Source organism: Artibeus jamaicensis, unplaced genomic scaffold (assembly GCF_021234435.1).
Source record: "Artibeus jamaicensis isolate MK-2021 breed Jamaican fruit bat unplaced genomic scaffold, CSHL_Jam_final contig_519, whole genome shotgun sequence".
Taxonomy (NCBI): domain Eukaryota; kingdom Metazoa; phylum Chordata; class Mammalia; order Chiroptera; family Phyllostomidae; genus Artibeus; species Artibeus jamaicensis.
The window spans coordinates 59,272,465-59,412,000 of NW_026521871.1; the positions used below are offsets into that span (position 1 = coordinate 59,272,465).

Sequence of the window (139,536 nt, forward strand, 5' to 3'; positions counted from 1 at the left end):
CCTGCAGCAGGAATCCTCGCTCACGGCGCTCGCTGAGCCCACGCAGAGCAGATGGTCAGAAGTCTGTTTGGACAGTGACTGTCCATTGTTTCTACAGGATGGCCGAACAGTTTCAGTACCACAGCCGTGCGCTCCAAGTCTCCACACTGAGGAACAGGAAGGAGGAGGGAAAGGAGGGCAGGCAGGCGAAGCAGGCCGGCGAGGCGGGCACACGGCAGGCCCCCGTCCCTCGAGAGCCAACCCCAGGAGTGCTCACACACGCAGACGTTGGCAAGCATCCCCATGCAGAGAGACGGCGATTGAGCAAGGGTCTGCGTGTCCAAACGGCTCAGCGTCTTGCCCACCCGAGGAGTTGCCCCGACGCTTCTCAGCACTGGTTCTTCTGCCTCCCGCCCCCACACTCCCGCCCTCCCATCAGGAATCTCTGCTCCTGAGGACCTCCCAGGTCAAGGCGTCTCTGCTTGGCTGGAGATTTGCAGGCCGTGGGCACCTGGAGGCCTCTGCTCGTCACTGGAATGTCGTGGGGTTGTGCTGGGAAGCCCCCCCCGCATGACACCCGTGCTGGGATTGGAACTCTCCTCCTTGTCATTCCACAGGTGAGCTGCCCAATAGTGGAGCCAGTGCATACAGGTGCTCATTTCAATTTAAACCAATTAAAATTAAACGCAATTGAAAATTCAGTCTGATTAGCCAGGTCACAAGTGCCCCTGCCCCCGTGCTCATGCCCCCCCCCCATGGCTCGTGGGAAGACCTCTGCTGGTCCAATTTCAAGGAAGCACGGTGCCCAGAGAGGCGTGTGGGTGAGGGAACAGCAGACAGAGCTCAGGAGCAGGTTCACCCCAATACACTTGACTGAGCTTTGAGGAAGAAGCCCAGGTTATTCGAGGAGGAAGGGCAGCCTTTCCGTCCAACAGGGCCTAATACCTGGACATCCCCCTGCAAAGGCAAAAACGAATCTAGATGCAGATTTCATGCCTTTCACAAAAATTAACTCAAAATGGGTCATAGACTCAGATGTAAACATAAAACTGCGAAACATCTAGATAAAAATATTGGGGGGAATCCAGTGACCTTTGGGTTCGATAATGAGATTTTGGATGCAACACCGAAAGCATGACCCATGAGAGCGGAACTGAAGTTGGATTTTATAAAAATTAAAAACATGTTCTTGGAGAGACGCTAGTACGGGTTTCAAACGACAGGCCAGAGACTCGGAGAAGATATCTGATGAAGAGCCCGTATCCAAGATGTACAAAGAACTCTTGAAACTCCACATAAGGAACCAAACAAACCCATAAAAAAGATCAAAAGACCCAAGCAGACGGCTTCCTAAAGAACATCACGTGGCAAATAAGGTCGATATGACTATTGAGCAAATGAGAAGATGCTCAGCATGATTTTTTTTTAAAAACATGGATTTTAGAGAGAGAGGGGAAGGGAAAGAGAGAGAGAAGCAGGGGCCTCGAACCCGCAACCTTGGCGTATGGGGACAGCGCTCCAACCACCGGAACCACCCGGCCAGGGCCTCCCAACATCCTCGTTTTCCTTCGGGATTTGCCAATCACAATGATGAGCTCTCACCGACTGGAATAGCTGGGATTTTCTAAATTGCAGCGACAGGTGCTGACAGGAGCTCTCTTGCCGTTGGAAATGGAAAAAGGTGTGGCAGCTTCGGGAGACAGACCGCAACGTCTGGGAAAGCTGGACAGGGTCTCACCCTGCGGTTGGGCAGCTCTGCTCCCAGAAATGCACCCACCTGGTGGGGAAGCACGCCGTTGGCACAAGGCGGTGGGGGCGTCCACGGCAGCTGTGCTCCGCCCCCCAAACCTGAGAGCAGCCCAGGTGTCCCGGAGGCAAGGCTGGTGCCCACCACATCCCTGAGGACAGAGTCCCAGTCAGTGAGGAGAGCAGATGCGATTTTGAAGCACAAAAACGAAGACTGTTCACGGGACGCTGCTCCGTGACGGCAGCCCATGTGCAATGGCCACACGGTGTGAGGCCAGTGACCTGAGGGTCTGGTCAAGGACAATGGAAGGGGCAGGAAGAGGCCTGAGGTGGTCCGGGGGCTACTGGGAGGCACAGGGGTGAAAGGGTTTATGGGCTGTTCTGTGGGATTCTGTAAGTGCAGAAGCTGGACTCCACATTTGTCAGAATCCGCTGGGTTTATAGCCCAAAGTAATCCACGATGTCTGCAAATTTAACAGAGAAAGCTGTGTAGGGGCGGGGACCCCAGGACGGGGCGCTCAGGGTGGCAGGACCCGTGACCACACTCCAAACGCAGGAGAGACCTCACTGGGGGTGGGGCGGGGCCGGGGAAATGTCTGACTCGGCCACTTGGGGGCGCACAGGGTTGGGGACTGGGACCCAGAAGGCATCTCCAAGGGTCCGTCTCCGGAGGCGGGTCACCAGGGCCAGTCCCACATGCGGCGCCTAGTGGACTTGAGTAACCAGGCAAACACGTGGGGCAGCGGCAGCCGGACCCCTGACCGCAGGCCTGGGAACGCACAGATGTGTGGAGGGAGGCTGGAACACGGAGACCAGACGCGTGCGCAGGCGTGTTTAGGGTGATACCGATGCAGAAAATTGCGTGTAGAAATGCTTATGGACAAGAGCACGTACAGGATCAGCAGTGGTCCCCCGTCCTGCGTCATCTGGGAAGGCAGAGGAGCGCGGGCCCTGGGCTCCCCGGGGCCCAGGCCTTGGTTTCTGTCACCACCTTCAACAAAGGGGACCAGGGCTCCTTGTGGAAATGGCCAGTTCTTGGACTGGGATGGAAGAGATACGGTCTTGGGGCACCAGGAGGTAAGGGACAAACCAGCCCACACTGGCGGACAGGTGTCCAAGGCCCAGAAGCCACACCGAGGAGCTCTCTCTGGCCAGAGCTGGGACAGCGTGAGCAAGGAGACCAAACCCACAGCATCAGGCTGTACCCACACTGTGACATGAGTGTCCACGAATCCACACTGGTGTGAGTGCCTGGTTGACCAAATCCACCAAGGGCAGTGAAGAGAGAAACCTGTGCGGACGAATTCCAAAGTCTGCGCCCAGTGTGGCTGCACCTGCTGACATCCTTCTGCAGAGGGCAGCTGGGGGGGGGCAGTCCACCCTCAGCGGTCAGCTCCGCAGCCATCTGCCTCCCTGACACTGTGCACGTCACCTCACAGCCTCCCTCCCACACCCACGACCCTGGCCTTGGGGTGAGGAAAGCAGCAGACAAATCTCTCCAGAGAGACAGTGGACAAAATACCGGGTCAGCCCTGCGCAGGACGGACAGGGGCACCAGGACAAGAAGACACACAGCCAAGAGGGGCCCCTGGAGGCGTGACGACTGAAGGGCATGTGGCAACCTGGACGGGACGCAGGGACAGCAAAAGGGCAGTAGGTTAAAAAAAAAACAACCCCAGGAACTGTTAGCGGAGCACAGACTTCACTAAGCAACACTGTGTCGATGCTGGTCGCGCACACTCCCGAGCGAGCGCTGACAGCAGAAGCCGAGCATGGGTGTGTGGGAGTCTCGGACAACCCCCACCACTTAATAGATCAAAACCTGTGCTTAAAAACAAAGTTTGTTTTTTAAAAAGTTCATTTCTTAACAACAAAAACTGAGTAGAAGGCCGCACGTGTGAGCAGCCGGGGGCGGGGGTCTCGGGGCTGCTGGGTTTTGAGACTTCTCACCAGGGGATAGACCGGCTGCAGGAGGCAGCTTCTCGGTGTCCAGACCGACCTCGTTTGTTTTCATGACCGTAGTTGACAGTCCAGCAGAGTTCCCGATACCAGGAGCCCTGTCTTGTTTCTCGGTCCCTCCTCGACGCCCAGGACAGAGCAGGCATGGCGTGGCCGGGAGGGGCAGGCACAGCGTCCGGCTTCACACCCACCTGGGGCCACGCGCTCGGGCGTGTGCAGGGCGTGTGCACGGCTGTTCTCCTCCATTTCATCTCGGGGGCTCCACGGCCTAAAGATGTGTCCCCGTCCTATCCGCATACGACCAGGCCTGACACAGGCAGCTAAGGTGACAACAGTGTGGACGGAGCCGCACTTCACGGAGTCCCCCCCGCAGCAGGGCCCTGCGCCCTGATGAAGTCCCGCGGGCCTGTGCCCGGGTCCCTCCTCTGGGGCTGCTCCACAGGAACCCATGGGACACAGCCACCTCCCCGAGGCTCTCTCGGGGCCCGGGTTCCTTTCCATGGTGTCCTCTGCCCCCTGGATGTCGGTCGGGGGAGGAAAGCGGCTCCTTGCTGACGTTCAGTCTCCGGATGCTGCAGGAGAGACATGGAGACAAAGACACCGAGTGGCCTCCACGTTCATTTTCACGGCCACGCTCTTGCTTCCTGACGCACGGCCCCGGGCCCCTGCGCAGGTTCAGCTGAGAATGAGAGCTGGGGAGGCGGAGGCTCCTGGGGACTCGGGTGACGAAGGGCAGTTCGGCCAGCGCGCGTGGGACACCGGGGACCCCCGACGGACAGATCTCTGGGCCACTTGGTTTCTGTGCCCTTTCACCTCTGAGCTCAGACCCGACTGTGGGGTGGCAGCTGGAGGGTCCGAGGAACCCAGGGGGTGTCAGACAGGGAGGGAAAGCCTTCATTCCAATTAGCTGCCTGGCTGCAGAGGAAAGTCTGTTTCCTCCCTGAGCGCAGGGCTTTTCCGTTTATTTTGTTTTGTTTTGTTTTGTTTTGTTTTGTTTTGTTTTGTTTTGTTTTGTTTCGAGGACAAGAGAGCAAAGATGAGTTCTTTTCAGTCCGGATTTAAGGCCGGTCGTCTTTGTCTGTGGTTGGACATCCCAGCAGAAATCCAGGCTCCCGGTCTGCGCTCCAAGAGCGCAGCCGCCCCGGGTGCCCGTTGGCCCTGCGCGGTGCGTGGCTTTTACGCAGCTCGTTACGCAGCTCGTGCCGTCCCTGCAGCGGAGGCGAGCCCCACGCACGTGTCCCTGAGGTGCGAGACGGGGAAGGGTTTGTGCGTCTCGCTGTCCCGAAAGCAGTTCCGGTTCACGCTGCTCCCTGACCGCCTGCGGTCGGGCCGGTCTGATCTGAGGACAAACACACCTCGGAGACCGGCTGGGGCTGTCCTGGCCCCGGGACCGCCTTCCGTGTGTCCTCTCTTGTTTCGAGGACTCTGTCCCCACCCCAATGGAGGGCAAAGTCATCTTTGAAAGGTGCAGACCCGGCAGCTTCTAGATTCTAAACTCTGCACTTTCCACCACAGACCCAGAATGGAATCCACAGCCATGAACCTGAGCAGACCCACGCGCCCTGCCTGCTTCTCTCCCCACCCCCGTCTGCCCACCCAGCACACGGCCTGGCTCTCCTCACCCCCACGGGGCCTCACTCCCTGAGCTGCCCCCCGGGCCTCTGCCCTTGCTCTGCCCTCCAGGAGATCCGTCCCACTAACTCACGGGGCGTCAGGGATGGGGTCAGAGAGGGCTCCTTCCTTGTCCACACGGTCAGGACAGCCCCCCAGAACCCATCCTGCTGGGCACAAACCCACCATGCCCACCCCCACCCAGACTGGGCCCCCCATCTCCCACGGGGCACATCCCGTGTTTGGCGCCCATTTACCTGTTCGCCCCCGTGAGAGCGGAAGCTCCGAGAGGGCCCGCTCCTGCCTCCGCCCCCCGCTCCACGCCCCCCGCGCCCGTGGTCCAGGATTCCCGCACACACAGGTGCATTAATCTCTCATTCACTGGACATCGCCCTTGACCAGCAAGACCTCGTTACTTCTCAGAGCAACACGGTCGGGAAGTTACTGGAAATCATCCCGTTTCCGTGATGAGGAGACAGACTTAATAAAAAGAAGTGGCCTGGACCTGCAGGGGTCAGAGTTGACCCCTTGTCGCCGTCCCTCCTCTGTCTGCACCGAACAGCTTCTCAGAGTTGGGGACAAAAACACAATTGCCTGTTTTTAAGCTCTTGGTCTGTTTTGTTTTTCATGAAGACCTGCCGAAAGCCGGTGAGAAATTGTGAATACTTCACGTGCTCCCTGAGTCAAGTCCCGTCTCTGACCCACGGTGCGTGGCCCCTCCGTGGGCCCTGGCAGTCCTGTCCCTGAGGTGATGCAGGGTCGCTGCCCCCGGAGTGGCCGTTCCTGGGGAGCCAAGGTGGGCGCAGGTGCGGACGGAGCCGCGGGTGGGCACACGCACAGACGCACATGCTGCCTTCTTACCTTTCTCACTGCGCCTCTGGGGCCACGTAGATGGTGCCCCTCGGAGGTGATGGCCGAAGCCCCGGTGGCTGCAGGGGCTGACAGCCCCCTCACCTGCCCCACGTGTCAAAAGCCTGGGCTGTGCCGATGGAGCTCAACCGCCGAGTGCAGGGTGTGGCGGCCGAAGTGGCAGAAGCCAAACCCTGACCCCCAGGTCAAGGTCCCCACCTGGGTCCGTCCCCAGCACAGGAACTGCACCTTCTGAACGTGGGGACACATGCGCTATTTCGACTGCATTTCGGGGTAAAGGGGAGCATCCTCCAGGGTCCCCAGCTGCTCGGCCAGGCAGCCACGCCTCGATGAGCGAGCCGACTCCGAGTCCAGTGATAGTGGTAGACCCGGGAAGAGAACGTGTTTTAGCATCTCCTTCGTTCTGAGCCGTGCTTTTCCTCTACGTTCTGTTTAAACCTGAACTAGGGGGTCAACGCCAGGGCACCTGTGTGGGCAGCAGACCCCACGCCCTCGGGCTGCCCCAGGAAGGTCTCCGTGGGACGCAGCAGCCTGGTTGCAGGGCTTTGGTCCCTTTAAACTCTCCGAAGCCTCTTTCCTTTTTTTTTTGGAAACTGAGGTTAAAACCTGCCTTGTTTGCTTCCTAATGCTGTTTTGGGTGGTGGGACTGTTAGACAGTGTGGGGCGTGTGGGGGGCGGGGAGCGGGGAGCCGGCCGGCCACCTTCAAGGACCAGGCCCCCCCACGAGAAGGAGGCAGGTCCGAGACGGCCCCTCCCCCCTCGGTGGTAACGTTTATTCGGGTCACACACAGATGCCAAGAGCTGAAGTTCTCACGCCACCTGCTGAAGAACACGTGGCAGATAAAAGTCAAACAGCATGAGCTCACTGTGCCAGTGGTCACCGTTCCGTTAATTCAGGTGAACAGCAGGAAGGTGGTGTTTGGGCAGGTAAGTCCGTATCCATGGAAACGGAGTCTAAAATTTTAACCAAGGAGACAGGCTCTTTCAATCCGATGTCCACAGTGAAATAAAGGTTGTCTCCACAATACGGTTCACGGCCTGCAGAGCCGTGGGCCAGCCCGGCAGCCACCTTCCACCTCAGCATGTGGGACCCGCCCAGCGTGGCGGCAGCGCCCGCCTGCTGACCGGCCTCCCGACCCGACCTCCTTGCTGGGAAGGGATCGCAGGCCAGGTTTGCTCTCCCTACGGAACGAGGAGCAGTGTGCTGTGCCCAGGACCGACTCCAACGCAGGCGGTGGCCGGCTGTGTGGACTTGGAAGATGACGCTGACCTACAAGTCACTCCCGGTTGCCTCGTGGAGAAGTTCCAGCCAGTGAAAGCACAGGCTGTTCCAGCCACTTCGCATTCCCGGCTCCACAAATGTGATCCACAGTAACACCATTTTCCAAATTGATCTTCATTCATTAGCGCCAAATGAGAGGCATAATTGGGCTCTGATTACCCCGGCATCTGACTAAGGCGTAGCCTAAATTTTCCATTTGGCTCCAACATCTTCTCAATAATTAAGCCACGTCTCTCCTGCTATCTAACTGACGAACCTGAAAGAGAGGAGAGTGGAAAAACCCCGCCCGCTGACCTGCCGCTTCCCGCCGGCGGCAGCTGGGTTTCCATCAGAGCCCGGTGGGGGTGGAGGGGGCAGGTCTGAGCCCGCGGCAACGCCAGGCCCGGGCAGGCGCGCGTGTGCGGCGCTGAAGGCCAGTGTGGAAGGGGACGGGCCCACCTGGGGGCGGCCGGTGCCTCGGCTCTGGTCGGCGTCGACCTGGGGGCTGCCCAGCCCCTCGAGAAACCTGAACAAAGCTGTAACAGTAATAAGTTTTCTTCACACAGCCCCGGACGGTTTTCAGAGCCCACCGAGGTTCACCATCTCACAGGACCCGGGGAGGATGCAGTTTCCAGGAGCCTAAGGCACCCGCCCCGGGGCCGCCACCGACTCGGTGGGTCCGGGCTTGTGCAGGTCGGCCCCTGGCTCAGTGGCTCGTTTTGTTCCCCTGAAAAACTGACTGTGACAAGCACCCGTGTCTGTGTCCGCAGCAGCTGGGGGGCGAAACTCTCAGGAAGCCGACGAAGCCCAAGCCCAGCAACCCGGCCCAGAGCCGCAGCCCACACAGCGGCCCAGGGGCAGGGTGCGGCCCACTGCTGGCTTCTCTCTGGCTCACACACCAAGAGTGCTTTTATGGTTTTGAAAAATAAAAAGGAATAGAATAATTAATTGCATGTGAAAATCATACAACGTTCACATTTCAGCACCCAAAATAGGGGCTGGCGGGAGGAGACCACACCCGCAGCTGAGCCCCCGCCCGGCCTCTGTGCCCCGCGGGGCCCCTCTGATGTGACCGTGCTCATCTGCCCTGCAAAGCCAGCGGCATCCGCTGTGTGGCCCTGTGCAGGAGGGGGCTGCCGAGCCCTGGGACAGACGTTAACTTACGAGATCAGGACCCCACAGCAGGACAGTGAAGGGACAGGGAACCAGTTCCCAGATACAGGAGGGGAAAGCAGGTCCCACTCTGGAGCTGGACAGACCGGGCTGGAGTCTGGTGGCCGCGGACGAACCACCACCGAAACCTGCTGGGGGCGAGCCCCCTGCTCTGGGAGTAGGTCACAGCACCAGCAACGCTGCCTTCCCTTCCGCGAGACTGTTTCAGGACTGCATTGGACATCGTACAAGACACTGGGTATTCAGTAAGTATCCAAAGGTGGAGGATGACAAAGAACTAGAAATGACAAAATGAAGTTCAAGTGCTTGGACCTGAGAACCAGGGGAACATAAAATGAGTCCAAGTTCAGGAGGGAGGAGGAAGGACAGAGAGACACGGCGTCCGGACTTCCCACCCTCACCGGCAGCCACTGCCCCAACAGGACACGACCTGGGCTCCTGGCTTCAGCTGTGTCTCGGGTCTGCGTTTGTCCCCGAGGGTGTACTCAGGACGGGAGCATGTGGACGGGACTGGGGGTGACGTGTCCTGTTAGGTGTGAAGTATCAGGGACACCGTCGAGTGGACTGGAGCAGCTGGGTGCCCCCAAGGGCAGGGGTAGGTTCGGGAGGAGATCAGGGAGGCCGAGCACGGGGCAGGGACCGGCCTGGTGTCCACCTGACGGCCATTCCCACCCCTGACCTGTCGACCTGTCGCTCACGCCCAGCAGAGTCTGTGAGGCAAAGGCTCAGCTCGCTGGCTCAGCTCGCTGGCTCGCTGACAAGTTCTGCCAAACGCCCTTTGGCCCCAACAAACTTCCATGAAAAATTCAAGTCCTTTCACAATGCCCATGTTTCCTTCGGCACCGGGACGCGACGCAGAACATGTGTGTCGCCACAAAGAAGCAGACACGGCTGCTGCATGGCATGAATTATCGATGTGTCTTGGAGCATATGTGGAATGAGACGTGGGGGAGGGGCGGAGAACGAATAAAGAGACGAATCTGAGGGAAACTCGATTTACAGGCACAATTAAATCCCTGTGAAATAATCCTGGCCAAATAACAGTAATTTAAACAGGCTGACTATAAACTAGAGGAAATTGAGTTCACCGAAGTTGTTTAGAGGCCGGGCGGCGGGCGGGGGTGATTGTGAAGCCCTGTACCTCGTGGCTCCCTCAGCCAACGACCAGCCGATCTTTAACGTGAAAATAATGTGGATGGAGCCCGGCGTGCCTTGTGGAGGGACAGAGAGGCCGCCGCCCTCGGGGTGCCCTGCAGAAGCAAGCCCGACGTAGACTCGAACACAACAAAGCGTCATTTGGCCGGCCACCCCTCTGCGGGGGCACGACGGGCACAGCCACCCTTCGCCGTCACCCTTAACAAGTCACGTCACCTGCCCTGTCTGACCGAAGCTCCAGCCTCTCATCAGGCGTAGCTCCTGGGACGGCCACCACGTGTGGTCCCTCCGGCGTCCTCTCGCCTCCCCCATTGTCTGTGGCTCCCATCCTCGAACCCAGACCTCCAGCTTGGGCCGGGGCCGGAGCTCCTCTCTAAGCAGACTTGTTGTCCACTGTTGAAAATGGGGGAGTTTTACCAAAATGGACGGACTCCCGCACGAGACAGCATCACTGACGGTGCGGATTTGGAGCCTCTCCGATGTGCTTTCACCTTTCCCCTTCTCGCCGTCCTGGGGGCCTGGGTGGCCACGCGGTGAGATGCCGCTCTGCTCTCGGCCCCTGGCCTTGGGAGGGTGGGACTGCTCCCGAGAGACCAGACGCTGGCGGGAAGGGGCTCCACCCTGTCTCCTCGTCCCCTAAGCGACTGCACTCAGGCCGTGGAGCTGTTTTAGGTCCCTGTTGGACAGCGAGACACCACCGTTTAGACACATGGAGAATGGAAGTCATGTGTCGCAGCTGCCCGGTCTCAGGGGGGTGAGCTCCCCCGAGAACCAAGAGGTGGTCTGTTTGCGGCAGCCACCACCGCTGCCCGAGACGTGCACGGAGACTGAGCGGGAACGTGTCCGTGCAGCCTGAATTTGGTGGCTAAACTCTTCCCACGCGGAACTCGGGGCAGCTGTTCCCGTCACTCGGAATGAGGACGGACGGAGCCCGATATTAAGATGTGGGTTCTGCCAAGTCCGTTACGAAATATCACCCCATAATACTAGTAATAAGTTTCCCCTCAAAAGTCAAAAAGAATACGTGAAATGAGTTACCTGAAATCCAAATTAAATATCCAACGGATGAATTTCAAATGTTTTCTGGCAGGATGTGGTCTTGTCGTTGTGGCCAGTTTTAAACATCTTGGATTCTGGCACATGCAGAAAAGAAAGGTTACTATTTTAAAAGCAGGGACACGGTTAAAGGAAGTGATCCCGGTATGAAAACTGTGCTAGAAAACCGCGGGGAAAGACAGAAATCCATAGAAAATATAAAAGATCTCTGGCCAAGCCAGAAAACTGTTGGCCATGAGACTCTTCCGACAACATCAAAGATCGGGCGATCCCATCCAAACCAGGCAGTCAGTCCTCTGGGTGTGCGTTGGCTCAAATCGCTCCCAAATTTGCTAAGAAGCACCAAATCAAATTTTTAAAATTACATTTGCGTAGATATTTGTTAACCTTCTGTGTCTGTCCAAGAAGAATTTCAGCTAGACGTGAAACACGAGTTTCTGTCACCATGCACGGTATTTTGGGTATGTGAGCTAAAAATTAAAAGTTAATGGAACTTTCAAACAACAGACACATGATTTCCTGACTGCTCTTCTATAGGAGTCGCAGTGAACTGTTTGTGCTCGGTGTTTTCCGGAAGGTTCTGTGAAACGCAGCATGGGCGCAGTTGCTGAGAATCGTCTGATAGAAGGGCAGGCGCTTGTGACCATCCCCACTCTGCGGGAGCAACTCACAAAAACGGCAGACGAGGGCGTCGGTGGCGCCGTGCACGCTGCCAGGGCGCGTGGCTGGGCCACGGAGGATTTTTACCAAGCTCGCCCATCGAGCCAAGTTTTCCTTGAAACCCAGTGAATGCCAGCCAGATACTCAACTGTCAAAACCAAAAATGGGAAGGATGACTTATATTCTTCACCGCTGTCACACTAATAGGAACAAGCTAAGTTTTAAGCCTCGAATACTTATTTGTATCAATTGAATATAATTGATGTCTGCAGGCTGCTTCATCGAACAGCAGCAGAATACACATTTCTCTCAAGTTCACATCAAACAGGTACCGAGACAGATCACATTCTGCGCCAGAAATCACACCTTCAGAAGTTTAAAAGAATACAAATCATACAGTGGCTGCTGTCAGACCACAGCTGAATTAAATGATAAATCAATAACAAAAAGATAATTGATAAATTCCAAAATATGTGAAGATTAAACAACATGATTCTAAATAACACATGGGTCAGAGAAGAACTGTCTAGGCAAATTTTAAAGCATTTTGAACTAAATGAAAGGACAGCTTATTGAAATGTGTGGAATGTAGCCAAAGCAGGGTCCAGAGGGCCATTTGTAGCATCGAATGCGTGTATTAGAACAGAAGAAAGATCCAAATTCAATAATCTAAGTTTCTACTATAGGAAACTAGAAAAAAAAGAGCAAATTGAATCCCAAGTAAGCAGAAGGAAAGAAATAATAAGAATTAGATCAGAAAGTAATCAAATGGAAAACAGAAAGTTAGTAGGGAAAATCCACAAAGCCAGAAGCTGGCCCTTTGAAAAGGTTGATGAGATCAGTGGGGCCCTTAGCGGGACCAACTAGGGGGCACAGAGAGAGGGCAGACCCTCCGCATGTCAAAAATGAGGAAGGGGCACCCCCACCTCCCCAGGGGTCTCAGAAGGGTGACAGCAGAATACTGTCAATGACTCTACACCCACAATTTGATGACCTGGATGAAATGGACCACTTCCTTGAATGACACAATCTGTCAAAATTCACACAAGAAGAAATCGATGTCATAAATAATCTTCCATCTATTAAAGAAACTGAATCGATAACTGATAACCTTCCAAATAGAAGGCACCAGGCCCAGATAGGTTTGCTCGTGAATTCTACCAAACATTTACGGAAAGATATATGCAAATGTCTTGGCAACAATGGTCTGTTCTCTGTACTAATAAGTTTGGTGTTTTCATTTGTTTTGTTTTTTAGATTCCACGTACGCATAAAGTCACATGGTATTTGTCCTCCGTTTGACTTACTGCACTTAACACCCAGAGTTCTGTCCATGCTGTAGCACATGCCAATATTTTATTTTCTGTCACTGTCGGCGTTCACATACACACCGCATCTTTACCCGTTCATGGCTTATTTGACAGTTAGGTTGTTTCCATGTCTTGGATGTTGTGAATAATGCTGAAATGAACATGGGGTGGATAACTTTTTGGAATTAGCGTTTTGGTTTTCTTTGATAAATACCCGTAAGTGGGACGGCTGGAGCATATGGTTGTTCTGTTTTTGGCGTTCTGAGGAGCTTCCTTCCACACCGGCTTCCACCGCGGCTGCACCAACTTGCGTTCTCACCAACAGTGCGTGGGCGTTGCCGTTCCTCACGTCCCCGCCGACGTTTGCTTTTGTCCTTTCACTCACGGTCATTGTGCAGGTGTCGGTGCTCTCTCACTCACTGTGGTTTTGGTTTTCTCTCTCTTAATGATCAGGGACGCTGGCCATCTTTCCAGGTGCCTGTCGGCTGTCTGTGTGTCCTTGTTGGGAAAATTCCTATTGTGTTCTTTGCACGTATCTGTCCAGTTTTTCTGACTTTATTGAAGGAACTGTCCCCTTCCCATTCTGTATCCTCCATGGTAGCGGCGTCAAAGTGGGAGGCCGTGCACACCTGGGGTGTCTGGGACAGGCCGGCGCCTCCCTCTGAGTTTTGTCATGAATCAGAAACATCCCTAAAAAGGAGCCTTTACCTTTTAAAAAGCCTGTGAAGAAGCTAAACGAGTATGAGAATTTATGTTATAATGCAAACTTCTCCTAGTACATCCCGATAATAATAATCTTATGCATTTTCTAATAGGAATCAATGTGCAGACAATATTATTAATTAGTGGTGGTAGCCCCACACAAATTGGGTATAAAAATTATAACCAAAATATTGAGGAATGTTTTGTTGACGTTAAGAAATTCCGAGTTGCTTTTTGGTGTCTCTTATCCCCTTTCGGATTTGGTGTCAATAATCCTGAACTGCCAAAGAGCAGGAAATTTGTGTGGACACTCAGAGAGCTGAATGCGTTTTTGCTTAAATTAAGACAAATCGATTCACTAAAAGAAATAAACCACTTTTGTCATCATGGTTGCACATATTAGAGGGATTATTTCTCGATATTCAATTCAGAATTAGACAACATTTAGGAATGTTTGAAACAGCGTAGGTGAGAGAATCTACTTTTTCAAATGTAAATTTTGTGACAACTAAACACAGATCAAAAGTTTCTAGGGAACATATTGAGATGGGTTTTCATGGTAAAACGCACACCAAACCGATAGTATGGAAAGGTCGATAACATCTAATTAGTACTTTTTTTTTTTTATGGAAAGGTTGATAACATCTAATTAGTACTTTTTTTTTTTTATGGAAAGGTCGATAACATCTAATTAGTACTTTTATACTGATTGTATGTTGATGTGACAATTTTATGGATCTACAGGATAAAATGTATTATGAAAACTAGTTTCACCCATTTCCTCTTACTCTTCGAATGTGCCTGCTGCAAACCTCGATCGATGGGACGTGTGGCCGTGGGCCAGTGTCGGCCTCCAGGTGCGGCCCCGCCAGGCGACCACGGGCTGCGTCCGCAGTTACTGAGAAATCAGGGAGGCACTGGCCGGTGGGTCAGGGGGTTGGAGCGCCGTCCGCACACGGAAAGGTCCTGGGTTTGATTCCTGGTCAGGGCACGTGCCTCGGCTGTGGGTTCAACCAGTCGGGGCACATTGGGGAGGCAACCGATCGATGTTCCTCTCTCTCTCTGTCTACCTTCCTCTCTCTGAACAAAGAATGGAAAAATGTTCTTGGATGAGGATTAAAAAAGGGAAGTATGACGATACTCAAAATCTAAAACATAACTTCTACGTTTGGCTCAGGAATTCCCTCGCATTTTAACGTGAACATTTGGAATATTCATTATTTGCCATCTGACCTATTATTACATCGGCATCCTGATAACGCAGAGATTCCTGCAGCTGAAACCTAAGTGAGGTTTAAGGACACTTTGAAAGTGTTCTTGTTTTTAAATCATGGCAACACAGACTCAGACTCCCCATCTCGTCACTTTCGGGGTCCTGTCCCGAGGCACCGACCACGCTCCCACCGTCCTTGGCCCTCCCGCCGACGCCTGAAGTTCTCATCTCTCCACAGAGACGCCGTGCTCATCGGACACGAACTGCCCCCCCAGGGCCCCCCCACCGCCCACTCCCTGTCTCTGTGAATCTCACTCCTCCGGGGGCTGCAGGTGAGTGGAATTGCACAGCCTTTCTCCTTCTGGGTCTGGGGAGCTTGGATCACATCTTTCGCGAGTGTGCATTGCAATGCCCACGGGAGCGCCATCCAGAAGGAAGGGCTGCCCTTGGTAAACGCGTGACCGAGGTCAGTGTCTGTGGCGCTTCTTCCTGCTACATTCAAAGGGGGGAATGTTAGCAGCGGGCAGGGAGTAGGAGGCCGATGTTAGAACAATCCACCAGGTACCTGAGGCAACCCTGCGTTACCTGGTGGGGGGACGGGACCCTGAGGTGGTGGCGCCTGGAGTTCAAGGCCCTCCTCGAGCGGACGTTGCCCTCGGTCGCACGCCTGGGGCTCCTGCAGAGAAGGGAGATGGGGAAGCTGTTTAGATTGGATCCAGGTTTCCGTGCCAGACGCGCCGGCTGGGGCCGTTCACATTTCTTCACCCTCATTTTCTTCCAAGAGGAAAGTCAGATGTTTTGAGATGTATCAACAATCAACTCTTCTGTGACCGTGTGCTTTCTTGATGCTACAATAACTGTTTACATGACCTGCTGGGTAAACAAGGCCTGTAAACACTTAACTGCAAGTCTGTGTTTAAACACGAAAGGACAATGGACCGAAGTCAGTGCCCCCCATTTAAATCCCTGTGGACAGACGCCTTGCTTTGCTTTCAGGGCCACCAGAGGGGAAGAGAAACGTTTAAGTGGGGTGCGTGGGGTCCGGGACCCGATTCCAGCGTTCGTGCAGGCTCCTCCCACTACACAGCCGGTCACAGACAAGCGGGGGACTGGGAGGTCACCTCGGCTCTGACATTCCCACCGCAGGTGGGATCAGATCCCGGCTCTGGCGCACAGACGGCCCTGCACGTCAGCGGGCCTGGGCCGTGTCCCCATGCTTCCCTCCAGCCGGCGGCCAGTCAGAGGCCCCACGACCCCTTCCTGGGTGCGACCGACTTGTCAGAACTGCTCACGGGGCTCAGGAAAACCCACTCACTCGCCGATCACAGAGGACAGTAAAGGATGAGAAACAACAACCAGATGGAGAGAAGCAGAGGGCCAGGACCTGAACTGGGGAGCTCGGAGCCCTGCACGGTGACCCAGGGAGGCAGGTGACACGGTGAAGCCGCGAGCCGTGGTCTGGGTGCACAGAGACTTCATCCTGCGCTCGCCCCTGACGGAGCTGCCACGTGGAGTCCACCGCCAGCCCCTCTCCGTTCGGAAATCCGGTGTGAGCCTGGCTTCTAGGGACAACCAGCCGCCACCCTTGGGTGGGGTCCAAAAGCCACCTCGTTAGCATAACAAGGGACACCCGGTTGCTGTCATCACTTGGCTTGGGAGCCGGCAACCAGGAAGGGCCCCTCGCAGACAGAGACCAAATATATCAGAAAACACCACTCTGAACCGTAACGTGTGTTGCTCACAAGTCACAAGTGGGGACGGGGAGAGGAGATACTATGGGAACAGTTCTGAGCCCAGTTGCGAATTAGCGCCAAGGTCCCACCGAGTTACTGACGATGAGAAGTACAATCAGGAAAGGAAGCGGCTTCTGGTCGTGACACGTGGAAGAACCAGAAGAAACCTGAGCACTTACGGCGCCACCTCACTGCTGTTTTACCGCTGGCACTGAGGCGGGGACGATGGCGTGAAAAATGCGCCCAAGGTCACGGCCGGGGTCGGAGGTCACAGCGGGGGTCAGGGGTCACAGCCGGGGTCGGAGGGCCCCCCACCCCGCCAGTTCCTCCGCTTCACCCCACATCCAGCCCACATCTGCTCATCCAAACAAACAACTTTCATTTGTTTTTCCTTCCCAAAGGCAGGAAGTATCTGCATTTCCAAGGAAAATATTTGTGTCTTTTTGAAGTGGATTCTAAGGCCTGTTGGATACACAAAGGGAAACAAACCCGAGGTGCCTCTGGGAGGCCCACGCGGTCTTCCACGTGAAAGCAGGCCGAGGGTCACTCCTGAAGGGGACCTCGTCCACGCTCCTTCCGCTCCCATCCCCGGTGTCAAACGGGGGTCCTGGCGCGACCCCAACCGACAGAGCAACCCAGAGGCCGTGAGCACGCGTGGGGCTCCCTTCTCCTCTCCCCACAGGAAGGAGAGTCGTTTCCCCGTGACCGGCCGGCCCGATGTTCTCTTCCGTGTGCCCGACCGAGCTCGAAGGCCTGTCGCCGGGCGGCCGCCTCCAAACTGCACCCTGCCTGCTGGCCCAGTGTGTGCGGGAGAAACCGGAGGAAAACGGTGCAGCTCATGGCACTTTCTCAGCGCGATCGAGTCAGCGTCGTCGGTGGAGGCAGGCTGCTCAGGGTGCAGGGACTGCGTCGCTGGGAGAACTTGCCCCGCGGCTCTGTCTGCCCAGAGCCGTGCTGACCAATTGGCCAACGTGGATTTCGGGGAGTTGCCTTGGTTAGAGTGAGGACATGGCTCACGCTGAGTTCAAAATTAATTACGGAATTTAATCACCAGTAACAGCCACGACATTCATCTTTGCCATATTTTCCAAAGGCCAAATAAAGAAACGTGGTAAACAGGGCCACAACAGAAATCTGGACACGGCCCTTGAGGCCAGTGACGCCGGGGCTCTGGAAGGGGCCCTGTGGCCCATGTGCGGGTGTTTTTTACTGCCGTCCTCTCTGACACGCTAACACTCCATTCCACCACGGCCACTCCGGATCAGGACAGTGGACAGTGGGCAGAGCCTGCAGTCAGCAGGCTTCGGGCCGCAGCGGCCAGTCAGGCTCTTGTCTGACCCCGTCCGTGGGCCGGGAACCCACTCCGAGGGGGCCGTCTGGCCTGGGGGCTTTCCCGGTCGGCGCTGCCAGCCCAGCGGCCTGCTGAGTGGACCCCTGGCTTGGCCAGAAGCTGTCCTGCTGACGAGAGTCCGTAACTTCAACTCGTGTTTTTGTTGTTGCTGAACTTCAGCCTCGATGGCTCTGCGCCAACAAGGTGTCTCAGTGCCGCCCCTTCTGGGCCTGAAGTCTCCCGCTTCCCCACCCGTCCCCGCCCGCTGCCGCCGCCTTGCTTCTGGCCCTCCTGCCCCCACTCTGCTCCCTGTCACCCAGGACCCGCACGCACTCGGCAGACGGTGGAGGGTGCTCCCTGTACCTGTGTTTGTGGCCCGCTGCCCACCGCCGTCCCTGACGCCGGCTGCCACTCCGGAGGCCACCATCCCCCCACAGCGTCCAGGGGAAGGACCACCCCCAGCACACCTGCAGCCGAGTGCGCCTCCCCCGGACGGTCCTTCAGGCTGTCCTGCGTGTGTCGCGTTGGCCTCTGTGTGGAGAGGAGGCCACACATGGGCCTTGCTGTGTGCGCACCTCCACGCTGCAACGAAGGGCGGCCGGGGCCCCGAGACAAGCACTGACTCTAACCACACGGCCATCGCAGGGTGGCCCGCTGGGCACATACCCCACAGCCCCCCCCACCGAGGGGTGGCAGGTCGCACCTGGAGCCCTCAGCCAGTCTCTGTGCCCCGTGTGTCCTCCGTCCCTCAATTCCAGCTGTGTCCACGCTCCGCCTGCTGAGTGGGGACATGGTGCTGGGGGAGCGGTACCCTGGGCTCCTGGCTGTAGACTCAGCCTCAGGGTCCCTGTGTCTCATCTCTGGGGGACTCAGGCTCCTGCCGTGGTCTGTGGATAGTAAAATGTGCAAGGGGAGCTGGCAGCCCAGGAACCGCAGGAAACGATGCTGCCGCGCCGGGCACCGGTCTCGGGAGGGGCTGTGGTGCAGAGCTCGCGGCTGCGCCAGGTCTTTGCTCTCCGCCGTTTCATTCTGTTCTAATAACTCGGTGGCCTAGGCTTAGCTCGGGTGTAAAGGTCAGCAGTCGGGGGCCTTGTCGGGCGTCTCAGCGAGGGGGACGGAGTAAGAGACGGACCCTCCGACCTGCCAGGACGCCCGTGTGTGTCCGGCAGGTGGGGTGCAAGGAGCATCACTGAAAATCTGGGACCTGTACTCCCGGAGCTTGTGGTATAAAACGTCCTCCTGCAAAGTGGTTGATGTTTTCCAGGCTCACAGCGAGCGACCCCCGAGCCAGGTGCCGCCTCACCGCCTCGGCCCAAAGGCGCAGCCCCGGGGCTCTTCGCTCACCCAGCCACGTCTGCCCCTTCAACTCACTGAAGATGACAGAAGCCGCTTCGGGCTGTAAAACCAGCGAACCTCCTGCCTGTCGTTAACCTGCTGCCCTTGAACATGAACTCTTTTATGGCTCGCACGTGATCCGACCCAGCCTGCGCTCAGCTCTCTGCTCCCGTGACTCACAGGGGAGGGCTCCCGAAAGGGAAAGGGACCAGGTGGCCAGGTGCTCTGCCTCACCTGCGGCCGCCAGCCCGGTCAGAGGGACACAGGTGCCCGGTGCAGGCCCAGCCTGCATCCCCCTCCCGACTGGCTGCCTGCTCCCTGTGGGGTGCAGTCCTGGGGCCCCTGCACCTCCCGGGCATGAGCCTTGCTGTGTGTGCACCTCCATGCCACCGGCGGCAAGACCCTTCTGTCCCTGGTCCCCCCCGACACACAGGCCGGGAGCTCGTGCTACCACTTGATTTCATACAAAACTTATCTCAGGCTCTGCGTCCGGGCAGCCACCCGAGCCATGGGGTCACCAGAGCATCTTAAAACCCTGCCCCTGATGGCAGTGGGCCGACCCTGAAACCCACAGGGGGTGTTGCCCTGTGATGGTTTCCCCGACGCCGGTGTCGTGTGGTCAGCCACGCTGCCCCCGGAACCTCCTGGAGGAGAGAAACTAGGGGCCGTGGCCCAAACCCCAGGGCGCCTCAGCTGGCCCGGGGGGGGGCAGCCTCTGGTGCCCAGGGGAGCGGCTGCCCAGAGACACTCTTGCCCTTCCAGCTCGTGTGTCCCGCAGGGTGACACGTGTCCGAGTGAGCGGGGAGCTTGTCAGGGCGGCTCCTCACTCGGCAGGGCTGGGCCCGGCCTGACTCTGCGTTTCTAACAGGCTCCCTGGTGGACGCCGAGGCCGATCCTCCTGCGGGCAGGCAGCTGGGGTGCGGGTGCGGGGCTGTTGCAGAAGGGCCCCCAAATTAAGAGGACAAAATAGAGAGGTCGAATCCCTCAAACGTAAAGATACAAGTGGACCGAGGGGGGCCAGAGACCCGAGGGGGGCTGTTTGTAGAACGGGCACGTCTGGGGTTTGGGCAGGAAGGGAGACATCCTGTCACTGTCCCCAGGCCAACAGCTGAGGGTTCTGTCCGAAGCCCACAGACCCGCCAAGCTTGGTGGGAAAGGGCGTGGAGCCGCCCAGCGTCTCCGCGTGGGTGTGGCCCTCCGGGAGCCTCCTGTGTGGTGACGAGACTTCGATTCACTGTGCTCCGTGTCCCGTCAAAATGCCACGTCAAACCCGGGTCCGCACGGCCGCCGTAAGGGGCACAGAGTGGCGCGCTAGCCACTGCCCCTGCCTGCCTGTCCCCGACGGCGTAAGCCCAGCCCACGGCGGCTGCGCCTCGGGGCCCCATCGGCTCCGTGCCCACGAGTGGGGCACCGCTTCCAGTGACTTCAGGCAGGACCCAACCTGGGCCAGCACAGCGGCTGCTCTTGGGCGCCCTGACTGTGGCATTTCTGTGCCGATTGCCTGATGTTCAAACGCGGTGGCTTAGGAATGAAAGGAGCCAAGTTAATACACAGGAGAGGTCTGTGTGCTCGGGTCCTGGAGAAGCAGCCCGGGCACATGCGGCTTGTGCGTGGGTGTAGACACACCGTCCCTGTCAGTGTGTCACCCGAGAGGCAGGCGCTGGGAGCCTCCGCCCGTGACCGACGGGAACCGGAGGTGAGCAGCACACCTGAGCCATCAGTGACCCAGGTCGCGCCGAATGAAGGCGGTCCTGACCCTTCGTCCCAAGTCTGGCCCTTCACCATGCATCCGTGTGTTGAAGCATCCGTGTTACTCCGTGTCACTATCATTCATCGAACATCCGAGTGCTGAAACATCCGTGTCACTCCATGTCACTGATTCATCGAACATCCGAGTACTGAAAAGCCTGTCATTCCGTGTCACTCTGACGTGTCCAGTTCGGCTGATTCTGTTTTTCCAAAACAGCAGTGTATCACTCACGTCAGGGGCGGCCGTTGGGGGCCCGCGGCCCAGTCCCGCACTCCTGACCACTGAGCCGAGTGCTCACGCATGGTCTGGGGCCCTTTTTGCTGCACGTTCCTGACACGACGGCATAGCCCCCGTGGCCGAAAGCGCTCGCTGTCTGGATAGTGGCACACGTTGCTCCCTGTGGTGACATTCTTTCTCACCGACAGACAGGGGCGTTGGGTGGCTCGGGTCACGTCCACTGTAAACTGACCTGTACGCAGAGTCCAGCAGGAGCGATGCCTGCCGGGGTGTGGCCGGTAGGGTAATAACAGGGGGGTGGTAATTTGTAGTTACAATGTGAACATTGCACCTCAGGTGTCTCATGCTGAGCTTGAGCATGATGTTGTGACCTTACAGAATCATAGGCTTATGACTTTGTAATAAAAGGGGCGTTATTTGTGCCAGACCCTGTGTATTTGTTCAATTCAGTACATTTTTATCACATTTCTCCTTCTCCCCAGAAAGGCCAGAAGCCCGCCTGTGGGGGTTTCTGCACGGAGAAGAGAAGCAGCGCCCCAGAGTCGAGTGTGAGGCGTGGCACCTCTCTGGACTCTGGCCAGGGTATGTTCAGTTCTTTGGCTCCGTCCCCGATCCCATTCATAAACGGGGTCCCTACCAGCCAGAAGTCAGGGCCCGTCTACATCAGACCTTTGCCGTTCTGGGGCCCCGGAGACCGGGAGGCACGCTCCGGTCCCGGCTTTATCTCCATCTGGAGGCTGGCACAACCCACAGGGAAATTACAAGTCACGCAGAGGTTCCCACCGGCTCCCGGGCCTCCGGCACTTTCATCTCGGCGCCCGCCCCGGAGGCCCTTGTCTCTGTCGGGGTGCGGTGGCTGCTGGCCAGTGCGGCAGTCGGCCGGCACCTGGACGCATTTTCCATTGGACCTGCACGGAAGAATGTTCCCGCTGTGGCGGTTTTTCCATGACAGCCTTGCCCGGCGAGAGGTGGCCCAGGGCCAGCTGCCTGAACGGAGCGTCTGCTGGCTCCTGCGCAGCCTGGACGAGGGTGGGAGAGGTCCCAGCGGCTTCTGTTTGTTACATCACAGCCCTCGTTCGGCTGGGAGGACCACACCTTCGCAGGATGGTTGTCCTTGATGTTTTATTTTCATGTTTTCATGCCGAATGGCTGCGTGCTCCGGGCACTAAAACCACGGTTTCAGGACAGGATTTCAGAGAAAGGGGAAAGTTGCATTTTCTCCCGGTTGCCTGACACCTCAAGAATGTTTTGCTGAGGCCTTCCCAGAAGAAGTGATTCTCTGCTCATAAAAAATAATAAAAGAGAAGAAACAAACCCCCGAACAATGGGCAAGTCTCTAACACAGCGAAGCATATTTCAGTGACAACCGTGGTTCACATGCCGTGGGGGAGGGGCGCTCAAAAACCTCCCCGGTCAGTGCCTGCGGCCCCACACCCCCGGCTACCTGAGGCCCTAGGTCGCCGGAAACCAAGGCCATGCTCAGGGTGGTGCCCGTCACCTCGGGCAGCCTGGAGGACACAGGGAAGCGGTCTGTGACGTTCCCAGTGGAGGGTCGGCCGCAGAGGCGGCGACATCACAGGAGCCCAGTGGGACCCTCCCCGCCAGCCCGAGACGATGGCACTGAGCACCGTGCAAAGACTCCAGGGGTTTCCACAGGTAAAAATTAGTTAATTAGTGATTATTACCTAGCTAGGTAAGCACAGATGATTATTATCCTAATTTTACAGACAGAGAAATGAGAGTGTTGGAGGTGCCAGGAGAAAAATTAAAATTAACGAGGTCCTGGATCACAGGCCTGAGCGGCAAGGACTTTAAAGAGCTTGCGCACGCCACACACCACACTGTAAAGTGAAACCTGAATATTACAAAACAGACTTTCCAAATTAAAAATGTTCGATTTATTAATGAAGCCAGTGCTGGGATTCTGTTTTCCGTTTATGAGTGGAAACCACTAGATCTTAGGGTGTCACATGTCCCCATACATCTGTGATGACCGGCCACTGACTCCTGACGGATGGGGTACTCCATGTTTTCATGGGTCTTCACTGCTGCAAACTGTAGCCCTGGTTTTGCCCCTGCTGGGAACGATCAGGGGCCTCTGCCGTCTTCAAAAGCTGTTTTCCAAGTGCATCTGGGTGGACCGTGTTTGGCGAGTGTCCACTGTGAGCTGCTGTCCAGCCGGGCAGGTTTCTGCTGCACTGTAAAGCTTTAATCCACTTCAGAAACCGCCCCGTCATGTGACTCGGCTCCGGGAGCAGGGCCGCAGGAGTCATTTCGAGTGTGGTTACAACCAGCATCGTATCACCTCTTACACACACTTTCCCTTTGCTTCAGGTCAGCGCCCTGGTGAGGGGGGGAGGCTGCCTGGTGTGTGGGGGTGTCATCCTGGACTGTGCGCACCTGGGCCTCGCCGGGTGGCCTTCGTTTCTGAGGTCTGAGTGAGACTGCCCCCAACCCTGGTCCAGGACTGGGCCGATGACCCGAGGCAGGACATGCATTGTGACTGTCGGGAAGAGGGTGCTCTTTTGGGTGGGCTCGCCAAGCTGTCGGCACAAACATGCTGACCTCCGGGTTTGGCTCCTGCTTTCTCTCCGCCCTCACCTGGCTCTGCTCTCTCCTTTCTTACCTGTGTTAAGTCCTGGGCCTGCTCAAACTGAAACGAGCCCTCACACCTCGAGTCCCACCCCCTGGGCCTGGAATGTCCTGCTGGCCATCACCCCATTAGACCCCCCTCCTGGGAACTGGCTGCTGTCCCTGCTCAGTCCCCCGTCTGTTAAATTCAGCCACTAAAACATATGCTGACGTTCAAGGAGGGTTTTTTTCCCCTGATTCTAAAATTAACCAAGGAGGAGTGGCTCCGACACACTCTCCTGCCCCTGAAGAGGCCCCGCCACCCCCACTCTGTGGCCTCAGCTACAGCATTTCATCCACCTCCCGATCTGCTGTGGGGGGCGGGGCATCTCTTAGAGAAGCTGCCCCCAGAGTGAGCACTAACCTCTATGAGGAGCCGGGCCTGCGTCACAGAACCCGCTTGGCTTGAAGAGTATTGCCCAGGGTGTGACCATTTGGAGCCCACAGACCTTTGCTGAAAGACCGTGTTTCCTGCCCACTCGCTGGGACCCTGCCAGCAGCTCACCAGACACACTGATGGGAGTTCCGGCGCGCCCGCACCTGCACCAAAGCCAGTGCTCCCTGCCCCCTGACCTGGCAAAGAACTGCACGGTCAGGGCAACTACAAGACGTCTCTCCCACAACAGACAGCAAATGCCACCTACAACGATTACAGAGCACTGTTGAGTTACACGAGTGACCCTCTGGACATCAAGGCGACTGTTTCAGTCGGTGAAGCAGTTGAGCAGCAAAGGTCGGGGGTCCACAGCTGCAGAAGGGGGGCAGCCAGGCGAAGGGACAGCAAATGTGCTGTGCGGGCCCAGCGCCACGGGGAGCGCGGCGTTTGACTTCCAGGCTGACTTTGCTGTGAACCCCACGGTCCTCCCTCAACACCCGGGGCATTGTGGAAGACACCCAGGAGGTCACCACCCCCACTGGAAAGGCCCAGATTCCAGGACAGACACTTCAGTCTGGCCTGAATCCTGGCCGGTGGCGTCAGCGTCCCCTGGAGACGCTCCAGACCTGACGGGTCACAGCCACGTCGGCGCTGGAGTCTGAGAATCTCTGTTGCACACGACCCCGCAGGACTCCCTCAGCCTTGTCCCAGGCTGGGCTTCCCAGTTGGAGGTGTCAGGTGGAGACCAGGCCGCAAACGCGGGCTCAGGGCCGGCCCCTGGGGCCAAGGGCTCCCAAAGTCCCGGCCGGATTCAGCAGCGACCGTAAGTGCCGACGTAGCGGCCCCAGCGGTTTCTCCGGCTAGAGCAGCCAGCCGCGGGGCGGGGGGCGGGGAAAGGGCGGGAGGCAGACTACTCCGTGGGCGGTGGTCCCGGAAGGGGCTCCGCGACGCCGGGCGGGGCGACGGCAGCCGCGGCTCCCGGCTCAGTGAACCTTTCGCGGCTGGAATTTGCCTCCTGAAGGGAAGAGCGCGAGCGAGCGAGACGAGTTCCCGGAGAGGAGGGTGCTGGCTCCGTCCGGGTACGCGGCCTCTCGGCGACCCCAGAGTCTCCCGCTGCCTCCCAGGCTCAGCGGGCGGGCCGGGCAGGCGGCGCCGGCGGGATGTGCATGCGCTCGCGCTCGTGCAAATACGGCGGAGGAGCCCAGGGCCTTTTCCGAGAAGTCTGCCGAGTTGGGCTCAGTCCGCGGAGAGCGCGCGCGCGGCTGGGTCTGCGCTCCTCGCAGGGCGGGCGGCAGGGAGGGCGCCGCTACCCAGCGGCGACCCAGGCCCGGCCCCACAATGGGCTTCGAGCTGGACCGCTTCGACGGAGACGTAGACCCGGACCTGAAGTGCGCGCTGTGCTGCAAGGTGCTGGAGGACCCGCTGACTACGCCGTGTGGCCACGTCTTCTGTGCGGGCTGCGTGCTGCCCTGGGTGGTGCAGGAGGGGAGCTGCCCCGCGCGCTGCCGCGGCCGCCTGTCGGCCAAGGAACTCAACCACGTGCTGCCGCTCAAGCGCCTTATCCTCAAACTGGACATTAAGTGTGCGCACGCGGCGCGGGGCTGCGCCCGGGTGGTCAAGCTGCAGGAGCTGCCTGAGCACTTGGAGCGTTGTGACTTCGCTCCCGCGCGCTGCCGCCACTCGGGGTGCGCCCAGGTGCTGCTGCGCCGCGACCTGGAGGCTCACATGCGGGACGCGTGCGACTCTAGACCGGTGGGCCGGTGCCAGGAGGGCTGCGGGCTGCCCCTGACGAGCGGGGAACTGCGCGCGGGCGGCCACTGCTGCGCGCGGGCCCTGCGGGCGCACAACGGCGCGCTGCAGGCCCGGCTCGCCGCGCTGCACAAGGCGCTCAAGAAGGAGGCTCTGCGCGCAGGCAAGCGCGAGAAGTCGCTGGTGGCGCAGCTGGCCGCGGCGCAGCTGGAGCTGCAAATGACTGCTCTGCGCTACCAAAAGAAGTTCACCGAGTACAGCGCGCGCCTAGACTCGCTCAGCCGCTGCGTGGCCGCGCCAGCTGGCGGCAAGGTAAGCGCCTGCCGGACCCCCCTACCAGGCCCCAGGTAACCAGGGTGCCCCCCAGTTACGTCCCTGGGATGCTGGGATGCCCCGGGCTTCCCAGGAGCATCCTGGCCTCCCCCTCCTGCTGCTGCTGCTTGCCAGCTGTGTCACTGGGAACAGGGCGCTGAGTCAGCCCGAACTTGTAAACTCCGGTCCCTACAGATCACCAGGCACGTAGGGTGAAAAACGGTACAGCATCTTGGAAAGATTGAAATGAACCCACAACCTGGGAGCAGAGCCAGGACAGGGTTCAAGGTTTGCTGCTCAGGTCAGCTAAGGGGTGTTGGGGGAAACCTCTTAACCTCTGTTACAGTGGGGAGACATGGTCCCTACTCAGGACACATAGGGCCAGCCATGTCCCTCGTCCTGTCTCGGCGGAGCACTTGGGAGGGGGCCAGCAGAGAGGCATCGGCAGGGAGGGCAGGATTCGCGCTTGGGCTCCGCTGGCAGCCGGCAGCTGACCTTGGGGAGCTGCTGACCGGCTGTGAAGTTGGAGATCCGTGCCCCTTGGCGAAGTGACAGGAGGTGGAACCCAGCCAGGCACCCCCTGTGCTGCTCTTCCGGGGGTTTCAGGAAGCATGAAAGGAGCCGACACCAAGCATTAAGTATTAAGTAATCGCTGGGACAGAGTCCTGAGAACTGGAACTGTTTTAGGATCTGGGCTTTGTGCTGACCAGCTGGGTGACCTTGCGGCTCGGTCCAGGTGCAGCAGACTGCCCAAACCTAAAGCGGCTGCAGTCAGCTGTGGAGGAGGGAAGGACCTGGCGCTGGGCCTGGGCTGGAGGTGGGGGCTAGATGCCCGGCCTCTGTAGCTCACGATTATCTTCACCCGCGGAGCCCTGCCCAGGGCCTGGGGGTGCTGTGAGCACACACCCGACTGGAGGCCACTCTGCTCCAGGCCCTGTGCTGGGGCTTCTCCGCCGTTTCCTTTCTAATCAAAGGGGGCAGCTGTGATGCTTCTCATTTCGTGGACAAGACAGAGCCCCAGGCAGGGGAGGGGCCGTCCGGGCCTGGGTCTCAGCGTCTAGGTGCCAGAGTTGGGCTCGGAGCCCACGCGCGCCCGCCTCTGTGGCCGTTTCTGAGCTGCTGTCGTGCTGCCTCTGGGTGCCGCCACCAGCCCCGAGCAGTGAGCAGTGATCGCCGTGGATGGCACTTCGTGGGCGTCATCTGTCTGCTGGGTCCCCTGAGGTGGCCGAGCAGGCTCCGGGAGCACGCAGAACTCACACCCAGTCACACTGCAACTCAGGACCCAGCGGGGTCGGGGCCTGCCTCAGCGCCCAGCCTCGGGACGCACAGACCCCTTGGCCTGCAATTCTTTGTTGTGGGCTGTTGAGCACAGTCCTTGGCCTCCACCACGACCCCTAGAGCAATCTGCCCCACCCCCTGCCAAGTTTTGACCCTGGAAAATGTCTCCAGATACTGCCCAGTGCTCTCTGCAGGGGTGCGGGGAGAAATCACCCCGAAAGCTAGGGTTTCCTGATTGCAGAGGCCACGCTTTGGACCAGGGGGACCACGGGGTGCGGCTCCAGCAGCCGCCCCTCTGTGGCTGCCTGTCCTCTGGCTCCACAGTGGAGAGCGAGTCTGCCCCGAGGGCCCCAGGCCTGTGTCTGCTTTTTCTCCCTCCCTGGCTCACTCCCCGCCAGTGTTCCAGCCCCTGTGCCTGGCCCCACCTGACTGTCAGCTGCAGGCCGAGCAGCTGGCCCCGCTGGGCGCAGGGCAAATATTTACAGCTCCAGCTCCCTGGGGCCGCACAGGCTACAAAGGCCTGGGGAGACCAGGAGTCACCCCACAGGGCAGAGCCTGGCCTTCAAGCAGGCGCCCGTTTGGGGCGAGGGGGTCCGGAGCTTGTGCTGTTCCTGCCGTCTTTGGTGCTGCCTGCGCAGTTTTAGGCGACGCTTGTTTATAAATAAGCCGCTCAGTCCCCAGGCTCAACACGTCATTCACTGTTGGGCCAGTTTATTAGTTTTCTTGCCTTTCTGTTTTCTTTCTGGAGTGTTTGGGTAAATTCTCTCTGAGTCAGAAACAGGGCACTAGAAACAAAACGGAAAGCTTTCAACGCTCTGAGCGGTGGGAGAACCAGGGGGTTCCGCTTGGGGACAAGATGCGGTTTTTTGGGCTTGCAGACCACTCTGCTCCCCAGAGCGGGCTGAGTGCCCGGCCTCGGCCTCAGCTCTGCTGGTTCCCTCTCTGGCCTCAGCCCCTGGGCCTCCGCCAGGCCTTCGGGAAGCTGCTCCGGCCCCAGGTTAACCCTCAGTGGCCCTTGCAGCTGCCGCACAGGCTGCTGGAGAACGTGTTTACTTCATCCCGTGCGCTCTGCCTTGCTGGACACTGTTTATTTTCCAAAAGCCAGAGGGCTGGTGTCCCTGCAAAACTCCCATGGACGACGGTTTTACTTTCTTATGAGCCGTGGTGTTTACATCTGTGTTACAGGCTGAGTTAGACGCGAAGCACTGGGAAGACCTCTGGTACCAGCTCCTCAGGGCCCAGCCCGCACCCTGCGGGATGGCCTGGCCTCGTTCACTGAGCCTTAGCAGACCGGCCGGGCGCTCAGGGTCCCTGGGCGCCCTTCTCAGGTTGCGCCAGAGCCCAGCTCCCAGACTTCCCTTGATCAGAACCACTCAGAGAGCTTGCTGAAATGGACCCCCGAGTCTGACTCTGAGGTTCCGGCCCATCTGGGGCGTGAGGTCTGTGTCTGTGATGAACCAGGGGAGGCCTGTCCACCGCTCGCAGTCCATGGCCCCTCAGCCGGGCGGAGGGCAGGCTCAGTGCGGGAGAGCAAGGATCCGGCTCCTCCCGGCTGCCACCACCCTTGCTGGTGCCCAAAGGCAGACCAGGCCTCGTGCTGGGTGCCAGGCTGCCATGCGTCAGTGGTGGGAAGCTCACCGGGCTGCCATGGGCTTGGTGACGCTGGACTCGAGGGAGCTCTGTTCCCTGCCTTGGTTTCCCCCCACGACTTAGCTCCTGGTCCTCAGAACACAGGCCTCCCACAGCAGAGCTTCTAGGGCTTTCTGGACCCACAACTTCTTGGGACTCACCTTTGGTCCCTCTGCTCTGCCTGCCCCCACCCGCTCTGTCCTTCAGCCCCACTCATGCTTCCTCCTGCACAGGTTGTGAAGGCAGCGCTGCTCTTCGGACGGCCGCCATCCCCACCCCGGGGTCTCGCTCCGGGCCCAGCTCTGCTACCTCCTGGGCTGGGTGGTCCTGGGCGTGTGTGGGAGCGAGTGCTCAGTGCGGTGCAGGGTGTCGAGATGCCAGCGACACCCCGTGCTGTGACAGCTGTGTCCAGGCACCGCCCCGCACCCACTGGGCACAGAATCGGCCTGGTCTCTACCCCCAACACCTCTTGGCTGGACCACCGCCACTCCCTCTGCCTTTTGCTTCCCTTGGATTTGCTCTGCACCTGCACCCAGGGGTTCTGTCTTAGAAACGCAAGTCTGTGCTCAGCCTTCATCCTCAGACGCGGCTGTGCCTCCCCGGTTCCCAGGAGGCTGTGCGCTCCAGTGCCAGCCTGCCCATCTTCTTCTCCCTTCTGTGCTCCCGGCTTCCCTGAGCACAGCAACGCCGCCCCTGCCCTCCCCACCAAGGCCTTTGCCTCTGCTCTCTCCTCTACCTGGAGCAGTCTGTCTAGCTCCTGATCTCCAGGTGAGTCCCCTGTTCCTCCTGCCCCTGCTGTCCTGTCAGCCTGTGGTGCCCGTCTCCGGGGAACCCGTGTGTCCTCCCCACCCCAGCATCACCTCCGCTAGGAAGCCCTCTGGGCCTCCCGCTCCGGCCGTGGTCCTGAGACTCTCGGTGGGCCCTCCCCTGGGATGGCATCCTCCCGTCCATCACAGCTGTGACAGCGTTGTCTCTTGTCTGTCTCCCCAGGCGGGACCACAGCTGTCTCCTGGGGCCGTGTCCCGCCTGTCCATCACAGCTGTGACAGCACACCGGGGGCTGTGTCCCGCTCCACACTGAGTGTGTGTGTCCAGCTGGCGAGTCCAGGGGTGAGGGGCCTGTCTCGTCAGCCGCAGCGGCACCTTTCCAGGTTGCTAGGCCAGAGTGAGCTCGTGTGGAAAGGGACGGTTTCTCTGTGCAGCAGCAACACCCCCTCCCTCCCCCGCGCCACTGAGTAAACAGAAGTGTTTCCAGGTGTTGGAGCCATTCCTGCGGCTGCTCAGCCCTGCCCAGCTCACGCTGTACGAAGCCCCACGTGGGAACTGCTGGATGCCAGGGGCCAGGGGACAGTTGTCCCGGGAGATGTCCGGACACTCTGCAGGGTCTGCACGGGGAGCTCTCGGTCGGCGTGCTGTTTCTGAGAAGCTTCTGCACGTGGCCATCACGGGTCACAGAGTTCTCTGGGTGCTTTGGACTCACAGCACCGATCAGGAGCAGGTGCTCTGTGTTGCTGGCATTTGGGGGCAGAAGGGCTGTGGCCTTGGGGCTGAGGTGTGGCCTGTCCCGTGCCCTCCGTGCCCTGCTGAGGTCTGAACCCGGGCCCCGCCCATGCGCTATACCCTGCAGTCGGCCGGACGAGCCGTCCCTGCTTTGTGGTGACCGTGGGGCAGGAGGAGCTGCGCCATCCTTGTTCTGTGGACGAGGACACCCATCTCAGGTCCTGGCTGTGGATCCAAGCATTAGCCGTGACTCCGCTCCTGTTGGGGACGTCACACTCCTCAGACGCCCTGCAGGGCATTGTGGACGCAAGGCATCTCTGAACAAGGGTTGTGCAGGACGAGGAGCTGCGCCTACAACCCTAATTGCAGAACTAACTACCGGTCTAATCCTCTGTGCCATTTCAGTGGGATGGCCCTGCCTTCCGGGACCCAGGGATACAGGAAAGGCTGCAGATGGGAGCGGCAGGTTGCAGAGAGTGTGGGCGTTGGCGTCAGCGGGGTCCCGGGTTGGCCGCTGCATTGCACAGCTGTGTGCAGTCTCCAAGACGGGGACCCTCGGGGCTGGGGCCCTGCGGTCACTCCTGCGCCCAGGGCCACTGGGTTGGTTCCTCAGCGGTTGTGTGGGGTGGGGCCCTTTCCTGGAGAAACAGCACTGGTTGCAGAGAACTTGGAGCCTGGAGATGATTCTGCACATTCGTGTGTGTGTGTGTGTGTGTGTGTTGGGACATGGTTTGTGTGCTTGGCCACAGCGGCCACCAGTATCCGGACTGGTGTGAACCAAGCCTGCGCAGCAGCAGTGACTGCCCCCCAGGAGCAATCCAGCCGCGTGCCAGCCAGTCTGGTGTTGACACCACACCTGTCAGGTGGCCATTTGCACACGTGTCCACCTGTCCGTGGTCATCGCTCTGTGACCGAGCGGCTCTGCCCAGCCGCCCTGCTTCTCCACCCCGGAAGGTCCCCGCGGCCTCTGAGCCCTGCCTGGGCAGCACGGCCTGTGAGCTGGGAAGGGTTTGTGCCGATCTACCTGCTGCAAGTCTCCTGGACACCATGGCGTCACCTAGGTGGTTCCCGCCCTTTCTGCAGAGGCGGGAGTCCTCAGTCTCCCCTCAGATTTGCCCCCGACCTCCCGTGGCCTGTCCCCAACGTCTCCCAGCACAGATGACTGCGCTGGGCTCACAGGACCGGGAGGGTCGTGTTGGCAGTATTCAGGGCGTAACAGGAGGCGAGGTGGGGAAGCAGACTGACAGGTGCCTTCTCAGCCGCTGCCCTGGGCGTGTCTGGGAGACGCACCTGCAGACCGGAATCTCGAGGGAGGGGGCTCGCCAGGCGCCTGGACGTCACTCCAGGGCACTAGGCGTGTCTGTGACCTGACCCAGGGCAGGGCTTCTTCGGCTTGGCTCCGACCCTTCCAAGAGGCGTAGAGTTTTACTGACCACGGTGACCCAGGAGCACACTTGGATGGAAGGAGCGTCCCTGCCACCTGCCTTCTCTTTGCGGATGACACTGACCTCCCTCTCTGTTCCCCGCAGGGCGAAGAGACCAAGAGCCTGACCCTGGTCCTGCACCGGGACGCCGGCTCCCTCGGCTTCAACATCATCGGCGGGCGGCCGTGTGCGGTACGTTCGCTGCCACTAGGGTTTTCCTTCCCTGCTGTGGCCGGAAGCGGGTGGCCCGAGGGGATTGGGGGGGCCTGGACTGCATCCGTGGCCCCTGCGATCAGAGACTTGGTGGTTTGTGTCCCGTCCCCACACTGGGGGATTGGGTTAGGTGGTTTCCTGTGGTGTCCTCGTCCTGCTGATGCAGCAGCTGCTGGGCCGGAGAGACGTCTGCTTGTGGGCAGCTGAGCTGGCTGGCTTGGTGGGCAGTGCGTGCGGGTGGCACCAGGCTGGCGGGTGGGCTCGGCTGCAGGTGGGGACGGGCCGTCCTCGTGGGCTTAGTGCTTGGCCTCTCCTCCCACAGGACTCTGGGCCCACCCTACTCGTCCTGGCCCCTCGTTGGAGAGAAGGGGCCTAGTCCTCATCCGTCAGGGTCACCGAGAAGACAAGGGGGAGGTCACCTCCCAGCGGGGAGGGGCCAAGGCAGGTGGCTGGGTCTCAGCTCCAGGTGGGACGACCTGAGTGCATGTCACCTCTCGCCTGTTCCTCATTTCATAGCGTAGAAGGAAACCAGTCCAAGGAAAGGAAGGGGAAATCTAACCATTTAATAAAGGAGTGTCGAGCAGGGCCATCTGCCGGGGCCTGGGGGGACCACAGGGGCTGGCAGCCTGCGTCCCTGCATCCCTGGGTCTGTCCAGGGAGACGTCTGTCAGGGAAGAAGCACAGACATGCAAGTGTCAGATGGGGCGGAGTGTGAGGAAGGCAGCGGGAAAGGCGGCGTGTGGAAGACCCCGGGAGCGTGGGGCGCGTTGCCCGGCCTCGCCGAGGCCGTGAACCCAAGAGCTGTTCCGTGGGGGCTGGGATCCGAGTCTTCCAGACTCCCGTTGCCCTTGTGACCTCTCCCCGTGAATTGTGAGCATTCTTAGTGGCATCTAGGGTGGTGAATCCTTCCAGAAGTTTCTCTATTTGCCCAGATCCGTGCGAGAAGTAACTGTGGCAGCAGTAGCCACACGAAATGTGCTTTCCACAGAACGAGATGTGAAGGTCAAAGCTGTCTCGCCCCCCAGCTGCAGAGCAGATGCCACGTCACAGGAAACAGCGTTGGCCCCCTTGTCTGTCTCCACCCAAATGTGGGGGACCAGGTGGCCTGTTGGTGACCGGCAGGGTGCAGCAGTGGCCACAGGAGCCTCAGTGAGCCACGCGTGGACACACGTGTGGTCGTCCGGCTTCACTATCCGTTCACGGAGCACAGATGAACTCGTGGGCGTCAGCCCTGAGGGCCGGGAGGTGTGTGGGTGGCACAGGAGCACTGGCTGCAGCCCACGGTCACGGCGGCGTGGGCCCCACCCCGGGCGCCCACCTGTGTCCCCGATGCCGTGAGCGGCACGGACTCTGCTCTCCGGCTTCGGAAGCCCGGGACGGCGTCTCCCACGTGAGGCTCCCACGTGGGTGGAGTGGCAAGAGGCCACGCTCTGCCGACCGGTTAGGTTCACAGTCTTTTCCGGGCACCGTTTCTGGTGCCCCAGTGGAGCACGACGGGACCATCCGAGTCGGCCGGCCACGGATCGGTGTAATGTGCGGGCTCGCCATGACCCCGTGGGAAACAGAGAGAAGCACCGAAACCTGCCGCAGCCGCGACGGGAGCAGTGCTGTTGGCAAAGCAGCGGCAGCGGACGGGCTCGGCGCCGGGTGGTCACAGACCTGCACCTGTCAAAGACGCGTCACCTGAGAAGCGCAGCCGCAGGAGAGGCCGTGCCTGAGGAGCACGTGACGTGGGGACACCCGCCTCCGTGAAAGCAGGTGGACGGCGCCCTTCCTGTGCCTCCCTGGTGGTGAGAGCACAGGTAGCCTCGTGGGAGCATCGGGGTCTTCAGTCCAGTCTCGTATGAGTCAGGGAACGCGTGGTCGGTTATTCTCTTTCTCCCTCAAAAGAGACCTCGGGACAAACCAGACCGGTTTGGTGGCATCCCTGCGTGTCCTCTGTGTCCGTGGCCCTTCTGCAGTAACTTCCCGAGTGGCCCAGGAGGAGCATTGGATTCTGGGAACACACATTGGCCGCTGTGTCTTTCAAACTTCTGCTGACGAGCGGAAAGGGCCCAGCGGAACCTAAGCGTGTTCTGCGGTGTCGCCCGGAAACCAAGGAGGGCCCTGCGGAGCCGCAGGTAGAACACAGTGCAGGGGACCAGGCCGCACGTGTCCTGGGGTTCCTGTGAGATGTCAGGCTGTCCTCGTCAGAGCTGGGCTCTGACACAGGCTTTGCATCCGGTACGGAGGGTGCTCAGCAAAGCCAGTGCTTTCTCGGTCATCCTGAGGACCCCAAAGGAGTGGTGGCCAGTGGGGCGTCATGCCTGCCCCCTTGGCCCCTGGCAGGCGGCCGTCACTGTCAGGTACCCCGCACATTTCTGAAGCCAGCAGAACACACCCAGGCCAGCTCAGTTCCCTGCAACGAACAGCTGACTTTGGATGTGCGACGAGGGGCCTTGAGGAGACGGATGGAGCTGTCCCATGGGCGTGATGGTTTTTTGTGATTTTGTCCCATGCTCCTCCCACGGTCTCGATTTAGCCCAAGCTGAGCTGTTTGCTGTTCTCTCTGGTTTGTGCTTGAACTTTCCGACGCTCCTAGAGAGACTTACTTGTGTTGGACGCAGTTTCTACAAAATGAACCGAAGCCAAAACCCCATCCCTATCTCGCTGTTCTTCCAGCCGAGGAACGCGGAGTGGTGAAGTCAGAACAAACACAGGCCTCTTTCTCTTGGAGGGCTGACGTCACCCTCTGGGGAGCTCGGGCTTGTCCATAAATTCTCTGTGGTCCCCGGAGACCTTCCAGCCCCCCTGGTGGAATATTCCACCGCTCCGAATGCTGGTCTTCTTTACTCATGACTATTTTGGGCTTTTGCTCAGTGGGAGACAGACTTGCACTCAGAGTGTGTCTGAGAGAACAGCCTGTCCTTAGTTTGCAGCTGACCCTGCTGTGGTTTAGCTGTGTGATCTTGGGTAAGTTGCTTAACCTCTCTGTCAGCACTTTTGCTTATGAAATAAGAATGAAGAGCACATGCCCCCCGAGGTTACTGTGAGCTCACGATGCACCTGGTCCTGTGCTCTGGACAAGGGGCTGTGGCCCAGCTCTGGCCTACACCCGAGATCACAAGTAGGGAGGAGTAGGGGCCCCAGTAAGGCAGCGGTGAGCGGGGCCAGGGCCCATGGAAGTTCAGGCAGTGAAGGGGGCTGTGCAGCTACCCGTACAGGGGGGCGGGGGTCAGGACAGCCATCCAGGCCCAGTGATCCGGCACCCTGACCCGTCCCTCTTGGGAGAGTCTGATGGAGTCTAGTGGCAGTTAGTTAGACCCTGTCACGGGGGTCAGTACTGGGGACACCGCTGATGCCCATTTTTAGGCCGTGGCTTTGGTGTCTTTGCATCGCAGGTGTGACCCCATGTGCCTTTGGCAGAGGGGCCGGAGTGTGGTTCCCTCTTGGCCCCTGCACAGTGATCACCACTGAAGTGGATCCGAGGGCCTCGGGCCGAGCGTCCCCGCCCACTGGACCCGGGCCTTGGTGCCGAACATCCTGACCTCTCGAGTCAGGGTTTTGTCTGGGGGAAGCGTGCTGTGTGTTCAGCCCACAGACCTTCTGTGACTCTCCAGCACTCAGTGCGTGGGCTCCGGGACAGTCACCTCAGCGCTGCCTGAAAAGACCGTCGTGAACGAGCTGTGGGGACGTTTTTACGAGTTCGTCAGAGCGTGTGGTTTTGAGAAAAGGCCGGCGTGGAAGCGGCGAGCACCCTCGTGTCCCGGAGCCCTGCCCCAGGGTTGGGAGACCTGCAGGGGTCTGAGGAGAGAGGATCAGAAATCGGGATGGGGGAGGCCTTCCCGATACAGATCAGAACGAAATAAAACACCTGTTTCCAGTCAGGTTATTGGAGGCCACAGAGCTGCTTAGTACCGCGTGTGGCTAAAGCAATTACAAGCGTTATTGTAATCACTGGGAGCTGCTGTCAGTGTTCCGAAACGCCGCGCTGGGGGCCACTGTGCAGGCTCTGGGGGGCGATTCTGCGGAACCAATCGATGTGTGTGCCCTTTGCCCCGGCGGTCCCATGGCCTGGGGCCCACCCCACGTAAACACGGGCAAAGGCATTTCAGGACGTGGGGGGGAGGTGTGACCTCCGCCCGCTGTCTTGGGGCAGCAGGAGGCGGATGCCGCTCGGCCTCTTGGGGCGTCAGGTGGGCAGTGCGGCTGCGTGAAGCCCCCCACGGCTTTTACAGTCTGGGGAAGAGACGGATGCAGTGTGGGAAGATGACACTCTGACATGAGGCGGGGAGGACAGGGGGACACGGGCAGAGGCCACGGGGTGGGGTGGCAGGGCCCCTCTGTGCCCTTCGGTGTGGGCTGAATGGTGTTCACCATGCGGACACAGGCTGGGGGACAAACGCTTTCTCATCGCGGCCACTCTGTGCTGTCTTGGCCGTGGGGCCCCCGCGGCGCCTGGCACTCACGCCCGTGCTTTCCCACCCACAGGACGGCCAGGACGGGCCCGCCAGCGAGGGCATCTTTGTCTCCAGGGTGGTGGACGGCGGGCCCGCAGCCAGGGATGGCGGCCTGCAGACCCACGACAGGATCGTTGAGGTACGTGGACACGGGCCACCGCCGCCCGCCTGTGGCGGACGTGCTGTGGCGAGGGGGGCCCCACGGGGGGCCGAGTGTCGGGCAGCCCCGAGGCACATGGTGACTGCTCACGCCAGTCCCCGGACACGCAACTGGCACTGGAGTCAGGCTGGTGTTTGGGCGCAAAAGCAGGGCCCCAGGGGCCTTGGTGTCTGGTGTGTTTGGTGTGTCTTCTTCGCCACCTGTTGTCGGTTGTACAGGCTGGTCGTCCGGGGCCTGCAGGTGAGGGCTGGTGTACGGGGTGTTCGTGTGTCGTCTCTGACACGTCGGCTTTGGGTCCTGACTCGCCATTTCAGACTCTCCGTGTGGCAGGCTTGTCCTCTACACTGCTGGGGGGATGACACTCGGGAAGAGCCATGATCTTGCGGGACGCCCACGCGGCAGAGGAGGAACGCGCCACTCTTGCCTTCTCGTTGGGCTCTTGTTACAAAGTTGGACCTGAAGGACGCCCTGGTGTTTTTGACCATTGCGGCTGCTCCGTTGGTGGCTCTCCGGGGGCAGGGAGTGGGGTGCGGATGTGGGGCCCAGGGGGGTTCAGCCCCCGAACAGGAGACTGGACACCACCACCAGTGTTCGTGTCGGGGCACGTTCCCGCGGCAGCCACGTCCCCGGGTGCTCTCCTGGCCCAGAGCAGCTGTGGCCGCAAGACGGGCAAGTGTGAGGAGGACAGGTCGTCTCCTGTGGACGCGTCCACAGTGGAGGCATGGCCTCTGGTGGCTCATCCTCAGGGACAGAGACGGGGGTCTCACAGGAGACCGTGCTGGGGGTGGGGGCTCAGTCACCTAGGTGTGAAGAGGAGACTTGGGTTGTGTCCAGGACACGTTAGCACTGCCCACCCTTTAACTCTTGGGGGCTCTTAAACTCAGGGCTCTTTGGGACTGTGATTTGGGGTGTCTGTGCTCACAGGCCGGAATTCGCTCAAGCAAGACTGCCTGGGTGAACCTGCTGCCTTGTTCTTGGGGCTAATGCGTTTCTGAGGCTGTTGTTCACAAACATAAGCTCTGCTCCATGGCCGGGGCCGGAGGGCCGCCAGCCTCGGTTGGCAACCAGACCGCAGGGCGTCTGTTTGCAGGGGCAGGACTTGCTCTCTGCCCAGGTGATGGCGTTCACAATTCAGCCCACTTTTGGTTGAGCCACGTTCCCCTTGGACAGGGCTGACTGCATCGCAGTGCCGGCAAATGCCCCGGCAGAGAAGGGTCGTCATTTGTCACTCCAGCCCTCTTGGTCCCTCCTCCCACGGGCTAGGCGATCCCATGTGGCCCAGTGCACTGTCCGGCTGCACAGGTCCATGCACAGAGTCTGTTCCCCGCAGGAGGTTGGGTGTGTTTTATGTCACCAGTACTATTCACGAGCAGTGCGTGTGGACACCGGGAGCTGCACACGCCCGTGACGTGCTGGAGAGGCCGCCGGAGGCAGCCGGCACTGGCCCAGGTGCGTCAGTCAGTGCTTGGACACGGCCAGCGTGGGGCCGCTGGCCACTTCGCCTCCTGGGACTGCAGCTGCTGGGAACACGCCCACCCTGAGCAGCGTCTCCATCCACCACGGATTCCCGTGGTGAGCGGACTGGGGCTGAGTTTCAGGGCCATGAAGCCTGGCTGCACTCGGGTGGACACACTTCCAGGGGCGTGCGTTAAACTGCGTTGAGATGCTCACGGCGCTCACAACCCGCAGCATGTTTGCCTACACCTTCCCGGGGTCAGGTTACGTTACGTTGTGTCACGTTAGTACACACGCTCACGTCATGTGTGCCGGTCCCCACCGTCCCCTGGACGCTCTCATCTCCGCAGTTGGGGAGGCTGGCCGGTCACCCAGCCCCCGCCCCTCCACTGCCACGGACGGTCTGCCTTTGACCTTGACCCCACGGGGCCTGCCCTGGGTGGTGATGGGGCCGAAGTGACAGGTTCTGCGTCGTCATCTGGTCCCCCCAGTGCAGGAAGTGGCAGAGGGCGTGTGGGCGGGACGCCAGCGCCGAGGCTCTAGCTGAGGACCCTGGGCCGCAGCCCGGTGTTGGCGTTGACTCCACCTCCCAGCGACAGCGTGGCCTTCGTTCACCGTGTCTGGACAAACGACACTTTTCTGTTGCTTACGTAAGAATGAGTGAAAAACCGCGTGTGCATCCGTGTGGGAAGGCGGGCTCGAGTGCGTCTGAGCGCATCTTGGGAGACGTCACACGGTGATTTGACCAATCCGGAAGTTTCTGGCTATTTTGAATGCAGTGTTAGGAACCTTTAAGTGAGAGGAGAAAGCAGAAGCTGCTGTGCAGTGTGGGGTGGGGGGCTGGCTGTTTGACCCGGGACTTAACTCCGAGTGCAGCCCTATCACGGGGAGTTTGGGTGGATGTGGTTGACACCTTGATTACATCTCCCCACCGTCCCGTCTGCTGACGTTCCTTCCCTGTGTTCACATAGGGAAGTCTGACCCCAGAGAACAGGGCACGGAGTTTTCTCTTCTCTGCTTAGTTCAAAAGTGAAGTCTGCGTAAGCGCGCGTGGTCTCTCACTGTCATTAGAACATTAAAGGTGTTCAGTAGGGTCTGTTTCTGGCCTTTTGCGGTAACGGATCCCAGTTCTAAACGATTTCTGAAACGTGCGGCCGTACGGAGTTCAGGAGAACGTGACAAGGAATCCGTGTGTTCCGGTTTGGTTGGCAGGACGTGTGAGGAAGGCCAGCCCGGCGGATGGAAAGGACCGCAGGGGGTGTCCTGACCCAGCGGGTGGGGGAGGCGCTGCCATCCTGGCCGCGGGCGAGCACTTCACACCCACCGGCAAGCCGCCCCCAGCGTTTCTCAGACGCGTCAGTCAGGCACCTCCCGCCTTGTCCAATGTGGACGCTGATCTTATGGCAACATGCTGCCCTTTAACCAAATTAAAGAAACCTGATTCGTGATTGTGCCTGAAAGTCATGTTCATGGCTGCAAACAAAGACGCCGGTGAAACAGCCGCAGGGAAAGCTGGAGGTGGGGCGTTCCCGCTGGGTTCTGCCCCTGGACCCTGAGCCTGGCCTTCTCTTGGTTTGAGAGCAGCCCTCTCCCCCTGCGGGCGAGACATCAGGGTGGGGACGGGTCACAGTGGGTTCCGCCCAGTTGCTGGGTGGCGGTTACCAAATGTGCCGGTGCTGCGAGTTGACCCTGACCCCCAGCCGTATGTCCCGAGTGGATGGAGTTCATTTATGGTCTTTCAGGCCTATGGGTCCAGGTGTGCTCTGTCCCCGGATGCATCCGACTTGCTCACCTTGTCACCAGCCTCTGACACGTCACCCAGAGTCACGTACCGGGTGCCAGTACTCCTGGCCTCGCTTGCCCCTGGTCGCAGGGCCAGTGGCACAGCCACGGCATTGTGCTCAGGTGAGGAAGGGGAGCTTTCAGAGGTTAGTCTCCTCCTCAGAGAGGATTCCGTCCGTCAGCAGAGGCACAACAGTAAGTATCCATGTCACGGGCCGGAAATCAGGGAATCTGCCTCCATAAAGCTTCATGTGTTTTTGTGAAGTTTTGGAAAACCGTGTGCTCTGTGCCCTGCAGTGTTAGCTGTTTGTGGCGTGCGCCCCCGGTAGGCTGGGGCAGCCAGCGTAGACGTCCTTGCGCCCGAGGCCGGATGGGTCCCCGGAGCACCGGGCAGACCTCAGGAAGGAGGACGGGGTGGGCGGCCCAGGGTGGCACCTGCAGATTCCAGCAATCCTGGCCCCTGTTCCCGAGAGGCCTCTGTCCTCCCCCTGTGCGCGCCGGCTATTCTTCCGCTGTCACTCTACTTTCCAACATTCAAGGCTCGCCCCCAAGCTGCTTTCCCAGTCACAGAAGGGTGGTGGCCGGCAGTTTGGACGCGTCCTGCTGTGGAGACCGAGCTGCACCCCCGCGCTGACAGCAGATGTCCTTCCTGACATCGTGCTCACGTTGCCCCTGGGCTGCTTGCTCATCCACGGCACAGCCTGTTGCCAGCTCCCACGTCTGAATACAGCCTGGCTCCTGAACCCACCACACCCGGGGGCCTGCGGGGACCACATATCCCTGTGAGGTCCGCAGGCCTTTGAGTGGGCCCAGGAGGGTGCTACTCCGTGGACGCTCCTGAGCAGGGACACAGGATCTGGCCCCGGGTTTGCCCCGCTCCCGGGACATGGCCTCCTGCCTGGGGCAGGGCATCCACCCGGCAAATAGCTGTCGCCTGATTTGGAAATAGATTTTCAGGTCACACAGCCAACCTCTGAGGGTCAGACTGCAGGAGGTCAGACATTAGAAGCATGAGAGGCAGGTGACAGTGTGTCCCAGGGACTTGGGACATCGAACACTTGGACAGAAGACAGGTGGAGCCGGCAGCTGCCCACACAGGAATAGCAGCGGCTTTAAATAGCCGCATCCCTCCCAGTGCTGCCCCCCCCCAATGTGGGGGCTTCAGGAGAGAGTTGTGTTCTTTGGAAGTGAGGGAGTGAAGTGGCTGCCACAGGGAAGCAGTGAGTGAGGAGGCCCTGGGTTTGGTTTTTTTTTTAAGGCAAACAGGAAGGTGTCGTAAGAAAACCTGAGTCCAGTTTTTGGAGCTCCACGCTGGGTTTCACGCACCGACCAGAGAAAGCCGCCACCTTCCTCGCTTCCAGGCTTTGTGTTTCGAGCAGGGGCCGGTCTCTCCTGTGGGGCAGCAGGTGCCAGAGCCGTGCCAGCTGCGGCTGCGGCGGGCACGCTCACCTTGCACGTGGGTTTCCGCTGGCAGGTGTGCTCTGTGCTCCTGCAGCCGAGGCTTTGCCAGCACATTTGGGAAGTTTTATTATCGGTCATCTGCCCTCTGCCGTCTCAGCGGCTTGCGTCCGCTCTTCCTGTGGCACCGTTTTAGCAATGGGAGTTCTGGAAAGTTCCTCCTCCCTTCTGAGGAGGCCATTATCTGGCATGGCATTTTCAGGCATCTTCCAGGAAATAGTTACTCAGCCAAGTTGCTCGATCAGAACAGGGTGTTGGGAAGCTGGGGCTCCAGGGGACTCTGGGAGGGCCCCTCTGGAGGGGACGCTGGGAGGGGTCCGAGCCGCAGACACACCCGGGAGGCACCAGACAGTGGGGCCAGGCATTTGAAGCGGAGAGATGATTTCACCATTTTTCCTTTCATTTTACTCATCCAGTCTCGGAGGAGAAGGGGGAGAGAAACATCGACATGAGAGACATTGGTCAGCTGCCTTTCACACGCACCCCAGCGGGGGACCCAACTGGCGACCTTTTTGCTTTGCTGGATGACACCCAACCTCTGGGCCACACCGGTCAGGGCTGATTTCACCTTCTGACTGTCACCTTTCTGCCGACAGGTTCGAGTTTTGTGTTCTGTGCTGAACTAGTGGGAGAAGTGTCAGGCTGACACAGGCGAATGTCCCCACAGAATCAGTGTGAAGCCAAAGCCAGGGCGAATGCCAACATAGGTGCGAAATCAGAAATGTCTTACCAGACGTCCCCTGATCTGTCTTTGGTGACATCACCAGCAAAAAGTGTGAGCTTGAGTTCCTAAGCTTAGGACGGTGAGACTAATGTGGAGTTACTGTCCCAGTGTTTCCTTCAAACACGCCCTTCAAACACTGAGAAAGGAAGGCGACTCGGGTGCCCGGACCTGGGCACCTGCCCGCCATGGGAACTGAAGTGTGCGCTCTCGAAGGTGCTTGTGGCCTGGGCTGGCTCTGAAAGTCAGTTTCCGTGCAGACCCACAGACGGGCCAGCTTTCGAAGATTTTTGTCTCCGGGTAGGACTCGGATGTTTCTGAGTTAATTTTCAAACCCTCTCTGCTCTTTGTAATTCCATTCTCCAGAAACGTCACTCATGTCCAGGACTTTGGTTCTTTCTGTGTGGCTCTCCAAGCTGTCACTCTGAACGCCCAGTGTCCCGCCCCCGTGAGACAGTAAACCTGCCAGCTTCCAGCTGCGGGACAGGCGTGTGTTCTGTCAACACGTGTGATTAGCTGGTGAGCACAGCCAAGCGGAGTGAAAAGGGTGAAGATGGACGATTTCAACAGGTGCTTTTGGGGCTGGTGCTTGGTGTCCACATTGAGTTCTGACTAGTGAGTCACTGGAGTCACTGGCGTATTTGTCGTGGGTGTGCATTGCAGCGGTTAGACAAGTGTACAGTTCAGGGAGTGGTCACCAGTGAGCACGCCCAGCACCCACCTGGCACCCACACGGCTATCACAACACTGTCCACTGTGCTCCCTGTGCTAGATGCCAGTTCCCCCCCTGCCTGTTCTGTAGCCGCCAATCTGTCCTCGGTCCTTTCGCCCGGCCCCCACCCCTCCCCTCTGGAGTCTGTGCCCGTAGGTCTGTTTCTTTTTTGCTTGTTGTCTTCGATTCCACTGATGAGTGAATTCAGGTGGTATTTGCCTCTCTGACCGGCTGCTTTCACCGACTGCCGTGGCCCCAGGTCCACCCACGACGTCCCAGGCGGTTTCCTTGTTTTCGGCCACTGCGCACCGTTCCGCTGTGGGGACGCACCGCGGCTTTCTGTCCACTCACCTGCTGACGGGCGTCTGGGCTGCTTCCAAGCCGTGGCGACCCCGAATCACGCTGCAGCGAACGTGGGGGTGGATGCAGTCTTTCAAATTAGCGTTTCTGGTTTCGTTGGCTACATACTCAGAAATGGAATCGCCGGGTCATAAGGCGGTTCCATTTTTAACTTTAGGGAAACTCCACACTGCTTTCTGCTGCGGCTGCCCCAGCCTGCACTCCCACCGACAGGGCGGGAGCCTTCCTCCACGTCCGCATCAGCATTTGTCAGTGCATTGATGTCGGCCATTCTGACAGGCGTGAGGCGGTGTCCATTGTGGTTTTGATTTGCATTTCTCCGATGGTGAGTGACGTTGAGCATCTCTTCATGTGTTCTTCGGCATCTGTATGTCCTCTTTGGAGAAGTGTCTGTCCAGATCCTTCACCTGTTTTTTTCATCAAATTGTTTCTTTCTTTTGGTGTTGAGTTGTATGAATTCTTTATACATTTTGGATGTCAGTCCCTTATCAGATGTACGTGTTCCCCCATTAAATGGGTTTCATTTTCATTTCGTGGACGGTTCCTTTGTGAGCAGAAACCTTTCGTTTTGCTGGGGCCCCACAGAAACTCCTGGAAGAAAACCCAGGCCATAAACTTAATGTTGTTTCTCGTAGCAGTGTTTTTGCTGATATGCCCCTCCCATGAGGCAGACAAGAGAAAAGCAAACAGGCCTGTTGGCTGTTTTTAAGGCAGTCGCCCGAGTTCCAGAAGCCCTGCAGCTGAGTTGCAGGAAGGATGGAGCCCTTCGGAGCACAGACCAGCCACGTCCGACCTCTCGGTGCAGAAGGGTTGTGTCGTAAGCGAACTGATTGTGCAGCTGACTGCCGGGCTCAGATCATGGCGAGATGAGGGGGAAATGTGGATTCGGTTAAAAAAATCACCTGCATGTCTTTTAGGTTGAGTCAGTGTTGGCCGCGGCCTCTGGCTCCTTTACAGGAATGAACGTGCGCGTTTGGCGGAACTGGCAGACTTCACTTGTTTTCGAGACGTGTTGGGAATCAGCGCAGGCCCCTCGGCCGCCTCGGCGTCATGGTCAAGTGCTCGGCTCGGCCTCGGGCGCTTTCACAGCTCTGCCGAGAGGCACTTCTGTCCCGAGCGCGGGTCTCCTTTGGTGCTGAGGGGATTATCGGACAAGAGGCTCCAAGAGGGGGCTTAGTCTGTGCTGAGCACTTAGCAGGCAGCCCGGGCCCGAGGAGGCCCTTGACGTTGGGCATTTCTCCTTCAGCAGCGGAGAGTCCAGTACTGGGGGGCTCGCCCTGACCACTGCCGCTTCCCTGTGGGGTCAGGACAGAGGGGACCTGCCCTGTGACCGCAGGGCCCTCTGGCCTACCCGCCGCATCCCCAAAGGTGTGCTCCCGGACTCCGGTGCCAGAACACGTGCTGAGACGTGACCGGCCATCCTCAGTGGCCAGCAGCACCCTTCCGTGTTTGCTGTGACTTTCTAAAGTGTCACCATGTGGGTTGACTTTAGGGCCAGTGTGGTCGTGACCTGTGTGTCGTGGGGGAGGGGCGGTCCAGTCAGTTCTGTCTTCTGGCTGTTGGAAAGCTGCAGAAGGCCTCTTGGGGACTCATATGGATTTGCAAGAATGAAACAGCCCCTCACACTGACATTTGTCACTGAGTAAGGTTTAGTCTCGGTGGCGGGCCAGCCAGGAAGTGCTCTGGGCTGTGGGGGTTGCACGCTCCGTGGCGGCCACTCAGCCGTGCCCCTTCTAAGAAGAACCCACACTCCGGACGCATGAGCTCGGCTGGGCCCCGATAAAGCTTTATTTAAAAAGCCGGGCAGTGGGCCAGTCTCCTGTAGGTTGTGGTGGGCTGACGCCCGCTGGAGCGTGCCAGACCCGACACAGCTCTGGTGTCGCATCTGGTCGCATCTTCAGGCCAATTTGTCCCTCCCTCTGTCTCGAGACACCTGCTTTCGAGATCGCAACTTGCTGTGCCCGTGATGAAAGCAATCGGTCCTGGCACAGTGTGTTCATCGTCCTTCCCTGGCAACGGGAGGCCACACCTGGCATCCACAAGGGCTCTGGCTGCAGGGGACCACAGAGGGGTCCTTGGGACAGGTGGGACTCACCGGCGTTTCTCATGCCAGCTGTCAGCAGTCTCGCTATCGGCCAGCGCCCGGGACACACCGGGACACAGAGCCCACAGCCCCCCTTTGCTGGTGAGCACGTGGTATGTGCAGGTTTCCTGTGAAACTGCTGAAGCGCAGGGCAGCCTCTGCATTACTGTCAGGTAGTCGGGGACCTGACCGTCGGCTCCCCTCTCTGCCTGGGCCCTGTTGGGTGGGTGGGCCGTTCCTGTCGGGGACAGTGGTCCTCCTCAGAGCTGCCGCCTCTCCCACAGGGACTCGTAGTGACAGGTAGAAGGCGGTTTTCAGCGCAGTTTGGTGGTCACAGGAATGACGCGCCTTATCCGAATCCTGTAGGACAGTGATTCTCAGCTCTGCTCGGCTCTCCAGGGGCCTCCGAGGCTACCAAAGTCTCCAGTGGACAGGAGCCATTGGTGAGCCATCGGTGAGCCATCGATGGCCTGAGAGGTGCCGCAGGAAACCGGCACAGGAGTGAGTGTATTTGGGTAGCAGCTGGAACCTCGTGCTCGCCCCAGGGAAGCTCGGTGACCAGCGCACCTCATTGTTCGTGGGGCTTTTCACCTCAAACTTAGAAAGAAGACAAGGTTCTCTCCAGAACCACCACCAGCTCCTGGGGGATGCCCAGGTGCGCAAAGGCCGAGTCTCTCCGCAGGCCGGGTCCCCGGGTGGGTGTGGCTTTCGCCCCCGGCTGCCGGTGGCTGTTCCCCTTGGCTCGTCCGTGTCCCTGCGACCTGGGTCAGCTGTCAGGCCCTGCCCGGTTGTCGCCCTTGTTCCCTTTCGCCCGTTGTAGTAAGAGTATTCCCCTATCAGCATCCGTCACAAGCTTCACTTCTTAAAGGTTATTTTATTAGACTTTCTAGTGGCATTTGCCATTTAATTTAACTTATTAGTCTGAGCTGCCAGGATATCCCCTCCATGAAGGCCGGCCCCTGCCCCCACATGGGCGGCCCCCCAAACACCTGAGGCCCTGTGTCGTCAGCATTGAAGCGCGGACGGCAGGTGCTGGAGTTTGAGAGGTGAGCTGGTCACGGGCGCTCGCGTTCGAAGGTGGAAGCAGCGTGGAGGGAGGGGCCTGACGTATGAGGATTTATATGAAAACACATTTTTCAGAAAGGAACCCTGTTTGCACTTTAATAAGTGTCATTTTCTGAATAACGTCTGGCAGATAAATAAGCCTCGGGGAATTTTTTTTTTTTTTTTTTAGCAATTCACTGGACTTTGAATAAGAAGCAGTTTCACTGCCTGTTCCGCTTGAGCAGATTTGATAAAATCTGTTAGCCATCAGTTTTGCTTTTACCCCCTGAGGACGTTTTAAACTCTGGAGACTGAGGCTGTGATTTTGAACTTCAGTTTTCAGTTGGTGGATTCTGTGGTCATCGACCACTTTGATCTCAAGCTCCAAAGGCGAGTTCCTCACCCCCCACTTTTCAGGTGGCGGTGTCCTTGGTCCAGGGGAGCCAGGAGGAGCTCCCTCTTTGGTGATGGCTGTCCCTGCCACTCAGTCCGCCGGGTCCCTGAACTCGGTCCTCTGCTGGCCTGCCACTTGGAGGAGGCAGAACAGCCGTGTGCTAGATGTCCTTTCCAGGGCAGCCCTGATGACAAACTGCTCCCCCTTTGCTGATGAGGATTGTCACGGTCAGAAGTTGGACGCGCCCAGGGGCACCAGGCTTTCGGTGACTTTGGAGCCTGTGTGCAATGGCAGGCTCAGCTCTGAGCCCGGGGGGAAGAGGCAGTGATGGTGCCAAGGAGGAGGGAGCTGCGCCCTGGTGGGAGAAGGGGGCTGAGCACCTCATGGAGAGACTAGGCCCCCTCTTTACCCCTCCAGGAGAGGATGGGGTGGGTTCTTCGGGTGGGGATCCCAGCTCCCGGGGCTGCACCCCAAATCGAGGCCACGTGGCTGCAGCCCAGATGCATAAGTGAAAAGTGGGGTCAGGACCAGTGGGCAGATGGCAGGGAGGGACGACCAATGTCTGCACAGCCAGCAGGCAGGTGGGTCCTGGGGCTACAAGCCACTGTCCCATTTCCACTGCTCTCAGTCCTGCAGTTTGTCCGTCCGCCCAGGAGCCCAGACATGGACTGTGGGGGTCTGGGAGGCCCAGCTCTGGGGGCGGGAGCAGAGGGGCCAGGGGCCGGGCAGCCCCAGGCAGTGCCAGGTAGTCCTGTGACCCAGCACCAGCGCCAGCCCCGGCGGCACGTCCCTGGTCACAGTCACCATAATGCCCGTAACGGAGGGCACACCGTGGTTACAGGCTGTGCCAGGAGGCCGGCTGCCTGGGGCCCTCGCTCCTGCCGCCTTTGCTTCTCACGGATTGCTTTCTCTGTCCCTCGGGCCTTGCCTTCCCTTTAGGGGGTGGGGTCGGGTGCAGTGATGACACCTTGGAGGACGTTGTGATAGTTCAGCAAACACTAGGACCAAGCCAGCCAACCTTTTCTTTCCATTCCAGGGCCGGGCAGTAGATGGTTTTGGCTTGTGAGACCATGTGGTCTCCGTTCAGTCTGTTCCACTCCGCTCTTAACTGGGTGGAAAATTCAGGCATTTGAAAATTATTATTTTTCACAAGCAAATGTGCAGAAAATCCCAAGTAAGTGCATGGCCCTCGGCTTTTAATAGAAGTTTCGCAAAATGGCAGCTGTTAGGCATCTGCCGCAAATGCAGACAACAGGCACCGTTTTTTTTCCGTGCAGGTTTTCGTCCGTGCACACGTGACTAAGAGCACACTCTTTCTGCAGCTCTCTCTCAGACGCTGCTTTCGATTTATCCAGCCTGTCTACTTCTTTTTAAATAGAAAGTATAATTTGCCAAGTTGCAGCCCATGGCTGCATTAGTGGCACAGGGAAGTCTGGAAACATGGTTTCCACTTGTGGTCCCAGGGGTTAAGCTGACTTCAAAACTCCGCGTGGGGACCGTGCCGTGTAAGAGATACGCGCTCCGCCCCGACGGTGAGAAGCCACCAGAGGTGTGTCGGAACTTTTTCGGCAGCGTTCCGTTCCCCTCTCCCCAAATTAGAGAGACAGAAAGTGTGGAATCGCATGCTATTCCACCCGTGTGTGTGTGTGTGGCGGGGGGGGAAGCCTGTATTCATCCCTTGTGCCCCAAGGCCACAGAGGTCAAAGGCTGCAGTGAGGGCTCCCAGAGGCAGGGAGCCTGGGGGCGGGGCCTGGAGCCCAGCGGGGGCGGGGCCCAGCGAGTTCTGGGCGGGGCCTGGGAAGGCAGACCTGGGCAAACACTGGGCTCCGGTGGAGGTCCCGATGGTAACGCGGTTCTCCAACTGCAGAGTGAGGTCTGAGCCAGGACATGCAGGGCCTTCCCGTCTGTCTGCGTTTCAGAGGGACTCTGGAAACCACGGCTCGTTTCCGTGGAACACGGGCTGCTAGACCCCAGCAGCTACAAGAAGGGAAAGTGGGCCCATCCGGGGCTGGGAGGTGGAAAGCGTTTTTCGTAAAAGCAGGTGCATAAAAGCAGCTCCACATATATAAACACCAACCGTGTCCCCGCAGATCAGTCTGATCTCGCACAAAACACACGTTTCATTCAAGTTGATCCATGGGAAGTCAAGTTTCTAACTGGACGTTTAAGAAAGGCATCGAGAGAGTTGGTCCCTTTGGTTGGCTGCTGTGCTAATGGATGGCTTTGCTCATTTTTCACGTTTTCCCCAGATGAGCAGTTTCCGTAACTGCGTGCCCTCCCCCGTCCTCCGTCCTCCGTGTCTCTGTGACAGAGGTCACTCAGGCCAAGCAAACAGGTGTCAGTGCCACGCCAGCCCACCCTGCATGCAGGAGCCTGTGGTTCTGACATGGAGATCCTGGGGCCACAGCTGCCACCGACCACTGGCAGCCACCACCTCTCTGGCTCCATCTGGGGGTCCAGCAGCTCTGGGTACAAAGAGCCATGTCAGATTTAAGAGCACTGTTACCCCAGTGACCCTGCGGCATCCCACCTGACCCAGGAGGAGGCGGCCCTGCCCCCACTGACCCAGCCTCTGCCTCCCGCCGCTGCCCGCAGGCCTCGAGCGTCCACAGGCCGGGCCCCGGTGGGGTTCCCAGTCCTCAGGCCCCCAGGCCCAGGGGCCGGCCCTGCGCAGGGCAGGCCAAGCCCCCCGAACTCTGCCCGCCCCCACCCTGCTCCTGCACAGGGAGAACTTCCAGAGCCTGGTGTCTGAAGCCCAACAGCCCAAGGGGGGAGGCCAGCTGCTCTCAGCGGGAACAGCACTCGTGTTCGTACTGGGCGTCTCCATTTCCGGGGGGAAAAGCATGGCAGACGACAGCTGCTCCGTCTTCGAGAGGCCGTTTATCTTCGCCTGGAACCCGATCGCTAGTTTTAGGTTAGGAGGTTGGATTTCTGGGGCTGTGTCTCATCTGAGGATTTGACTCTTCGTTCTTGTGGTGGTTAAAAAAAGGCATGTGTGGCTGTTCTTTACTGCTGACTTCGGATATATTGCAAATCCAAGGCTTCGTGTCCAAAACTGTGTAATCCAACTAGTGGTCGCAAATAATAGTCGTCACAGGTCTGGAATGCGCTCAGCATTTTTAACCAGTTACTCTCATGGGCTGTTTCCTTCCTTTTAATATTTCAGTGTCTTGCCTTACATCTCAGGGTGGACGTTGTGTGCCCGCCCCCCGACTGCCCCCACCTCCCTGGCTCCATTTAGGGTCCAGCAGCTCTGGCTAAAAATAGTCACATCCGTTCTGAGACCATTACCTCTTCCAGAAGGAAAGGGACAAAGTTACTGTATTCTTGTTATTAGCTTTTTATAATTTTTTTACCATTATGTAAATTTTTATATGTTATTTTGTGTAAGCTTTATAGTATCAATGTCTGAAACCATTTTTGGCAAAGTCTCAACTTTTTCTTCTGAAGTGAAGAACGATCACCGATTATGAATGATTTTTGCTCATTGTGGTAGAGGTCTCTTCAGAGTCTAAGGAGATCTCTCCGAGTGTCAAAGATGAAAGCACACTTGTAACCATCACCCTGGTGTTAAAGAATGTGCGGGCCCAGAGGATTTCCCCGTCCAGGGGGGACCTGGGACACACGGGGGGGGGGGGGGCAGGGGATGGGCCTGAATTTTCTCCACCAGCCCCGCGGCGTTTCTGTACTTCCCGCCTTTTCTGCAGCTTCTGCGATGAGCGTGCGTTAAACACTGTGCGTGTGTTTGGAGCCACGTCTGTGTTAGTTATGAGTAAGGACGTGGGGGGAGGACGCAAATCTAGCTGTGACCAGGCCTGTGTTTCAAACTGCTCTTTTCATTTCCACGCGTTTTAAACAGCAGTTGCTCGGAATTCAGAAACAGAGAACCCGGGTCCCCGCGGCCCCGCCGGGTCATCCCCCAGCCCCCGTGCCCTGGACCTGGTTTCCCAGAGTGTCCCTCTCCTGCCCCGTGTGTCCCCATCGTGGCCGAGGTCAGGGCACTGAGAGGTGGCCAGGACGCAGGCCCGAGTCCTGGGAGCTGCGGGTCTTCACACCACAGCCGGCCTTGGCTTTTCTGGAGGAGAGCCCACCACCCCGAGGAGAACGTTTTCTCACAATGTCGGCGGGGAGATGGTAACTCCTTCCAGGTCTGAGTTGTTTCTAAACACCCGGTGCCGTGAGGGCGACCCCGTCCTTCTGTGCCTGGATGCGGAGCTGGGCTGTCTGGTCCGGGGTCCGTCCCTCCGAGGGGCTGCCGGCTTGCAGGTCCGCTTCTTCCCGACCCAGGAGTGGTGCTCCTCCCGTCGGGTGAAGTGGTGGCTGCAAGTGCCCCTTACAGGGGGCAGGGGTGGCGGCACAGCCGTCGAAACCTCCTGGATCCCGTTCAGAAAGTGACGCTTTTGTTATAAATCCCTAATTGCCTCGGAAACGCAAACACTGACGTGTTTAATTTCTCTCTGCAATGTGTCTGCTTCGTCTGGTAGCTCCAGCAGGTGGCCGCCGGGCTGGCTGAGTCTGGCCGCCGAGGGCTCTGCCGGGGCCTTGCACACGGAGGGCACCCGGTTCCTGCCCGGTCACCACCAGGTCACGGTGAGCACACCTGGGTGCAGTCCCAGCACGGGGCTCCTCCATTTGTCTCTCTGTGCTGGAGGTTGTTCCCGAGTGCGGGCCTGCTGCCTGGAGCTTCCCTGTGGGGGTGCGTCCAGGGTGCTCCGGGGTTTCACTGCCGCATTTCTGTGCTCTGCAGACGGTGCTGCTGCTGCTGCTGCGGGTGACCACGGTCCAGCTTAGAGTGCAGACACTGGGCCCAGGGGTGTTCTTACCCCCGTGAGTGTGTGTGTGTGTGTGTGTGTGTGTGTGTAGACGTCCGCACAGCAGCCTCCAAGACACCCCTCCTCCGCCCCTCATTTCACATGTGGGTGCAGTTGGTGCAGAGAAGCTTTGTAACTTGACCCAGGTGGCAGAGCTGCCAAGTGTCACAGCCGGGACCGGAATCCAGGTAGAGCCTTGCAGGTGCACATTTCCTCTTCCGCCCGCTCACCCCCTTGGAGGGGCTTCTCGCCGCGTCCTGCTCGGGACGCCAGTGTTCTCAGGCCCAGCAAACAGGGCCTGAACCTGGATGCGGGCGCACAGGAGGAGCTGCCCATCGCTGCCACCATTGGAAGTTTCTAAGGCGTGACTGCTGTGGGGACAGAGTCACCCCCGTCTCCAGCTCTGCCGCCCAGATGTGTAAGGGCAGCCCCACAGCTCGGGTGTTCTCCCCCTCTCTGTGCACATGCCGCTGTGAGGCCGGGTGAGCCCGTGCGGGCTGCCTGCTCGCCCGGTTCTCCGTGTTGCCCGTGCATTCACCCCGCTGGGGGACTAGGACATGAGGCTGCCACCCAGGCCCTGTCCGAATTTCTCGTGTGTCGGACCGGGGCTGGGACCCCAGGTGCCGTAAGTAAATGTGCTGCTAGGACGGGGCCACGGCCTGGGGGGAGGTTCTCCGGCGGGCGCTGCCTCGGAGTCTCCGAAGGGCCCACACACGCACAGCCCACTGACACCCAGCGCCAGCCGCCAGGCGGGTGACCCTCAGGAACAGACCCTTGGCTCCTCCTATTTCCGGGAAGAGTTAGCTGTCGCTGCTGCTTTTAGCTGCACCTTCCTAGACGGTCCGGCCTGCGGCCAGGGCGACCGGAACCGTGGGGACGGCGGTGCCACTGGGAGAAACCCCGCAGAGAGTGATTTGGGAGCCGTCAGGAGGTACCTGACTGTGGGAGCGGAAGTGTGGCCTCGTGGGCGAATGGGGCTGTGGGGACATGCCACCCGGGCGACGGCCTCCTGGGACGCAGGGTCCGAGAACTTGGAGGAAGGCAGGCCTCCTGCTCAGCCAGGCAGACCAGCAGCTCTGCGGACGGACAGAGATGCACGTGGGGAATTTTCAAGTGGAATTTCTGTGAAATTGCTCAGGCCGAGCGTGGACTTGGCCCGGTTCTGGGGGACAGAACGCTCTGTGGACCAGCCCACTGGGTCGCTGGCTTGTGTGGGTGAACGGCCACAGGAAGAGCAGTTGGCCCTGGGCCACCTCCAGGCCTGAAGCCTGGGGTTGGGGGGACAGACGTCCAGGCCCCTGCACTTCCCTGGCGGGCCCAGCCCCTCCGTGACTGAGGGACACAGGCCAGGACACACGGACAGAGATGGACGCTCCCCCACGGACGACGCGGCTGAGGGAGGCTTCTGGAGCTTTCCAAGGCCTTCCCGGAATCCCCGTCTCAGGGTCGAGGAGAGACCCCCCCCCCCCCGCCCAGCTCTCAGGGAGCGAGACAGGGTGAGTCACTGCGTCTGTGTGGTTTCCCAGAGCACAGCCGGGCCGTCTGGGCGGCTGCAGCTGGTTCCCCCTCAGAGCTCAGAGGCTGTCCTGATGCAGAAAGACTAGACACCCCAAAATGTCATCAAGTGGAGGCAAAGCCTGGTTCAGTGCTGCTGTCATTGTCCCAGGAGAAAGACAGATGTCACCGGTGCAAAGAAAGGCACTGGGCTGAGTTTGCGGCCAGGAGAGTCCCAGAGACAGAACGTAAAGGGGGTGGGGTGTGGGGGGAGGGCCCCTCACAGCCCAAGGGGAGGGACAGTGTGGGAGTCAGCGGCTGAGGCCACCGCAGTCACCTGGGTCCAGGTGGGTCAGTGCCACTTCCACGGCCCCCGAAGACAGGGCAGGGCATCGCTGTCCTTGCCGGTGCCGTGAGCCCGAGTCGGGGTGGGAGAGACACGGTCGACCCAGAACCTGATTTCATTTACTCTTGGCAAGTCCCCGCTTCCTGGCTCCGGGGAGGTTAAAAGTCTCGTAAAAGGACTCCGAATGCTTCTTGGATGCAAGAGCTCTTACAGAACTACGTTTTGATGAGCTACGTGTAGATGAATCAGAAACACATGGCTCTCACTTCCTTCGTGGTACCCGGGGTCGGGAATGCGGAGGTGGGAGCTGGCTGAGAGAGGCTGCAGGCTGGGCACAGGCGTGGCCTGAGTCCGGACCAGTGCTCAGCCCCTCCGGGTCTTCATGGACAGCAGCGACCTCAGCTGCTGCTGAAAAACGGAGAACTTTACCCCAAACTGATAACTGGGGTCCGGGGTTTCTCCAAAGTTTGGGGACTTGGAAGTTTCCTGTAACCAGCCAGAAAGGATTGGACATTTGGAGGCTGCCGGGAATCATGAAGCGCGGCACATGAACATGTCACGTCCCTGGGGGGCCACCAAAGGCGTGCGTGCGGGTGGCTCTCCGTTAGAGGTGCGTCCTCAGTGGCCTCAGCCCCAGAGCGTCCACTCTGCAGCCGGTCCTGACTGGACACCCGGTCAGCAGCTGGACCCACCCAGAGGCCACCCCCCCCATGGGGTCAGGGCAGCAGGGCGACCCCACCCTGCCACCTCTTCACACCTGCGTCTTATTAAGCCAATAAATCAGGAGAGTCGTGAAGCAGCCGGAGTCCAGGCAGGTCCGGGGGGAGCTGCTTGACGGGACCCATCACTCAACACCTGCTGTGGCTGAGACTTCAAATAGACTCTGATTGTAACTTTACAAGTCAGGCAGCCAGAGCATCCAAGCCGAGAAAAGCAGTTCTCACCGAAGGGGAACAGACAAAACCCTGACGCAGGCGGCAGAGGCCGGGAGAGGAGGACACCGGGGCCTCGGCCCCCGGCTGGCAACACGGAGAAGACTTGGGGGACAGAGACGTCGGGGGGGGGAGACCTTGCCTGCGGCCCAGCCCAAGCCACCGGGGACGCCACCTCCAGGACCACGTTCTCCATAGGTCGGAGGCCCGGTGGCTCGGCTGTGCTCCGGGCACAAGTGCAGCCACGTCTGCCGACCGTGACGGTCGCTCAAGTTGCACAGACGCTGCTGCCCTCGGACATTTCCCGCCTTTTAGCGCGAAAGCGAGGTCGTCCCGTCGCAGAGCAGGGGGCTCTGTGTCCGGCAGGCAGCCCAGCTGTGCTGAGCAGACGGTGGAGCAGCCTGGCGTGCGTGGCACCCATGATCACAATGGCGGCCAACGGGGGGGTCTGTCGAGGCACAGAAGGGGCGTTTTCTTCTCTGTCAGTGGCACGGGCCCACCTCCTGACGACGTCGCAGGGCCGGAGGGGAGGGTGAGTCATCAGACTCTCAGACAAGGGGCCGGGGCAGCTGCTGGTCCAAGTTCACGCTTCCCTGAAGGTCAGGAGAGCTCCGGCCCCACGATGCCAAGCCCCTCAGGACAGCTTCAGGGGAAGACGTGTGGGACAAGTGCTGAGAACTGGACAGGCCCGAGGTGTCCCCCTGAGAGCACACGCGTGCATCTGGCCACAGACCGAGCGCTCTGCCGCTGGGCCGCTCTCTCCGGGGTCCACGCTGCGTTTTCAATCATCCTGTGCCTGTCAACCAGGTCAGACTCAGGGCCGCCCACCCTCACCCCAGAGCCGCGTGTCCCCGAAGCTGCTGGTGCCTGGGCCCTGTCGGCCCGGTTGCACGGAACCGTCACACTGTTGGTGGAACCAGCGTCTGTCCCACTTCCCTCCAAACCCGTCTGACCCTGGGTCTCAGCTGCCGGGCAGCGAGGACGTGGGTCTGACGGGAAGTGTAACGTGGCAACACTTGCGTCCCCGGCAGGTGACGCAGGGGCCTCTGCGGGAGCGGCCCCCTCGCCCTCCGAGCCTGCGGTTCCGAGTGGGTTCCCAGCACACACAGCGCGCAGCTCCCAGGAACCTGGGGCGGAGTCGGGGCCCCACCCACACGTGCCGGACCGGCACCTGGGGCCGCCGGCGTGTCCCCAGGCCTTTCCTGGTCCAGGAGGCTGGCGAGGCAGGCTGCACGCCGTGGGCCCCAAGCACCCTTGTCACTTCATTCAGGAGTCACACTGTCACCCCCTCCCTGCAGTTCCAAGGCCGGCCTGGATTCTACCTCCTGATGAGGAGTCAGCGGAGACTTGGGGCCACTTGTCACCACCCCAGCCTCGTCTGTCACTCGTTCTCCACAGTGACATGTGTGCTTCTCCCAGGCATCCCTTCGGCCACTGAGAGAGCAACTGGGACGTGCTGAGCTGGTTCAGGACACACACGTGACGGGAAGGCCTGGCCTCCACTGCCTGCCGTTTGGTTTTTGTAAACGTGGTGACCTCGTGAGGCCACCAGCCCTTGGAGAAATGCTGAGGGCAGGGCCGGGCAGTAGTGGGGCTCGTGGGCAGGGCAGGGGAGCGTGCTGTCACATGACGGCCCGGGGCTCTTTCGGTAAGCTCATGTTTTTCTGCAAAGAGGCTTTGTTACAAAGCCGCGGTCTGGCCAGCGTGTGCTGGGTGGGGGGACTCAGGAATCTGCCCCCAGGCTGGGGGGGCCTCTGCGGACCTGGCTCAGACGAGCTGCCCGCCATGGTGCCGCAGGACCCCATGAGCCCCGGGCCAGGCCAGCTGAGCGCAGGGCAGTGTCTGTGAGCGCTGGGTCGGGCCCGGGGGCAGGCAGTCAGCAGGCTCCACACTGGCCAGAGGAGGCCCCTGTGGTGGCCCTGGGGTGATGGGCAGTCAGAGTGACTCTTCAGACACAGGGAGGATTCTCTGTGAGCCCGAGACACGTCCTGGGCCGATCCAGACCCTGGGCTGCAGTCCCCACAGCAGGGGAGCCACACGTGGTCCCACGTCCCTCCAGGTCCACTTTCTCAGTGGTCTCTGGGGTGGCGAGGGTGGAAGACACTTCTCCGGGTGGAACCTGCCACCACGGGGGTTTGAGGACGGGGCCAGCTGAGCAGCGCATGGGGCGCTCCAGACGGGGACCCGCAGCCTCCGCCTTACAGGTGTGTCTGTAAGGAAGCCTTTGTGTGGAGCACGTCCTCGGGGCCCGGGCTGGAGCAGTAGCCGGGACCCTGGGGTGGGCGGGGGCTGCTCCTGTTCCGTGGGCACAGCGGGCGCTCCCGGCGAGGCGCGGCCTCGTGTCTGCAGGGCTGCGCGGGTGGCCTGGACCCCACAGCGTGTCCGGCTGCGTCCAGCGTGGGAACCCATCCCCGCCAGCGTCCCCAGGCGGCACAGCCCGGACCAGCCCTGGGCCGCCGGCCGCAGGAGCTGCGGAGAGTGAGCACGTGAGCCGCACATTCCTGGGCTGGCTTCCACTTCTCCTGCGGACACGCCTCACTGAGGTCTAGAACCTTCCAAGCCAGCAGTCCCCTGGGTGCCTTCTGCTGGCTTTTCTCAACTCCCAGCTTCCCAGCAGGTGCCGCCCTCCTCCCCGCCCCCCGGGCTCCCCCACCAGCTGATCAGACTCTTCCTGGTAGTCGTGCTGCCATCTGAGTACCAGTGGCTTTTGGATGAGTCTCCCTCCTGGCCAGACCTGCCGACCTGCCCCTGGCTTTGGCTGCTTGCTCCTCCCCCTCCCGCCCTCCTCCTTCCTCCCACTCTTCCTCTGCTGGTCCAGACCCCAGTGTCTGCTCCTCTGCACTTGAGGTTTGCTGCGGAGGCGCCTTGGGTCCCAGTCAGTGCTCCTTTACTTTATCTCGCTGTCCGGGCGCCTCACCTGCACCCGCCCTGAGGCGTGCTCAGGGCAGAGAGGCCCGGGCGGGGGGGGGGGGGGGCTCCCCATCTGTCCGTCTGTCCTCGGCACTCTGGTGCCCGTGGTGTCTCTGTCCAGGTGCAGACCAGTGGTGCCTTCCCTCTGCAGGTCCCACCCCTGCAAGGTGTGGGTTTTGCACTGCGTCCCCTGGATCGGGTGACATCCGGAATGTCTGGTCACCATGGTTACAGGCTCCCAAACACCCTCTAAGTTTCCTGTCTCGGGAGCAGAGCTGCCACACGCCCCAGTCTCCTGCCCTCAGTCCCGAGCAGCCTTTTGGGGCTAAACCTGCGTGTGACACTGTTTGGAGGGTGGGGTTGTTTACCGACGTCTGTCCTTCCGTGACTGGGTTCTAGGGCCCGAAACAGCAGCATGTTGTACGGTGGTCGAGGTGAGCATCCTTTTCACGTAGGAAGAAGACCCATTTGGAAAACCCAGGATTATAAATCCCAAAGAAACTACAATTTGTTTGGAATTGTATTACACCTTTTCTTATAGTCACATGGGAATTGCTTAACGTAACAAATAATAACGAACACTTATGAAGTACTTTCTGTATCCCGAGTACGGAGCAATTAGACCTACGGGTCTGAACCTATTACTTTCGTAACGCCCAGAGAGATTTATTCTGAAAGAATAAAACTGTCATCTTTTACCAAATACCAAAGGGAGGTTCAGAGAGGTGAGGTTACCCAAGGTCAAGAGCAGCGCTTGGACCCGGGAGGGCTGAGCTCTGGTTTTCCTCATTCCCTTGCCCCGGGTGGAGCCTCGGTGACGGGCACCCAGGCCCCTCCCCGCAGGTGTCTGGACCGTGTCCTCGTCCTTGAGGCCTCCGGTGGCCAGAGGCACGGAGAAAAGGGCCAATAGTCTACCTGAGACTCAGGACTGGAGTGGCGGCACAAACAGGATCAGAGCATCAACTGGCAAAGCGGACGGAGGGCTGACCTTTCCGGATGGGTCCGCACACGTCCGAGGAAAGGACACCACGAGCCAGAGCACAGGAAGGGCTCCGCACGGCCCGTCGTGAGGAAGGCGACGTGGCCCCGGGGGTTGTGTTGCCGCGGTGCCCTCGTGAGCTGCTGGCGGCACAGCTCTCGGCAGCCACCTATCCAACGGGAGCCGAGCCTCTGTCCGGCGTGTAAACTCCGTGGTTCTGCACTGGGGCCGCCGAGGAGCGTGTGTGCACCGGTGGCCAGGACGCTGCGTGTGGCTCGTGCTTGGAAAGCCTCGGCCACAGGGCTCCCGCGGCCAGGGGAGGAACCAGGAATAGGTGGCCGGCCTGCCAGAAAGCGTGAGGCCAGGCCACGTGTGCCCCGGGGGGTGGTCCACAGGTTCCGTGCCACGTCAGCAGCAAGTGACCCTCGGGTCACACACAGCCTCTCCACCCTGGGGCTTCCATCCATCTGGAGGGTCCCCAACAGTTGCTACTAGGGGTTCAAGTTTGGAGACTACTGTTTAGGGCTGAGGAGGAGCTTTGGGGTTTTTTAAATTGTATACTTTTTAAAATACACTCCCCCATGCGTTCCACTTATTTAAAATAAAGTTTGGTTGACATGCAGTTGGAAGGGGTCTGACCTTCACTGAGAGCAAGCTGCAGATCAGAGTCCGCTGTCACCAGCGGGGTGGGTGTCAGGGGCTGACCCCTGCAGGGAAGGACACGGGGTGCTGTGTCGGGCCGAGAGCCGCTTTCCAGAGGGAGCTGGCTGAGTCTGCCCCAGGGCTCTGCTGTCTGGAAATCCGTCTTTTAAAGTCTTGGGTGGAGAGAACTAGAACATGGGGGGACATCGGTTCCTTCCTACAGGAACTCTGTGGGGTGGGGCACACCCGTTAAGCAGCAGGGCTGGCTGGCGGGCAGGGGGGCTCACCCAGGCTCAGGAAAGAGCACCAGGCTTCCGTGTCTTTGGGGCCATCCCTGCCCAGCCACGAGTGAGCCTGGGAGGGTGGCCTTTTGTGCCGGGAAGGGTAGGGAGGGATTCTGCTTTGCACTCAGAGACCAATTCAAATGAAACTCCCTTCACTCTCTCCCTTTGTACGGAGCGCAGCTGGTTTCTCTGCACCGGGTTTGGGAACCACGGCTGCACACAGCGCTGTTCCAGGTTCAAAGAGACGGTGCGGCTGAGACACTTGTCCGCGCACGTGGCACGGGAAAGCCCCGGTTGGTACCTGCCATTACCCTTGGGCCACAGCTGAGCCACCTCAGCTGGGGTTTGGGAACCTCTGCCTGGAACCCTGTCGGCCCCTGTGGGTCGTTGCCTGGGATTCAGACAGCTAGTTAATTGGGTTTCAAACCAGCACCGATCCACCTCGAAGCAGGTGAGATGGGAACTCAGAACTGCTGCTCCTTCCCCAGAGAGGTGCCTCCAGACCCAGACCTGGTGGGCGGAGTTCAGCGCCTGCTGGGTGTGTGGGACCCAGTGACCTCAGAAGTCCCTTCCTCCACCCACCGGCCTCCAACCCCTGCTCTTCGTGAAGCCTTTTTTCAGTGAAAATCTTGGTAAAACCCTGTTTCTTTATCGTTGGTTTAAATCTGCCGTCTGCTCAGTGCTGCCCCAGGGGACGGTGGTTTCGGGTCAGTCCAGACCTTTCCTGGCTGATTCCAACTTGAAGGAGGCTTTTCAGCCTCTTAGTCCCCTTCCAGGGAGGCCTGGGCTCTCCTGAGACCCCTGCTAATCCCCAGCGAAGGTGGTCTCCGTTCGCATCACTAATCGCCCTCCTCATAAGCATCACTCCTCAAATGAGATCAGTGGTCCCTGAATGGCTTCCTTGTGTTTGACAAAGGCAGCCTGGCCCCTGAGTGAGGGTCTGCTTCCAGGTGAACGTACCAGCAGGGCGACAGGTTTGGGGATTGACACAGACGGGGTTTTTCTCTCCAGTCCTTTATTTTCAGTAGAATGCCATCAGCATGCCTGCCTTGTGTTGATGTCCATTTTCAAAAGTAGTGAAGATTCGGTCGTTCAAGAGCAGCAAACAGAGCCATCCAGTCACCATAGAACTGCGGGTTGGAATATTTGGGGGCAACCAACATCTTCTTGGCCGATTGCTTCCGTAGTTTCAGAAATGCTGCCCTCCTGGGTCTCCGTTCAGCGTCCAGCTGTCCGGGGCCCTCGCTGGGAGCAGGGAAGGGGGGACCCTGCCCTCGGTTTGTTCTGTGTGGGTGTCCTGGGAAAGCCGTGGCCATGCTTTGAGGCAGGTGGGTGTTCACAGGTCGGCTTCTCAGGAGTGCTGGTTAAACAGCTGCTGAATTGGCCGGAGTCCAGCGTACTGATCATTAACCAGGGGCTGAGCGTCCAAGGCCTGTGTCAGTCCGGAATTAGTTCATCACGACCTCTGACTGCTGCTGCTTCAGTTCTGCGGAGCCCCTGTGAAGTCTCTCACCTCCGCCCAGCCGACCTGCAGCACCTGAGGACAGGTGAGCTGCCATTTCTCCGCTGGACCAGGGCGGGTACTTGATGGTCCACGGAAGGACTTTTAACTACAGCTGCTTGGAGAAAAGACAGACCAGCAGCTCACTCACCGCAGCCTTCTGACTGGCTCAGACGTCCGTGTTCTCACCACCCAGTTGCCCATGTAACTCTCGGCGACCCTGGGTCTCTGTATTTTTGAGTCGGAGGAGCAGGCTGCTAGGTAGTCGGGGTTCCCAGCAGGCAGGCTGGCCGGAGCCCGCCTCCGCCCTCAGCACCCAAGACTGCTCTGACCGGCTGGACCTCTCCACCCCCCACCCGTGCCTCTCTGTGAGGCAGGCTCTTCCTGTTTCCGTGTATTGCAGGGTGTACCACAGTCAACGAGGGCAGTCCTGTCTCTGGTGGGAAATCTGGAAGAGCCTAAAAACAGGAAGAAATAGCTTTTTAAAAATCTACTTTGCAACAGGCAAGCTGAGCTACTTTCACTTCAGTATCTCAGCAGCCTTTCAGAGCATGTGGAAGTCTGGACATGTCCAGGTGTGTCCAGGGCTGAGTGTGGTCTCGCTGGACCCTGGAGCCGGAGCTGTGACTGGGAGCCAGGGAACACCTCTCCTCAGGGGCTCGCCTGCGTCTTATTTACTGCGCTGGGCCAGCGAGGGGGGCTTGGGCTCAATTTATGCGTCACTTCAGTGTGTTAACAAGGCTCCTAGAAAAAGCCTCCTGCTTGGTTTGTGGAGGGAGAGTGTCCCCTAATGAAACGGAGGTTCCTGTGTGACGCTGCAGAGCGTCTCCAGACGTCCACATGTATGCATGTGTGTTGCAAGGATGTGGGTGACGAGTGGCATGTGTTGCCTTCCGCACCGAGGGTTATGAAGCTGGTCAGGGCGTTTTATTGAAACAAGACACATTTACAAACGACTCGGAATCCTGTGCCGAAGGTGCAGGGCTTCGGTAGGGGGCAGTCCCAGGCCGGCTGTGGTGTGAGCGGAGACCCAGGCGTCCCTGCCACGGCGCTGGACCCCGGCCGGCAGGGATGCACCTGACCTAAGGAGACGCGTGCGTTCTGATCGATGGTCTTGTCAGTAGATTTACACAAGCAGACTTGTTTACAGAACGCGTGCTAACTCCTGCAACAACCGAAACTGCCGCTGCCCACTGCGCTCCCGGAGGCGTCCGCCCCGCCCCCGCCTCCCAGCGTCTGCGTCGTTGCCGTCCTGGTTCCTGTGAAACAGAGAGGTTGTGTGGTCGTGCAGACGGGTGGAAGCCGCCCGGGTAAATGTCAGCCCTGTGATTTAACCGTCAGCCTGAACGGCTGGCTCTGGACGGGCTTCTTTCAGGCCGAGCACAATGAGATATCTGTTCAGATGTGGCCCCGGCGCCTGGGCCCAAACACAGCACTTGTTTTCCGGTTGCCAGCGGCACTCTCCCGATTACACGCCCTGCTTTGTCTGCTGAGGCTGCAGACGCACGACGGGCCGGGAGGGGTCTGGTTTCCGCCGCCGTCCCCTGACCCGCCCTGGCCCACCACCCCGATGGATTGCACAAACAGCAAGGCCATGTCCTCCAGGGGCCACTGCAGGGGTGGAGGACAAGCTGGTCCACACAGATGTCCAAAAGCAAGGCCACTGCTTCCACCCTACTGGCAGCCAGCCCTGGGGACCTGGCTATGGAAGGGTCCCAGGCCCAGAGGGCTGGGCCGGTGGTTTGGGGACGACTGTGGGCATTGCATCTGCCTCCGCCCCTCCTTTTCCACGTTGGCTAAAGCTTCTTCGGTGGGTGTTCTCCCCGAAGATGGGCATCCAGGGGGGCACACAGGGGAAGGGCTTGCTGGTTTTCTTCCGGGGGCTGAGGGATGGTGCAGAAGAGAAACTAAGTCACTCATTCTCCTGCCACGGAGAAGCCACTGTGTACACCCTGACCCGTTCCTACACTGAGGAGCAAAGAGTGACATTAGAATTGAGGAGTGTTACATATACAGGGTCATTGGAACCCACTCCATGCCAACAGGAGTCTCCAGGCGGCCCCAGGGTGAGATCCCTCTTTGGGGAGATCATGCCACTCTGCACTGCCCTGCCCTGGTCTGGTGAGTCGGCATCTGTGTGTCAGCTCCAGCCCTGGGTGGAAAAGGAAATGTGTTCCCTGCATTTCAGGGAAGCTGGTATATATGGACAGAAGTTCCTGGCCCTAGCCCCTGATTGGTCTGTTCTCATGTAAATGAGGACTCAAATCTTCAGAGTTTGATTGGTCCAAAAGGCACTGTCCTGATTGGTGAGAATGGAGCTGTTGTCATTGGTTGGGGAAGATGTTGATGGGGGCAGGGATAAAGCTGCACAGCTCTGATTGGACAGGGGAAGCCTCAGTCCTATTGGCTGAAATAGGATTCCAGGGACTCCTATATAAAGGCCGCTCAGCTAGCAGGACTCAGCGCCGGTGGCATTGTAGGGCAGTTTGTGTGACGTGTTTCTGTGCACAGATGCCTGCGAGGCTCTGCTTTCTAGTCTGAGCCCTGGGGGTTCACGTGATCAAAGAAACTCTGCTTGGGTCAAATTTACTCCTCCCAGGCCAGAGGCCAGCCCCTCCTATGAGTTCGATGCCTTCTTTCCGTCTGTAGTTTCTGTCCTTGGGTCCTTTAGTTCGGGCCCCTCACACGCTGCCCACCGCCCTCTTGTCGTATTGGAGGCTGTTTGAGGTTGGATTCGCTTTTCCAAACAGTGCCACAGTGAGCAGCCTTGCACGTTTTTCCTCGTGCGCCTGGACTAGTGTTTCTCTGCGGCAGAGCCCAGGGGTGGGCATTCCTGGGCTGTGTGGGAGAGCGGCCTCTTCCGCACATAACCCAGGGACTGCGTGTGACAGTTGTGCTGGGCTCCCGGCCAATGGGCCCATCACTAGGTAAAGTTAGGACTGGGGGAGACAGGGCACCGGGGAGAACGCAGCAGGGACCCCTGAATCGGCAGAGTAGCAGGTCTCCAAGCTGGGGCTCCCTGACATCACAGTTTCCGCCCGTGGTGGGAACCGCCTGTGGTGGGAGCCGTTTGTCCCAGGGCTGTCCCCACCCACTGCGGGGACCAGACAAATGGCTCTTTGTTGTTGCTGCATCTTCAAAGGTAATTCGTTGTTTTCAGAACATCTGCAGCTCCAGCTTTCAAGGAAAGGTGGCAGGAGGCCCGGCCCTGTTCCGTGGGCGGAGGCTTTCGCAGGGCGTTCGGAGAGGCAGAGAGGCCCCCACGCCGCAGCTCGAGGCGGGAAGTTCTCAGTTTCGAATCTGCCCCGGAGGCTTTGGCCAGAATTGACGGTTAGGTCAGAGCCCAGAGCTGTTTTGGGCAGGCAGGGGAGAGGCTGAGACCCCCATTTAAAGTGAGGCCTTTGTGTGGCTTTCCTGAGGAGAAACTGCAAAGGCCTGGTCAGTGAGTAGAGGTGGATGGTCCGCCCCACCCCCAACCCCCCAGCTGTGGCCCCGGGAGCTCAGAGGGGCTGGAGCCTGCCTCTCGCGCGGCGGCTGGGGGAACGGGGACAGGCAGAAGGTGGCGGCCACTCCGTCTGCTGTTCAAAGGCAGAGACCAAGCATGGATCTGGCCCAGCACCTCGGGGTGCCAGTCCCACGGAGGGAGCTCAGCAAGAGTGCTACCCTGAGCTCCGCCACCCCGGGTGTTCGGCTGCCAGCATGACTTTTGGGGACGGACTTGCTTCCTCAGGGGGTCCTGGAAAATGAGAAGGGAAATTAGACTTGAAAAAATGGGAACAGCAGAGCGAGGCTTTTTTTGAAATTGTTATTTATATCCTGCCTCCTTCCACAAAGGGTTCCGGCGGCTCAGGGGCGAGGCCCTCAGTGAGGAACCCTGGCCTGGGAGCCAGGCTCAGCCCGCGCACGTCAGCGGACCTCAGACCCTGGGGCCTCCTCGCTGGGACGGTTCGTGTGGACCTGGAGGAGGAAGCCCCGGGGATGGGCGGGGGAGGGCAGGCCGGAGAAAACACTTTCTCCAGCAGCCCCGTTCGGTGGCCCTCCCCGCCCCTTCTGCAGCCTCCCACTGAGAGCCCTTCCGGCTCCCACTCCCAAGAAGTTCCGTTTACTGTCCCGGGGTCCACCCGGCCTTCCCTGGGAGCCGCCCCCAGTGTCCATATTTGGAAATAGTCCCTGCTCTGTGGGTTGGGGAGGACAAATCCTCGCCTGCACCGCCCCCTGGTGGCGCCGCGGGGCACCGCGGCCCCGAGGCCCACCCACCACCCCCTGGGACCACAGGGCCCCAGGGACCGGGTACAGGACGCAGATCTGTGGGCCGCTGGGCGTTTCTGGTTTCCTGTCGCGGCTTTTCTGTGCTTCTCTGGTTTGATACACGGGGCTCTGATGCTGTCAGTGCACCCAGGATGCACGGTGGGGCCTCGCGCAGGTGTCTGCAGGTCAGCAGGAGCATCTAGCGTGTGGGGGCGGTTAGGGTTCGGGTTCGGGTCTGCAGGGGTAGCCAGGCTGTCCTGAGTTAGAGACAGCCAGCAGGGCAGCAGCTGCTGCGTCCCCATCGGGGCATCTGACCCGCAGTTCCCAAGTGCGGCCTGAGGTCGGGGAGCGCGGCACTTACCGCCACTGACCTTGGCCAGGCGTCCTGCCACCAGCGCCAATTCCAGTGAAACCCGACCTCACCTGGCTAGGCGCCGGCTCCTGGTGACCCCAGTGATGGGCGTCCCGGGGTCCAGCCGTCCTGAGAGCCCTGGGGGAGCGCCCACCTGCCCGCTCACCACGCGCAGGGAAACCTGATACCTGCGAGTGTGGTCCTGATGCCTGCTGCGCGGTCTGTGCACATGAGCGCGTGTACGAGAGCGTGGATGGGGGCGTGCAGAGCATGGGAACGGAAGTGCACGGTGCCCGCCAGGGGCTGCAGCTCCGATGAGGTTTCAACTTCCCGGCTTCCCAGGCCAGCGGAGTCCAGCGGTGGCTGCCACGCCCCCTGGCCTTTCCTTTCTGTGGTTTTACCGGCGCTTAGGGAGACCCTTCCCTTCCATGGAGACCTCCTCCCATGCAAGCGCTTTTCCTGTTGGTGTCCAGAATCGGAGCATATCCGCAGGGCGGTGCCACTGTTTCCTCCTGGCCGCCGAGCTCATCACCTTCGCGGCGCAGGTGCGTGACCAGCGGCGCTGCCTCATCGAAGTCGAGCTCCTTTCCCCTCTAAGTGAGCGGGGCCTGGTTTCATTAGCTCCTCGGCCAGCTGTGTGGCCTGCCCCCGATGAGGCCCGCGTCCTTCCCGGGTCTGGGGGGGGCACGTTTGGTGGGGAAAATTTCACTTCTGTTAGAAATATGAACATTTCCATCTTTGTTGCAAACATTTGTTTGCTTTTTCCTGAGATGTTATGGGTACAAGTAAACCATCTTTAACAAGCTAATTATTTACTTACTGAGTCATACTTATGTTAAATAATAATAACTAACATTAACTAAATAATACACAAGGTTTCGAGCCTCAGACATTTGGTCAACTTCGTAGATTTACCAGATGTAAATCTCTGGTAAAAACTCTGATTTTCAGGCTGATGGGCCTTCTGGTTTGTGCAGTAAAGTCTGTTTCTTCTGAGTTGGTTGGTTGGCGGTCTGGCGATGTTTGTTTGGGTGTTTTCTGTGCGATGTTATTTCTGTCCAGCATGTTGCCCCTGTCACATTAGAGCCATCGACGGCAGACACGACATGAACAGAGGTGTGTGGATTACCCTCTAACTTCCAGTTCTGAACCACGTTCTTTGCCGAGAGTCCTCAATCAGAGTCTGTTACTTTAAGAGCCTTGTGTTTACGAGAAGGGTTTGGTCAGGGGCTGGGGGCTTCATGTCAGAAGTGCCCCGAGTGTCACTTGTGGGGAGCCAGTTGCACAGAACCACGCACTGTGTGTGGAAGCATCGCTTCATCCTTGACGAAAGGAGCAGAATCCCGGCCTCTGACCCTCGGTCCAGCGCCTGGGTTCCACCAGGCAGGTGGGTCTGGCGTGTGCTGATTTGCTGCCCGTCAGAAAGCTGCTCAAACGTCTTCGCTCCCAAGCGCCAGCAGCACTTGGATGTTTTCACAAACGTTGCTGCTTTGTTTGTTCGCTTTTTATTCTGAGAGCCGGTCCCAGAAAACCGTCTGGTGTATTTCCCCATGTGGCGATCTGTCATGTCATTACCGTCTGAAAAATGGAAGTGTGTGCCTGCCCATCAGTTATGCTGAAACGGTGTCTTTAGGGGAGAATGTAATGACTTGTGTGGGTGCGGAGGTGGGGGTGTGGCTGGTGGTCCCCCTGGGCTGTGGAGTCAGAGCGCCTCCTAGCAAAGGCTGCACAGGCTTATGACGGGCTCGGAGGTTGGGCTCGGAGGACCCACGTCAGGCCTGCAGTTACCAGAGGCCGGTGATTCGGGAGGAGCAGCCGGCAGGAGCATCCAGACACACCCCAGGCCCGAAGAGAGGTTGCCTGCAGGAAAACAGCCCTCTCTGTTTGGAGCTAGGAGGGTTGCCATGGAGACAGAACTCTTCCTGGTACCCGAACCCCTGCCTGTCATCCGACCTGAGCAGTATTTGTACAGGTGGCTCCAGCCAGGAAGGGCCAGGTCAGAACAGATCCCTGATCCTGAATGGTGCCTTTGTGTGCACAAAGGACTGGTTTCCCTCCTTCAGTCCCTCAATTAATGACCCATTATCAGCTAATTAGACCCAGTGTAAGTTGTACGGGAATCGTTTGTTACGCAACACTTGCTAATTTGCCTGCATTCCTAACCAGAGACTGAGAACAGGATGTACTGGGTGGTCACCTGGGGAGAGCAGTGATAACTGGCTTTCTGTTCGGGGCTGAGGGGTGTGGAAGGACGCTGCCCATGCACTGCAATGTCAGGATGCCGTGCTCACGCCCCCGAGCTCGTGGAGAAGGGCTGCCCGCCCGGTTCCCATCCCCCTGGACTGTGCTCCTGTACAGAACCAGGTCCGAGATCTCTCCCAGCCCCCTGTGCCCTGGCCTGTGTGTCTGAGAGCAGAACTCGATCTGTGTATACATTTTGGGTGAGAGCTTTAATTGTAGGTATTTTATTTCAGTCTGTGGTGCCTTTCTGCCCCAAAGAAGTTCAAAGCTTCTCCCCGGTTTCTTGAGACACAGTCACGGTCTCACGGAGCCAGCTGAGTCCAGACACAGTAAGCGCCGTGTTGTGTTCTGGGAAATGCACTTGCAGTCTGTCATTTAAGACTTTGCACAGTCCACAGGGAAAAGCATCAGATGATGTCGTCCACAGTGGAAAACCACCAGACTAGGCAGAAGAAGGGGTTTTCATTGTTCGTCCGCTGAGGCCGAGCAGACGGCCGTGGGAGCGATGTTTGGACTAGAGCGTCCTGGGTGAAGAGCTGGCTGACAGTGAAGAAGTCGTCAAAGCTGTGTCTTCAAACTGGGAGAGCACACATCCCCGAAGTGTGAAGGTAAAGAGCTGTTGGTCTGTGACATGGGGACCGGCCGTGCATCTCCGATGTCTCGCCTGCCTGCGCCTGTGACCGGGACACGTGCCAGGTTTATGGCCTCGGTAGACCTTCCGGGGAAGTGAAGGGCCGCTCCCGCCGTTGCTTGTAAAAGTAGCGCCTGATAGAAAAACCTCTGAGGGAACCGTTAAAATAAGTCTGGATTTAGCCTAGACAGGAAACACGGCTCTCTGAGACGTGGCCGGTTTCTGGTGAGAAGACTGGGTCACCAGAACACTTTGTGAAATTTTTTTACATTCATAAAAAATGTGACAAAGTTGAGGTCACGAAAACATTGAGAGAAAATTGCCTTTTCTGAAGGCACCGCACGCCAAGCCTGGTCATGTAATGTCTCTTGGTCCCTGCCTGTGCCAGCCGCAGCGATGCCAAACCACCACTCACCGGGAATTCCATCTTCCCCTGTCATTTAAAGGCATCAGGACTCCACTGGGAAGAAGCATCGCACGTAACACATGGCTCTGCCAGCAGGTGGCGCCCTGGCGCCGCGTGTGTCCATGGCCCCATCCCGGCTGCTACTCCTGGCCCAGCCGCCTTCTCCGCAGCTGGCCCTTGGCTGCCACCAGGTTTCCTGACGCTGGTTCCACACTGAACAGTCCACCAAACAGGAGCTCTGCTCTGCACCTGCCCCACCTGTGTGTGGGGGCGGGGGAGGGATGCTGTAATAAAGCAGAACGTCAACCAGAACGAACGGATACTGAAGGAAGTTGGAAAACCGAGTGTCTTGCTTTTCCTTCTTTAACCCCCCGGGGTCCCCATTACAGAAGCCGTTCACTTAGGCGCCAAAGAGCCCCCTGTGGGGAGGGGCCGTTCTCCACAAACACCCGTCGCAGGGCTGCAGCTGAGGTCTGATGTGACCGAAAGCGGGGCCATCACTGCAGACAGGGGTTTCACCTGGCCGTGTGTCACAGGCCACCGCATCCCCGTGTGCCCCGGGCAGCTCCCGGTTCCCTGTGCTGTGCTGCTCTCGGGGTCTCCCCTCTGCTCAATAACGTGCTCTCAGGATGGCGTGTCCTTCAGGGAAAAGCAGAGACAGTTCAAGGAGCTTCGTTTTCCAATGGCTGGTCTCAGAGTTTAGGTGACTGTCGTGCACCTGTTCCCACATGTGGAACCAGAGGGCCACGCTCAGTACGTCTGCCCTTTGACACCTGAGCACTGAGGCTGCCCGCACCCCACCCAGCGGTGTCACTGCTTGTGCCTATGACACAGAGGAGCCCAGAGGTGTCTGGGGCGGGCCACCGCTCGGTCAGAAGCGTGGCTGAGGTCGAGTCTTCTGAAGCCACAGGTGAGCAGCTCTGGCAGCTGGAGTCCAGAAGTGACGGCTGTGCTGGAGGCAGGTGGGTGGACCCCAGGGACAGACGACAGGAACCTGGCGATTCAGAACGGACGTGAGGTGCGGTCACTGACGTCCACGTCCCAGCGGCAGGTGGCAAAGACGTGGGAAGACGCCCCCCTGCTCAGGGGCCTCGGCAGCATTTCAGTCAGAGGCAGAATCAAGCAGACAAGTTGTTTCACCGGTCAGGAGCCGCACAGAAAGCCAGGCTGAGATTTTCTGTCTGGATTTTGCAACTCGAACCAGGTTCATGCAGTCATAGCAACGTGTGAGAAAGTCTGTAGTGGTGACCTCTCCAGATGGCTCCCAAGATGACCAGGCCTCTGAGTCACCCGCCTGCACCTTCTTGGGGAAAGAGAAGGGCGGTGAGGGGCAGGGGAGCCCAGAGCCAGGCCTGCTCGGAGGCACTTAGACCCCGGGGCCCGGACCACCCGAGGGGCCCGGACCCCACCAGCCCGCAGGACAAAGAGGACACAGCTGGAAACAGACAGAACAGCAGACGGCAGGGAGCCCAGGGCGGGCCGGGCGTCGTGAAGAAACCGAAGCCCGAAGATGACCGATTTGGAAAGTGCGGACGGCTCTGGTGGACAGAGAAGTGGCCGGAACACACATGGGTAGTTTCAGGGGCGTCCCAGCGGGGGAGGCAGGAGCTGGCAGGCGAGGGGTGGTGTGCGGAGGCCGGGTCTCAGGGGCTGCCCGGTGGTGATGCTGGTCTGCTCTGGAGCCCAGGGGTTCACCCTCAAGCCCTAGTAACTCGGCCATGGCCCACATGTGGAAGTGGGGAGGGGTGGGTAGCAGAAAGAAGTTTAAGGCCAAGTTCAATCACAATAACAGGCAAAGGAAGCACAAAGGCGTCCCCTAATATTCTCCATAAGCCCCATTCCTGTGCTGAGGGGGTTTCCCAGACAATACGAGAAACCTCTGGCCATTGGTAACAGTAACAGCCACCGCAGGACGGCAGCTGAGATGCCCTGGCTTTCGCTGTGGCTGGCTCTGGTGCCACACTGAGCACGGAACAGTGGCTCCATCCTCACGACAGTGTGTGTAGGGGGGTGTCCTTACCCATGTTTTACGGGCAAGGGCGTGGAGCTTGTGCAACACGCCCCAGAGGATTCCAGGGCATGAGCCGGGGCTGCCTTCCGCGGCCTCTCAGAGGCACTCCCGCCCTCTCCCCGCCCCTCCGGGCTCCGGCTTTTGGAGGGGCTGCCGTGTGGGAGTTTCTGCACTGCTTACCACCCAGGGTGTCACCGGGACAGGGAGGTTCCCAAAATGCCGCCCTCGTCACTTCCACGTGGAGCCCCCACCCCGGGGCCTCCCACTGAGAGCAGCAGGTACCTTTGAAGTGTGTTTGGTGAGAGTTGGGGGGCCTCCAGCCTGGCTGTGCTGCAGGTTGCCGGCTCCCTGGGAGGTGGAGCGCGGCCCCAGCCCCGGGCTGTGTGAGTTTCCAGCGCATCTGGGCCTGGCCCAGGTCCCCAGGTTCCTCCTGCCTTGGTCGTGGGGACCCCGGTCACACTGCGGGGATTTTGAAGTCAAAATTGCAGAGATGGGGCTGCACGGGGGTTCGGTGCCTCGGCCGCCCTGGCAGAGGAGCTGCCGGGGCCGGGGCCGCCCTGGGTGAGGTGGGGTCAGGCGGACGCGTGCTGTCGGGGGACTGGAGTCTGGGGCGCTCCCTGACTCCGGTGAGATTGTCCCTGGTCAAATCGTGTGTTCGTTTTCGCTCCAGGGACCGCCTGGTGGCTGGTCCTGGTCCTCAGGCAGGAAAGGGGTGGGGGTCTCTGTGAAGCTGGCTTGGCGCCCCTCAGCCTTCTCCTCTGCCAGGGCGGCCGAGGTGCGCCCGTGCAGCCCCGTCTCTGCAGAGTCGCCCTGGATTGGGACGTCACCCCTCCCTTTCTCCGGCTGCCGGGGGAGAGCAAGTTGCGGCGGACGCGATGTGCTCATGGTCCAGCTCCTGAGGACAGACCTGGTCGGGCAGTCGAGGCCACAGACGGCACGATCGCAGTTTCGGGGGCAGCGGTGACGAAACGGCCTCCAAAGGCCGACTCTGCTGCCTTCAAACACCCAGTTTTCTTTGTTTGGGTTTTGAGCGAAAGTCGTGCTTAAACTCTCGTGTCCTTCGATGCCGAGATGCCAGCCATCACTGTTCTGGGCCACCAGCCGCCCTTGCAGACGGAACTCTGACCTGAAGGTTGTGCCCCAGGCCAGAGTCCCAGCCAGGACAGACCTGCCACCCAAGCAGGAAGCCAGGTGTCAGGAAGGTGGGGAAAGGGGCGGGTCTGGGAGGCCGTGCCAGGTGGAGTGACGGGCGCCGCGGCCCCTCACATCTGGGTAGTGGGGCGGGGGCGCTGCAGGACGGAGGCGAACAGCCCAGACCCCTGGCCCCTGCCTGCCCGGAGCTGTGGAGCCAGGACCCCCCCGGAGCTGAGGGCGGGCCCCCCGCAAACCCCATCGTCAGGCGGTGTCTGCTCCACCTCCCAAGCCCTTGGATTTGACTTTCCCTTGATCTGCGGCACCTGCATCAGCCTTGGGAGTGAGAACATCACCTTCAGGTCTGATCACTCGACTTGAAGGGGATTTTTGGTGTTTCCCACCCGCCTGTGGGCAAATCCACCAGGAAAAGCAGGGCCAAACGCCAGGGGCAGTCTCAACATCCACCTGCAGCTTCCGAACACCTGTCTTCGTCTGCAGATCAACAGCGCACAGACCGGGGAAGCACATGTTTGTGAACGGCCGTGTCCGAGTTAATCACACACTTCCTTTCAGAACGGCGCAAAGACAAGCTGCCACCCGAGTGCTCTGCACGGCCACCCGGCTGTTTGTGAGCCTGGAAGAGGCGGCCCCAAGTGCGTGTCAGTCCTGCGGTGCCACGGTGCTGCCACTGTGTGACTCAGTCCTCGCACTGACCACATCCGCAGGCCTGGGCATCCGGCCCCCTGACTGCTTTGTTCTGGATTTAACGACCAGTGAAGCTCACTGCGGCGTTCATTACACGGTGAAACTAGCCACATGCCGATCTGGGGAAAAGACTGGCCTGTTTAATAAAGTTTGGGCTAAAGTTTTTTTTAATAATGCGGCATCTGGGGTTTGGATCCTAATTTAACTTTCTTCACTAACTTTTTTACTAACTGGAAAAGGACTGAACGCAGACGGACGTCGGATGGAATGGGGGTTTATGGCAATTTGCACCGGGCGTGACGTGCCCGCCGCGAAGGATTCATGACGAAAGGACATGGGCTCCTCCGGACCGGCTTTCGGGGTCAGCGGGGGTCAGCGGGGGTCAGCGGGGGTCAGCGGGGGTCAGCGGGGCGGGGGAGGGGTCAGGACACCAGCGGCCGCAAGCCGAGCGCCCTTCCCCGTGTTCGAGCGGGGGGAGGTGGGGTGGTCAGAGGAGGGGAGAGTGAGGGGGGCGAGGCCAGGGTTCCCTCCTGCCCGGAACCTGCGCCTTCCTGTCCTCGCAGGGGCTCTGGAAGGGCCCTGCGGTCCCCGTGGTGGCTAGCGGGGACCAGGGAGACGAGGCGTCTTCGTCTGTGTGTCACGGCGGGCTGGCCAGTCCCTCTCGGAGGACGCGGGGGCGGCCTTCTCGGGGTCTCGGACGAGGGGGCCCGGGGCAGCCGCGGCCCCTGCTCCGCTGGTCATTTACGCAGTCGCTGGACTGCTGGTGTTTTCCCAGTGGTTAAAAAAGTCATTTGTTTTCTTTTGGAAGAATATGATGTTCTAATAATAAAACACAGAATTAAGAGCTACGTTAATTCAGTAAAAAATCTTTTGAGAAAATGCCTTGAATTTCAAAACCTGAAGCTGTCCCTTTGGAAACACCTCTGTAAATTCGGAGCCACGGCACGGACTCTGACCTGCAGGGCCATTGGGAACACGGGTGGGTTTTCAGCTGTGGCGGGGGCGGCACAGAACGCAGCAGGCGCCGGCCGTGGGGCAGGAGCCGTCCCAGGTCAGGCCGGCGGCCCCTGGGGGGCGGCGGGTTTAACTTCAGGCTGTTCGGTTGATTTTCTCGTATCTCTTCATTCTCTTCAAAATGTTTGATTTGCCTGAAATGAAATAAAACTGCCAACCTTTGACACATCTGACGATCAACTGTGGCCACTGCAGACGATTCTCAAATAACCACAGGACACCTGCCGGCACGGACAGACCCGTCCTGGCGCCCTGGCCACACGGGGGGCCCTCTCCTCCCCTCCCTCCTCCCCTCCCTCGCTTCTTTCTTTCTCTCTCTGGCAAAGCGTATGACTCAGCGTTCACCACTTTGACGCCTCCGTGTTCACACCGCTGTGCAACCTACTTGCAGAGCCTCTGGTCACCCAGACGGAAGCTCTGTGAGTAAACACACAGTGGGTGGGTGGGTGTCACAGGATCGTTCTGTCAGACACTACTCCTGTCCTCCTTCCGCCTGACACTCCTCTGCCGTGTGGGTGCAGCCAGGTCCTCATGTGTGGCTGTCACCCCACCTGTGCCACCGTGGCCCTGCACAGGCCACAGAGCTCGAGTTATGGCCCAGCGGAGTCAGGTGCCAGCTGCTGACCATTCCGGCCACCAGCACCTCTGGGCCCACAGCCAGCGCCACTCCCCGCGTCCATCAGCCGACCCCCGACCTCCGTGATGGACATGAAGCTCACGCGGAGGCCGTTGGGCTCCGTCTGTGCTGCCTGCTGGCACCGACCTCAGTGAAACCCACTTGGAGAAACTGGAGACGGTGAGTCACGGGCAGCCCCGCCAGACACGGTGCTCATCGCCTCCCAGAGATGCTGCTGCAGGCGCCTCTCGGCTGTAATTAGAGGCTTTTATCATCCTCGCCCGGCCTGTGTGTCCAGGTTTCCTCCTGCACGTTGCGAGGGGAGACAGATAGGCTGGCACACATCCGATCGCCTGCCGGTTCCCCTGAAATGGACTTCATTTCGTCGTCACCCTCAGCACGCTAGCTACATACCTGTGAATGTCTGCATTTAAAAAGCATGCACCGTTTTTCACGGTCTCTCAGTTTAAAATGGACATTTCAGCTACCAGTAAGTCTGGACCCAACCAAGGTCTCAGGAAGTGGCTGGAAAGATAAAATGCTACCAAACATCCGAGACTGTGAGCTCACGGTTTGTGATGCGGTCAAAATGCATCCCGCCCCCCCCCCCAACACATGAGAGACGAAAGGTGTCGGGTCTCTGTCACACATCAGCTGCTTGGTGTGACTCGTGCATCAGTCACCTGCTGCTGTTGCCCAGCCACCTGCTCCATCGTCTGATGGGCCACAGGCAGCAGGCCCAGCCCCGGTTCCTCCCATGGCCGGGGCGGGGCCTCGGGCCTCACCTCGCAGGTCGGGTATTGCAGCAGGCCATCCACGGAGGAGAAGGGGAGAGGGTGCCATCCACGGCGGAGGCCTCAGTATCTTACACCCTAACCTGGCACAGGGCACATCTGCGATGTTCTCTTACCATCACGGGCCACCCCAGGCTCCACAGGGCGGCTGTGAGCCCAGTACCAGGCAGGGCCCATGGGCGGGCGCGTGGAGGCCGCCTTCCCTTCCCACCGGGCAGTTAGTGACCCCTCCGGGCCTCCGTCCCTTCCCTGGACAGGGAGGGAGACCAGGCTTCCTTCAGGACCTAGAGGAGCTCGGGTGTCTGTGAGCATCGGTGGCTGTGCCGTTGCCCCCGTGCCACCGCTGCCCTGGGCATTTCTGCCATGTCAACATGGGCCCCTCAGCCCCACGTCCGGTTTGTCCCTCTGCGCCTCCTGCCTCCCTGACTTCCTAGGCTTTCCTGGCTGCCCACAGCGAGACCCCCAGGACGTCCGCTCCGAGAGGCAGCCGGGCCTGCCCGGTGGTCGTCTCTGCGGCCAGGGCGCTGGTGGGACGGCTGAGGGCTTGAGTGAGAACAGGGGACTGCAGGAGAAATTCTCTCTGGGGGAGAAAGGACAAGGGACCGGGGAGCCGGGAACGTCCTTCTGCAGGAGTTCAGCCCACCCCGCCCCGGCCCCTGGCCCCTGGCCGCCGAAGGACCAGCTGAGGCTCGGCGCCTGCTTCCTGGATCAGAGTGCACCCCATGTCTGCCCAGAACCGTGGCAGGTCCCCACAGCCGTCCACTCACGTCAGTCTGCGTGGGGAGAGCAGGGAGGCGACCTGGCGGCCGTTGTCAGCGTCATCCTTCCTGCGGCCACGCGCTGGAGACCTCGTGTTTTTGACAGTTGGCTGGTGTTTTGCAGTGTGTGGCCGCTGCTTTACCAACGACGCCCGTGACCCGTAATCTGTTTTTCTCAGCCGTGATGTAATCATTAAGTTGCAGTAATGAAGATGGAAGGTTTAATAATGGGAAGTGTTACAAATTCCAATCTAATCATTCCTAAGTTGATTACCAGCTTCCCCCAAATGCCTGGCGGTGGAAAACAGGACCAAGTGAGACAGTGCACTCGGGTCCCGGTTTGATAAATGGTGCTGCGGCCCAGTTATTGAATTTGCTCATCTTCCAAACGCTGTTTGCACGGTCGTGGCCACATGTGTGAGGGCCAGAGAAAGGTCACTGGAAGCTTCGGAACGAGGGCACACGTGGGTGACGGCCGTTCTGAACCGTAGCGCGAGGTCAGTCAATTAAAGGAAACACCAGCTCAAGGTCCTGCCACCCAGGGTGGTCGGGGGTCCCCACGGCCTGCTTAGCAGAGCCCCGGGGTCCGAGAGTGAAGGTCCACCCGTGGCCTCGGGCTTGGAGCCCCTGACAGGTGGCGGGTGGAGGGAGGGACGCCTGGGAGCCTGGCGGTCACAGCTGAAGTCACTGGCGGCAGCCGGCCGCCCACAGGGGCGGGGGGCGGGGGGCGGGGCTGCCGTTCTCTGCCTCACTCATGGCCCGTGAGCCTTTTAACTTCTCACACAGACCTCTCTCCACGGCAGCACCTTAAGAGCGGGTCAGAGTCACACTTCGGTTTGGACGATTTGGGGGGAGGACTTGCCGTTTGTGTCCCACCTTTGCCCTCCGTCCAGGGTGTGGCCTCGGAGCCTGCAGCCTCCCCTTCCCTCCAGGCCTCTGTGCACAGCTGGCATGTGACAGATTCTCACCCAGCGCGTCACCTTTGCTGGAACTGGTGTGAATGCACATCCCCAACCTGGGGGCAGAGCCAGGAGCCGTTTTGCCTGGGACCCCGGAAAGACCCACCCGGAGGATGCAGGATTCCGGGACAGCGGAGAGGCCGGTGACTGGCCTCCCGCGGACGGAGCCTGGAGCAGGCCGCTTCCCACTCGCACAAACGCAGTCTTCCAGAAAACGCCCAGAACACGCCCTGCACCCACTTCCCCAAACCCCCAGGGCTGCCAGGGCGTGCCCGTCCTCGTCCGTAAAGTCACAGCCTGAGTGACTTAGGGGCGTATCTCCCAGATACGTCCATCGAAGCTCCGTCGCTGGGGGTTTACGGGGGAAGAAAGTGGGGTGGGTGCTGACCAGTGGCCCACGTGTCCTCTGTGCTGGGCGCCTTGGGTGTCTGGCGCTGAGGGTCCCCTTCCTGACTGGGGCCCCAGGCCACCAGCTCACGTGGCTTTGCCCCAGGCTGAGACGTCACTGCAGCCGGGCCGGCTTCTCCAGGGGCCCGAGCCCGTGTTTCCACAGGTCAGGTCGCCGAGGGAGCCCTGTGTCCCGGGCGAGGCGATGCTGCCATCTTCTCAGTCTCTGAAGCACAGCCGCCCCGAGCGTCTGACCGTTTGTCACTGTTCACGGGCCTGTTCCTACAGTCACGGACTCGCTGTCCCCAGAGGCACTGCGGGGCCATTTCCTGCGTTTACCCGCCTCCCCTGTGGTCCTTCCCGGTGACAAGCGCTCGGAGAGAGGAGGCGTTCTGTCGGTCGTCTCAGATGGGACGCCGTATGTCAGATTTGTAAAATCTTGTTAACACTGTGTTTTTCCCGGAGAACTGCCCTCCGGTGCAGAGAACGGAGCCGCCAATTACAGCGGCCCCCTGCTGGGAGGGAACGTGTCGCGTCCCGGGCGGCAGGCAGGCCCGTCCCTCTCGCCTGACAGGGCTTCGGAGCGAAGCGCAATTAGCGTGACTGACAATCAGGAACACGCAGTCCTCGGTTTGTGTTTCATTTCCAAGTCCTCTCACTTCGGAGACGTCCTCCAAACCGTCTGCAGTTCTTTCCCTGGCATGAAATTCAGGGACCCGACAGCAACCTGCCTCGTGTCCACAGAAGGCCCCTGAACTGCTGCCCAAAGTCCCCGTGGCCGTACAGCCACCACGTTTTCTGAGCTGACTTCTCCAGGTGGGATTTGGACCCTGCACCAAATTCTTCGTGTTGCCGGGACACAGACGTGGGAAAGGAAAGCCGCTTCTCTGGCACCAAACACCAACAGCACACAGTAGGTGTGAGGCCCCAGCAGCCAGTCCCTGAGCCTCAGACCCACCACATGTCATCCGTGGACCCTCAACTCCGGGTCCCTTTGGAGATTCTCCCTTAAAAACCAGAGAGGGACCCGCAGACGTGCGTCCGCCAGGCATGGGGGCCGGGAGCAAGCCTGGGGCGCCCCAGGCCTCACCCCAATGCCGTGAGCTTGGGAGGGCACGGCCCCTCCACAAGTGTTAGTGTTCTAACTAACGCCCAGGACACTCTAGCCCGGGGTGCCCGACACCTCGCAGAAGGGAATCCGGATTCCAGAATTAAGAGCTGACGCAGCCTCTTCTGCATGGTAAGTCCCCTCGAAGCAAGCAACTGTCCCTCTATCACAGGGGGTCTGCCACGCGGGCAGCCCAGGCAGCCCCGAGTCCCGGACCTCGGGCACCAGCCCCTCCCGCCTGGGAGTCTCAGGGCTCTGCTTCTGGATTTGGCCCGAACTTCCCACGGCCAAGCCCTGCCCGAGGGTCACGCTGCTGGCGAGGTGGCGGCCGGTCCCCAGTGTTGCCGTCTGTCCCTTGGCTCCGACTGCCCCTTGCAGGGCCTCACTTTCTTCTTTGTTTCCTCCCCGTCCCCCCCCCTCGAGTGCCCACAGAACAAGCAGAGCAGCAGAGGGGGCACATTGGGCCATCGGAGAGGAGCTCGGACGGGGGAGCCCCAGGCGTGAACCCGCCTCTGGACACGGAGCTTCGTCCTCCAAGCCTCCCCTCCTGATTTCTGCTGCGTGACCGGTGCTGCAGGGACGCGGTGGGGGGGGGAGCACGGCGACCTGGCCCCGGACCCGGGGCTCTCTCGGCGCCGACACTGGCCGTGTCTCCACGTTGCTCACTGAGAGGACGGGGCCAGGCGGCCCGCGCAGGCTCGGCTTTCCCTCGCACCCACACGAGGCGTCTCAGGCTGACTGTTCTCCCTTCCATGACCGGAAGATGCCGCAAGACAGGATGGAATCAGGGTCCTAGTAGCAGGACCACAAGCTCTCTGATGACATCGGTGAGGAAATGGGACCGACACCCCGGAGCCGAGGGGCCCTGCAGACGGGCAGGGACACCAGCAAACAAACGGCGTCCCTGCAGGTGCCTCATCTGCCTGCCGCCTTGTGCTGCACGTGGTCGAAAGACACTGTCCCTGTTTGCGCTCCGGCAGAGGTGACTCCTGGCATCGACGCTGAACCTGAGACATGGCCTCTGACTCTCTTCCTCGTTAATGACCATTGAGCAAAAAGTGGGGTATTCGGGATCCCAGAGTAGACGAGGCTCTGTACTTAATCTCGTCATGACTCCAGCCATCTGTCACCGACACTGTCTCAGAGGTGACAACCAGCCACCAGGCAATCAGAGACAACTCCTTCCAGCCCCAGCCCTGCCAGCTGTCCCTCTGGCCACCCCAGGCTGGGCCCTGTCTTTGGGAACCACAGGCTGCGGGTACTTGGGCCGCCACGGTCACAGATCCTTTTTCAGGCACATGTGACACGCAGCCGAAGTCACCGTCGGGTGACCTGTAAACAGGCGTGCACACAGCTGCCGGCCCCTTAGCCAGGCAGAGGGCGGACACTCAGCCCGAGTGGACGGTTCTCCTGACGCTTCGTCCAGCGCGTGTCCACCTGCCCTCGGGTTTGCGCCTCCTCCGCTGGCTCTGCCGCCGCCTGACGAGCCCGATCTTCACGACTGTGCCATGTCATCGGTTCTTTCTCAGCAGAATTGCCCCAATCAGCATGTTCTGCGCGAGCAGCATCAGGAAAATCAGCAGGGGGTCGGAGGAGGCCAGTTGGCCCGGGGAAGAAAGAAAGCGGGTGTTCTGACTTTACTGACTCTGTGTGGGGAAACATCAACGCAGTTTTAACCTTTTTGTCTGCTCAGTGCTGGGGAAAAGGATCTCTTCTGTCAACAGGCAGATTGCGGCCCCGCCTCTCACGGGGTTTTGGGGCGAGGCCCTTCCCTCTCTGAACTGGGAGCACTGCCCGTGTGTGGCAGGCGGGAGGGACGCGGGCCCAGCGGGTGGGCCGGGCTGCGGGGTGGGGGCTTCCCTGTGCAGGTGGGGCAGCGCCCAAGGCCCCGGGCCTGCCGGCCTTCAGGGGGCGGATAGGAGTGTGGCCGCCCCTCAGGTCCGCACAGCATCACGCGTCCCTAGGATCCGAGGTTGAGTCCTGGTTGCATTTACCGTGTGAGTCTCGGGGTCACCGCGCCCACTTCTCCACCTCACCTTTCTGGTCCACAAAGTGGGAAGGTAGTTCTCGTCGACCAGGTGAACGTCCCAGGGCTGTTGCCAGAAGCGAAGGACATACCCTGTGGTCGGGGTGTTGATCACCCGCATGGAGGAGGGGGGTCCAGAGGTGGCCTCCGGTCACTAACTCACCTCAGCCCTCTCCCACACAAAACAGCGTGTGCCCTGACTACAAAAACGAAACTTGGGGTGGCGCTCCCACCTGACGAGGGTCAGGTCCCCGGGAAGGGGACACAGGTCCTGAATGGCGTGGACGGCAGGTGCTGGCCTGGACGGAGCCAGCCAGGGCGCCACGGGAGCGGAGACCGAAGACCCAGGTTCTGGGGAGGGTGAGTCAGCCAGACCGGAGCATCGGTACCAAAAGCACCACCACTTGGCCGTGGTGAAGGGACCTGAAGCCACCCTGGGCTGGTGGCCCAGGGTCTCGGAGGCCAGGTTCCGCACACAGCCCCGCCTGCTCTGCACCCCGTCACTCATCCACCCGTGGGGTTCCCTGCGGGGCGTCCCCCCCCATGCCTGTTCCAGAGCCCCCAGCTGTCAGCCGGCAGGCACCTGCTTGGCCAGCTCTGCCCGGCAGTGCTGGCACGGCTCCCTCACAGTCCCGGGCAGCACTCTTCATGTCCTGCTCGGCCCTCAGCCTTTATAGACACCACTCCGCCCAGCTTAATGACAGTGCTCTTAATGAGTGCAGATCAGTCCCAGCAGCAGCCGAGGTGAGCAAACAGGTGCGTCTGGAGCCGGGATCTCGGGCACCTTCTCAGAGCTCGGCATCAGTGCGTCCCGGGCCGTCCTCGCCAGCCCCTCCCATGACCTCTTTCCGGGGAACGCCGGTCTGGAGACGCGGAGATGTGATGGGGTGCCTCCCCGCTCAGGTGAGGGTCGGGGCCGTTGCCAGTGGGCTTGGGGCCGGCGGAGGCGCAGCTGGCGAGGAGAGGCCGCCCGGCGTGTCTCCCTGCTCTGAGCTTCTCCCTCCGATTGTCCAGCTGCCTGGGTCCGGCTGAGGCCCCTCGGTTTGCGTCCTCGGTGCTGACTTCAGCCGCCAGTGGGAACCTCTTCAGAAACACGCCCGCCTGCAGGGCCCGGAGCCCAGGCTCCCGCCTCACCCTCTGTCGTCCGTCTGTTCTCACGCTGGTTTAACAACTGGGAGCCCCGAGCCGGCGGCTTGCTGGGATCTGATTGTTCCATGGCGACTTGTCCCTGGGACAGGTTTGGAATTTACTCTTTAACGAGGGGAGGGGGGGCCACTGTGGTGGTTGATTGAAAACCAACGGGCCGGAGGTTCCAGCACGGTGGTCCGCATCGGCCCCTCCCAGCTGCCTGTCGATGCCGGAGGAAGGTCAGAGGCACTGAGCGCCGCACGGGCAGGTGAGGAGGTCAGAAGGGGACTGTCCGCCAGGACTGTGCCCCGAAGGCCACCCTGGGCCCGCGGTCCGCCTCTGGGGGCTGCTGGACAGCGACGTCTGACTCGCTTGCAGAAATGGGGCGTTGTCTTTGGGGAAGTTCAGGCGATTTTTTCAAAGTGTGCTTTTTATTGTAACACGGCCGGCGTTACAGAGTCACTGTGGGACATGTATAATTACACGTGGACTTATGTGGACTTAACGAGCGGATAAAGAGGGTGTGTGTGTCCTGAGGTCAGTGTGCCCGTCTGAAAGAAAGTGGGAGGGGGTCGCACTGCGCCCTGCGGAGGAGCCAGGCCCGCGGCTCTGCAGGACCCTGTGTGCCAAACCACGGCCCGGTCGGCGACCCGTCCCAGCTGCTCCCTCCTGTCGCTCACTCAAGGCCTGTGCACAAATGTTGCCCGTGTGGCGGCTGCACGGTCAGTCACACGGAAGAACGGGGTCCCCGCACTTTCAGAGGCACGTGCCGCCGGTGAGAGCGCCCGTAGGAAAGCTGGCTCTGCTGGCGCCCTGGTCGCCTCCTGGATGACTTACAAAGCCGCTCCACCGTCTGGCCTCAGCGGGGCGCTGGCACTGCGGGGACAGCTGGGGGTGACGTACAAGGCACAGCCGCAGTGCTTCCCTGAATGTGGACTCCCGGGGGCAGTGCCACTCGGGAGTCCGGTCTCTCGTGGGCGTGAGGGCGGCGCCGCTGGCTGGGGCAGACCGGAAAGACCAGGCCTGGCGGCCGTGTCCGGGGGCGGGAGCTCCCAGCACAGGCTCTGCCTTGGAGAAGTGAGGCCGCAGGTTGGGACAGTCTCCCTGAGCGTGTCCGGGGGGCAGGGCCGTGGGTGGCAGGTAGTCCGGGTTTCGGGGAGGGGGATTAGAAGGGATTGCAGTCGCACGGAGGCAGAGGAAGGCGGCGCTCGGGTGCACACTCGCCCCCACCCCGTGTCCACCTGAGGCCCGACCCCCCAGCTCGCCTGCCCGGTGGGCGCATCTGTCCCATCCTGCCCCACCCCCACCCGAGTGGGTGTTGGTGGAAGGCCGGTCGGTCGGGTTCCCGTGTCGCCGTGCAGCCACCTGCCCTCCCCGTGTGGTCCCTCTGTGCGCTTGCCGCGGGGCTGCCCCTGCCAGCAGCAGTCCCGTGACTGGTGTGAGCCCTGCCTCCCCGCCCCCACGCGGCTGATTGCCACAGGGCGGCGTGACCAGACCTGGGGCGTCTGCGGGAGTCCACGGGGGCGATGACCTCATGCCACATGTAGTGATTAGCTGGCGTTGGCCTGCGGGTGCTTGTGGGGAAGGGAGAGGTTCACCTAATAAGTCACAGTTGGACGGGGTTGGGAGCTCAGCCCCATCCGAAACCACTCTCTCGGGCGTTTTTCTGCCCTTTATTTACTCCTGTTAGTGACCCGTGTGGCCCAAGTCCACACCTGGAGCAAAGTGACAGGCCGTGGTCTCTGTCAGGCTCATCAGTGTGGTCCTTGATCCATGGCGTGAGCTCCCCGTGTGAGGTCGGCGCCCTCCACGTCCGTGGCCACTGGTCCTCGGTGGTTAACCCGGCTGACTGACGGGTTTGGTGTTTGGACACCTCTCTCACATACACGCACACATACACGCACACACACTCCCGACAGCACAAACACTGACTGTGCCCATCATTTATTACCGGTAAAAAGTTGGGAGCAATTACCTTTTCACTGCAATGGCCCTGAGAGGCACCACTAATGACTTGATTGCCAGTGGTTTGCGGCCGGTTTTGGTGACTCTAGAGACTGAAGCAGTACATGTGGCTCCAGGTCGGCACTGGGGGTGGGGGTGGCATCTGAAGTGAGATGTCAGGCTTCTCCTGGCCTTGGACTTGGAGTGGCCAAGCAGGCTGGGCTGGAGGGTGGCTTCCCAGGCAGACTCAGCCCCAGAGGCAGCCGGTGGGGGGGTAAGGGTGGGGGGTAGGGGTTGCAGGACTGTGGAGACTGTCAGCTGTTGTCCAGTAGCATGAGATGGGGAAAGTGCTCGTCCCGCTGCTCCACCCGGGGCTGGAGCAGCTGAGGCCCGAGCCTCTCTCCCTCTGGGTCCGACCTTTCCCGGGTGGGCGCAGCCCAGACAGAACGATCCGGCGCCTTTGGAGTGTTTCCACCGTTGTGTTAGCAGGAATGCAGAAATACCGTCTGGAATGCAAACTGGTCCCCCGAACTGGCTTGGCTGCGAGCGTGCATTCCGTCTGGAAACTGTACCGGCCACCCGGGAGGCGCGGAGCTGCTCATTAGGAGCGGCCTGTCCCTTTGGGAAGGGTGGGCTGCCTGCGCGTATGGCATGTCCCCCCCCAAAAAGGGAGGTGACATGTCCCCCCCCAAAAAGGGAGGTGAGCCGGGTTGTCGACCTCTGACCCCTCGGGAGGCCTGTACACCTGCTGTGGAGTCGACCGGCTCCAGTCCCTGTCCCCACCGTTTGCCTTCCGCACGCATGTCAACTGTGTCCCCAAGCCCTTAGGACTGTCACCTGTGTTCCATGTGCGTTGAAATGGCTCAGTGTTGGGTTTAGTTAGCGCTTGAGGACCCTCCATAAGCTCCACGGATAAAGGGGAAACGCCAGCCCCTGGGCCCCCTGCTGGGCCGTGGGGGTTCACTGTGGGGGGTGTAAGGCTCACGGGACCCTTTGTGGGATGTTTCCTGAAAGCCGACGCCGTCAGACTCAAGGTGGAACTGGGCCCAGGACCGTCCTCCTCATGGTCTTTACTGCACAGAATGCAAGCCAGCAGTGAAGGAGAAGGCGTGGTCCCACCAGTGCCTCTGAGGGGCCCTCCCTCAGGTCACTGTCCCCGAGGAGCAGCCCACAGGGTATCTGGCTGCCGGTGGCATTGAGTGTGAGCTGAACTCACACACGGGGGGTGGGCCTTGGTGCCTCACGCAGCTGGCCCTTCCCCAGAGCGTGTGTAGTGGACACTGGACAACGCGGGTCCACTCCACTGATGTGGGCAGGAGGGAGGCCGCGTCCTCGGCAGCCTGGGCCCTGAGCGCCAGGTTCGGGCGGCCCCTTGTTCGAGCCACCTGAGCAGTCGGTCCCAGCGGCTTTCACCGAGTCACACATCCACTTGCTGCTGCGTGGGAGGAGAAGCGTAGTTCTGTCACCGCACGCTGTGTGACTGCACACGCCGTCCTCATAGTTCACAGTGAGGCCTGGGGCGCGGCGAACACTGTGGCTGCCGATGGGAAGGAGGAAGATAACTGTCTCTCAACCCGCAAGTCCTCCTCACGACGCAGACATGCGTGTGCGCCCGTGGTGGGCTCGCTCAGGGCGGTCGTGGACTTTGGGCGGCCGCCCTCACTGACCTAGGGATGCAGGACCCAGAGGTTACCAGACTGGACATCACTTCTCTGTCTTCTGAAGACTGATGGTGAGCAGCGGACACGGGCACCTCAGCCCGACGCCCGGCACCCAGATGAGAGAGTTAATCAGATGCTCGGCTGCGAGGTTCCTGGCGCAGGTGACAGTTTACAGGATCAGTCAGTCAATTAGGAGGTGACACGGCCTGAGGCCCCAGGGCTCTGGCCTGCCTTCTGTCTCTGCTCTTCCTGTCCCTGTCTGACAAGCCGGATGACACCGTTGTTTGTGGTCCTGCTTCTTAGCCCCTCCATGAAGTGAGACACTGAGCTTCCCTGACCTGGGACGTCTTCCCTGGTCCTCGGAGACCAGGCTTCCGATGAAACTCACAGAGACGCACCGATTGGGGGTTCCAGGGCCCCCAGGAGACCAGCCTTCTGACCCAACAGCCTGCACCTCACAGAAAGTGCAGGTTCTTCATGGCAGCGGGCGCTGACGGTCCTGGGGGCTGGTTTTGCGTGTGCAGGTGCACGGGCTGACGCAGGTGCGGGCCGGCCCTCTAGGTGTGTCCACGGCTGTCCTGGCCTGAGCCGGCGAATGCTGGGAGGGACCACAGGGGCCGCCCACAGGTCACTGTCTGTGCTTCTTGCTGCCCCTGGTCACTGGGACGCATCCTCTGCTGAGGAAGGGACCGCATTGTGGGGAGAACCGTCCAAGTAGGAAACTACTGACCAAACCAGGACATTGGCAAAGTGCAACTTTTCCCCCCGGATCCAGGCGGCCAAAGCCACTGGTCACTGCTGGGAAGAGACAAGAGCCAGCGTGGTTCACGCCATCACATCCCCACAGTTCCCACCAGGGTGCTCACTCTGATCCATGGGCCCTGGCAGGAAAACTGGGGCTTAGGCTGACAGGTGGTCCTCTCTCGGGGGCATCTAGCACCTGAGCCCCCCGGGACGGGGCTTCCAATGCCCCAGAGTCTGAGTAACTCTGGAGTGTTTGGGGTGACTCCTGCCATGGTGTTGCTCTCTGTCAGTTAGTCCCGCATGTGGGCCAGCGAGCAGCTGCCTTCTTCGGAGGGACAATGAGCCTCAGTTCAGTGTTGGCCGCCTGCGTGACCGCCCTGCTCCCTCCGCACGTCACCCGCGGACCATGCCGTTCAGTTCACGAGTCTGCGGGCCTTGCACGGAGCCAGGGCTCCACGTTGTGTCTGGCAGACATTCGTAACAAAAATTTAAGCAAACAAAACTCACGGAGCTTTTGCCATGGATGGTGAGAGCCGGCCAGTCTCCTGGGGAATTCCGAAAGCTTCCTCAACGGGCTGCGTGGCATTGCAGTGCGGTGAGACGGGGTTGGGGGTGGAGCCCCAGGCAGACACCTGCGGGGGCCCCAGTGACCTGGACTGGAGAGGCGGGGCCGCACCTGGACTGCACTGAGTCCTGCAGGTCCTCGCCCACGGGTGCTTATTGGAAGGTGCCGAGAGGGAGGGACAACTTGAGATGTCACAGGTTGTATGTAAGGTGTTGGACCCCCTCCACGGGAGCTCAGAGACAAGCCGGGCAGGAGACTGAAATTTGGTAGATGCTCAGCTAGATGCTGCGTACAGCCAGGGCGTTAGGATGTCTCTGCGTTTACTGAGAAGGTGGGAGGAGGAAGGGAGACCAGCCCTAGGTGCCAGAGGGACTGTGGAGGTTGGGGACCGACTCCGAGGAGGACCCGGGAGGCGTTGAGGAGGGGTGGGCGGGCCTCAGGGTCAGGTGTGAGGGGAAGGCCAGCCGGGTAGGATAAGCCACACGTGGGCTGGAGGCTGGGCCACTTCCTGTCCTGCCAGGAAGTCGCTGCGCAACCTTGACCACAAGGCCCGTCTTCCTGCAGCTCAGTTTGCTCTGAAGGTGGCGGCGGTGAAGCTTACGCTGTGACCTCTCCATCCTCCTGCTTGGGTGGTTTCCAATCGAGGGCTTTCGAGGGGCTCTCGGTGGGGACTGCGGGGAGGCCCTGGCCGGCAGGGTGGGACCCTCCTGTTTGGAGGAAGGCGCACGGCACCACGTGGGCCGCGGTGCGGAAGGGGGTGGGGCCCGTGTGTGCTCCGTCCGGAAGTGCTGGGGGCAGGTCAGGGAGCGGGCCGGAGAGTCTGGGAAGGGACCACCGCGGCCGGGGAAGGGACAGCTCAGCGGGGGCCGCGGTCTGGGTACCTTCACGAACACAGAGTCCAGAGTCGCAGGCAGAGGCCTCCAGGTCTGTGTGACCTGGGGAGTGGGACAGGGGCTTGCACAAGCTTTGTTTCCCCATGACACATGCATGGGGGGGGGGGTCCACAGAGAGGCAGAGCCGTGGATGGCTGCGATCTGTGTGTTTTCACCTCCATCCGAGTCCCCCGTCCTGTCACAAGCTGGGAGCGAGTGACATGGGAGAAGGAGGGGACGGGAGTTTGTGGGATGCTGGGCTGGCCTCCCCTGTTCACTCAGCCAGCAGGCAGGTATCTCCTGACACTGTTCCGGGGCTGGGCAAGGTGACAGCCAGACCCAGGCCTGCCCTCTGGAAGCTGGGGACCCTACACGGGGGTGGTGAAGTGGGCAGGGTGACGTGGCACCGAGATCTGAGTGGTTGAGAACTGAACGGGCACAGGGTGCCAGCAAAGACTTTACTCGGAGGCCTCCCTGCGCTGAGGTGGGTGCTGGACAGGTCATGGAATGGGGCAGTGCCACCGGGGGCCACAGCGGAGCCGCAGGCAGGACCAGCACTGTGGGCAGATGTGAGGAGGTGACCAGCTGGCCTGAGAGTGGAGGGACCGGGTGGGGGGCGCCCTGTGGGAGCAGCGGCCACATCCTCAGGTGACGGCCTGAAATGTCGGGGGCAACCAGGTTTGGCCCGCGTGTGGTGTGAGCCGCTGAGGGTCCTGCCGTCACAGCCCTGCCCATGGGCAGCTGCAACACACCCCCTGCTGCCACCGCCCCAGTGACAGGGACACCGAGAGCCTGGGACTTGCTTGGGGACCCCAGGGCCCTGCCTGTGCAGCCCCACCTCTGCGGCTGCCCAGGTGACAGCAGCTGGGGACGGCTTGCGGTGCCCTTCCTCCCCTCTGGCTGACGTAGCCCGGTCCCCGCACCTCCTCGCCGGCTGCCCGAGAAACGGGACCAGATGTGCCTGCTGGCCACCCGCCCACGGGGGTTTTACTGGGACTGGTTCGGTCACGTCCCAGGGCGTCTGCCTCCCGTTGAAAGGTGGCTTTATGCTGCAGGCCCCGCCAGGCCTCCGGGGGCACGTGGGAGTCCTCCCAGACAGCGAGCCCTTTCTGACGCGAAGGGGCGCGGGCTGTGGGAGCCGCCGTGAGACTTCACCTCCACCATCTGCGGGGGGAGAGGCGCCCGTGTGTGCGTTTCCTTCAGGCCACGGGGCTGTCGCTTACAAAAAGGGCTTTTGTGTTTGTTTTTGTTTTTTACCTCTGGTGCCAGCTCTCTCCGTGGAGAATAGGAGAATAAAAGCTGTCCGTCTGAGCTCAGAAAGGAAATGTGTTTTTAACTGTGTCTCACTCAGTGGGGCAGGGGCTTGGGTGGTGGGACGGTGCCCCCTCTGAGAGCCGTGGCGTCTCCTGCCCTCGCGGCCCAGGACGCGGGCACAGCTGCAGCGTCCAGGCACATCCGGGGGCCCTGCGGTCCGGCAGCGCCTGCGTCGCTGTGGGGGCGGCGTGAGGCTGGCGTCAACGCTGCCCCCGGTCAGCAGGGCCGCCCCGAGCACGTCTGCCTGCTCCCCTCAGGGCAGCCCCGTCCTCACAGTCCTGGTCCCTTTGCACATGCACAGGTGTGTCTCACAGTTTGAATTTTTACGGTTTATTCACGTGTGTAGGGTTTTCCCAGCGACTTAGGAAAGCGTTAAGCATTGTGTGAACACCGTTCGGAAAAAACCCATTGTGTGAAGCCCGCTCGTGTGCCTTCACCACCTGCAGCAGCGAGTTCTTTATGTCACCACGAACCTTGAGATATTTTTTAAAATACTGTCCGCTCAGCTAGGTGCACTAGGGGTTCTGCTGAGACACCCCCTCAGGAGGAGGCGGCCGTGGTCGCTGGTCACTGGTCACCAGTCGCTGCTCAGGAGCCGCTTGCGGAGCAACTGTTGGTGCCTTTTGTTGTCCCCACCACTGGAGCACTTGCTTGTTAATTAGAGAGATTTCAACTGTCCTACTTGGCAATTATGGCTTCTGTGCGTTGTCTGTTATGAATAGTCAATGAGCGCTGATTAATATGCATGAGCAGCAGTATATACACGTGTGCACGGAGCCCAGGCAGCGGGAGCTGAGCGGAGGAAGGAGGAGGAGAGAGCGCAGTGTCTCTGAGCTGCTGCTTGGAGGGAGGGCGGGCGGGCTGGCGGGCGCGCAGCGGTCTGCAGCCTCCGGAGCAGCGCCTGAGGTCCCTGCGCCCGGGACTCGGAGGGGTCGCCTTCCCGGAGAGAGCTGGCACGTCCGGAGCCTGCGCAGACGCCTGCCTCCCCGAACATGGGCTGCAGCCTGTGCAGCCTGCGGAAGCCCGAGGAGCAGTACCGGCTGCTCTACGAAGTTTGCCAGGTACCCGTTGCCTTGTGTTCTGTGCGCGGAAGGCGCTCACCTGGCTGGGCGCCGCTCCTCCGGGCGCGTTGGAGGCTTTGGGGCGCATCTGTGTTCAGAACCAGCCGGCCTCGCTGACTTTGCTGCACGTTTTCTGTGAAATTGTGCACTTTCCATGAGAGTGGCGCGGAGCTGTCTGCACGGGAGTGTTTGAGCAGATGTCACAGCGGGTGTCTTAGGAGGACGGGTCAGAGCGTGTGGCCAGGCGGCTCCGCACACACTGCCTAGACGTGAGTGCCGACCCGTGCTCCCTCCCTCGTTTGTCCCTGCCCACCCCCCCCCACCCCCCGGCGGTCCCAGGCAGTTTGGTCCCAGGCAGCCTAACCGGGACCTGGGGGCTGCCGGCCTGCATCCACACCTCCCTCTGGGAGAGTTTCAGCAACTTCGGGGCAAGTGCGTTGACTTGGGGGCTGTCCTCACAGCAGGTGGCTTCTCTGACCTGCGTGTCATTATTAGCAGCAGGAAATTTCAGTTGAGATTGAGGGATATTTAAAGTGTAACCCAGATCACTTATCTCTGACACTTGTGTTGTTTTCTTATCTTTTAAAAAAATTTGTATTGAGTTTGTTGGGGTGACATTGGTTAGTGACCTTATATAGGTTTCAGGTGTGCAATTCCATCAAGCCTATGTCATCTGTATATTGTGTTGTGTGTTCACCCCCCCCACGCCCCCTGCAAATCTTCCACCACCATTTGTCCCGTCTGAGTGTTTCCTTTTACGTAATCAAGCCTCACCCTGCCTGGGAGGCCCTCACGCTGCTGTCGGTGGCCTTACTCTGGCAGTTAACTGTTTTCCCCCTAAATTATTTCCATGCCTTCAAATTTTTCTTCAATATTCAAAAAAAAAATCATCCCGTCAGTAAGGTTTTTAAATATGAGAATATTAGGACAAGGTTGTGGTAATGATAAAGAGGTTCTTGCTTCTTAATTTATTACAATAATTAATATTTTAACATATTCTTTAAGAGCCATACAAGTCAGAAAACAATCTGATTAGCATCCATGGACTGTCATTTTTGCTCCCACCACCAGAGGGCGCGTAGCATCACAAGGACCCAAGACCCAGCTGGCGGCCTGCATCTAATGAGACAGAGACCCCGGGGGAAGGGAGTGGGCGGGGCCGGAGGTGGGGGTGTCTCCTCCGCACCAAGGCACAGAAATGGCCAAAACAAACCAGTTGGGGCCTGTGCCCCTCGCCATGTGTGCAGGGGCACATATCTGACAAAACATGAGCATCATAAATATGTTTGGAAACACAGACTCTGCTGGACCCAGCCTTCACCAGCGGTCTGGCGCCCTTGGGAGGTCGGCCCCACCCCGTCCGGGACCCTGAATGTGCCACGGCGTCCAGTGCGGTTGGTGCGCACTGAGCCCGGTTCTAGGCCAGTCAGTCACTTGGGACTGAAGCAAGAACAAGTTGTGTTACGGACTTGGCCAATCCGTGTAAGGTACCAACGGTGCACGAAATGTGGTTTTGGTAGCTCAGCTTTTCCTTTTAACCATCGGTGCACAAAAATGTTCCTCACCAGCTGTTGCCGTGGACGAGTTAGTGACACAGGTCAGCCTCCACAGGTAACCCCAGCACACCCCCTGCACACCCGTGTGACTCTGCAGCTTAGTCCCATTATGAGGACCCCCCCACCCACAAACAGAGGACGTCTGGATTCTGTTTGTTTGATTTTCACACGGTGAATTTATAACTGTATCTGGCCCAAGCCACATGCAGTAAATTGCTGATGAGCGACTTCCGTCTGGAACACACTTGGTCAGCAGTTTAGGAAGCCGTGCGGGTCTGTCTCCAGGACACTCACGCTACTTTTCGGACCCACCAACCTCGCCGCCCACTGAGCAGAGTGCCTCTCCTCCTATTGTTCGGGGGTCCTGAGCCGTAGCATAAAGGAATTCACAGAACACTCACAGGACTTAATGATCACTCCCACTCTCATCACGCAAAGCCTTATTAGGGCAGGGGAACCAAGGTTTCCGCCGCAGACTGTGGCTCCAGAAGGTCCGGTGTGCCTGGCTTCAGCAAGCCCTCTGAACAGCCGCACACAGAGGATCAAATATTCTGGGGCTCAGACGTTATCGTTTCCTCATCCAGAGATAATTCAAAGAGATGCTCTTCATTAGGGCCTTTGGCAAGCTGCCTGCCATTTCTTTCTGGGGCTGCTGTGAGCTTAATGATGCTGAACAGGGGCTTTGCTTCTGCTGCACACATACCTCATGGTACCTTTAATCACATTAGAAAACAGCAGCACGCGAAGTCGCCTGGTCTGGGGGGGATGCAGCACGTACGCAATCTGCCCTGGCTGAACAATGCTCGGAGGCGTTTGGGGGTGTTTGGAGCCCTTCCAGGGGGACCGCAAGCCCCGCCTCCTGCCTGCCCTGGGGTGGGAAGGTCACCCGAGTCACAGCGGTTCTTTGTGCTTTCGTGGTCGCTCTCTTGTCCAGGCAGCATTGAGATAGCGTCTGTGCCACAGGCTTTTTAAAGTTTAAGTTAGCAGTTGCTTCACGTTTTGGAGCTGCAGCCTGTCTTGTGACTTCACTCAGCACTGTGGGAACAGGAGGAGGAGGAGAAGGAACAGGCTTTACGGTTTTCTGGGACGCGGACCTCTGCGTGGACAAACGGACCCGCCCAGGGGACTGCACGTCCAGGCAGCAGGGAGAGCCGCGGGGTCCAGGGCTGTGGCCCGGCTCCAGCTGAAGCCTGTCACCTGGTCGCGGAGGGAGTGTTTGCAGAGATGGGGTGGGTGTCTGTGGCGCTGCTGGCTCGGCGCTGGCAGCTGCAGCCCTCCACGCCGCCGTGCCCTCTCATGGCGAGGGGACGCCCATCTGGAGGCTTGGAGGGGGGCTCTGCCCAGGGAGGCCTGGGCTGGAGAAAGGACTCACTGGTCAGTGTCATGCAGTCCCCCCACCTCACCCAGAGGTGCTTGGAGAATAGTGACTCGGCTCATTTCATCAGGGAGCAGGGAATAGTTCTGGGTGGAGTTTAGGCCTCAAACTAAAAACTAGAGTAACGTGCTCCCGAAACCCCGCATGCAGACGTCTGGACGGCAGGGAGAACCTATTGATTCGACTCCAGAGGCGTCACAGCAGCCACAGGGTCATTTATTGAGCACCTATTACATGTCGCCCTGTGCTAAGTGCCCACCGTACACGTCCTCTCACAACAGCACGCAGAGTCAAGTGCCGTGGCCTTCACATCAAAGAGGAACACACGAAGGGTTATGGGTGGGGCTGGATCTGCGCCGTGACCCCACACTGAGAATTCTTCTCTGTTCCAGTCATTCTCATCGGGGGGGTTTTTAGAATCTGCTCTTGCTCTGGGGCCGGCGTGAAAACCCCACATTTTTAAACAGAGCCAAGTGCCGCGGGGCACCTCCATCAGCCTCAGGGTACTTGGGTCTGTTCTCAGGCAATGGCAAGGGCCCCTGGGAGCCTCTCAGTCCCTCGGGTCTGGGGACAGCACGGTGGGCAACACACAGGAGCTCCAGAGGAGCCCAGGGCCCCACTAACCTCCCGGGCAGTTTTAAGAAGGATGATTTGAGATAGCTCATGTCCCTACGCCCCTCGATGGTGACAGAAAGCGGCCCAAGAGTCGTGTGTGCCTTTTTGTGCTACTTGATGTCAGTTCTGAAAGCCACAAGTTTGCCCCGTGGCTGCGACTTGCCAGAAGACTAGGTGTGTGTGTTTGTGACCCTGTCTGCATCAGTTAGCCGGTTTGGTCGGAAAAACACGGATCTCTATAGTAGATGCCAGTGTGAACCAGGTGTGAGGGACATTCTGGAAGGCGGATTGCATAGGTCCTAGTCTCCTGTTCGATCAGCTCTGCGCAGCCCTGAGGTGAGTCAATGCTGTAGAGCAAAGCGGCTGTGAGTCTGCCAAGGGTCAGCGGTGTGTGTGCCATTGCTGCCGCAGGGTTCACGGTGGATAATTGGACGAACATGAACCTGCCCCCTGTGCAGCAGGGTTGACCCTGGTTGAGTTTCCTCGCAAGCAGGGGTGTGTGTGTTTAAACGACCAGTCAGCTCTGCAGCTTTGTTTTGGGAGCGGCTTCACATCCTGAGCTGGTGGAGGCCCGGCAGGTGCGGGAAGCCCACTTCCTGCTGACACACCCGGGGCCCGTGGTCCCGAGTGCGGCGCCTGCCCAGGGCTGAGAAGGACGCTTCCATCAGCGTGGGCGTTTGTCCGTCACTCCCTACTGCTTGCTCCTGTTAACACTGGGAGAGAAACCACTTCCACACTGATGGAGCCGGGAGAAGGAACGGCTCGGGGTTGGACCAGGGCTCTGCCCCCCTTCCGCCTCTGCTTTAAATTGGGGACCATAAAAGCGTTCACCTGCTTTTCCCTCGGGACAGAGGCCGTTGGGCCACCACACCAGCTCAGGTGCTTTTCTGAGCCCTCGCAGGATGCCCCAGGCATCACGGTCCTGGTGCTGAGCACTCCCAGAATGCCCTGCACCCCTGCCACTGTCCCAGCCCTGAGCTCGCTCTCCCGTGATGCCCTGTGCGCCCACCAGAGTGGGAGCTTCCTCGCCACACCCCTCACTCCGCGGCTCTGGGACTTGGACACCCGTCACTGTCACAGGGAGGGCTTGCTAGTGCGCAGTCCTGTGCTCCACCCTCCGGGGTTTCGGTTGCCGCTGGTCTGGGGACCACACTCTGAGACCCACTGCTCTTGCAGTGACAGAGATGCTGGCATTGGACAGGAGGGAGGGAGGGACGGGGGCGTTTAGAGTACAGGCCTCTTTGGTCTCAGCAGTGCCGGCTCACTCGTCATCGTGGCGGAGAGGTTCTTGTTGCTTCGAGTCCCTGTCGGCCACTTGGAATTGCCCGACTCTTCGCTTTGCCACTGTAGTGAGTGTGAAGACTGAGCACACGTTGGTTTAAACCTGCTTTACTCTGGTTGTAGTGATGTTTTATTTTTTTAGTGGTTATTGACCATATCTGAGTTTCTTCTTGTGTCTGAAGTACCTGCCTAGGTTTTACCTAGTTCTCCATTGGATCCTTCCTGTTTTTCTATTGGTTTGCAGGATTTTAAGAAAGCCAGTCTGCACACTCCTCCCCGTGTGTGGCTGGTCTGCCTCGTCCTCGTGACCCGACTCCTGTAACTGAACGGAGTCAAATACCTGAGTCTTGCCTTACGGTTTGCACTCTCGGTCTGTTAGGACGTATGTTCTCTACCTTGAAGCCATAAAGCTCCTGCCTCATACTTTGTTCTAAAAGCCTTATAAACTTTGCCTTTCATAGTTTGTGTTTTGTATATGGTGTGAGGTTGGAGTCTTTCTTTGTGTTTTAAGTACGGCCTTCCCGTTCCCACGTGGGGAAGAGCGCGTGTCCGCCGTCGGGGGTGCTCCCACTTCCCTGGGAGGCTGGGTGCTTCTGGCTGTTCAGTTTGGCCGGTTTATCCCCCCTGCACTGGGGCTGCACCGTCACGTCTGCCCCAGTTAGGTGATAGTTCTCGGTCCCGGGAGACGGCAGGGCTCTCGGGCCACCTCGCTCTGTTCCTCCTGGTGAGTTCCCTGGACGCTCTCTGTTCACCATCCACTCGTGACGTTCAGTGCGTCATGGCAACACGTTTCTGGTGTCTTTTTCTCACAGTGGGGCTTCAGATGTTCACTGTAATATTCTTCATAAGTTACATGTCTTAGAAATGTTTAAGTTGACTCAATATTTAGTAAAATACAGATACCTTTTGTTAGTTTCCTCTCCACCAAATTCCGAAGGAAAGTAAACAAAAACACTAAGGGGGATCAGAAGGGGTCGGTTGGCTATAAAGATCTTTTGAAAGCTGTAAGCACTGCTGTATTTCTGTCACCGTAAGGCAGTCTTCACCCGTGAGAGTCCTCTCAGACCCTGCCGCGTGCTGGCGTAGACGCGAAGACCTGCGCGAGCTGTAGACAGAACGGTTTCGGAGAGTTTCCGCATTTGCGTGTTTGTGAGTAAAGAAACGTTAAGCAAAGACTCTGTCTTTTTGTGAACAACGCAGATGGACCCTCTTCTCCGTGGTAAACCAGTGAGGGCAGAGTCGATCTGTCAGACGTCGGGGAAGGTGAGGTGTCCCCCGGGCCAGGTGGCGGCGTGGCGGGTACTCTCCTGTCCTGCCCTTCGTGACAGCTGTTCCCCTCCTTGCCCAAAGTGTCTGTGGTTGTGGCACTTAACATTAGGGGTGACGTGCATGTTAATTAATTAAAAATTTGTAAAGAAAGCGAAGCTGTGTCCCTTCGTCCAGCGGCTGTTTACTATTTGCTATTTGGGGCGTCCGAGAAGCCCAGACAGAGCTGCCACCTTCTGGCACCGTTTCAGTGGCAGCAGCAGGGACGCCCCAGAGTCACAGTGGCCTTTGACGTCCGCGGTGCTGTCCTCGTGTCCAGTCCAGGAGTTCCTGGCCAGATGACGGGCCCTGCGCACCCTCTCCTCGCGCCGCTGCCGTCGGCTGTGCTCACCTGCCGCACAGATGCATCCGGCGGGACGGCTCCTGACCAGGTGCCTCTGTGCCCCTGGCCCGGCCTGGTCAGTCCTCTCTCCAGCCACTGTCTACACCTGAGACGGGAAGTGCAGGGCCAGGTGCCTGGAGACTGTCCGGGAATTGAAGTTCAAGTGGTTCGGCGCCGCTTTCTGGTCTCCTCCTCCCCTGGTTAAGTTTCTGTTCAGGGTCCTACACAGAGTGGGGGCTGGGCCCCTACAGTGAGGGAGGGCGCTCGTCCCGAGACCAGCACCCACTGGGCGCCTCCTGGGCCGTGCGGCCCACGCACTGACAAGGGGCTGAAAACCAGGAGCCTGTGCAGCCCGGTGCTGACTGGTGCCTGTTGTCAAACAGGCCAGTGGGGGCTCTGGGCCCGAGGGGGGCAGCTGGCCCCAAAAACTGGGTCAGAGAGGTCATCACCTTTGGTCACTGGTCTCTGGTGAGATGGGTAAAGCGGTGGGAGTGGTCCAGCAGTGATGACGGGTCTGTGCGGCCTCAGTGCGGCCTTGAGTCGGGGTCCAACCCGGGCACAGAGAAGGAAGCAGCTCCAAAGCCAGTGAAGCTCTTGTCCTGCTGCTCAGCTCAGGCCGCCTCCCACCCACGTTGCCGGCTGTCACCAGCCTTCCTGTGCACCGGGGCCAGAACACACTCCCCGGAGGGGCTGTGCCTCAGCTCCCGGCCCGGGCAGGAGCACGCCAGACCCCGGGGCCAGCAGCACCGCCTGCCGGAGGGTGTGAGCCAGGCTCGGCCACACCCTGGTCTGACCTCCCTGGTCCGAACTCTGCCGGCCTAGTTCTGCAGGGCTCATAGCTGCCAAGGGCTGGGATGGCGGCCTGGTGCCGTGGCATGAACTCGGAGTGCCCACTGGTGTGGCGGCCCCTCTACCTCCTTCATCACGTCAGGTTCCTGGGGGCTGAGCGCCAACCCCACTGCAGTCCCTGTGGTTTGAAGGCAGAGCAGGGGCTCCCACAGAGTGACCCTCCATGTGGGGGGCGCTGGTTGTCCCCCCTAGTTCTCTGTCCCCAAAGGAGGGGCCAGAGGCTCAGGGGATACCTGCCTGCCCGGCGTACCTGCCGGGGAGAGGAGCAGTGCGGTCAAGGGCGATGGCTTCTCTCACCAACAGTGTCGCTGTCTCTGCATGGCGCTGCCACCTCACCCCGTGCCCCGGGGTTCCCTCCGCGGGGTCCTGTCCTGGCAGGGTTGTCCGTGGCTCTGCTCGTGGGGCCCGGGAGCGGAGTCAGGAGCCGCCTGTGCCCCCCTCTTGCTAATACCGCTCTGAGAAGGTTTCTGATCCAGCCACATCGGGACGCACCCTCCTGCTTTTCAGCCTGTGGTTTATTGTCCTCCTGACATCTGGTGGAATTTAACTTCTAAGTAGTTTGAAAACAGGTGTGATATTTTGGAGAATGGAATCACTGCCCCATATTTAATTAAATGAACCCTTAAAAGTTGGATTTTCCCCAGGGGCACAGTTTATAATAGGCTGACTTTTAAATTGCATTAGCACCTCATACTGGGTCGTTTGTGTGTAATACACATGGAGGTGACCACGAGGCACCTGTCCTCAGAAACCAGATGTCTTCCCTGTAAAGATACTTGTTTTTCTATTGGGAGAGAGCGTGGACTGCCTTTTCCAAACGTGGCATTCAAATATGTCCCAAATTCTGTTCTCTGTTCTGCTTGCACTGCAGAATAGAGAACTTCGCAAGGTTCTGGGCTCCTGGTTTGGAAGGTGACAGACAAGCTATAGGACAGCGGTTCCACGGGGACAGCGTCTAGGTCAGTGGAGGCCGAGCCTGTCCTGGCCCTGCGCTCAGTGCCAGGCAGCCGCTGGGCCACTCGGCCGAACTGGCCCTGCAGTGGCCTTGCTTGTGCCCAGGACATTCTCCCCAGTGGCCATCGGTCTGGGGGCGGGGGGGAGTCAGAGGAGCCGCAGCAGCTGCCGAGAGCTGGGGGGCGGGTGGGGGGCTGTCATTGAGTTTACCCCCAAGCGGACAAGGCCCTAGTTTGGCACCTGTGCGGTGTTGTGGCAAAGGCAGCCTCGTGTGCCATGCGAGCCACCGTGGGCACGTCCCCCAGGCTGAAATGGCACCAGGGAGGACTCACCCCTCAGAATGATCGTCTCATCTCGGGAGACTGTCCTATAAAGGTCCCTTTGCGTCATGCCATGTCTGTGGCCCGTTTGCCGGGGGACAAACCGATAGGCCCCCCTCCCTGACGGCACCAGAGCCTTAGGTGAGGCACTCAGGCATTGGATTTATAATAAAGTTTGCAATCAGCACTTCTCGTTCCACAACAGCCCATTTGCTCGGTTTTCGAGCAGTGCGAACGGTTGTAAAAGCAATCTGCTCAATTGGGCGAGTTAATGGTGTTTAATCTGACCGGCTGAACGTCCCCGGGTGAGCCTTCTGCCTGTGACGGCGGAGGGGGGCGGGCGGGCGGTGCTGATCCCAGGAGGCGGGTTGCCGTCCTCCGTGGCTGGCGGTGAGTCATCGCCTCGCCGGTGATGTGACTGCACGGTGGCAGTGTGATAAGTGTTATGGGCACAAGGTAATTCGAAACAAACCTGGCTGCAGTGATGGGTGGTCTGGGCCAGCAGCCTCCCCTCATCTCATCGCCTGTCGCGGCCACGTAACAGTCCCTAGGGTGTCTCGTCCGGAGCTCGTGCACACGTACCCAGGAGCTTGTAAACTTCATCTCCTTCGGCCCCTGAAGGACCCCTAGGAACCCAAGGACGGGGACAGGAGGGACTCCTGCTAGTGCTGGCAGCCATGCATGGGCGGGGAGTGGGGGCGGGAAGGGCTGGGAGCCCTTCCTCCTACAGACGCGTCTTCAGCCCACCAGCGGGGCTGCGTCTGCGATTTACAGGTTGTGTCTCCTGGGAAGTGGGACTGTCCTGGTGCAGGGTCCCCACGAGCCCCGGTTTCTGAGCGAGCTCATGTCGTTTGCATGTCTTGTATGTAGATTATCTCATTAAACTTGCTAATGTCCCCAACGTGTCAACTACACTGCCCTCGTCGAGGAGGAAACAGGACTCCACAGTTAAACTGCCGACGGCCCCGAGTCAGGACCCCGGCTGTGGCCTGACCCCGGCGTTGGGGTCCCGTGCACGCCACCCGGGCTGTGGAGAAGGAGGAGGCCGCCTGGTGTGTGGCAGGGCTGGTTTGAACTGCGTGTGACCGAAACGTACACGGTGTTGTGCTGCTGGAATGTCCCCTCGGGCACCTCGAGGGTGGGGCCCTGGTGGGGGTGACAGTTCAGGGAGGGCTGAGAGGGCACCTGGCAGTCGGCCGGGGCTCCCCACCTCCCCCTGGGTTTGTGCCGCCCTTTCCCCACGGCCTGGGGTAGGGCGCTGTGGGTGTGTTTCTGAATCGACACCTTTTAGCAGCACCCACTGTGCGCAGTTCAGAGGGCTTCCCGCTCTCGTGCTTGGGAGCGGCAGGACCGGGAGCTGTGCACCCTGCAGCCCTCATCCCCGAGGCCCGTCCAGGTGGGCTCTTCCCTTGGTTTTCTGGGCACCATTTCAGCACCACAGTGTGTGCTCAGCGGAGCAGTAACGACCATCACTCTTCTGTGAGAGGAGCTGATGGGGATGCGGCCCCACTTCACAAAAGCATCGTCAGAAACTCCTCGCGACCCAGTGGGACTACATCCTGCCTGACGTGACCACGTGTGTGTGTGATGTTGACCCTGCCGGATGTCTTGGGTGGCAGGTAGTTAGGCTCCAAGACGAAATGGCCTAAAGTGTAAGGAACATGATGACGAGTATGCCAAGAATTCAGGGTTCAGAGGTTCCGAGACCAGTTCGCTTGCTCGGTGACATCACCGGAGATGTCAGATCGTCCGTGTTTCTGCTCTGCACCCCTCAGCCTCAGCGTTAATTCAGCCTCAGACACCAGTTTCCCGCGTGAGCCAGAGACACCCCCAGGGCTGCAGGCCACCCACGCGGGGCTTTGCCCACAGCAGAAAGGGCCACCCTCCCTGCCTGGTGTCCCGCTTTAAGGAGGGACAAAGCCTCAATGCCCCTGACAGGTTCCCGCTCCCGTCCCACCTGCCTGGAGCCCGGCTCCCAGCCCTGGGCATCGGAACCCGAGCTCCCTCGGCAGGGGGAGCACAGAGAGGGCTGCTGGGCGACCAGGCAGCTACTGCGTCTCCATGCTGTGTCCGCGCCCTGACTGTGTGCAGGACGACACGGCCCGGGGATAGACTCTTGTGTCAGCATGGCCAGGGGGTCCCAGGGGAGACGACACCCACGGTCGTCCCCTCTGGCAAGAGGTCTGGTGTTTATGCATCAAGACCAACTTGGGACCAGCCACAATCCTGAGTCCGTGCTCCTCGTGGGTAAAGCCCCCTCTGGGGCGGCCGTCCCCAGTGCCTGCTGAGGGCAGAGACCGGCACGGCTGGCTGTCACGCCCACAGCTCCTCAGGGACAGACCTACCAGCACGTTGTCCCTCCCTGTGGTATCCGAGCCTGGAGTGTGTGCTTGCGGAGGGCACAGCCCAGAGAGCTCTGCCTGGGGGGGCCTCGAGAGGCTGCAGGTCGCATTCTGACCCCCCTCCCGGTCTCACTGCCTCCGGTCCAGGGCCACGGCCCCTGGGCTCTGATCAGGGCAGGGACGAAGGGGGTCAGTTGGTTTGGAAAACTAGAAGCAATGCCTTTGTGTCCTGTTACTCTTTTCTCGAAGGTGGAAGCGTAAGGACAGTGGTGTGCCAAGCCCTGGAGTGGCCAACCCTCCTGGGGGCAGGGTCTCCGCGTTGGGCAGTTCAGCCATTCTCCCCTCTGCCGTGCCCTGGAGTCCCTGTGCGGCCCGGAGTTCGGGTTCTGCTGCACTCCCTCAAGGCGCGCGTGGACGACTCTGGGCTTCACTGCAAGGACAGAGCCTGACACCTCCTCATCAGCCCAGCCAGGGCGCCAGGCCCTGGCCCCCCAGGCCCCGTGGGAGGGCACAGGAGAACACAGGGAGTGGGTGCCATGTTCTGCTTGGACGGGGAGGCCGAGAGCTCCGCACTGCAGGGGACGGACCTCCTTGTCGATGCACCTTGAGGTGGGAGGTGCTGAGGGGACATGCGTGTGCCGGAGAGGAACACTAAATGTGTGCCTTTGGAAAGAATGTAGCATTGATCAAAGGGATTTAAATTCAGGGCTAAGTCACCACAGTAAGTGACGTGAACTTGTCGGTGTTTCTCTCCAAAGAAGATGTGAGAAGCAGGCGAACTTCTGAAGGCACTCGTGGTCTGTCTGGAAAAACGTCCAGCCATTGTTAACATAACGAGACCGTCTGCCCGACACCGATGTCACCGGGCAGCCAAGGGGAGCGGGCTGGAGTGCGCATGCCTGAACAAGGACGACTTCACTGTGCCAGTCAGTGGGGGCAGTGGAGTGAGCGCGTGCACTGTGTGGCTGTCACATTCAAAATGACCGAGTGAGCACAGCAACAGGTCTGCATCCGGTTCAGCACTGGGCTTGAACGTTCCCCCACGGAAGTTGTTCCGATGGTTCAGAGGCCGCGGCTGTGGGCAGCTGGTGACCGGCAGCTTCCTCACAACTCGCCCACCCGTGTATCACATCTCTTGCAGAGGGCTTTTCAAGAGTATGCATTTATTTATTTTTAGAGAGGGGAAGGGAGGGTGAGAGAGAGGGAGAGAAACATCAATGTGTGGTTGCCTCTTGAGCGCCGCCTACTGGGGACCTGGCCCACAACTCAGGCATGTGCCCTGGCTGGGAATCGAACCAGTGAGCCTTTGGTTTGCAGGCAGGCACTCAATCCACTGGGCCACCCCAGCCAGGGCTCATGCAGAGTTTTTTGGCAAAACACCAAAACCACCCAGGTGACTCAGCTGCCCTGGAGCCCAGACTTGGCGCCCCGTGAATTCTGGCTTTTCCCAAAAGCAAAATCACCTTTGAAAGGGAAGAGATTTCAGGTTATCAGGGAGATTCAGGAAGTTATCGCAGGGCAGCCGATGGAGAGAACTGTGTGGGTCCCACGAGGCCTGCTCTGAAGGGACTGGGTCAGCACTGTCCTGTGTACAGTATTCCTGTGTCGTCCTCTATAAATGGTTCTGTTTTCATAGCACGTGGCTGGACACCTCTGGACGGACCTCGTTAGTTCTGCAGACTCTTTCCTGCACCATGATTGCACATTTGCCCATAAAGAGCAAACCCACCACTTGGGGAATGGCGTAGGGATATTTCGGGCCTGACGGTGTTCGTGAGGTGACATCATGCAATGTCACCAAACTGTGGGAGCACCGAGCCGCACCCCTGGGCCGTGGGGGGGTGGGGCGGGAGGGCAGGTGGTCCGGGCTCTCCGTGCTGCTGGGAATGACTTCCTGTTCTGGGAGTGAGCCCCTGCTCCTGTGTCCCCCTCTGCGAGCTGTGGCCACGCTGAGTGAGCTCCAGAGGTGCCACTGAGCAGAGCCCTGGACGCAGCCTCCAGTGTTCTCAGCCACCATGGCCACCAGCGTGGCCTCGTGCCGGTCACTCAACGTGTCGGAGGTGGGAGGCGAGGGCTGGGACGAGGGAGCAGTGGCCGCCACGCACACTGGGACACAGCGCTGTGACCAACCCGGCTGTCGTCTCCTGGACGCCGGCCAAAGCGCCAGCCGTCTGAGCGCCTCCTCGGCCTCCACCGCACCCACCTGTGGCCCGTGACTCCATTCACTTAGTATGTTCAGTTGGCTTTTTAAAGAAAAGCAAAGGAATTCGTTTAAAAAGCAAGTTCCCTATCAATTCCATAAAAGCAACAGTGATGTTACCGACACACTGGAAAAATCCGCACCCTTAAAACATAACAATGTAACTGATCTCTAGGTAACTATTAGCTGTTATTCTTGATAATGACTCTGCCCGAGGCCGCCCTCCCCTCGCACAGGCTCCATGAGGAAATTGGGCTGCAGACTTCGCAGCAGGAAGCCGCTGTGAGATTTCACGCCCACCCCTGCACCTCCACGCGCAGCCCACCCACCACCGTCCTCGGGAAACCTGAACAGGGAGAAGGGCGGTTCTCTTAGGTCCCCGGGCAGTTCTTCCTTACAGCTGCTTCCACCCAAAACAGTCTTTCAGATTCTGCTCAATTACAGTCTCACCCCCCCCACCTTCTTCCAACAGGTCAACGGCAAAGACTTATCCAGAGCGACGCACGAGCAGGCTGTGGAAGCGTTCAAGACGGCCAAGGAGCCCATCGTGGTGCAGGTGCTGAGGAGGGCGCCACGGGCCCGGGCCTTCCCGGCCCCGGCGGAGCTGCAGCTGGTGGACGCGGGCACCCAGACCGACGTCACCTTCGAGCACATCATGGCGCTCTCCAAGATGCCCCCGCCCCCGCTGCCCACGCTGGAACCCTACCTCCTGCCGGAGGAGTAAGTAGCTCGGCCGTGGGTCCCCTGGGCCAAAGCAGTTGGGAGGCTGGTGTCCCCCTGCCACGCGGTGGAAGTCGGCACATCTCAGCCCTTCAGCCATTCCCGCCAAGCCGCCCACCCTTCACGGTGCTGTTTATGGAGGCCATAAATTGAACCCGGTTCAGAACCACCCTGACGTATTAATGACTTTATTACAACCCTAGAGCGGAGTTATTCAGATTATATTCTAAGGACACAATTACTCACTAACGTTGTACAAGTTGCTTCTGAATAAAATCCAATCACCAAAAACGGCAGTGGGAAGGGTACGGCAGAAAGGGGTGCTGACGGCTCTCGGTGACTGACAGTGAGCTGCGGGTGGGAGCGGAGGCTCGTGTTCCGCTCCCCTGGGTCCTCGCAGCAAGGCCGCCGCTGCCTGGCGTGAGCGCCACACTGCAGCCCCACATTTGTCCACACGGACCCTGCTGTCCCAGGGGCTCGCAGCCTCCCATCCCCTCCCCGGGGGTCGGGCCGGCTCTGGCCCTGCAGCTGGGGCGCCTTGCCGGGCTCCATCCTTCCTGTGTTGGGGTGAGAACCAGACCTGCCACCCAGGGTCGCTGGGCTCCAGAAACAAGGTGTGCCAAGCTCTCGATGAGTGGCAGCAGTGATTGTCCTTGTTCGGTGCTTGATGGCAGATATTCAGGAACAAAACGGAAACCAAGACGTTTTCCAGGTGTGGCCACTGGCGTAAAAGATGTTCAGTTCGGGTAGCTTTTCGCACGCGGTTTAGCACATCCGAGAGCAGGGCGTCCGCCTCGGGCCCCAGTCTCCTCCCGGGGTGCATCCCTCCCAGCTCCTCCCACGTTGCTCCTGGCTCAGCTGACTCACTGGTGCGTTATCTCAGAGGGCACTTTCGCCTCCTGCCACCCGAGGCAACCCCGTTGGATCTGTGTCCGTCCTCTCCTGCGCAGGGAGGGCAGGTGCCCCGGGGCTCTGTCAGACTCCAAGGGGTCCCCTTCACCCGCTGCATGTCCTGGTAGGTTGTCAGGGACCCCGGGCCAGTGCCCAGGCTCCATGGCCGTGGTGACAGCGTGTGAGGGCGGAGCAGGACGTGTGCAGAGAGCTGTCCCGTGCTCCACACACTGGCTCTCCTGTGCAGCTGGACGTAGACAGCTGGACTGAAGGCAGGCGTGTCTGTCCTCAGCTGCCAGCTCGTAACATGCCACTGGGCAGCACTGCAGCGAGCCCTGCGGGACAGCTCCCTGAGTGTGAGCGTGCAAACCGCTCTCTGATGTTGTGGAGCAAACCGCCTCTCCCCACCGACGACGCTTGTCAGGCCACGCCTGGCGCTCACAGGCTGAACTGTCCCTGTGTCTTCTCAGAGCGGAAGCCCTGATTTCCTCTGAGGCCTCATCAGCCCGGGGAAACTCATCCCCCGGAAACTCATTCCTCTGACTCATCCCGCGGGGAAACTGGAGAAGTGTCAGGGGCGTTGAGAGGTGGGACCTCAAGCTCAGCGGAGCGCAGGTCAGGCTGAGTGGGCATGTCGAGGCGACACCTGCAGGACCCGCCTTCCGGCCGCACCCCCTGCCCCGGGTGCCCCAGCAGGCCCGGTCTGAACGACCCCTCGTGTCTGGCCGGTCCTTCCAAAACCACATGCCAGGGCGGGAGACCAGAGCCTGACAGCCATCGTGCTGACCTTGGGGAACAGGATGTTCGGTCCCCAGCCAGCAACCAAGGCTGACGCTCTGTGTCCCCATCGGCAGCTTTCTGAGACATGCTGCCTTTGGAGACCGAGTCACACAACTGTCCTGGAGACACACGAGCTCCATTCTCCTGCCCGTGTGTGTGCAAGTGGTGTGCACTGGTGTGAGTACCTGTGTGCACGTGAGTGTACGGTAGATGCGCTGTGACGGAGGTGCCACCGCGGCGTCGGACTGACAGCTCTCCCCGTGTGTAGGCACGCCTCGGCCCACGAGTACTACGACCCCGGCGACTACCATCAGGACGCGGACAGGGAGGAGCTGGAGCTGGAGGTGAGGCGTCTTATCTCGTGTCAGGGCTGCGTGATGCCCAGTAGGTTCTGTCAGCCCACCTGAGTGACTTCTGGTGGGTTTCTTTCAAAAGAGCGACTTCCAGCTGCTTCCAATGCATGTGAGCTTTTCTCTCCCTCCACAGCAGTTTGACAACCAGACCCCAAAGCGGAGATTTACTTGTTCTCTTTCCAGTTTTTAAAATTATATTTACTGGGGTGACATTGGTTCATAGGGTTTTTTTATTTAAAGTACTCAAAAGCGGGCAGCAAGTCCTCTCCTGGGGGTTTGAACCCACAAGCCTGCTCCCGTCCATCTACGTGCAGGTTCCGGGCCTGCTGGGAGCTCCCCGCGCCCTCCCACGTCACCGTGTCCACGGCCGTGCTCATCCAGAAGGGCGGCCGAGGGTCCCGGGGACCTGCCCACCCACTGGAAGTTCTCTGACACTGATCTTGCAGAAATCGAGCAAACCCGTAACTCCCCTTAAGTTGTATCTGAGGCCAAAAATGACCCCTCCTCACCACTCTCCCAGAGCTGTGGGGACTTTGTCCCTGTTTGTACCCCGACCCCCCACAGGGAGGTGGCCCTCCCACCTGCTCCTGCGTCTGCCTACGTGGCACGTCCCCCAGAGAAGGTGCCCCGCGCTGCACAAAGCCCCAGGTCCCCAGGGTGACTTCCCACCTGCCGTCTGGTCCCTGCCGGAATCCAAGCCCCCCAGTGTGGGCCCGGTGTGCACGGACACCCCTCCTGCCTGGACAGTGCCGGCGTGTAGCGCCCCCGTAAACGTCTATTGAATGAAGAAGTAAATGCCCTCTCCCGGCTTTAAGATGGATTTAAAGTAAAGGAAAAGGCGGCCTTTTGAGAGGCGTGTCCCCCACAGCACCAAGCACAGCAGACAGAGTGTGGAGGTGATATAAAGAGTCGTGTGCGCAGCGGTCCCGGACCAGGAGGTGCAGTTCTGCTTCAGGGACCCCTCGTCCTGCAGGCAGATCAGCGTCAGCCTGGGCTCTGGGGCCCCTGCGGAAGCGGCTGCCGCTGAAACAGGAATCGGCTCCCTGGGTGCAGGGGCCTCTCATTCTCTGAATTGGACTATCGTTTCAGCCGCATCTGAAATGTCAGGCTTAGCGGCTCGTTTTTATCCCGTGGTCCATCTAGACCGATAGGCATCAGGACCAGGGCGGGGCGTGGAGGGGGGGCTGTAATCCAGGAACACTCTGCCTGGTTCACACCAGTTTGATGCCCCGTCTTGGAAACCTTACCTCCTCCATCAAAGGCAGCCCTGCCCCTGTGCTCACTGTGCAAGGCTCGGCCTCCCAGGGGGAAGGAAGCGCTGAGAATCCGCAAAACGCCCGTCGTGTTGAGGAGCTGCACTTCCCACCAAGCCCCAAACTACTGCATCGCGGCATAAACGGCACAGCAGCTGCCGTCAGACAGTGCCTGCGCCTCCTGTCCTGTCAGGCGCTGCTGTGAGGACACAGGCCTGGGCACCTGCAACGGGACGGAGCTGCTGGGAAGGGGCCGAGTTGGGACCGGAGGCTTCACAGTCACGCTCTGCCCCGTGCGATACTCCAGACGGCAGGAGACGGCCCGTGGGGTCGCGGCAGTGCCCACACGGAGCTCTGTCGTGGTTCCCATGACGCGAAGTGAAATTTGAACCCTCCCACAGGGTGGTGGGGCCCTGGCCGGCCCGGCCGCACTCAGCCCTCGTCTGCGCTCACAGCACCCATGGGCCTTCGCACCCGCTGGCCCGCCCGCACAGTGGGCCCCTCATGGGGAGGCTCCGGAGCAGCTGCTATGTTCCTGCTCTGAGGTTCACCACAAAGGTAGCTGCACCCTCCCCACCCTCCCCCGAGAGCCGGGACAGAGGAAGCGGTCCCCAGGGACGGTGGGCCAGAGACCCGGCCCGGTCGGGGAGCTGCCTCACCACAGGAGCCGCTGGAGTGAGAACTTCAGCCGGACGCCCTGCGCGTGGGCAGCAGCCTCGGTGGCGGGACCGTGGCCGGGAGCGCCCTCCAGGACCCCAGCCATTCCCAGAGCCCGGAGTCCGTCAGGCACACTTGGCTTCCATCTTATTTAATTTGCGGTGATAGCGGCTGAGAATACTTTCTCAACTCGAAATACCACAGCTGCTGTGGGGAGCGCTAATTACTTGGCACGTCACTCTCCTTTCCCGGATCAGTTTACGTGTAGTCCGTCTGCACATCCTGTTACTGTAAATATTAAGGCCACACAACGTGAAATTACCTAACCAAGACACCGGGAACATCTGTAGTGAAGGGGCGGGGTGGTTTGGGGCGTGGAAGTGGTGGTGCCTGTGGCAGACATGGAAAGAGTGCTTTTGAAAAGCGTTCTCGCCTGGGCCCTGTCCCCAGGTCTCCATGCCGAGTGAAATGTGGGTAATTGGGGGGAGGGGGATCAATAAAATAACTCTTTTCAAAATGACTTCACATTGACGGAAAGGTGAGAAATGCCCGGGGCGTGGACGCCTTGCCCATAATCACTTTTTGTTTGGTAAGTTAACCCTCCCTGTGGCTGCAAGGAAATTCAGGTCTTCGTTTAAACGAACTACCGTGAGGCCGCTGAGCCCCCGCCGCGGCCCCCGCCCACGGGAGTCTCACGGGGCGCCCTCCTTTGCCAGGAGGTGGACCTGTACCGAGTGAACAGCCAGGACAAGCTGGGCCTCACCGTGTGCTACCGGACGGACGACGAGGACGACATCGGGATCTACATCAGCGAGGTGCGCAGAGGGGCCGTTCTGTGCGGTGACGACTCACCTCCGCTGCTCTTTGCAAGGACAGGGACACCGCCCTGCCCCCTCCCACCGCAGGGAGGTGCACCTTTAACGGGGTCAGGTTAGGGTCAGTTAGCCAAGCCACGATGGCGAAATCGCCCTCGGGAGGCCGGAGAGCGGCCATACGGTGGCTGGGCGGTTCGTCCCCGAGGGAAGGGAAGGGCAGACTCCGGTGGCCAGTCCTGAGCTCCTCGGCCGACAGAGCCGCAGACCCCGCGTAAAGGGCTCCTGTAGCTCCCTCCCCCTTCGGGTGGAGCGTGGACAGTGGACCAGATGCTACTCTGCTCTTCCTGGAGGACGAGGTGCCAGGCCGGGGGGCCCTGGCGGGGGGCGCGTGCGCACTGCGTTCGCGACACCCACACGGTTCTGTCTCTGAGGGGCAGTGGGGGGGGGCTTCATTGGAGCAGCGCGCATGCGCTGAGACAGGTGCTGTGCATTGCAGATCGACCCGAACAGCATCGCGGCCAAGGACGGGCGCATCCGAGAAGGGGACCGCATCATCCAGGTAGGCCGGCTTCCTCCTGTCGCTACAGAGCAGACGGTTCTGATGACAGCTCCAGGGTTAGAGAACGCGGATCACAGTTAGATGTGCGAGGAGGCCAAGCGCCATAAAGGAGTGGACACAGCAAAGGGTGCCCCGGGGAGGCCAGGGCGGGGCTGTAGGGAACGGGCGCCGGAGCAGAGAGTGGCTCCAGTCACCCTGCACCCCAGCAGCAGCAGGCACACCTCATTTTCTTTGGGCTGATCTCCCAGAATCCGGGTCCCTCACTTCTCAGCCCTCACTTCCCAGCTTAGCTCCGCCTCTTGTAATCACTGTGCTTGCAGCTGCCTTCACGTTCCCGGCCCTGAGGGGTTTTGTCTTTTCCCGCTGCGTACACCATGTTCCCGCAGACTTCTGCCAGGCCTCCGCTGCTGGGGGGGGGGGGGGCCGCTGCAGGACCGCCCCAGCCCTTCGTCACTTCGTGCTGGCGGTCCGCTCACAGCTGCTGTGGGTTCCCACCAGCATCTGCCGTGGGGCACACCGCGTTTCTCCTCAGTGAACGGGACCCCTTCACTTGCCTCCTGGGTCAGGAGTTGGTGGGAGGCTCAGCCCCCCAGCTCAGGGGGACCGTCCCTGGGTCCCCCAGAGGGTTCGCCCGCCGGGGACTGAACCGCCAGAGCCCGAATCCCCAGGACAGGAAGCAGCTGTCCTGCAGGAGGGTTGTCAGGTGTGATGGTGAGAAAGTCCCTCCCACTGCCCAGCCGGCCGGCCGCCCTGAACAAGTTCAAGTGCCAGGCTGGGCACACAGACACCGTGCACCACTCCACGTCCTCCTCGGCCTCAGCTCCCGCGACATCCCCGCGGACCCACTGCCGATCCTCCCCCTTCTCCGAGAACATCCATTCTGATGCCGCTGCCCTGGCGTCGGGTCTGATTAACTGTCTGACGTGTCCCTTCTCCACTCGTCTGGTCACGTGGCGCCCACCTGACACGGGCCATGGACACCCCAGGCTCTGTCCTGGGCCAGACGCTGCACCCACCTGAGCAAGGCCCCCCGTGAACATCAGGGTCCTTTTCGGGCTCTATGGAAGTCCCGTGTTCCAAACAGGTACAAGCATGAAATAGCGTAGACTGATTTTGTGGGATCTAATCCTGCCTCCCCGCCCCCCCTTTTTTTCTTTTTAAGATTAACGGGATAGAGGTGCGGGACCACGAGGAGGCCTTGGCTCTTCTCACCAGTGAAGAAAACAAGAACTTCTCCCTGCTGATTGCAAGACCCGAGCTCCAGGTGAGTGAGCTTCCTAAACAAGAAGCTGGGTCCGTGTTTCTGAACCGAAGACCTAAGCTCCTGTCCTGGCAGAGCACTGCCCAAGTGTCAGGTCTGACCTTGGAGACACGCTGCACCCTGGCAGTTAACGGCACAGACCCAGCAGGTGCGTGGACGCGGGGGCTGAACGAGGGAAAAGAGGAAAACGCAGAAGGGGAAATCCGGAGCCGTGCCCCTCACGATGCTGGAGTTGAGATCCAAATAATGCGGAAACCTTGTCCCTGGTCTGGTGTCCAGTCGCAGAGAGCAGGGCACACAGCGTGGCCACCAGACCTAACAGCACTGTCCTGGCCCCCGGGGATTTGCCAAGTCAGTTTCAGGTGCTCTTAGCACGAAAAAGTAGCCGTGAGGTGATGTTAATTAGCTGGACTATAGTGATGATTTCACTGTGTTTATCAAGTCATGACAAACACCTTAAACACAGTACGAGTTTTATTTTTTTAAATAAAAGATGCCAAGGTGATTCCCTCTCCAAAGGGCCTAACGGTGCCTCCTCTTCAGGAAAGTAGAAATTGGAAGAAAACAAGGTTTTCGGGGGAGAAGGTGATACGTAATTTCCTGTGCTTTCCTTTGGCAGCCTACGTGTAAAAGGAAAAATGAAAGCAATGTTAGTCAAAAATCTTTGTACTGAAACAGAAACAAGGGCCAGATGTGGCCCCGGGGCGGTGGGTCAAGGGCCCTGGCTGGTCTTCTCCTTCACGGACGAGCAGGGGGCGGCCTGTGGCGACGGGTGAGGCCGGCAAGCAGGGCCCGGCCACGCCCCCCGTGTCTCCGAAAGCAGCCAGCGTGGGTGAAGGAACTTCATGAGAAACAAAACCAGGAGCCCTGGCGAGTCCCCCAGACAGGGGGCAGTGTTCCAACACCAGGCGAGGCACCAGGCAGACTGCCCCGGACACGTTTCTCCCCAAGGAGGCGACCGTTCCTAAAACATGTAAATTAATTAAATGAAAGCGAGGGCACTGAGGCCTGTTGCCTGCTGCTTTCCCCCAGCTGGACGAGGGCTGGATGGACGACGACAGACATGACTTCCTGGACGACCTGCACATGGACCTGCTGGAGGAGCAGCACCGCCGGGCCGTGCAGTTCACCGCGGGCGCGCTGCCGCAGGTAGGCTGCGGGGCGCCGTGCCAGGCGGCCGGAGCACGGGCAGGAGCCGGTCCTTGTAACCCTGAATGAGCCGGAGCCGTGCACCCCGGCGGGGAAAACGCGGAGGGACCGCCGACCCTCCCTGTTCACTGGGAAAACGCGGGAGCCAGCAGCATTGAGGTCCAGCAGGGAGAGGCTGCGTTTCCAAAAGTAAAGCCCTTTCCCCCTGGTAACCTGAGCTCCTCCTTCCGGTGAGGTTGTGCTGCCACCATCATCGGCCCAGCCCTTCGCTGGCACTGGGTCCTTCCTCCAGGGCAGGCCACTAGCCCCTTACTGTCAGTAGTCGCCCGGCTAATTCCCAGACCCTACCGCACCCCTGATCCGGCCGATGGGGGAGGCCGGCCCTGCCCCAAACCCCTATCTTCGGAGGTCTTGCCCAGTAACCACGCCCAGGCCGCCCCCCCCCCCGCCCCGTGACTGTTTTGTCCTGTTTTCCCCTGCGCAGAAGAAGCACGAAGAAGACGGGGGGACCACGGACACAGCCACCATCCTGTCGAACCAGCACGAGAAGGACAGTGGCGTGGGCCGCACGGACGAGAGCACGCGCAACGACGAGAGCTCGGAGCCCGAGAACAACGGCGAGGAGGCGCCCGCGTCCTGCGCCCCGCTGGCCGGGCCGAGGACGCGCACGTGTAGCCAAGACACACTGGGCAGCGGAGACCTGCCTTTTGGAGGCGATTCCTTGCTCTGGGCCGAATGCGCTGAAGCTGCTGAGTGCGAGCGCTTCCGCCGGCTGCTGGAGCTCAAGTGTCCGGGACACGGCGCCCCCGAGAGCGTAGATGGGGAGCTGGGGCTGCTGGACGCCGAGCTGCTGGAGCTCAAGTGCCCAGGAGCGGATGCAGGCACAGGCAGGGGCGCCCCCGAGAGCGTAGACCAGGAGCTGGAGCTGCTGAACGCCGAGCTGCGCAGCATCGAGCTCGAGTGTCTGAGCGTCGTGCGCGCGCACCGGGCGCGGCAGCTGCGCGAGGCCTGGGCGCTGCACCCTGGCGGCTTCCGTGGCTGCAACGCAGAGCCTGAGGGACGTAGGCGTGAGCTGTCGGACATCACCGAGCTCCCGGAGAAGTCAGACAAGGACAGTTCGAGCGCCTACAACACTGGGGAGAGCTGCCGCAGCACCCCACTCGCCCTGGACATGTCCCCAGAGAGCTCCCTGAGGAGAGGGGCGGAAGGAACTACGGGGGCCTGCGGGCCATCCCTGGAGAGTCCGCTGTGCATCACAGAGGACGCAGACTTGCGCCCGACTCCACAGAGTCCGGAGCACAGCCCCGGAGATGGCCCCAGCCCCGCGCCCACTGCGCATCCACCCTACAAGCTGGCCCACATCCCGGCGCACGCACGGCGCTACCGCAGCTATATGCAGCTGGTGCAGCAGAAGTCTGCGGTGGAGTACGCGCACAGCCAGGTGAGCCTGCTCGGCGTGTGCAAGGACCTGGGCCCCGCCAGCCCCCCTGAGCCCCGCACCGAGTGGAAGGTGAAGGTGCGCAGCGACGGCTCCCGCTACATCACCAAGCGGCCCGTGCGCGACCGCCTGCTGCGGGAGCGTGCGCTGCGGATCCGTGAGGAGCGCAGCGGTGTGACCACGGACGACGACGCGGCCAGCGACATGAAGCTGGGCCGCTACTGGAGCCGCGAGGAGCGCAAGCAGCACGTGGCGCGCGCCCGGGAGCAGCGGAGGCGGCGCGCGCTCCTGCTGCAGAGCCGGCTGGAGGGTCCCCGGGAGCAGCCCACCGAGGAGGACAGAAGGGAGGTGAGCATCCTGGAGCTGAGCCACAAGAAGATGATGAGGAGGAGGAACAAAAAAATACTGGATAACTGGATGACGATCCAGGAGCTCCTGACCCACGGCACCAAGTCCCCGGACGGCACCAGGGTGTACAATTCCTTCCTCTCGGTGACGACTGTGTAAGCGCTGTGCCGGGCGGAAGCCCCTGCCTCGTTCAGCGCGGCAGATGTGCCCCTGGGTCACGAGGTCGTGTTCTTGCCCAGCTGTGCGGCAGCAGGGTCACGGCTCTATTGTACCGAAGTGGACACAGACTGCCCTGAACTGCCTTGGGAGGCAGTGTTAGCAAACAGGGCCCTTTTCAAATCGCAGTGGTACTTTTTTACTTGTTGCCTTTTACATGAAGTGTTTAAATTTCACAAAGGTCTTTTTATTAAGCATACTTTCACAGAATAATTTGCTTAAACTGTATTCAGATTTTAAAAAAGTTAAACATGAATTTTTCCCGCTGAAAGCACAAATGCTCCCACCAGTGTGTACGGTTACTGGGGCCCGGCTCCGAGCCCCTTCCCCGAATGTGCTCCGTGTGTGTGACCGTGGGCACGTGGGTCAGGGCTTCGACTGAGAACCGCCCAAGGTTAACGATGAGGGCACGTAGCCAGACCAGCCGCATTTAAATGTGTTTTCCAACTGCAAACATTTTTCTGGTTAAAGTTCCCAGGCGAGGGTAAAAGTTTAAATAGGAAGCGAAGGATCACCACTTTACAGAAGTTTAAAGCTCCCTCACGAGTAGCGGGGCGGGAGGCTGAGGCAAGGGGCGCGCGGTGAGTGCTCCCGGCGGCAGAGCTCTGCTGGTGGCTGTGAAGGGACATGCTCTTCACTGGCAAGTCCGCGAAATCGCGGTCACTTACAAACACTAAGTAAAGTGAAGTTAAAATAAATTATTTTCTATCTGCTGTGCTCTGAAGCGACCTCTCATTTTTGAAGCGGTGCCTCTAAAACAGCCTTTTTTGGTGTCGGCGTTTTCCTCTGTGGTGTTGCCTGCTGCCTTTCGGGTCCTCAGACCCTGCGTTCAGAGGGGATGTGGAACTGAGGGTGGGCGTGTCCTGGGACCCCACAGTCCCACAGTCCGTCTTGCAGAAAGCCTCTGTCTGGCCCACTTTCCTAGACCCAGGAATGACCATGAGCAAGTTTGTCAGTGTCGTGTCCACCTTGAGCCTCTCTGGGCCCTTGCAGCCATCTCAGCCTGGCCGTCACATTCCCGCCGCCGGCCACCAGGCCCGGCTTCCCCTCTCGAAGGTGAAGCACAGGCTTCACAGCTGGCATCTTTCGGGCCCAGCAACCCCGGGCCCTAAATAATAAAGTTGCTGTAAGTTGCCGCTGGTTGCAGTGTTCACAGCAGCTCCAGCCACAGCACCTCCGGAGAGGACAGGGCGAGGGCGTTCGCCACGAGGCCCAGCACCCCCAACAGAGCATCCCCCACACAACCTGTTCCAACCGAGATGCCTCCTCTGAGGCCAAACTCGGGACGAATTCGTCATCACACTTGCAATACAACCATGAAAATACACTTCTGGTGTCTGACTTCACGACCGAGACACCTGTCCACTCCCTCTTAGAACTCAGCACCGCAAAGGTCATGATGTCCACCCTGACACTCCGACCCTCCAGGGAGGAGTCAGCACGGGGTGGGCTGTTGGCTTCCCTGCGGTCTCCTAGCTGAACTCCCCGCCCCGGCCTCGGACCTCCCAGCCTGTCTTCCAGAGAACACACCGCAGTCCGATGAGTTACAAAGTGTGCAAGGACCATCTAAGTGTTTCTTTGGGGAAACAGCTTTGCTCCCCTGTGTGTTTTCGTAACAGACGGGGTGCAGCACACGGCAGTAAGCACGAAAGCTGCCACCTGGTGACCAGGCAGCCTCGGGGTCAAGCAGGGGGCCTTCTGCCCAGGGCTCCCCGTGCGCCTCTGGATTTGGGGGTCACCTGCGCCACTCATGGCAAAGTGGGGGAGATAAAAACGAGCGTACATGTTCATCCAATACCAGATCCTTCCCTGACGACTCATTTTTAAATCACTTTATCGTGTAAATACACTTGGTCCTAATTTGCAATGGAATGTGAGGTTTCCCTGATCTCGTATAACAAATCCACTCTAAAAGAAGTCGGAAGAACCTTAGAAATCATCATTTGCCCTTGAGCAGGCGACTCAGGGACACAAACACAGCTCACTGACCGGTGCGCGGATCCCAGAGGGTCCCGGCCTCTGTGTCCCGAGCCCAGCCTCCTGGCTGTGAGGACTCCGCCTGCTTCGGTTACTGGCCGCAGGGAGGACTTGCCCCCTGCTGCGTTTTGACAAATCATGGGACTGATGGAAGTCACAAAACCTGTTTTGTGGCCTCAGTGACGTTTTAAGCCAGGTCTCCACAGGGACCCTGGCCTTAATCTAATTCCAGGGTGGTCTGATGCGGGCCGGCCACACGGGCCTCAGGGCCACCAGAGGTGGGTCAGGTGCCTGCGGGCGGAGGGAGAGCTGCTGACAAGACCCCACGGGCTCTGCTGTGGCCTGTCAGCGAGCCACCTGATCCGCAAAGGAGCAGCCACCGGGCATCCTTGTGGAACCTTGGGAGGGACAGGACGCCAACCACAGTGAGAAGGGACGCTGAGCATCAGGGAGCAGTTTCAGCAGCCGCTGAAACAGCATCGAGGGTCATTGCCCCTGTTGCCCAGGGATGACATCAGACACAGGCCTTTCCTGTGGTGAAAACTCGCGAGTCAAGCACTGCCAACTCCATCTTCTCCCACCAAGAGGAAGGATCAAGGAACAGGCTTCCTCATTCGAGCAAAGCCTTTGTCCTAGGCAGTACTTACTGGGAAGTTATTTATTTTTTAGAGGTCTTATTTATTTATTTTTAGAGACAGGGAAAGGGAAGGAGAGAAGCAGCGATCAGTTGCCACTCTGACGCGCCCCAACTAGGACTGAACTTGCAACCCCGACCTGTGCCCTGGCTGGGAATGGAACCGATGACCTTCCGCTTTGTGGGACACCATGTGACCGACCCACGGGCCGTGCCAACCTGGCCTGTTATGTTACTTAGACCGGGCGCTGCTCTGAATGCTTCACAGATCCATTTGCTGAGTCTGCACCACAACCCCACCAGCTGTCATTGTCCTCGCTTCATAGACGAGGCAACTGAGGCTCAGAGAGGTTCAGCGACTTACCCGAGGTCACACAAGAACTGGGTGGTGAGCCAGGCGACAAACCGCACTTCACTCTGCTGTGCGTGCTGCATGAACCCCACGTACAGGGTTCGGTACCACAAGGCTGTCAGTCTTCAACAGCTGGGTACAGGTTTCGGCATTTTTGGAATTAATAAATTGCCCAGAGCCAGGAAGTCTGTGAGTTTGCAGAAGAGCTAAACGGAAACCCCCAGCGCCTGTTTCCAGGGTCCAAATGCTTCCTGACCATTGTCACCCAGCCATTCCATGTGGCCCACTCTCTGAAAGCTGTTTTCCTCTAGAATGATGAGAAATGGGAGTTCGGGTTCTAAATCGATGTTAGGAGCTGATCACAGCCTGGAACAATGATGCTGCTGGCTTGTCTGGGCGGAGCATGGCCGTCAGGTTCCCCTTCTTGTCGTCGGACCCCACGTGGCCCTCGGGGCCCCGCTCTCATCACCTGCAGTTAGGAAGCGTCCTGCCTGTGAAGGGGTCCATCCAGGGGCCAGGTCGAGGCCTTAGGGGCTTGTGTCCTTTCCACTTGGGCCAGAGAACTCGGCGCTGACCTGGCGGGAGCCATGATGGCCTGGGTGGCCTGCGTCTCTGCAGCCGTCTGGGTGTCTTTTCTGAGTGGTGGGGTTGGATCAGTGGCCAAGCGTCCTGGCGCTGCGGCCTGCAAACGCCGGGGCCTGCGGGGACGTCAGCAGCAGCATCGGCTGCGTGTGGGTTTGGGGCGTCGGCCGCGGGCCTGCTGGTTCCCCCGGGTTCCTCGAGTGGCCACCTCCCAACCGGCCACACAGGCCCATTCATAGCAGAGACACAGGGAGAAAGCCCCAGTGCACAGCCCATTTTAATAAAGTGAAATCCACCGTCCTCCCCTTAAAAACTATTTTCAGATGATTGTAGATTCATGTGAGCTTGTGAGAACTAGAGCGAGACCCTGCACCCGTCTGTGTGATGACACCTGGCAACCTTCGCAGTCGCACCACCGGGGCGCCAACGTCACCGCAGCTGCCCACCTGGTCCGGTTCGCCCCGTCCGCCTGCTCTCCGCGCACGCGTGTTCAGGGCGGTCAGTTCGTCACTCGTGTTTCCGCTCCCGCATCACAGCCAAGGTGCCATGCAGCCGCGGCAGCGCAAACACCCTGTTTGTCACCTCACTCCCTCCCCAAACGCCGGTTTTCCTCTCCGTTTGAGGAGTGTCCTGCAATGTAACCACACAGGAGAGGCCCTTTGGAGGGTGGCTTTTTCACAGTCTGATCCTCTGGATGTTCCCCAAACAGTCAAACGTATCTTACTAAATATAGGTAGTAAAGAAAGAAAACTCTATGGAGTAAAATAAATAAATGAATGAGACGAAATTGTCAGGCATTTCAGCACTTTGTTTCTTTTTATTTCTGCTTATTTCTATTCCAGAGCTGCACGCTGTTTGGTTAAATACTCACCCACAGACATACTGGTTGTTTCTAGTTTGGGGCTGTTACAAATAAAGATGCTTTGAACAGTTGCTTTTTGTTGTGTGCAGGTTTTTGTGGGAATATAAAATTGCCATTTTTAGGGGAAATGCACGAGAGTACAATTCCCAGGGCCTGGGGGGGGTTGCCTGTGTAGTTGGGTGGGAAACCGCCTGGGCTCGGTGCGCCTGGGCTCGGTGCATCTGGGCCACGCCTGTGCCCCCAGCGACGTGCGAACCACCGGCTGCTCCGTGTCCTCGCAGCCGTGAGCTGGGTTCTCGCCCTCGTCTGCTTCAGCAGCTTCGCCAGGTGGAACTGATACGTGGCTGGGGGTTCGTTTGCATTTGCTAATGGCTCACACAGCTGCAAAAACTTCGCCATCCCTGGCCGCCACCTGTGCATCCTGTCGGATGAAATGTCCGTTCGTGGCTTTGGCCCGTGTTTGAAGGGGATCATTTGCTCCCCATCTCCCAGGTGTCCCTGACAGGCCTCCTGACTGCTGAGCGTCTTCGGCTGGCGATGCCGCCTCCGGGGCTACACTCGCCTTTCTGTGCTGTCACCGGGCTGCTCTGAAGGCAGAGGGCTCAGTGCGGACGACGTCCAGTTACACGCTCTGCGCTCACGCTTTCGGTGTCAAGTCCAAGGACTCTTTGCCCTGAGCCCCAGGAATTGTTTCCTGTGTTAGAATCTAAGTGTTTTATCGCTTTGGTTTTACGCGTGTGCCCGTGCTCTGTTGTCGGTTGACTTTGCGTGCTGCCTGAGTCTTGGCCGGGCTCACTCCTGCCTGTGCTGCCACCACCCGCCCCACAGGGTGCGGGGAGGCCATCCGCCCCTGGGACCCTTTAGGTCACCCAGAGCAGAGGTCACGGGTCTTATCTGACGTCCCCGAGCCGCAGGCAGGTGCACAGGAGGAAGCCAGGGAGGGGGCGTCTCGGCCCTTGCAAGCCTGTGTGAGGCCCGGTTTTGGAAACTACAGTTCCATCTCTCAGTGAACCCAATGCAGCAACTTCTCCCGCTGCGTGGCACTCACAGTGGCGGCTTCCAGGGAGGCTCAGAGTGAGTCTGGGCTCAGGGCCTCTGCGGGGACGGCTGAGTCCCGTCCCCACGTCCCCTGGAAGACACCTGCTCGTCCTGTGTGTGAGGCACACTCTCATCTGTGCTGCTTCTATTTCCCTTTCCATCCTCCCTCTTCCCTCTTTTTTTTTCCCGCAAGTGCATGGAATCAAATTAGCAGGAGTCAGACCCACGAGGAGAGAGCCGTGCGCTGGGGAGACACTGAGAAGCTGCGACCTTCGCGGTTAGAACACGATCTCCTGGAAGCTCCGTGGGGAGGGGGCTCCCTCACACCTGTCTGCCCAACACGGCGGCACCCCAAGTGCTCTCTTACCTCGGGTGCCACGGGCTTTGCAAGGTGGGGGGGCCGCCCAACGGTGTGCCCATCCCAGCAGCCCGCACACCGGACCCCTGGGGCTCCTCTGAGCAGCGTCCCCGAGTTAACCCGCGTCAGCCCTCAGCGGCCCCCTGCTCCCGAGGCCTTGGCGGTGTAGCCACCTGAAACTCTCAGGTCTCCGCCCTGGGGAACCTGGGGCGGCCCTTTGCATTCAGGTGGGAGAGAGAAAGGGGCCGAAGGCAGCTGCCCTCAGAGGCCCCGACCCCGGGGGCCACCGTTCGGTCCCCTCCCTCCTGGCTGCTCCGGTTTCTCCGCCAGGACGACCAGAGTTACCTGGGGGCCGCCACTTCCTAATTGAGACTCCAATGGTGAAATATACATAACCGGCCGTTTTACAAAGTCATCATTTATGAATACAGCTCGATTAATTTGTTTAGTCAGATGGGGAGGGCAGTAAAAAGCGATTGACTAAAAACAATTAAAACAGTAAAAGTAAATTGTTTGTGTCCATTAAAACCTGCTGAGGCCGTCACTGAAAATTGTGGGCCTCCATGTGAAAATTAAAACTATTGATTTCCCCGTATTGCCTGCAAGCATCAGAGTTCTAATTCGTCCATTTTGACTGGCTGCAAGCCCCTGAGGTCAAAGTGAAGGTAGGCCTTCAATAAGCTCTCTTGGTGGAGTTAATAAAGATTTGGAAAGACAAATATGATACAAGAAATGGCCGAGATGTTTTAGGGGAGAATTAATGTGTCTGATCGGCACCGTGCTGCATGCTAATACTTCGTAATTTATTGCATTTGGGGGCTGAAAATGGAAAATCAACTGCAGAATATATGATATCCAGAGGCTGAACTTTTAGGGCTTCACCGTAATATATGTGAGATAGATTTTTTTTATTATTGTCATTTTATTTTTTTATGTGCCACAGTAAATCTTGTATTCTATGAAGTATTATTTTTTTAGTGTTCAATTAAAATACCAACATCAAAGGAGTTTCACGTGGGTAGATCTTTACTCATGAGACGAAAACTTGGCCGAGAACCTTCTGGATCAGATGAGGAAGTTTCAGTCGAGAGACAGGATGCTGGGATTAATAGCACGGCAGAAACACTGTAACATGTATCTATCACGGTATCGGGGTGGGTGTGAGTTACTGTTAGGTTTACAGTCTTAATAAATCATACATTGGGATGTTACATGTGGTAATTAAGTGAAGGAGCAATAAACAACCCAGATTTTCTTTCCGTCTTTGAAAATCAGGTGTGGTTTCCAAAGAAGGCTTTATAAAATGGGTCGATACACTGCCCTTTGCATATGGCATTGAAGACCTATTACAGCCGTGGTGTTATCTGAACTTGACTCCCAGACACTGGTTTCCCGGAGGAGAAGAGCTTCGGACCAGCAGCTCCCTTGTCCCCACTTCCGGGGGAGCTTCTGTTTCATCCGCAGCCCCAGCCCCCCCACATTGCTCTCTAAAGAGACTATCAATTCTTTACCTGCAGGAAACGCTGTGGTTTCTGAATAGTTCTTTTCTTTAATTTTTTCCAGCATTACTGAGGAGAACCTGACAAATAAAAATTGTGTCTATTCAAGCGAGCATCGTGGGACTGGCTGTCCGTTTGCATTGGGAAGGGTCACCAGGCTCACAGTGAGGGGCCCGCCCATCCCTCCCAGCTGCTGTGTGGGAGCCCGTGTGGTGATAACACTGAAGACCTTCGCCCTTCCCAAAAGCCAGCTGTGCAACACAGCATTGTCACTACAGTCACCACACTGCACATCACACCCCACAGTGGACTCCCGTGGCCTCACTGAGCCTTGGCTTCCCCCGAGCCCCCGGGCAACCACTGTGCTATGTGTGACTTCTACGATCTGGGCTTCTTTCAGCCTCCATATGTAAAGGAGACCCTAGTGTCTGTGTGTGTGTGTGTGTGTGTGTGTGTGTGTCTGCCTCAGCTCAACAGCATGGTGTCCTCGAGGTCCAGGCCTGTGTTTCGGAGGGCAGAGCCCCTCCTTTTTACTGAGCACACCTGTACCTGCGTCAGCCGCACTCTGCCTGCCCATCCCTCATTCACAGCAGCCAAGACGTGGAAACAAGCTGCCCGCTCCTTACGGCCCATGCCCTACCGTGGGCACGTGGGGCGCTCATCCGCGTTCCCCAGGGGCTTCCTGGGCGTGGCCTGCAGGTGCAGGAGGCCAGTCGGCTGAAGGGGAAGTGCCCACTGCGCCCTAGGACGGTGTGTGGTGGGGGCGGGCCGGGCCACACGTCCAACACAGGACACCGGTGCTTAAATCCTGGAGAATTTCCTCAGAACATAATTTCTGTTTGTTTGTTTGCTGGAATGTGTCTGCATTTCATGGTCTTAGATTAAGAATTCCTGCCACAGTTCTTTACAATGGGGCTGGGAGGGAGTTTCACCTGGAAGAAGAGCGGAGTGGGAGGCACCCAGCTTTTCCCCATCCTCCGCCGGGGTTGCAGCAGCCTGGGTGGCCCGGGCTTTCTAACGGTCGGGCGTCATGTGCTCACTCAGCCCCCCAGACGGGCCTGCTGCAACCGTGGCCCTGAGCTCAGGGAAGCCGGTTCCTGCCAGCTGGTGGACGGTGAGGACCGGCTGGGTGCTGGGGATGCGGGAGGTCAGTCCTGTGCCCCATGGGAGACCATCGGCCCTGAGCCAGGCGGCTCCGGGGACGGCAGGGGGTGTCCCTGTGCAGCGTCTGGCTGGCCTCTGAGCCACAGGTCCCACTGCACACTCTGCACCATTTACCCTTAAAAAGGAAACGAGATGTGAGTCAGAGGAGTCAGGCAGCACGTTCCGTGGCTCACAGCTTTGAAAGTAAAGCAGGTTGTTCGGGGAAAAGGCCTCCCCCCTTGCAGGCCTCCGCTGGCCGTGGGACTCAGGAGGTTTTACGGCCAGGAAGGCGGAGGCATATGCATCCGTAATGGTCCTGAAACACAGTTTTCCCCAAGCTCTCAAGTCCAGGTTTGGCTTCTTTCCTGGAGCGGAGTTTAGAAAGGGACAGTGAGGACTCCCATGTGACTTTTGTCACTCCTCAGTCCCACTGTTATTTGGGGTTTGACATGTGGGCTGAACCCTGCCTAGCACAAGACTAGGAGAGTTGGGGTGGGTCGGCCAAAAATCCTGTTACGTTTTTCCATACAATGGCTCCAGTGGTGCTTAGTTGTCTTAAACATCATTCTAATTTGTTAGATTGTATTGTGACAGCTGACACATCAGTGTGCATTTTTTAAAAACTTGTCAAAATTGGTGAATTTTTGTATAGTCATTTTAATATTGAAGATGAAAGAAGATATGCTACATTTTTGTCCTATTACACTCTATTGTCTCAAGAAGGCTAAAAATGCAACTGAAATGCAAAAAACAAAAGATTTGTGCAGTGTATGGAGAAGGTGCTCCGATTGAGGGAAAGCGTGAGAAGTGGTTTGCGAAGTTTCTTGGCACGGTTGACATTTGGGCCACGTGACCCTTTGCGGTGGGGCTGTCTTCTGCGTGGGCAGATGTTGAGCAGTGGCCCTGGTCTCTCCCCACGAGAAGCCAATAGCAGGAGAGAGCCGACCTGCTCAACATATCCAAATCAATGACGTTATTGGTGGAATTAAAAATGTCTTTTAGTTTATGGCAAAAAACGTAACTGGCTTTTGGCCAAACCAATAGTTCTTAGAAAGGACCTTTTTAAGGCTGTGGTTCAAGTTGTAGGCAAAGGCACATCTGGACAGGTCTTAGACGGAGGAATCTCCGTGAGTGAAGAGCGTGGGCTCCCGTGACTCCTCGGCGCGCTCGGCCCGGGAGGATGCTACAGGGCCCGGCTCTGCTTCCTCTTCTCGGGACTTTGCGTCATGGAACCTCCCTCCCCACAGCTGCTTCTCCAGGGTCCTGGCGCCAGGCTGAAGCCTTCTCCAAGTCAGGCTCCTAGGAACAGCTATTTCAGGTCAGTAAACTATCTAGTGTGTGTTTTCTCTTCTCTTTTAGAAATCAACAAAATCGAGCGACCCTACAAACATAGCTAGTTAGCACATAGAAAACCGTTCTTTCATGTGGGTTTTTAAGTTCACGTGTAGAGTCTGCTTTTACCAGCTTAACTTGGCACCTACCCAGCACCTGGTGCTTCTGAAGTCCTGGGGAAAACGGTCAAGACAAGGGAATTTCTAGCACCTGTGTCCAGGCCTTTCTGTTTACACAGCAGTCTGGGGATATGCAGTAACACATTCTCTGGGGACAGCAGTTTGGAGATTCTGATGCTCTGGTTACACTTGGTCTCAGGTGGGCTGATTCCAAGGCGGTGGGGCCACGCGGCCTGCTTCCCAGACATCCAGACAGAGGGCGCTGTTTCCCCCTCGCAGCTCTGACTGCCCCGGACCTGCTCGCTCGCCTGCTCAGTCCCTTGAGAGTCCCTGGGCCTGTTGCCCACCCTTCAACCCGCCGGTCCCACCGCGTCTCTCCGTCCCTCGTCCTGCATCCCCCTTCCAGGCAGGCTGCTTTGGTCCCCACAGGGGTTTACTGGCCCTTTCCACCAGACGGAAGGAGCAGCGACGTCAGCTACTCGGGACTTGCTCCGCCTCCGAGGCCAGACCTGGGGCAGCCAGGCCCCTGGAGCACAGGAGGAGGGACCTGGGGAGCTGCCCTGCCCTGGGCAAAGCCAGAATTGGGCCGGAGTTCTGCTGGGAAACTGTGGGGGAGTGTAGGGGGCGGGGCTGGAGCTCCTTCGGGAGGGAATTTCCCGGCTGTTCAGCTCGGTGGTGCTGCAGTGCTCCCTCTGCCTCCGCTGTCCGTGTTTATCCTGCCCAATAAAACGGAGAGTTTCACTGTTTAATAATTTCTAAGATGAAAGGAAGTTAAGCAGTCATTTCTCCTCTTATTAGTTAGTCTTTTCTTCCTCAAATTAATTTTCCATTGATGTTCTCAACAGATAAATGTAATGTCATTCGTTCCTCACCGTGAAAGTCGTTTAAAGTCTTAGTGGATTTAGCTCTTCACTCATTCCTGAATTTTATTTTATAATTACATTTTATTGATTATGCTATTACAGATGTCCTGGATTTTCCCTCTTTTCCCCTGCACCCAGCACCCCCACACCACCGTTCATGTCCATGGGTCATGTGTGTAAGTTCTTTGGCTTCTCCACTTCCCATGCTGTGCTGTAGGTCCCCATGGCTGTGCTGTGACCACCTGTTTTATATTTAATGCCCTCACCTCCTCACCCTTTCTCCCCCACACGCCCCCCCACCTGCAATCACCAAAATCTTCTCTGTATCCATGATTCTGTCTCTGTTCTTCTTGTTTGCTTAGATTATATTTTAGATTCAATTGTTGATAGATATGTATCTATTGCCATTTTATTGTTGATAGTTTTGATCTTCTTTATCTTAAACAAGCCCCTTAAAAACATTTCATATAGTAGTGGTTTGGTGATGATGAACTCCTTTAGTTTTTTCTTGTCTGGGAGGCTCTTTATCTGCCCTTAGATTCTAAATGAAAGCTTTGCTGGGTAGAACAATCTTAGTTGTAGGTCCCTGCTTTTCATGACTTTGAATATTTCTTGCCAATACTGACAATCTCTTACGGGAACTCCCCTGTAGGTAATTACCTGCTTTTCTCTGGCTGCTTTTAAAATGCTCTCTTTATCCTTAACTTTTGGCGTTTTAATCATAATGTGTCTTAGGGCCTCTTTGCAGCCATCTCGTTTGGGACTCTGTGCTTCCTGGACTTTCATGTCTATTTCCTTCACCACGTTAAGGAAGTTTCCTTTCATTATTTTACAACAGATTTCCCATTTCTTGCTCCTTCTCTTCTGTTTCTGGTCCCTCTGATGCAAATATCGGACCTGCTGAAGTTGTCTCAGAAGCCGTTTATACCGTCCTCATGTTTTGGGGACTCCTTTTCCTTCTTATTGTTCTGATTGTTTGGGGGGTTGTTTGTTTGGTTTGGTTTGGTTTGGTTTTTACTTCCTTATGTTCTAAATCATTGGTTGGATTCTCAGCTGCATCCACTCTGCTGTTGTTTCCCTGTAAATTGTTCTTTTCAATTAGTGCATCCTCCATTTCTGACTGGGCCTTTTGAACGCTGCTGAGGTCCTCACTAAGATCCTTGAGCATCCTGATCACCAGCGATTTGCGCTCTGTGTCTGACGGATCGCTTATCTCCATTTCGTTTATCTCTTTTTCTGGAGTTTTGCTCTGTTCTTTCATCTGGGCCATGTTTCTTTGTCTCCTCATTCTGGCAGCCTCCCTGGGTTGGTTTCTATGTATCAGGTAGAGCTGCTTTGACTCTGGTTCTTGGTTGTGTGGCCTAATGTAGCAGGTGTCCTGTAGGGTCCAGTGGCACAGCCCCCCCCACCCCCCCCACCCCCCGTCAATGGGAGGGACTGACCCAGACCAGTCAGCTGCAAGGACTGGCTGTGACCAGTGATCACCAACCTCCACCCTCCGTGGAGGGTCAGCTGTGCAGGGGCAGATAGTGGTGATCCAATGTGGTCTGTGGCTGTCCACTGGGTGGTGCAGGCCAAGGCCAGCCCTGACCTGTGCTCTCCCTCTGTATGAGCTATAAATCGATCTGAGATGGTTGCTAATTATGCTGGGCTTGGAGGTTCAGGCGAAGCCAAGCTGTGGACCTGGGCTGGCTGCTGCTAGTGCTGGGCCTGGGGCTCACTGAGGCCAGCTGTTGCTTGTTTGAGAGGATCCAGGAGCCGTGACCAGCCGTTCTTATGGAGAAGCAGCTTGGGTGAGCCAGTAAGTTGTCTGGGGCAGAGTCTCTGGGCATCTCTAAGGCAGGTCCAACAGTGCGAGCCAGGTTGGTGGAGTCTCAGATATGGGACCAGCTTGGCGGCTCTGTGGGGGGAGGGTGTAGAAAAGGGACGATGGCCTCTGCTCTCCCTGATGCCAGACACGTCGGTGCCTCCCCATATGCCACTGGTGCCTTTCAAGGTCCCACCCTGCTGCTGGAGCTCAGAGGGAGTGAGCCTGAGCAGGCGGGTCCGTGTGTGGGCCCTTTAAGAGGAACCCTTGGAGCTTCAGCAGTTTCTTCCACTGACTCAGTCCCCACTGGTTTTTGCAGCCAGAAGCTGCGGGGACTTATCTTCCCGGCACTGGGACCCTGGGCTGGGGGCCTGGTGTGGAGCTGGGACTCCTCCCTCCCGAGACATCCCTCCTGAATTTTTATCCACCGCATGTGGGTGAGGGACCAGCTCATTCTGCATCTGCACCCCTCCTACCAGTCTGGGTGGATGGGGTCCCTTTAATTCCACAGTCGTCAGATTTCCGTTCAATTTCTGCCAGTGCTGAGTGACGGTTGTTCTGTATTTTAGTTGTAATTTTGATGAGCTGTGCAAAGAGGCGAGCCATGTCTGCCTGTGCCGCCATCTTGTTCTCGAATATTATTTTACTTTTTTACAGTTTGATTTATTTATTTTTAGAAAGAGGGGAAGGGAGGGAGAAAGAAAGGGAGAAAAACATCAGTGTGTGGTGGCCTCCTCTGTGCCCCCTACTGGTGACCCAGCCCACAACCCAGGTATGTGCCCTAACTGGGAATCGAACCAGCAACCCTCTGGTTCTCACGTTCTGCAGACTGGCTCTCAATCCACTGAGCCGCAGCAGCCAGGGTTTATTCTTGAATTGTAACTAGGAAAACATGAGCATGCGAGCTGGAACAGATACGCCTAAAGAGACACATAAACGGCTTTTCCACTGTGACTCTCATTTTTCTTAACCAAGCACGACACGCAGACACCCAGGAATCAAGCGCCGTTCACCGAAACGCACCATCTGTGGTGAGCAGGTGGGGAGGGGACCTCCTTGGCAGGTAAAAAAGTAATTAAAACCAATGATTTTCCATCTTTGTGGCAGATGTTCTAATGATTTTTTTCACCGTGCTACATAGTCATTTATTCCAGAATTTGGGGGCAGCCTTAAACTTTGGAACCTCAGATGTCCCTGTGGGCTCGGGACAAAGGCTCTGTGGGGGCTCTCGTGAGTGTCACGCTCCCGAGTGAGGGCAGAGCCCCGGCAGCTGCGGGTCCTGTGTGGACCGCTGGATGGGGCGAGTCCCAGGGCGGGTCAGTCCGGTTGGGTTCTTGCGTGCGATGGGGACAGTGCCCGCCGGGTGCCACCATCAAAGCAGGAGCACCTGTGACGTCTCGTTTAGGAAGAAAAGTGCTCTGTTTCCGCCCCAGCCAGGCGGGCGGGGGGCCCATCTGTCAAAGGGAAGGGGCTAGCCTGGCTCACTACTAGGTTAGCAACCTATTAGGTTACTGGCTCCTTGGACCTTTAAAACCTGGGACTGCCTTGGAAATGAATGGATAAACCTCTCAGGTCAGGTGGCAAAGGTAACATAGTGTGAATTAGATGAAAGCCCTCGTGGGCTGCGTGGGGTGAGATGCTTCTGTAGCTAAAACAACACTGGAAAAAAGTGAGAAGTTCTGTGATATCCACATGCAAACATTTGTCAGAAAACAGCAACAGGCTCTGAGAGACTTGAAAGGGCGCCTGGCTGGAGTTACCCTCCCAGAGGCGAAGGTGCAGAGCCAGCAGCCAGGCCCCGCCCGAGGGGCACGCCAGCCCCTCTTGGAAGCCGCTCACAGCACCAAGTGTGTCCAGGTCCTGTCTTCACTTTGATTTTTTAAGCCGCCATTTGGATTGAGGACAAACACACTGGTGTTTGGTTGCAAGTGTGGGTGCTTCCCTGCCCCTGCTCGGTGAGGTCTGGTCCAAGGTGGCGAATGCAATCTAATTAGTGCTTTTGAAGTCCCCCAAGCCCCTCTTCTTCCCAAGCCCCCCCTTTCACAGTCCAACATGATGTGTGTGGTCCCTCTTGGTGTGTGAAAGCGTTTCACGGTCTATGTATTCAAAAGCAGTTCGCATGCCGTGTGTATGGAAATGTTGAGGGAAAGTAGACTCGTGTCTGCAATTTGCTTTGAGGGGCCTGCAAAGCGCGTGTGCCCTGCCCCCCCCCATCGTCACCAAGTCTCCACTCGCAGCCCTCCCAAAAGTGCCCCTTCTCACTGTGTCATCTCCCGCCTGCCGGCCCACACCCTGGCCCGTCCCCCCAGCCAGCAATTCTCTCAATTGGGGACAACTGTGTCAGCCTGGAGACATTTTTGGCTTCCACAAATCAATGGCACTATTGGAATCTAGTGGGCAGAGCCCAGAGATACTGCTAAGCCCTGAGAAAGGCCACAGACAGTCTCACTTCAGGGGCCCAAGATGACAGGAATGCGGGGGTTGAGAACGCCCACTCCCAGTGTGAACTCCCAGGTCTGCTCACAACTTACTCTACAGCCAACACAGACCTATGAGCCACATACCAGTGAAACTAAACTGACAACCAGTGAAATTAAAACTGGCAACCAATGGGAAGTTGAAGACGCTGTGGTTTGGCTGACATTAAACCAGGGCTCATGGCAAGTGTGAGTTTGGTGCCTCTTGGCCCTGAGCCCAGCTCCCCTGGGGACAGGAGACCTCCACTCCCAGGGCACCCAGAGGCCTGCGTGTGCCTTTATTCGGCACCAATGTCGTTTTCATGTAAAGTCTAGATGGTCATTTCTCTCATTAGCTTGCAGCCAGCGAGCCCACACTGACTGGTGCTCATGTGCTCAGGAATAATAGCGGAGGAGATCAATACTCAGTCCTTCCACATTTTTAAAGATTTCATACAGTGTAAGGCGAGAGGCCAAAGAAGTGTTTCCAGAGAACCCGCGGACCCCTGGGCCCTGTCCTGGGCGAGAGCGCCGTCTGGTCTCTGGTGGAAAGTGGACAGCAGACGCCCTGGCTCCTTCCCGGGGTGCTGATCCAGGCGCTGACCGCCGCCCTGTGGCCCTGTGGCCCTGTGGCCCTGTGGCCCTGTGGCCGAGGACTCGCTCTGGACGACCTCGGCCCTCCTCACAGCCCTTCCCTCACCCACGAAGACGAGGGGAGGCCTGCTAGGAAACGGCTGCCCTCAGGCCACTCTGCGTTTCGCTCCTCGTTCAGCGGGCTCTCCTGTGACCGGACACTGTACTGGAGGGTTTTCTGTCGGTGGGGACTCACTCGGTGCCCCCTTCCTCCCGGCTGGGGAGTGGGCCAGCCCGAGGGCGGTCGAGGTGGCACCGGGCAGGCCTGCTCCGCAAGGGGCGGCACTCTCAGTCCTCGTGTTCCCATGGTGACCCCTTCTGCGCGTCTCAGAGATGGCGACACCCTTCGCAAGCAGCAACACTTGAACGCGAACGCTTCGATATGACAAAACTCTAAGCATTTTGCTGAACTGTTTCCCTGTGGTTAATTACTTCATTTCTTTACAGCTAGCCGTGATTGGTTGCCAGTTGGGCACGGCTCCCCAGAACTGTAAGAAAATACAGTTCTGTGGTTAGGAACGGTTCGGGTGCCCATCTCTGCTTTCAAAAATCTCAAAGCTTTCTGTGTTTCTTGTACTGGTGAGCTCTTCATTTTAATTTAATTTTTATTTTTAAATAAATACTTAGCCACAGTGATTTTGATGAAAAGCTCTTTACTGGCTTAATGAAGGATTTTTATGGGCCTATATACCATCAGTGTCTTAATTACTACAAATGGATAATAAAGCCTTTCTCACATACGAGGATGGGAAACGCACAGAGTACATTTAGGAACAATTGGATGTTCACTTGATAATTCGGTTCTTAAAAAAAGTAAATACTGCAAAAAACAGCCCGCGGGGTTGCGCCTGCGGAGCGCGCGGCGGAACTAATTTTCAGAGCTTCCCCCGCGGTCTCCAGGCTGTGACGCGAGCAAAGTGCAAATCTGTGCCAGGAAGGACGTGGTGGTGGGTCCGGGGTGCTCGGTCATGTCTCCGTGTGCGGAGACTCCGAGTCCCCGGGTAAAGGGTCCTGCGGTTTGTGAAGACCCCCAAGACGGGGGTGGCCACAGCGCCCCGTGCGGGGAGGGCGTGCTGGGGGTCCTCCTCGTGTGCGTCTGTTCTGTGTGTGTCTGAGTGTGAGTGTGATTGTGAGTCCAAGTGCGCGGAGTTCGGAGAGGCTCGCGGTCTGACACACGCGCTCACCCCGACTCAGGGAGGCCTCCGCCGGCTTTGTCCGCCGATCAGAGCCTGTCCCAGCGGTGGGCGCCCGGGTTGGATGAGTGAGGACCCGGAGGAGCGCAGGTCGTTCTGAAATGAAGCGGATTGATCTCCGTTCGGACACCGCCCCCATCAGAGCGAGTCGCACCAGAGCGAGGTGGGCTGCGGCCAGCGGAGCAGGTTCAGGCCGGGTCCAGCCTCTCCCGCCAGGAGACACCCGGAGCTGTGACAGCAAAGGGTGCCTCCCGCTGCATTCATTCCTGCCCAGGGGCACGCTCTTCCCAGATGGATACTGAGTGGCCCAAGTGACCAGCTAATCCCATTAGGAGACAGTCCCTTTCAGGGCCATCTTATCAGAAATTCCCTGGAGAAAAAATTAGCGTTAAATGTGGTTGAGGAAATCCTAATCGTACATGACACGGAGATACCTCTCATCCTTATCTTGCTGGTACTTGCTTCTTAGAGGCCCCATTTTCCCTGCAGAAATGACAAATGCACTGAATGCGTCCCTCTGGCCTCCAGTGGGGGGTGAGGGGCCAATGAACTGCGGGTCCTTGGGCAGCTCGGGGACTGGAGAGGCCCCAGGCCCCCTGCAAGGGACTCGAGGAGAACGTTTTGCGATGTTTTGTGGGGCTGGAGGGGTGGAGCTGAAAGTGTTTTGTCTTGTGTGAAGGACGGACCGTGATCAGACCCGGAGGTTCCCGAGGAGCCAGGAAGTCTGTTACGCACACACGCGTGGAAGGTGTGCGGCTGTGTGCCTCCGACCCGTCCCGAGAGGGGAGGGCCCCCACCCCAGCCTCACTCCTCGGGTTCCTTTGCCAGCAGCTGGGCTGAGGGGACGCAGGGGAGGCCGGAGAGCAGAGGAAGGACAGGCCAGGCTGTCCCCGCTCCCGCTCAGCCTCGAAGTCCTGGCCGGAGCCTCCGACAGCAGCTGCGGCTCCTCTGTGACCTCAGGTGTGCGGTGCTTCCAGCTTCCGAGGTGGGGCCCAGTGCTGACCACTTGCCGTCCTTCTGGTTTTTCACGCGGTGCCGTGGGAACCATTCAGGAGGTGATGCTTGGTTATTCACTGCATCCCTGTCCCTCTCGTCTTCCTCCCTGGGTCCCGTCGAGGACTGGGCCTGAGTGTTCTGGAGTTGTGTCTCTGCCCCCCAGGCACAGTGAAGAGGAGCCCGTTTCATACTCACCGTGTTGACCAATGGGTGGATTTGGGGGCTCAGTGGATTGACGGGATGCTGGAGCCCAGGGTGGGGACCGGGCAGGAAGCCCACTACCTCCCCGGTTGTCAGAATGTTGCTGCTATTGCTCTCAGACCATCTCCAACCGGCCTTTCCCTGCGGGTGACCGCAGACAGGGTGTCCCGGCGGAGAGGCGGCCGCTGCCCGAACTGAAGCCCTCTGCACCCCAGATGTGGCGGGCGAGGGAGCAGATCTAGGCTTCGACCTCCACAATGGGGGGGACTTTCTGCAATAACCGTCCTGCCAGGACCACACACCACCAGGCAGGGGGGCCTCAGGCATGACGGGGCCGCTGCGGGGGGGGGGGGACGTGAGAGCCGGGCGCCCGAAGGACACCACTCTGCACGTGCTCCGTGGTGGTTGGTTGTCCTCCTGTCCCCACTGCTCTGGAGGGGGCTGGTCTCTGACACTCAGTCAGGAGCGTGATCTCATTTAGGGCATTTGCAGAAGAGGCAGCTGTGGCTTGAAATATTGACATCAGCGCCGAAGGGCCGCAGCTGGAGATGCAGCAGCTGGGCGGGGCCTGGGCGTGTGTGACCCCAAGGTCCGCCCCCTCCTTCCAGGGGGTGGACCCCCTCCACCACTGCCCCCACCCCAATCCCCAGGGGCCCCCTCACACCCACAGACTCAGGCTCTGAATCCCTTGCTCCAGGACACGTGTGGTCAGACTCAGTGAGGAGGGAAAACTGTTTCCACTCCTTCTCTGGGCTCTTTTCCTGGAAAACCTAACCCTGTAAGGCAGTCTGCTGCCGCCTGGGAAATGCCGCATGGGACTGTCCCCTTCAGGGACTCGGGTGCGAGTGTGTTGCCGGCTCAGAACAGCCCTGGAACGATAAACCCTGTAACACACGACAGTGGGGAACATCTGTGCAAGGCTGCGAAGTACAGGCAACAGGGCACGTACCCAGGAAAGCCGGTGTGGAATTCCAGGCTGAGTCCTGAGGCTGGGCAGCCGGGGGCCCGGGGGCCCAGGGGCCCACGTCCAGGCCCAGGGCAGGAGTGGAGCCGGCAGGAAGGGAGGGGCGGGCCCTCTTTCCCCCACATCGGTTCTGTTCAAGCCCCCAGCGGAGTGGGTCCCTCGCACACTGGACATCATCGAGTTCGCCGCACCCAGTGCCCACCTCCTCAGGAAGCACCCTGCTGACACCCGCAGGAGCGTCTGCGTCCCAGCGCCCGGGTGTCAGGTGCGTCCACACAGGAAGGGAAGCACCGCACCGAGTCTTCGGGTGAACATCATTCGGGAAAGGTCTGCTGCACCCCATTTTTCCAAGAGGCTGCTCCTGCTGCCTGAGTGCTGAGGGAGAGCATCCTAGACACCGGGCCGCCTGCACCCCGTGGGGTGTGCACCGGGCAGCCTCCAGGCCTCCTACCGGCCTGGGGCGCCGTGGCAACCCAAGGCTCGTTTTTGTGAGGGTCTTTCCCTCCCTCCTCCCCAAACGCACAGGCGCACCCCCTTGCCGCGTCACCTCCCAAAGTGGTGAAGTGGATTTCAGTGGATCTGAGGCCGTCAGGACACTGTTCACACTCGCTAGGGGACCCCGGGTCTTTCCAACCTGCACTGGAAGGCTTCCTCTCACTTAGCAGATTATTACAGGCAAACCCCCGACACCATCTCGTCTCTCCCGACAAAGGCACGAAGAAAAGGCGGTTCTATGGCGTGACCTCCTTTTAGGAACGGGCGCGGCCGTCCAAGGAGAGTTTTCTGGGCTGCACACGCGGGCGCCGCTGGCCCCGGAGTCCTCCTCAGAGAACGATGGCATCGGGCTCTGCAGGGGCTGCGGTGCTTACACTGAAAGCACCAGCCGCCTTCCCGGGATCCGGGCAGCTCGCATCTTTGGCTAGAAACCGGCGATGCTATAAATCTGGAAGGAGACAGGCAAATTACGAATTAGGCATATTGTGCTATTAGCTGCAGATTTCGTGATAAATTCCGTACATAAAATATTCTCTGCAATGGCTCCGTCTGTGAGAACCTGAACGTCCCCCACGTATATCTTTCAGAATGAAGACCGATGAGCGATGGTCTGGCCAAGCAATAAATACACAATGAAGCGGCACCTTTGATCTTTCCTGCTTTCCGTGGGGTCAGGGTTGGGGTGGGCTATAAATCATGATTTACGCCTCTATGTCTCGGGGGTTTTTTAAAGCAGCCTTTTCCCCCACTGGTTTGGTTTTGAGAAGTTTAATTATTCATCAATGTATAGAACTTTCTCTTCTTCTGTATCGGGCATAACAGTCGGTATGTTTGTTTAATTTCAGATAAAATTTGATTTTCAAGGTGTTCCTTTGTTTTCCCATATGGACGCATTGTTTTTAATTTTTGTGTTTAATCTGTTGCATATACTAACATTAATTAAAGACTTAATTGCAGTAAATAAAAACCTAAGATGCACATGTATGTCCATGGGATCATATGCAATTGAAATAGTAGGTTTTTACGTGGATTTTTCGGCATTTTTCTTCACCAGATATAGCATTTTCTATTTTTCTTTCAAACTCAGACATCTGAGTGCTGGTAGGAGCTGTGGGGACCCAAAAACATGTGTGTTACACACAATGACAATGAATTTAAAATACAGCCCGACTTGACGGTGGAGACATTTGATGAAAAGAGACTTGTAAATGGCATTTCCTTGTGACCAGTTCACAGTGAGCGAAGGCGGCCGGTGTTGCTCCTGAAGGAGCCGCACATGCTTCTGAAACGAGGGCTCGGCACTCGAGCTCCTTCTTCCCCCGTGAGTGGTTTTAGCTGTAGGGCCGACGGGGCAACAAGGCCGAGCCACAGCCGAGCCCTGGCTCTGTCTCGATGCTCTAATGGGACTGAGGCGAATGCTTGTCCCACACGTCACTCCTGCTGACTCGTGTCCACGCCTGGGTCCTGCCACTCTGTCACCTCCCAGGGAGGGATGCTGGCCACGTGCCCGAGAAAATCCCTGGCTGCCTCCCACGCAGGTGAAATGCTCCTGTCCTCACTGTCTTCCTGCCTTTATGGCTCACACTCCGATCAGAGAGGTGGCTGGACAGCACGGGATGTTCCAGCAGAGTCTGTCTCGCTCCCACAGCACAGGCCTCTGTCACATCCCACAGGGCTGGGCCCCATCTGTTACTCATCAGCCGTCCCCGAGGGTCAGCCCCAGGGGCCACGCAGACTGCGAGCACAGGACACGCGTGTCCAGGACAATGCTTCTCAAGCTGAAGTGCAAGCAAGTAACCTGGACTCTGACCCCATGGGCTCTGTCCGGGCAGGCACTCTGGTCACTCATTAAAACTGGATCAAACCCACTCAGGACAGAAGAAGACGTCGGTAACTGGTCGACAGAACCACAGAGTGGTTCCCTCTCAGCCCTCCTCCAGAGCGCAGACCCGCAGCAGGGGGAGCAAGGGTCTCCCCCCACGCGTGGTCCCCGGCACCATGCTCAGAGGGATGGTAACTGCGAGGGCAGGCGAGGGCGCCAGGTGGAGCGTGGGGCTAATAAGCCCGGCTCCCTCTCGGCCGGGCCCCAGGAGGAGGGCAACAAGAGGGGACACATCCATCAGGCCGACACATTTCTGACACAGATTTTCTTTATGCTCCTGCAGGAGCTGGCGAGGCATGGGGAGCGGCTCCTAAAGACTCTGTCGTGACCCTGATGGACGGGGTGCACCCCGTTCTCCCTCCACGTGGGCGAGCTGGGGGAGCGCATGCGGGGTCCCGTGCTGATCCGAGGACACGACACTCGGCTCAGGGACGTGGGACCTGGAGCCGACTCAGTGCTGACGCGTTCTTGTGGCCTCTTTGCCCCCGAGGCGCTGAAGAGCGGATACCCCTGAGTGAGCAGGAGAAGAGGGGGCGGGCCCGGCTTTCCCTCCGCGAGGCTGCCATGTTGCTTTTTCTCTCATTAAACGTGTCCTTACGTTTGTTGAGAGAAAGAGCTATTTTTTTCCTGGGGCTCAGTGGACAGTGACCCGTTCCACGCAGAAGGACACTCATTGTGCAGGAATCAGTGAGCCAGACACGGCAGCTGGACCTGCTGGTGACAGGTGCCACGTGGGGTCACACTGACGACTTCCTCTGTTCCAGCGTCGGTGCCAGGCCCCTGGCTGTGGGGGCTGCCCACTTCCCTGCCACTGGAGGGGCGGCCTCTGTGGCCAAGCCAGGAGACGGCTCTCTGCACAGCCGTCCCTTCTGAGGCCGGGCTGCCTCCCGGTGCTGCGGCGGAAGTGCGGTTCTTTCATGGGATCGGGAGGACGGCGCTCCAAGGGCACACGTGTGGGGGAGGGTGGTGCGGCAGGGTCCCTTTGGATGGAAATAGAAGCTGTCCCCCGGGTTTCCAGTGTCCCATCTCTGTCCATCCCACCATGGAAAATTAGGGCCAGTGTCCACAGACCCCGTGTCGGTCCAGCCCGGCCCCTGGCAAGTTCAGCCGGTCTCCCGGCTGCGACCCACTGCCGTGCCGAGGTGTTTACATTCCCACCTGCAGCCTGTGCCGGAGCCCACACGGCCAGCGGCCCCACGGCTGCAGAGGCCACATGCCACAGAGAGAGGACATTCGAGTGCCTGGGGCGAGTTCGGGGTCCCGAGAGAGAGAGAGAGAGAGAGAGAGGCGACAAGATGACTCTTTGTTTCCCTGGGATTATATCGGTTTGGGTTTGGGATGGACCAGGTGCTTTTTAAAAATGACCAATCAACTTCCCACGTATTTGTGGGCTTTGGATGCCGCCCCCCCAGTTAGACTGACAGGCCTCTGTGGTCCAGCACCTCCCCCTGCGCCCCCAACAGTTAGGTGCTGGAGTGGCGGGGGAGGAGTGTTCATCCGGTGGCGGAGCAAAGCTGGGTCCCCTGGGGCGTGGAGCTCTGGCCGCCTGGTGAAGCAACAGGCCCTGCTCCCCGGTTTACTAGGCTCAGTGTCCAATGCCCTTTGCTCCCCTTTCCTCTGTTGATAATTGGCTAAATGCCAGGGGTAGCACAAGGAGGGTCGGGGAGCAGGGTCAGCTCCCAGAGACGTCGAGTGTGACCGTCCCTCATACCCAGAGACCCTGTCCCCCCACTTCGGTCTGGGGGAGTCCTGCCCCGCCGCTCCTTTCTCCCCGAGTGGCCGGTTCCCCAGCTCACTGTGGCTGCTGCGAACTTGGGCTGCTGCCCGACAGGGACAGGGTGGGGGCAGCGTGCCCTGCGCCCTCCCCGGTAAGAACTCCCGGAAGCGGTTCAGAAGGAGACCGTCTCTCCCAGGAGGAGGAGACTCACAAACCAGCTTCTCAGACACACACCCGTGTGCCTCACGGACGCGGCTGTGCCAGGCTGTGTCCAGGTGAGAAGCCCGGGCTGGGAGAGGAGGGACCTGGACAGAATCGCACTGTCGGAGGCGGGTCCCGCCTGCGTCCCAGCGGCGGGGGTCCGGTGTGTCTGCGTGCAGGTCAGTCAGGCAGACCCAACCCGACCCCCAACCACGAGAGTGCTCCCAGTGTTTGCTCCCAGTGTGGCTGTCACTGCTGTGTCCTCGGGGTGGAGCAGGGGGCTGTCCACTCCCAGGGTCCAGCTTTCAAGCCGCCATCACTGTGTGCTTTGGGACAAGTCACTTGACTGCCCGTGATCTTGCACTTTAAAAATCCGAACGCTTGCTCACTCAGCACCGCGCACCACTGGGGATCGGCGGAGAGACCGGAAGTGTCCAGTGAGTCACCGGCACGGGCGGTGAAGTCCCGCCCATCACGTTACTGAGATTCGCCGGCAGCTGCCTCGGGCGCCGAGCCTCTCAAGTTCCACCTCCTGGGCCTGCAAACCTCACAACCGGAGCCGCGGCCCCACTCCGTGGGCCTGACAGGCACTGGCGTGCTTGTTTTGGGTCTTTGACTGCCATTTCTCTTGGCGGCTGACCTTCAGGGCCAGGACCTGGAAGTCACCAGGCTAGTTGAGGGCTACATATGTAACGGACACAGTGTCGCTTCCGCGGTATGGCCCTGGTCACAATGTCCCTGGGCCTTCCCAGGCTCAAGGGACGAAGAAGTGAGCTCCCCCATCAGACAGGGTGTGGCCTGGTCTTGGTGCCAAAAGACACCGTGGGACGGTGCGGCCGTAGCTCACACCACGGGGCAGGGCCAGGCCGAGGCCCCCCCGAGGAGCAATGCCCAGAGGGGGCCCTTCCTCATGTGCAATTTGGGAACAGCACAGTGGCGGGTGACGAGGGTGCTGGTGGTGGTGGAAGCTGCAGCCTAGTCTCCACATTCAAAGAATGTTACTGTTTCCTTGCTTGTTCTCGGCATTTTTGAGCAAAGTGCACACTTTCACCTCTGTCCTGTGTCCTGCCTCCGTGAGGAGAGATCCCACATACGTGTTCACGTGTGCAGCGGGTCGGTTCTGGGTTTGTCTGTCCTTTGACTCGTGGGGCTTAAAAATTCACGTGGTGATGGCTCTGTTCCTCGGCAGTGATCCCTCTTCTGCAGCGACACTCGGAGACCCAGGTTTATCGCCCCATCAGATGCGGCTCTTCCACTTTGATTTCTGCCTTTGTCACTCCTCGGCTATCGGCGCCATCACACCAGGACACTAACTAGTGGTTTTATGACGCTGGGGCGAGAGAGACTCGCATTTCCTCTCCTTTATAAATGTCGTGTCCACACTCAGCCTCTGCGCCGATCTCCCCGGTGCTCCCAGCTTGTTAGCTGGTCCACAAATAGCTCCCCCATCTCTATGCTAATACTCTGCTCGGAACGACAATTTCGCACTTAGACCCGTTCCCTGTTGGTTTGCCGGTTTTAAATGTCATTTGCTCGTATTTATGAGTGAGCAATGAGCTCACTTAAATTGGATTTCTTGGTTCCAAGACACTTCTGATTTTCCTAATGACCGAATAGCCAAAAAGCAGAACAGTTAGAAGAAAAAAGAAATCTCAGGCACACACGATGTCCAGGCGGCCAGGGCTTGTCTCAAGCTGCTTTGTTCGGCAGGAACGGTTAATGAAGGAAACATTCCCCGAAAGAATCGCTGTGGTCTTTAATTACACTCCTGTCCCACTGGGCTGGATGCAGTGCCCCGCAGCACTCGCTCAGTTTCTCGGCCTGGCTTCCTCCGTCACAGGCTGGGCCGTATCGGATCCCGGGTCCTCGGGGAGCATCGGGACAGAGAAAGGCCGCCTGCACTGCAGGACGTCGGCGCGGGAAAGCTGGGCTGGAAACCGGCCTCCAGGGCGCCGTCACGTGGGTGGGCTCCAACTGCCCGTGTGGGGGTCCAGCAGCAGCGTGCAGTCTGGTCACGCTCAGAGGCCGAGCCGGGGCTGCCCCTTGCAGCTGCCGTGGGCTCTGGGACGGTGGGTGTGGAGGGGACCCACTGTGGGACTTTTCTGCGAGGCAGCAGGTCTCGGCTGGTCTCTTCGGGGGAAAGCTGTGACCCCGCAGCTGTGCGCTGCTGTTGCTGAACAAGGGCTCCGTCTGGCTGCTCCCCGACCGTGGGCGGCGAACCACCGCGTCCCAGCCGATGCCAGCAGGAGCGTGTCTGAAGTAGGTCTTTTTTTGAGGGGAAGGCCCCCTTCCCTTCTCGCCTGCCCCTGGGTGGACATCCCCGTGCCCCATGGCCTCGGCATCTCTGGGACACTCTCACTGGGAGAAAACCTCCAGGCCCCGGGCACAGGACCTGCTATTTCTTCCTCAGCTTGATGGCGCCACCTCTGTTCATTTTGTGAACATGTTTCACCTACATTGGTGTATGAACTAAGACATGAGATTGCCGATAGTTGATCAATTTCAGCTTATAAAAACGGCTACTTCACAAGGCTCAATACCATACATTTTACACAAGGGAATCATAGAATAAGGGCAGGCAAGCACCATCCCGTAGACCAGCAGTCACGACAGTACGTCGGCCCCTACGAGGCGTCTCCAGGGCCCGGGTACTGGCGGTGAGGGTGGAGCTGCGCACTGAACCGCAGTCCTGGTTTTCTTCTGCGCAGGGACGGCTGCTCGTGCTAGGGGTGGGGCCGGCTGGTGTCGGGGTGTCCGGGGCCCCAGCTTTCCATCTGAAAGGGAGGCTGCTGGTCACAGTGCGTCTTGCCTGGGACTGGTGAGCGGATCTGTTAGAAGTACCATCCTTGCTGGATGCACTTCCCACCACGTCACTGGGAGTCCAGCTCCGGACTCTTCTTTCGGTGGGTGTCCCGGGCACCCTTCTGCCACCGAGCCTCTGTGTGTGCTGATTTCTCCAGAATGTTCTCCTCCCACGCCTTCACCCACACGGTTCCTCCTGGGTCATGTCTTGTTTTCTTGGCTGTTCTTGGTGTCTCTGACTAAGTCACAGTGGTCGACTCTTAGACTTTCACGAAACCCTCAACATGCTGTTGTAACCCTGGCCCCAGCCGTGGGTCCAGAGCAAGGCGTGTGAGAGTCTGTCCCGTCTGTCACTTGGCCAGGAGTCCCACATGGGCAGGAACTGTGATACTGTGCTCACCGTGGTCCGGGGCCCGGCTGAGAGTTGGTGCTTGGAGATACTGGGCGAATGGAGGGCGACATTGTTACAGCTT

General features: G+C 59.0%; 1 protein-coding gene and 1 non-coding gene across 2 annotated transcripts; both read left to right on the forward strand.

Moving 5' to 3' along the window:
- Positions 1-25,089: 25,089 nt before the first annotated feature.
- PDZRN3 (PDZ domain containing ring finger 3) lies at positions 25,090-113,669 on the forward strand. Its single transcript, XM_037128449.2, has 10 exons — positions 25,090-26,148; positions 32,084-32,170; positions 36,662-36,769; positions 102,990-103,237; positions 105,177-105,252; positions 107,888-107,986; positions 108,483-108,545; positions 109,708-109,809; positions 110,839-110,955; positions 111,440-113,669. Exons 1-10 carry the CDS (start codon positions 25,426-25,428, stop codon positions 112,898-112,900), a joined length of 3,084 nt encoding a protein of 1,027 aa, XP_036984344.2. The 5' UTR covers positions 25,090-25,425; the 3' UTR covers positions 112,901-113,669.
- LOC119036756 (small nucleolar RNA SNORA67) lies at positions 110,301-110,434 on the forward strand. Its single transcript, XR_005080052.2, has one exon. It is a non-coding gene; the product is annotated as a small nucleolar RNA SNORA67 (small nucleolar RNA).
- Positions 113,670-139,536: the final 25,867 nt, after the last annotated feature.

What these genes read in the sequence shown, in the direction of transcription:
- PDZRN3 (XM_037128449.2), top strand. Translation starts at nt 25,426, where the DNA reads ATGGGCTTCGAGCTGGACCGCTTCGACGGAGACGTAGACCCGGACCTG. An exon ending in CCCTACCTCCTGCCGGAGGA is followed by an intron (nt 103,238 to 105,176) that starts GTAAGTAGCTCG and finishes CCCCGTGTGTAG; the next exon opens with GCACGCCTCGGCCCACGAGT. An exon ending in TCGGGATCTACATCAGCGAG is followed by an intron (nt 107,987 to 108,482) that starts GTGCGCAGAGGG and finishes TGTGCATTGCAG; the next exon opens with ATCGACCCGAACAGCATCGC.